Raw genomic sequence first — 122,627 nt, 5'->3', positions numbered from 1 at the left:
TCCAACAAATAAGGTCAGAACTGTCACAGTTTAGTCTGAACGGTGGATCAACAAATGACAACTTAATAAAGATAATAACATCCCATAATAACTTTATACCTTCAAAAGCCTCAAAATTAAACTCACCCATGTAGAAGAAACAGTTCATTTCAGCATCAAACTCTATTATTTACATTTAAAGTGTGTCCAGTGGCTTCTATTTTTATGTTTTCATCGGGGTTTGTCTGTTTGGAAGACAACTCCAAAAGTTATGGACAGATTTTGATGAAATTTTTAGAAAATGTTGATACTGGCACAAGTTATTAAATTTTGGTGGTGATTGTGGAGGGGGGGGGGGTCTGCCTTGGCGGAGGTCTGTGCTCTCCGAGTGCCTTTCTAGTTATCCTTTATTTTATTTGACTGTAAAAGTTGTTTCTTAATGGTTCTCATCCCCTCTGGGCACTTTCTGATGCTTTTGGTCAAAGGCTCCGTTGCGTTAGTTTTCCTCAGAGTGACTCACTACTCCCTCTAGTGGTCACATAAATCCCCCAGCCCATCGCTGTAAATAAATTCAGTTCAGATCTCTGCGATCTTACACACTGGTATGTTTGGCAGAACTTCACAGCTTTTTATTCTAAACACTCTAAAGATAATTTAGGTAATTTTGAAATAATTAAAGGTAAAAATACAACATATAGTTCTTTTAAAAAGCATTAAAATACAGGCAGACTTCAGTCCGACATAATTATTAATAAAATATTAAAAACATGACTCTGACAAAGTCTAATTTTACCAGCTGTATTCATTTTTTGTCGTGTCGTCCCTGTCTTATCACTGCTTGCGTCCTTGCATGATTTAAAACGAAAAATCAAGAAATCTCTTATTTATCTGCTAGCATGATGTGATTCATGTGGTTATTGATGGCATCATATCCTCTGTATGAAGCTGCACTGACTAACATCACTCTGGTTTAGTCACAGTTATGTCACATATTTAAGTTAAAAGCTCATAAGTATGCGCATTATCGTGCAGTGCCTCGTTAAATTCATTTGACCTCTACTCTCACTGCAAGGACGAGTTAAACCAAAACCAAACATTAAACTTTAAAATGCACCGTAGAGAAGAGGGAACATGGGTGTGGGTTTCATTTGTGCATTTGAACTGAATTGGATCAAATGAAAACTTTTCCTTTACTATTTATCTTTTTTTTTTTTTTTTTTTTTTATCATTTTACATCATGCATTTATTCTGCACAGTTTACCCATCTGTTGTCCTTTGTGTCTTTTGTTTTGTCTTTTTAAATGTCCCTGTGGCCTCTACACACTGATACGTTTATTAATTTTAATGAATCAGGCCCGTGACTTCAAAGCTCATGTGTTTCAGTAAAGTTTCTGCTTCAACACCATCTGCATATATTCATGTTCTGGGATGATTCAGATTCAGATTAATTTCACTTAAAAGTAAAATACAATGATTATTACGCCTTTGGAAAGAAACTTTACGCAGGTTAGTCAGTCTAATATCTGCTGCTGACTGTGGGGTTTCAGTCTAATTATATAATCTGAAAGAAAAGAAAGCTCAAATGTACAAATAAAGCATCACGGAGGCAGAAAGCTATTCTTGAAGACACATACTAACCTCCATGTCTTCACCACAGAGGCTTTAAATATGTACAGGCAGGTCCAAATATGTCTGTGCTGTGACAGTTTTTCTATTTTCTCCTGTGTACACCGTCTCAGCAGATCTCAAATGAAGATGTGGTTGAAGCATGAGATTTCAGCTTTAATTCATCGAGTTAAACAAAAGTATTGCATTAAACACTGACTGACCTTCAGCTTCGTGTCCACATGTGTCCTGGTTATTCTACGATAAATGATGCAGATAAAAGGTCTGGAGGGGATTCCACACGTTGAATTTACATGTAGGAGATGTTCAGGGGAATTCTTAAATGAGGTTAAAAGAGATGTCAATGCAAGTGAAGGAGGCGGCATTCAGCTAAAAAATACATACATACATACATACATACATACATACATATATAAATACATGCTTACATATATATACACATACATACACGCATACACATATGCACATACATAATATATACATACATATATAGAAACACATACATACACATACATACATACATACATATAAACATACATACATACATATAAACATACATACACACATACATACATACATAAATACATACATACATACATACACACACATATATGCATACATAAACACATGCATTCATATATACATACACACATACATATATACATACATACATTAATACATGCATACATACATACATATAAACATACACATATACATACATTCATACATACATATATAGAAACACAAACATACACACATACATTCATATATACACATATACATACATACATTCATACATACATATATAGAAACACATACATACATACATACATACATACATACATCCAAACATACATCCACACACATACATACATACATACATACACACACATATACATACATTCATACATACACACATATATGCATATATGCATACATAAACACATACACACATACATTCATATATACATACACACATACATATATACATACATACATTAATACATGCATACATAAACACATACACACATACATACACATATACATACATTCATATATACATACACACACATACATATATACATACATATATAGACTTTATTGATCCCAAACTGGGAAATTGTAGTAATAATAATAATAATAATAATAATAATAATAATAATAATAATATGCAGCAGTAAGAACACTAAATTACCAACAACAAACAAACAAACAAACATTGCACTGGAATAAACAAAAAACAACATAAACAACACTGCACCACAGAACTGCACAGTTTCAGTTCCACTGTGGGGGTGAACTGTGAAAAACTACACACTAAGTGTCACTGTCTAAATACTTGTGAATCTGACTGTATCTGTTAACAGTTACATACAAAGACATACGGTTACCGACACACAACAACAGCCTAACATCTCAAATTAACCTCTTAAACTATATTTAATCCTGACGTCAGACATGCGTGACCACAAGCGCAGACACGCAGGTGAAGCCGGTTGTGTGTTCGTGTGTCTAAAGGTTGTGAATATGGTTATTGATTTACCGTGAGGAAGGAAATATGTCGCTGAAATGTGTTAGCACAGTCAAATTGTGTAAAGTCACACTGTACATGCACTGTTCTGAACTTTGTGTAATTTCATTCAGAGTCCCCTTACACTTCCTGCTCCGGGGCTGAATCATCTCTGCGTTCAATAATTAACAAACACAGACAGAAGTGAGAGACGCTGAGAGCTGAAGCAGAACTGACCCAGACCTGTTGGATTTCACTTCAGCTCTGATGCAGGGCTGAGCTTCAAGACGTTCACTGGATGTTTGTGATGGAGCTGCTGCCGTGTCTGCTGTCCACGCTGAGGAAGGTGGATCCTGTGGCTCTGGATCAGGACTACAATGTGAGTGTCATGTTTCTGTGGTCAGGAAGGAATTCAGGTTAAAGCTAAGGTGAAGGAAGTTTGTCCCTGGAAAGTCTTCATGTTTATTTTAGTCAATTTGGCAACAGAGAAAAGTACAGTTTAACCTGTAAAAGACCTGAACATCCACTGGAAACCAAAAGTATCTACTGATCTAAACTGTTTAATACCTGTTGATCCACTAATCCTATCAATACATGTCAGTAATTGGTGTAAAATACAGTTTTTCCTCTTTTCATGGTCATCACATATGACCCATTTGGACGTTCAGGGGCTCCGTAGTTACTGTGGAAACACTGTCATCATCTACCAGTAAAACCCATGGAGTCGGATAAATGACAGTGGATGGAGACGTTTGTTTTATGTTCAGTTAAGGATATATTTACTGGAAAAGTCACTTTTTCTTCAGTTTTCTCTGTTATTGACAAAATAACCTTTGAATTTACTCTGTGCTTTAATGAACATCTACATGATCAGCAAATTAAAGTAGGAAAATACTAGATTTTTACTGAAAATTGCAAAAATAAATAAGATAATATCATAAATAGTCATAAATCACTTAGTAAAGGCCCTAAGCATCTACTAATCTATAATTTTTGGAACTTCTGAGGCACTTATCCAAACACTAACACACCACTCATAATAGAAACTAATACATGTATTTAATTGGTGTAAAATACAGTTTATCATCTTTTCATGGTCATCAGATATGACCCATTTGGACGTTCAGAGGCTCCGTAGTTACCGTAGAAACACCGTCATCTTCTACAACATTAATTCATCAGTAAAACCCGTGGAGTTGGATCAATGTCAGTGGATGGAGACAATTGTTTTATGTTCCATTAATGATATATTTGCTAGAAAGTTACTTTTTCTTCTGTTTTCTCTGTTTTTGATATAATGACCTTTGAATTTACTCTGCGCTTTCATGAACATCTACATGATCAGCAAATTAACCCTTTCATGCACAGGTAACTCCAGTGGACAGTTCTTCTCCAGCTGTTCTCTTGTATATTAATGGGTTTAGTTGTTTTAGTTCCATATCAGCCAACACAGTGGGCACTTACGCATCATCTCATATCCTGATATTCATACCATTACTGTAACTTTGCTGTTCTTGATAAACCTGATCTGCACTAACATGTTTGAGTGTAAATCAATCGTTATTTGTTAGACAAGAAGGTTTTTTTTTGCACATTATCTCGATGAAGTGAGGAATTAATAGCATTAGAATATGTTAAAATGTGAGAAGACATCAGATTAGCAGCATTAAACACATTTTTATTTCACTGTTTCCATATCCCTCTCTAATATTGGGTTTCAAACACGTTTCTTTACTTCAAAAATTAAATGCATGGATATTTTTGTAACTCCACAGAAAAAAAAAAACCCTGATTGCATTGTTTTTTCATGCCTAAGGAGGAATAAAAACACTGAAGAAAAAAATCTTGACTAAGTTTCTCACAATTAATGCATGAAAGGGTTAAACATAGTAAAATACCAGATTTTTACTAAAAAAAAAAAACTGCAAAATAATTAATACAATATTATAATAAATGAGTGCTGTCAAACAATTAAAATTTGTAATCAAATTAATCACAGGGTTGCTGTGGATTAATCAGGATTGAATATCATTCATTTTTAATCTATAATAATTGTGTTTCACTTTTCATGAGCAAACAAACTCAAGAAAGAAGGGAATAAATATGCACTTAACGTGTTTATTAAACACCTTCAACAGTTTCAACAAAACAACTTGAACCAACTGTTCCGTCTTGGTTTTTTTGTCCTCATATTTCCATCCAGAGGGCCAGCGTGCTGTTTAGTGTCCTCCATCTTTCTGGGTTGGTTCTGCTGCCTGTCACTACCACATCAAATGATCATTTGTTCATGTGCGACAGTACCTCTACTTGGACCAACTCCCTGAAAATGCATTGCCAGAGATGTTCAGAATCATTCTATGCTGCAGATGGGTTAATGGCGTTAAAAATTTTTAATCAGATTAATCATGAAGATCGATTAATCTGCGTTAATACGTTAATTTTGACAGCCCTATAATAAATAGTGATAAATCACTTAGTAAATGCCTTAAGCATCTACTGAGCCATAATTTTTTGAACTTTTTAGGCACTGGTCTGAATAATAACACACCACTCATGATAGAAAACTAATCCATGTAAATAATTGGTGTAAAATACAGTTTGTCATCTTTTCATGGTCATCAGATATGACCCATTTGGACGTTCAGAGGCACTGTAGTTACCGTGGAAACACTGTCATCTTCTACAACATTGATTCACCAGTAAAACCCATGGAGTTGGATCAGTGACAGTGGATGGATACACTGGGTTTATGTTCAGTTAATGATATATTTTGCTGAAAAAGTGGATTTTTCTCATGATTTATGTGTATTTTAGCTGGAAGTGAAGTTGTATTCTCATGTAGAAAAGTGATTTAGTGGCTTTTGCAGAGTCTATCAATGTAAAGTCACCTACTCCTTCCATATAAACTTTTTATTTTGGGATTTTTTTGTAACTTGCTTTTTATTGGTTTTTCTTTCTTTTCCACCAATTAATCATTTTACAGTGATACAACAGGCTGAAATTCTAACAAAAAATATAAGTAAAAATATGAAAATTAAATGCTAAAAAAAACACATTTGGATTTTTTTTTTTTTTTTTTTTAAGGGGAAAAAAACCTTATTGTCTTGATAAAGCAGCGGCATCGACTGTGAATTTAATAGCATTGTTTTTCATTTAATCCTCGAAAACCCAAACATCCTCCAGAGACTTAAAGCATCTACTGATTTAAACTGTTTAAAACCTGTTTATCCACTAATCTTATCAATCCATGTAAATAATTGGTGTAAAATGCAGTTTGTCGTCTTTTTATGGTAATCAGATATGACCCATTTGGACGTTCAGAGGCTCCGTGGTTACCGTAGAAACACCTTCATCTCCTACAACATTGATTCACCAGTAAAACCCATGGAGTTAGATCAGTGACACTGGTTCTAAACACTGGTTTTTATGTCCAGTTATTGATATATTTGCTGGAAAAGTCACTTTTTCTTCCTTTTTTTTTCTGTTTTGATATTATAACCTTTGAATTTACTCTGAGATTTCATGAACATCTACATGATCAGTGAATTAAATATAGGAGAAGACATTATTTTCACTGAAAAATGCAAAAATGCTGCTCCAGTCAGGTCACCAATATAAATAAAAATCCAAAACATCAGAAAATAAAAATAGAACAAATACAAAATTAAAAAAAAAACCCTAAAAATTAAAATAAGAAAATAGAATATAAAATCTAACAAAAGTAAAACAAGAATAGAACTAAAAGTAGAATGAAATTAAAATAGACATAAAATGAGTAAACACAATATTAACAGTATTAACAGTATGTAGTAAATCAACATATCCTTAGGTGTTTTCTTTGCTTGATGCATAAGTTAATAAGTTACACACATTATGGACAGTATATTCTGACATGGGTGTTTAAGAAATGAGAAAGGGTTAAAACACTTGTAGCTGAAACATATTAATTACTACAGTAATTATTCAACGGAAGAAACTGGACCAGGCTGTAAAAACCGTTCCTCACATAAAACACACACACAGCATATGAAAGACATATAAGATAATAAAAGTGAGTAAAGAAAAGCCAAATAGGAAATAGCTATTACTATTTTCAGTATTTGTAGAATTTTTAACGACCCAAAAATCAAATCAATGACATAAAATAACTAAATGACTGTATATAAAACAGCTACAGCGCTACATATACAACCCCCCGAATAACCACCTACAGAGTATAATTTAATATGTGTTAACAGTGTTAAAGGTAACGTCACTGCAGGACTGAGGACGTTTCCTTTTGAAGACGACGTCTAAACAGCTGCCGTAGGCATTTAAGAGTCAAAATGAGCTCAAACTTAAAAACCTGTAACTATTTTTAAGTGACTGAGTTTTTACATCTAATCTTTCCGAAGTGATTAATCACCGTTTATTCGTTCGTCCTCTGAGAAGCAGATATTTTCCACTTATTTTACTGACTATGTAGAGTAAGTTCAAAGGTGATCTGATCAGAACAGAGAAAGCTGAAATAAAAGTGATGCGAGTGAATGGAAACTTATCAAACTCCATGGGTTTAACTGGTGAATCACTGTTGTAGAAGGTGATGGTGTTTCCATGGTAACCACAGAGCCTCTGAACCTCCAAATGGGTCATATCTGATGACCATGACAAGATGAATAACTGTATTTTACACCAGTTCTTCTTATGTATTAGTTTCAATCATGAGTGGTGTCTGATGCTGCCTTCATGTGCTATGGGAATTATGGGAAATTCTAGTTACAAACTCCAAAATTATACATGAAGACCCCCTTACATCGTATTTTCCACTGGAGAACAGGGGAAAAAATGTTTAATCCATGAGCTGCAGAAATAAAACAGCATTTTACCTTTTATTAACATTCTACTGCTGTTAGCTGATAATTTTGCACATTCAGAGTATACACAATTTACAAAAAAAAAAAAAAAAGATTAAATACAGGAGAGGATATTATTTTCACTGAAAAATGCAAAATGCTGCTCCAGTCAGTGCAACAATATGAATACAAATCCAAGATGTCAGAAAATAAGAATAGAGCAAATATAAAATTACAAAAAAAAGTAAAATAAATTAAGAAAATACAACATAAAATTTAACAAAAGTAAAACAAGAATAGAAATATAAGTAGAATGAAATTAAAATAGACATAAAATATGAATAAACACAAATATTAACTGTATTAACAGTATGTATATGTATGAATGTTAGTGATATTAACAGTGTGTATATCTATGAAAGTCTATTTAAAAAATGCTGCATTAGTATTTGACAGAGGATTGCATGTATGTAGATTAGATTAGATTTATTATTTATTTATTTTATACTTTAAAGATCCTTTGGGCAGAGCCCTCAGGAAACTGAGGTTCCAAAAGCAGCACAAACACCACAGAATATATACATAAGAAGTATCTTATTATGTATATATTATTATAATATGTAATACTATAGCATGCACTATATGTGTGTGTGTGTGTGTGTGTGTGTGTGTGTGTGTGTGTGTGTGTATATATATATCACAGGCGATTTCTCATAGACTGCAAGGGAAGCTCGGCTTCCTCTAAAATTATAAAAATTAAATGGTTAAATATGTTCGGTTGTGTTGACATTTCATTGACTACAAATGTGTTAGAACACGTTCATCTCACAGACGAGTTCGTGCAGAATCAGTTTTATCACAAACCAACAGACTGGATGTTGTTCACTTCTCCATTCCCGTGTCTCTGTTTTCTCATTCGATCTCTGCTCAGTGCATTTGTCCGTAGACACTCAGCGTCCATGCACTTCAATAGGACTGAGTGGAACTGTTTTTTTCACTGACTCAAAACTGGACGGTAATTGGATAAATGCCACGATGTTGTCTCGCCCCTGGACGCTCAGCGTCTCTGGCGGTGAATGGAACTGTGGGCGGAACTCGGCCGGGCTGGACGCCAGGATTCCACGTGCTGATTGGAGAATCGGTCGAAAGGCTGAATCCCGTTTGATTGACAGCTGTTTTCAGGTCTGCTCCTTCACTGACACAGTTCAGTTTAACACCGTCGCACATTCTGCTGTGAAATCAAGAGAGGAACCACTACGAAATGACTTGTTCATTTCTTGCACTGTAAATAAAACAGACTCATTGTACTTCCTTGTTTCAATTTAACATAATTTCAACGTTTTCTTGTTCAGTTGGTACGATAAGGTCACTGACCATTTTCTTAAAAAGGAACGGAGGGACGAATTCATATTAAAATAACTTGACTTTTTTTATGTAAGCCGACAATGAGCTTCCCCTCTCTGAAACACAAGCAGCCACCACAGACATATATATAGTTCTATAATTATTCAGTTCACACGGTCTAAAATATTCTTGTATTTTTTTCCGTGTAGTGTTTGTGGTAAACCGAATCATGTCGTTCTCAGTGGAACAAACCTCGGCGTGACGGTTTGACAAACTCTGACACCTGAGGTCGACTGGGCTGCTGAGGAAAGTTTCTGTTTTACTTGATTGTAGGTTCTTTATGTTCCACAATCGTCCATCATTGTGTAACTGATGATGGTTTTCTGTGAAGCTGCAGAGTTCACCTGGTTGTAAAACATCTCATCCTGCATGTGTTCATGGAACAAACAGACACAGATGCCACAATTTTCTCACTCCAGCTTCTGAAATATGTTTTACTTTCATTTCTTCTCTGAGACAGTAAAATGAAAATATCTCTGGGTTGTGACGTATGAGGATGTCGTGTTAGGCTTTGAGACTCATATTCTCACTATTTTCTGACATTTTTTAGACTAAATGATTAATTAAGAAACAGAAAATATGATCAGCAGATGAATCAACAATGGAAATAATTAGTTGCAGCCTGAGTAATTTCTGTCTTTTCTGATCAGTGATATTTTAGCAGCAGAAATAAAACCAAAGTACTTGATGATCCCAGTTCAGACAGGACACATAATGTTTTTATTACGTTTATGTTGAAATATTCACACATTGCACATGTATCAACAGGTTTGTCCTACAGACCTGTAATGTAACACTGTGATGAATCTGACAGTTTGATAAAAAATACTTCCGATGTCCCTGTATCACACCATCATGTTCTATCAAGAATCAACCCCCAGTTGAATGTGTGAGGTTGTCAGGTTCTGTTCTATGTTCCTGTCCTGTGGTTCTGACGCAGATCAAGCTCCCAATAGAAGTGGGCGGGACTTTCACTGGAGGAGAGCTCAACTAATTCAGTCAACGTCTATATATGACTTCTATCAGTGATCAATAGGAACTAGATTTAAGCATTTCCATGTTATAAGACATCACAATATGGAACATTATAAGTAAAGACACATTTTTATGGCAAATGTCCAAAATTCATCAAAAATTCTACAAGCAAAATTTCTACAAACTGTGAAGATCATTCATAGACACTGTCCCAAAGAAGCTAGAAAAATGTGAAAATAATCCAACAAGTAGTTTTGGAGAAGATAGTTGAAATCTACACATTAATGACCTTGAGTCTGATCCTTCAAGGTCACTTAAGGTCAAAGGTCATGAGCCCAAATGAAAGTCTCTATATAATAAATATTATTATAGTATAGTGAATATTGAAGTTTTATAAATATTATTATGGTATAATGAATACTGTAGTTTTATAAATATTATTACAGTATAGTGAATATTATAGTTTTATAATATTATTATAGTATAGAGAATATTGTAGTTTTATAAATATTATTATAGTGAATATTGAAGTTTTATAAATATTATTATGGTATAATGAATACTGTAGTTTTATAAATATTATTATAGTATAATGAATATTGTAGCTTTATAAATATTATCATAGTATAGTGAATATTGTAGTTTTATAAATATTATTATAGTATAATAATATTGTAGCTTTATAAATATTATTATAGTATAGTGAATATTGTAGTTTTATAAATATTATTATAGTATAATAATATTGTAGCTTTATAAATATTTTTGTAGTATAGTGAATATTGTAGTTTTATAAATATTATTATAGTATAATGAATATTGTAGTTTTATAAATATTATTATAGTATAGTGAATATTGTAGTTTTATAAATATTATAGTATAGTTAATATTGTAGTTTTATAAATATTATTATAGTATAATGAATATTGTAGTTTTATAAATATTATTATAGTATAGTGAATATTGTAGTTTTATACATATTATTATAGTATTGTGAATATTGTAGTTTTATAAATATTTTAGTATAGTGAATATTATAATTTTATAAATATTATTATAGTATAATGGATATCGTAGTTTTATAAATATTATTATAGTGTAGTGAATATTATAGTTTTATGAATATTACTATAGTATAGTGAATATTGTACTTTAATAAATACTATTATAGTATAGTGAATATTATACTTTTATAAATATTATTATAGTATAGTGAATATTGTACTTTTATAAATATTATTATAGTACCGTGAATATTGTACTTTTATAAATATTATTACATTATAGTGAATATTTTACTTTTATAAATATTATTATAGTATAGTGAATATTGTACTTTTATAAGTATTATAGTATATTGAATATTATACTTTTACAAATATTATTAAAATATAGTGAACATTGTACTTATATAAATATTATTATAGTATAGTGATTATTGTAGTTTTATAATTATTATTGTAGTTTTATAATATAGTATTGTGAATATTATAGTTTTATAAATATTATTATAGTATAGTGAATATTATAGTTTTATAAATATTATTATAGTATAGTGAATATTATAGTTTTGTAAATATTATTATAGTATAGTGAATATTATAGTTTTATAAATATTATTATAGTATAGTGAATATTATAGTTTTGTAAATATTATTATAGTATAGTGAATATTATACTTTTATAAATATTACATTATAGAGAATATTGTACTTTTATAAATAGTATCAGTGTCATTACAGTAACGTTACGGCCCATGTTTTCCTCCCTGGTGTCAGTGGGTGCCAGTGGTTTGTTAATATTTTCTAAACTCTGTTGTTTTTGTCGGTGTGACCGTTGTTCAGGGAACTGAGACACTTCTCCCATTCAGACTCCGTGTAAACAGAACAGATTCTGGCTTCCATCGACCACTTTCAGTCCAACATGACGGTGATGTTTCCACGCAACCAAAACTTAACTTCCACTTTTCTTTTATTCTTAGCAGTTCTTCAATAGCAGCAACAATTATAGACAATTACATATGGAAATTAGAAGAAAAGGATCGAACTGTAAAAAATAGATTTTGAGAAGTGCTTTTAAGCAGAAATGAAGGAAAAATACTGAATATAAAACATAAATACAGAGAAATGCCTGTGTGGTGGATATTATGTACAACTAAGATACACAATGAATATATGAACAGTGTTAAAAATAATGCATTTCACAAAATAATATGAATATTGGAGAAAGTATAAGTAATACTCTGGACAAAGCTCTGTGTAAAGCTCATAGTATACAACTAAAGATGATTAAAGAACCATCCAACAGAGCTGAGACTTGAACTAAACACTGACTTTACCTGCAGAGGCTGTTTAGTTCTGACTGGGTTTTTACGCTGTGTACATATTTCCTGCATATTTCCGATAAGAAATGAAGACACACGCCCATTCCAACCCTGCAAAAACAACAAAGCTAAAAGCTGCGTAAAATCTGCACAGTACTGAACATATTAACTTTATTTTGGAGATTTTCCAGATTTTGTGTTTTTGTTCACTTTCTTGAATATTTTGTTCACTTTCTGAATTATTTTTGCTCTTTTGTGCTTGTTTTTTTTTTTATCATTTTGCCCATTTTCTGGATTGTTTTGTTAATTTTTTTTCCGTTTTGTTGATTATTTGATGCATTTTCTCGATTATTTAGATTTTGATCTTGATTTATTTTGCACATTAATGTTTGTTTTGTGATTAATTTTTCCATTTTATGAATTAAGTTGCTCATCAGTATTTGCTCTCTTTATTTTCGTCCATTTTTCTGGATAATTTTGTACATATTTATTCATTTTATGGATTATTATTCATTTTTGAAATTTCTTGATTATTTTGTTAATTTCTGGTCATTTTCTTGAATATTTTGTTCACTTTTGGAATTATTTTTGCCCTTTTGTGTTTTGTTTTGGTGGGGTTTTTTTTCCCAATTTCTGGATTATATAGTTTATTAGTTTTTGTCCTTGCACTTTCTGATTTGTTTTGCTCATTTTTGTGTGTTTTTGTGATAATTTTGTCCATTTTCTGGATAATAATGCTATTAGTTTTTGTTCTTTAGATTTTTTTGGGTCCATTTTCTGAATCATTTGGCACATTTTTGTTCTTATTTAAATTCATTTTGTTAAATTTTGTTCATTTCTCGATAATTTGTACACTTTCTGAATAATTTTGCTCATTAATGTTTCATTTTTTCGTCCCTTTTCTGGTTTGTTTTATTATTTTTTTCCATTTTGTCAATGATTTTGTTCACTTTCTGATTAATTTTGCACATTTTTGTTTGCTTTCGTAATAATTTTTTCAATTTTCTGGATCATTTTGCACATTTTTGTTCATTTTTTTAAAGTTTATTTTGTTCAATTTTGTCAGTTTCTAGATTATTTTGTACACTTTTTGTATTATTTTTGCTCATTAGTGTTTTGTTTTATTTTTATCCATTTTCTGCATTATTTTCTTATTTTTTATTTCCTGCTTATTTATTTCATGCAGATTTAATGTTGTGAAAGACATTTTACACAGGAACAAAACAGGTTCAACTATCATTCTTCTACATCTTATCTTTTAATCACCTTCGTGTCAGAAAAAACCTATGAACTTTGCATCAGTTTGCATGTAGGTGTTGGTTTCTACAGCCTGAAAACAGAGTCCAGGGAAGGGGATGGGACTCTAGTTTCCCCTCAAACCACATAAATGACAATATTCTGAAAGGTTATTATCGAATTGTTACCTAATGACGCCAAGAACTGTAAAACCTCTTGTGTTTCCATCGAGCTGTTTATTGTTGAGCGTAAATGTCGTCAGAGTGAAACACTGACCAGACTGAAGCTAAATTCAGCCCCTCATCTGTCTGTTTTTACACCTTTGTTATTTCTGCTCACTGCCTTCACATCACCTCAGAGGACAGTTTGTGCCACGTTACGTACATTTTATTTCCTGTTTCCCACAAACTGTCATGTTTCAGAGGATGCAGCAACCTGAGGGCTTTTTACAATTTCCACACCACAATATGAACTTAGTTGACCCAAAATAAATACAACTTGTTGCCTCTTATGTCACAACCAGGCCAACGTTGACTGGTTTAACCCTTAAAGACCCACAACTATTGTTTTTTGTTTTTTGTTTTTTGTTTTTTTACCAAGGTTTGTTTATTGGTATTTTAGCAAGTTTTAACTAGACCCACAACTATTTTTGTCACAACTTCCAAATAATGTTGTTTTTTTGTCTTTCCAAAGTTATTTATCACCATTTATTATAATATTATTCTCTGTATTTTGCATTTTTCAGTGAAAATCATGTATTTTCCTATTTGTAACTCACCGATCATGTAGATCACAGGTGTCAAACATTCGGCCAGGGGGCCAAATCCAGCCCGCCAAAGGGTCCAGTCCGGCCCTTGAGCTGAATTTGTGCAAAAATGCAAAAATTACACTAAGATATTAACAATCCTTTCAGTTCAGGTTCCACATTCAGACCAATTCAATCTCAAGTGGGCAGGATTTAGTAAAATACTATCATAATAACATATAAATAATGACAACTCCAAATTTTTCTCTTTGTAAATGTAAATATTTTCATGTATTTACACTAAAACAAAACAGAATTTTGCAAAAAATGTGAATAATCTGAAAAAATATGAACAACCTGAAATGTCTTAAGAGAAATAAGTACAATTTTAATAATATTCTGCCTGTTATTAAATGTTTTGTGTAAGTTATAATGTACATGTGTAAATGATAAACTGACACTTTTTTTTTTTCAGTTTGTTCATGTTATTCACATCTTTCGATAGGATTGTTTGCAGATATAAACCTTTTCATAATGTAAATTAACTTTTTTTTGCTCTAAACCATAAAGTTTGGAGTTGATATTATTTATATATTTTTATGTTATTATTTTACTGGTTCGGCCCACTTCAGATCAAATTTAGCTGAATGTGGAACTGAACTAAAATGAGTTTGACACCCCTGATGTAGCTGTTCATAAAATCTCAAAGTAAATTCAAAGGTTATTGGAATAAATTGAAAAAAATGGGGAAAAGGCGACTTTTTCAATCAGATACATCATGAACTGAACATAAAACAAGTGTCTATAAATAACTTCTGCTGTTGACAGACAGAGACTGTAAGCCTGGATAAGTTGAGTTTACTTAAAAAAATTGAGAAAAGTAGCTGCCTAAAAAAAATTAAGTGATGATTAATGAACTTTTTAAGTCCTCCTAAGTGTGTTGTTTTGTGTGTTTTTATGATGTTTTGCCTTTTTGTCAATTGTCTTTCCTGTCGCCTGCCTATAGGGACTACAGATGGAAATTAGCACTGTTGCTACAATCTGGCATATTTACAGCTGCAACTGTTGTAGATATTTATTAATATGCACTGTCCCTAATAAATAAATAAATAAATAAATAAATAAATAAATAAATAAATAAATAAATAAATAAATACCTTTTTTTTTTAAAGTACATTTAACTTAAAATTTCTTTTAATATTAACTGTTTACATAGTTATTACACTTAAATAATTAAGTTCAATGCACTAAATTCCAAGTTGATTTAACTAAAAATATTAAAAGATTTTAAGTTAAATGTACCAAAACAAAAAAAAGTTCATTTAGGAGGACTTAAAAAGTTCATTAATCATTACTTGATTTTTTTTAAGACAACTACTTTTCTCAATTTTTTTAAGTAAACTCAACTTATCTAGGCTTATAGACAGACAGACAGACATATAGATGTATTTTATTTATCCCAAACTGGGAAATTACAGTAGTTTGTCAAACTACATGGGTAGCATAATAACCCATAAATAATGTCAACTCCAAACATTTCTCTATGTCTTAGAGTGAAAAAAGTAAAATTACATTATATGAAAATGTTTACATCTACAAACTATCCTTGAAAAAAAAAAATGTCCATAACATAAACAACTATGGAGAAAAACTGAAGATATTAACAATCAAGGGTATGAAACTCATTGTAGCCCAATATGATCTCAAGCGGGTCGGACCAGTAAAGTAATAACATAATAATCTATGAATAATGTCAACACAAGCTTTTCTCTATGGTTTGGAATGAAAAAAGTAGGATTACATTATAAAAATGTTTACATCTACAAACAGTCGTTTTGAAAAATGTGAAAAACATGAAATTCTTAAGGAAAATAACTGCAACTTTAACAATATTCTGCCTCAGTTTATCATTTACACATGTGCATTACAACTTGCAGATCACAGTGGATCTACAAATAAATATTATATTATTATATTATTATTATTATATTATTATAAATATTTAGTAATTTTGAGAAATTTGAGAAACATGAACAGAACAGGACAAAAAACAAAACAAAGAATAGGAAGAGGAAAACCTGTGAAAAAAATTTACAAAAAAATTGAGAAACAGAAAGAACAGAAAGAGGCAAAAAAAAAAAAAAAATCTTTAAAAAATGTGAATAATAAAAACAACCTGAAATGTATGATGAAAAATAAGTGCAATTTCAACAAAATTATGCTTCAGTTTATTTTACACGTGCATTACACCTTACAGATCACAGTGAATCTACAAATACACAAAATTTTTAAAAAACAGGCAAAATATTGTTAAAATTGCACTTAATTTTCTTTAGACATTTCAGGTTGTTCATATTTATTCAGGTTATTCACATTTTTGTTAATGTAAATATTTTCATGATTTAATGTTTTGTTTTTGTTTTTAAAACAAAAAGAACTAAAAAAGCAATAGAGAGCGCAGACCTCTGCCAAGGCAGATCAGATCAGAATCCAACCCCCCCCGCCCCATCATCACCAAAATTTAATCATTTGTTCCTTGTGCCAGTATCAACATTTCCTGAAATTTTCATCCAAATCCGTCATAACTTTTTGAGTTATCTTGCACACAGACAGACAGACAGACAAACCAACGCTGGCAAAAACATAACCTCCTTGGCAGAGGTAAAAATTCCCAGTTGTTATTATTTCTAAATATAGTGTAATATAATTTTTTTTTTACATTATACCAAGAGGAAAATTTGGAGTCATTATTTATAGGTTATTTTTCTATTATTTTACTTGAGATCATGTTGTTCTGAATGTGGAATCTGAACTAAAACAAGTTAAAACACCCTTGACTGTTAATATCTTAAGTGTAATTTTTGCAAATTGGAACCTTAGACGGACCTATTTTGGCCCACGGGCCTCATGTTTGACACCCCCGGGTTCAGTAAAATGTGGTGGTTACTCAGCATGGATGGCGGTTTGATTCTGTGTGGCCGCTGAGGTTAGTTTGTCGACACTCCTCCAGCTTCCTCATTCTCGTTTGGTATTAACGCCTGGCAGCTTCCTCGTTCCTGTAGTGACTAAACCAGAGAAAGCCTGACAGACAAAGCCGAGGGAAGCGGTCCATCTCAGGTTACTGTTTGTTCTAAATCAGACAGATTTGGGATTAACAGACTTCCTGTTTCATATAAAGTACAGAAAATCACCTGAACCTGTAAATACACTGACCTGCTGTGTGTGTTTGCAGGTGGTGCGTTCAAAGTCCTCTATCGCAAAGAAGAGTCTGAGCACTGAGGCCGGAGCTCAGAAGGAGAACATCAAGAAGAACAGATACAAAGACATCCTGCCATGTACGAACACAACCGCCAACACCACTTCACATTTAGTCTTATTTAGTTTTTTCTGCAGAAGTTCACAAATAAAATACAAATATTTAATCCGTGCACTTCAGTAGAGTTTTCAAACATCTGTATTTAACCCATGAAGACCCAGTGCTACTGTTGTGTCAGTTCCCAAAGGAATTTTTCTATCTATTTAACCTTTCTTCAGTGATTTATCATCATTATACACAAAAGTAACACTGGGTCTTTATGGTTTAATCCATTTATGTGGAATTTACTTACTATAACAACATTAGGACTAATTTCAGCCTGAACATATAGAACAATAACACATAGATAAGACAGTCTCTGCCTAGTTTGCAATTTTGAGCACTATGTTGAATTTTTCTTAATTTTCTTTGTTATTTGTTGATTATTTTCTTAATTTTAATTATATAGTAGGACTTCGAGTCTGCAAATAAAATAAAAGTGCAGTTTAATATTATCCTCTGCATAAGTTTCACTGAAAATCATGCATTTTTCTTTATTTAATTTTCTGTATTTGATGTAGATGTTCATGAAAACTCAGAGTAAATTCAAAGGTTATTTTATCAAAACAGAGAAAACCATTATGAGCACGGCAATAGGGCAAGCAGATTATTAGCTTTCCAATTAAGAAAACAAAAGTCATCTAATATAGTGCAAAAAATAAAATCACAAAGTACTTTTGTTACAAAACCAGATGAAATAGCAGAATCCTTTGCACTTTTCTATAAATTCCTATATAAAAATACAGATACTTGCACTGATGATAAAAAAAATTGCAGATTTCTTAAAAAACATAAAATTACCAGAATTGACTGAAACGACTGCTAGGGATCTAGATAAACCAATTGAAGAATGGGAGATCAAGCAGGTGATCTCAACACTAAAAAATAATAAAACCCCAGGGCCAGATGGCTACATTAATGAATTTTATAAAACTTTTAGTGATATACTTTCCCCCCTATTGTTAAAAGCATATCACTACGCACTTTATTCTAAAACCGTGGCACCTTCCTGGACAGATGCAACCATCATAGTAATACACAAAGAGGGCAAAGATCCGACCGAATGCCAGTCCTATAGACCAATATCACTGTTAAATGGAGATGTGCGAATATTGACAGCAATATTGGCTAAATGAGTCAACCAAATGATAACTCAAATTATTCATCCTGACCAAACTGGATTCATTGCTGGAAGATATTATGGGGATAATTTACGACGCCTGCTGAATATAATATCATATCAAAAAGATAAGAAATCAGAGTCAATGATTTTATCTTTGGATGCTCAGAAAGCATTTGACCGTGTGTCATGGCAATTTTTATGTCAAACTTTAAAACGCTTTGGATTTGGACCTAACTTTATAAACTGGATTCAAACACTCTATTCAGACCCCCAGGCTTCTGTTAAAGTCAATGGCTATATATCACAGAGATTTAAACTGGAACGCGGCTGTAGACAGGGCTGTTCTCTATCACCATTGCTTTTTGCCATCAGCATTGAACCATTTGCCCAACTCATCAGAGATAATATTAACATAAAAGGAATTATGATAAATACTGAGGAACATAAATTGTCACTATATGCAGATGATGTATTGCTATATCTAACAGAATTGGCATCTACAATACCATATCTTAAGACTTTAATTAATGAATTTGGATACTACTCAGGATATAAGGTAAATATTGATAAAACAGAGGCTATGGACATCAATGGCAAGATACCCCAAAACGTAAAACTTCAGACTGGTTTTAAATGGCCCAGTGATGGTATTAAATATCTTGGTATATTTATTCCCTTATCCCTACAGAACCTTTATGATGCTAATTATATCAAAATAATCCAGTGCATAAAAGGAGACCTGGATCGTTGGTCTGTGCTCCCTCTTTCTCTGCTGGGACGTATTGAAAGCATCCGCATGAACGTTCTGCCACGACTTCTCTATTTATTTCAGATGTTGCCCATAGATATTCCTAAGCTTGTTTTCAACAATTTGGATAAAATGTTGTCAAAATTCATATGGCAAAATAAGCGTCCTAGAATTAGACTTAAAACTCTACAATTATCAAAGTCCAGTGGAGGCCTCAACCTACCAAATTTAAAATTTTACTTTTGGGCTGCACAAATGAAACCCTTGATAGGATGGATTCAGGATAACACAGACACACGTTGGGTTAATGTTGAAAAACAACAATGTCAAGATCCCTTACAAAGCATGCCCTTTCTAGATGCACCCACTGGAGAGTTGTCCGACTGGACCAGGGTCACTTTTAAAATATGGAATAAAATAAAGTGTGCATTTAAGCTCCCAAAGTTAATTTCACCTTTGATAAATATTGGCTACATGAAGTCTTTTACACCCAATAATCTAGACAACAGCTTTAAAAAATGGTCAGAAAAGGGATTGATTTACCTGCATCAGCTGTTTGATGGTGGGATATTTAAGACATTTGAGCAGTTGAAAGATGACTTTGATCTCCCCAGTTCAAATTTTTTTAGGTATTTGCAACTTAGAACTTTTCTGATGACTCACAAGGAATGGGATAAATTCGCAAAACCTACACCCCTAGAAAAGTATCTGATAGAGTTACAAACTGGTGATGGAGAAAAGAAAGTAATTTCTAAATTGTATAATATTTTCTTATTTATGAATCAAAATAACTCCTCGCAGATAAGAGGGAGATGGGAGGCAGAGGCGAACGTGGACATATCTGAGGATGACTGGTGCGATGTATGTACAGAGGCACATCTGGTTACAAATTCTAATACATGGAGGGAATTCAAATGGAAAATAATCATTAGATATTTCAGAACACCAGAAATAATGTCTAAGATGGATCCCCAACATCCCAGTTCATGCTGGAGGAACTGCGGAGCCCATAGAGCTAATCACACTCATATATTTTGGGTTTGTCCTAAGTTAAGTGTGTTTTGGACGGAGGTGTTCAATGCCGTGAAGGAGGTTTTTAAAATAAACATCCCACAAAGCTTCACAGTGGCAGTTTTGGGAGTAATACCTGAAGGTCTGGATAGAAAAGCAGATAAATACCTTTTGAATATATTATTCACCGCTGCCTTAAAGTCTATAACCATCAACTGGATGAAACCAGAACCTCCCTCATATAATACATGGATTCAAAAAGTTTGGGATATTTACCAGATGGAGCAGATCACACACTTGCTCCGGCTTCAGAAAACCAGATTTACTAAAAGATGGGAACCTATGTTACCTTTACTACTGCAATAATATTTACTGGTGTTGCAAGAACACTCCATGTTATCAAAGTGCTGTCAATCTACCTCTGACGAAGATTTATATCTACAGCCTTTTTTATTTTATTTTTTTTGTTTTTTGAAGTGATCATTGTTTGCTATAATTGTTACTGCTTTCTTAAATTTCATTATATGTGTCTGTGGAGGTGTATGAGAATATATTTGCAGCTGTGTAGGGGGAAAAGAAATTAATTGAACTGTATAATTGAATGTATAATTGTACTGTACTGAAAAAAAAGAGAAAATTTAATAAAAAATTAAGTTAAAAAAAAAAAAAAAAAACAGAGAAAACCGAAGAAAAGGTGACTTTTTCAGCAAAATCTATCATTAACTGAACATAAACCCAGTGTTTCCATCCACTGTTATTGATCCAACTCCATGGATTTTACTGGTGAATCGATGTTGTAGAAAATAACGGTGTTTCCACGGTAACTAATGAGCCTCTAAACGTCCCAATGGGTCATATCTGATGACGATTTAAAGCTGGGAAGATGTATGTTAACTCAATTATTTACATGTATAGGATTAGTGGATCAACAGGTATTAAACATTTTATATCAGTGCTGGTGGATGTTTGGGTCTGCATGGGTCAATAGTAGTAATCATTTTTCTCAACTTTTTCTTTTTTCTGCCCACTACTCATTATATTTAGACTTTAGTTTTGACCTATAAAGACCCAAACATCCACCAGCACTGATATAAAATGTTTATTACCTGTTGATCCACTAATCCTATCAATACATGTAAATAACTGAGTTAAAATACATCTTCCCAGCTTTAAATCATCATCAGATATGACCCATTTGGATGTTCGGAGGCTCTGTTGTTACCGTGGAAACACAGTCATCTTCTACAGCATTGATTCACCACTAAAACCCATGGAGTTGGATAAATGACAGTGGACGGAGATGCTTGTTTTATGTTCAGTTATAGATATATTTTGCAGGAAAAATGAAGATTTTTCCTCAGTTTTATTTGTTTTTGGTATAATAAACCCAACTTTAATTTGAGCTTTAATGAACATCTACATGATCAGTGAATTAAATTTAGGAAAATATGTGATTTTCACATAAAAATACAAAATACAGAGGAAATAATATTAGAGTAAATGGTGGTAAATCACTTAAGAAAGGTTAAAAATAGAGACAAATTCATTTGGGAACTGAGACAAAAGTAACACTGGGTCTTTATGGTTTAATGCATTTATGTGGAATTTACTTATTATAACAATATCAGGACTAATTTCAGCCCAAACATATAGAACAATAACACAAAAATAAGACAGTGTCTTCCTAGTTGGCAATTTTGAGCACTATGTTGATAATTTGTCTTAATTTACTGAATTATTTGTTGATTGTTAATTTTAATTAATTTTGTTGATTCAGTTGTGCTTTTGTGTTCACTTTCTGGATCATTATTTTTATTTTGTGAGTTATTTTGGTCATTTTAGTTTATTGTGTTGATTAATTTGTCCATTTTTTTTGTCCATTTTCTTGGTTATTTACTTCATTCTGAGTTATTTTGTTCACTTTTCTCTCTGCTTAGTTTGCAATTTTGAGCACTGTGTTGAATTTTTCTTAATTTTCTTTATTTGTCAATTATTTTCTTAATTTTAATTATATAATAGGACTTCGAGTCTGCAAATGAAATATAAGTTTAGCTTAATAGTATCCTCCGTATTTTGAAAGTTTCACTGTAAATCATGTATTTTTTCTATATTTAATTTTTTACATTTGATTTAGATATTCTAGGAATTTAGAGTAAATTCAAAGGTTATTCCATCAAAACAGAGAAAACTGAAGAAAACCTTATTTTTTTCGGCAAAATCTATCATTAAATGAACATAAAACAAGCATCTCCATCCACTGTTATTGATCCAACTCCATGGGTTTTACTGGTGAATCGATGTTGTAGAAGATGACGGTGTTTCCATGGTAACTACAGAGCCTCTGAATGTCCAAATGGGTCATATCTGATGACCATGAAAAGATGAAAAACTGTATTTTACACCAATTATTTACATGGATTAATAGGATTAATGGATCAACAGGTATTAAACATTTTATATCAGTGCTGGTGGATGTTTGGGTCTGCATGGGTCAATAGTAGTAATCATTTTTCTCAACTTTTTCTTTTTTCTGCCCACTACTCATTATATTTAGACTTTAGTTTTGACCTATAAAGACCCAAACATCCACCAGCACTGATGTAAAATGTTTATTACCTGTTGATCCACTAATCCTATCAATACATGTGAATAACTGTGATAAAATACAGCTTAAATCATCATAAGACCCATTTGGACGTTCAGAGGCTCCGTAGTTACCATGGAAACACCGTCATCTACAACATTGATTCACCAGTAAAACCCATGGAGCTGGATCAATGAGAGTGGATGAACATACTGGGTTTATGTTCAGTTAATGATATATTTTGCAGAAAAATCTAAATTTTTCTTCAGTTTGTTTGTTTTTGATTTAATAACCCTCAACTTTAATCTGAGTTTTAATGAACATCTACATGATCCAGTGAATTAAATACAGGAAATAGCTGATTTTCACTTAAAAATACCAAAACACGAGGATAATATTAGAATAAATCACTTTAGAAAGGTTAAAAATAGAGAAAAATTAATTTAAGAATTTTTTTGGGTTAATCCATTTATGTGGAATTTTCTTATTGCAACAACATCCAGACTAATTTCAGCCCAAACATTGAGAACAACAACACATAGATAAGACAGTGTCTTCCTGGTCTTGCAATTTGTTGTGTCACTATGTTGTTCAGTTTTCTTAATTTTCAGAGTTAATGTTCAATTATTTTCTTAATTCTAATAATTTTGTTGATCTATTTGTGCTTTTTTGTAAATTCTCTGGGCTTTTTTTCACTTTGGAAGTTATTTTGTTCTAGTTTATTGTGTTGATTAATTGTCCATTTTTGTCCAATTTCTTGGTATTTTCTTCATTCTGAGTTATTTTGTTCACTTTTGCATTTTTCTGTCTTGATATTTCCAATTTGTTAATCATTTTCTTAATTTTAGTTCATTTTGTTTGTTAATTTGTTCAATTTTACATTATTTTTGTTCTCTTGACTTTTTTATGATTGTATTTTGTTCATTTTGTTACTTAATTTGTGCATTTTTAAATTGTTTCTATGATTAGTCTGTTCATTTGTTTATTTATTTCTTTGGTTAATTTTTGCTCATCCACTGATAAATGTCCTTCACAGACCTACTTTTTAGGTTGAGTTGAATCTGTAGTTCTGCTTTTAGCAATAACTTTTACCACAGTTTCTGCAAATATTAGGCAAATTTTTGATGAAGAAACAGGTCAATAAATCTGCAGATTCAGTTATACAGTGATATGGATACTTCTTCTTCTTCTTTGCGAGCAGATGACGTCACCCGGGTGGTTTTATCTCTGCAGACTGCACTCACAGACTCCGATTACATCAACGCCAGTTTCATCAAGGTGACTGCAGCAGCTTCAGCCTCTGTGCATCATAACAGAAAAACAAAACAATGACATTTTATTTTTATGTCAAACAGCCACAATGGGCCCAATATGAGAACACAAAATACAGGTAGAGTTTTTAATGGACATTCACCAACAAAAATACCAGGAGAAAAAAAATGATAAATCTAATTTTCTGTTCTGGTCAGTAAGAATAAAAGTAAAAAGCCACCCCTTAATTAAATACTTATATAATCAGACGTATATGTCTGTATTTTTATTGTACTGTATTTATTTTTTAAATTATGTGCCTCAGAGATTAAATGTGCAAAATCTTATATACTTTAATAAGATAATTTTGATAGGAAAAAAAAAAGTGAAATTACACAGAAGACAGTACTAAACAGAAAAATAAAGTGCAAGGAAATAGAAAATATACACTTGTGAAAACAACAAATACAAAGAAAAAAAAGCAATCTGCTATTTATATAAATATTTATATATATTTTGAAGTAAGATTCCCTTTTTAAAAACAAACTACACAGGGAATCAGCTGAAGCATTTAAGTGTAGTGGCCTGAACCCAGCTGAAGGGGAAACCCCATCCTCCTTATTTCCCCTCTCATTAAGGCTGAATGTGTTCAGGTGAGGAAAACCTCCTCAGGTGAAACTAAATGCTTCTAATGAGCAGAGAATCTGGTTTCAGGATCTCCTTTGTAACAAACTAACCTCATCTAACCTTAAAAAAGTGTTTTGAGATACTATTTCCCCTAAAGAAAAGTCTGTTAGTACCAACACTTCATAAATGATCAAATATCTCTAGTGTGAAGGATTATTATTGATAATATTACAAAGAAAAATGAAAAGTAAAAACTAAGGAGTGTGTGAGATGTCTTCAAACTAATCACCAGTTGTGTCAAAATGTTACACTTTCTGTTTTCTACCATCTTCTAATTTAATGTTTTCTGTCCTATTACATATTTCCAAGGATGTTTCTTTGTGGTGTATATCTGATTGTAATGAGTGTGTTTTTCCTGCAGGGGGCGACAGCAGACAAGACATACATAGCTGCTCAGGCTCCTCTGAGCTCCACTGTCACTGATTTCTGGAGGATGATCTGGCAACATGATGTTAAGGTGAAGCACATGGCAGCGCTTTAACATCCAGGAATTAGTCTGAGCCATTCAAACAGTTTTATACAAAGGGCTAAAGTTTAATGCTATTTCACATTTCACATTTTTATTTGAGAATCGAAATATCTAAAATAATTGTTGAAAAGTAACATTATCCACCTGATAAATAAATGACAGTTTTGACATACAAACCCAATATTACAGCTGCAGCATCATTATGTTGGGAAAAAGAAGCAGCAAAATGTGTTCTATTTTTGTGTAATGGATCAGATTTTCCTCATTATAAGCACATTATTTTTAATAACACAACAATATTTTTGCACACTTCTATAATTCTTTAATATTGATGAGATATTGTCTAGTACATATTGTACAAATTGCACGTCTGATTGTGTCTTAACAGTGTTTTTTATATATATATATATATATATATATATATATATATATATATATATATATATATATATATATATATGCAGAGCTATATCTACATATACGTTTGTATTAAATTAATTTAATTTAAAGCTTTATATATGTTTGGGGTTTTTTTTTTTTTAAATTTTTAATTTTTGTTGTATTGATAATGTCTTTCCTTTGACATTTTATTATACTTGAATGGAGTGACTGTAAAACACAATTAATAAAGTATTCTGATTCTGATGTATAAAATTTAAGCAACTTTAAATAACCTGAAATAATATTCTCTCTAAGCATAATAATAATTTTAAAAAAAAACTCTTGAAAAAAACAAACCTCTTGAAAAGTACCATTATCCCTTTGGTATGTGAATGAGAGTTATTACATCCAAACCAAAATTACAACATTATTATATGAGGGGGGAAAAAAAGCACTAATATTTGTTGTATCTCTGTATGATGGACCAGATTTATATAGTTTAAACAATTTTAAACAACCCGAAATCAAATATCTGATGTGAAAATTTGCTTGTAAATAATATGTTTCATTGTCTTTTCTGTTTCAGGTGATAGTCATGGCCTGCCGAGAGATAGAAATGGGAAAGGTAATGTGCACTAACAAACACACAAATTAAAAACAAAAGTCATCTAAAAGTCATCATGTCATTTCCTGTTTCTCTTCAAACCTTTTTACAAACTCTTGAAACTGAAATTTTACACATTTATTAAAATGTCCAAATTCAATAGATTTTAAGGTATGGGTGTGGCAGGATGTCTTCAACAGCGCCCCCTATAACCTTATAAAAAATAAAGCCCCAACAGGAGGTTTGACCTAGATTTTCTAAATTTGGCACATGTATCATGTCCAGACACACAAAAAATAAAGCCTCCTGGAGCCAGACCCTGAACCCAATTTCCTGTCCTTGTTTTGTCATGAAATGATATATAATTAGTGGGTGTTCTTTAATTATATATTTAACTCTTTTGAAAAAGATCCAATAACAGAGCAGGCAATGAAATCCCAGTCCATTCATTTGATATTTCTTCATCATTCATTATATTTGGCCTCTTGCAAGAACATTTGTCATTTTCATCATATCTTACATTCTCATATTCTTCTTATAAGTCAGTTTCAGCACAGGTTCACAATGCCATAAATCTCTATAAAAAACCTGCCTAAACATGATGAATGTCACCTGTGTCGACAGCTTAGTCAAACAGAATCAACTTGTGTCAAGATATTATTAATTGCACAGCGATTTCATATTCAAAACTGCTTCAAAAATAATGAAATGTGTAAAGAATCTGTGAAAATGTAGGTTATAATTACAGCAATACAATTCCTACAGCATTCCTAGACCTATATAAGTAGTGGACGAACCTTCTGCCACGTCACCCATTGGTTTAATATTGTGAACTTCAGTTTTAGAGCCTCAATATGTACAACAAAAATAAAAAATAAATAGGAAACATTTATTTATATAGCACCTTTCACAGACAATGGTCACAAAGTGATTCACATTAAAACTAGAGCAGTTGAATAAATAATAAAATAACAGAAACATAGTAAAAAATGTAATATAATGATAAATAAATTTGTTTAAATAAATAAATAAATATTGTCTTCAGTGCTTGACAGGAAGTCACCATAAATTGGGAGAAGACTGAGGGGTGAGGATTTTAAATGCTAACCAATAACTAATAGTGTCATAAATAAAATTTACCATCCCAGTCATTTCACCTACTTATCACATATTAGGACATACAGGTGAGTTTGATAATAGTAAAAATGTACAAACACACAAATAACGGCTACCTGAGCTAATTAGCTCGCTCGCTCCTCGCCAATATATTTCAATGCATGCTAATGCTAATATCGGCTAATGCAGCTCATTCATGTTTTTGTTTTTTTTTCTTTTTTTGTAATTAAGTGCCAGTAAATTTCATGACATAATCCTCTGACGGTCTTAAGGTTAAAATATCTTGCTTTATTATCCTTGTTGGTAAATTCGGTCTCTGTATTTTACCAATCCTAATACACAACAGTGCCTAGTATTAGCATTAGCATTAGCACTATTAGGAGCAGTGACGTGCTGCGGTCAATATGCTGTCTCTGTGTTTTTTAACGGAGGGGTAAACTACTAAAACCAACATAGTTCAACTCAGAATCAAACCCGGAACCTTATAATGTGAGACAGAAGTGCAAACTGCTACTCCATCAATAAAGAAAGAGCTTTAAATGTAGTTGAGCTAATGCTAATCCACGTTAGCATGGCAGACTCACCGGTAATCACAGTGGTCACAACGTTAAATGTGTCGAACTTTTTGGCTTTATAAAGTCTAAATGGGTAAGTTACATAAAAATTTAACCCTTGTAGAGTTGTTACAAGGGAAAATAAACTCCACAGACCAAAACAGTTTTTATATTAGGCTGTAAATATGTTTATATCTGCTGTAAAATTGTACATTTTAGCACATTGGTTTATGGGAATTGAGTTGGTGATGGCTCCAGACCCCTAGTGGACACTCAAGGGACTGCAGATTCTGACACTTAACACTGGCCTCATTAAATGTTCTCTTTTTATGTTAAAAATTGATATATATTTATAAATTCTTGAATCAGAGTTCATAATATCGTGCAGCTCACATGTCATCACACATTCAGGAACATATTTGCGAGTATGGGTGGTGTTGGCATGTGTCAAAAGCATTAATGACTCTTTCTGTTTAAAATAATTTCATTTTTTTCCTCATTCCTTAACTTTTGAACAGCATTGTGTCTTGAAAATGCTATGAACAGAAAGATGGATATGTTCACATTTTATTTTATAATTCCTTTTGTTGCTAGTAAAGTATTCTGTTTCCATGGTTACAGCTATGCGTCTTTAACATGCTTGTTTCATGTGTTTTCTTTTGCAGAGGAAGTGTGAGTGTTACTGGGCTGCAGTTCATCAGTCAGCGTCATTTGGACCATTCACCGTTTGCAGCGTAAGAACATGAATAAAACATTGTATCTGACATACCGCTGTACATTTACTGCTGAATTAGCCTGGAATAAAAATCTGATTCTGTAGATAAGTATGATCAGATGAACAGGTGAAGTGTTTTCATGAACTTTGTTGAGTTCATGGGTCTAAAACATGCTGTTCCTGTGTGTTTCCAGCAGGGGGAAACACGTCCTAATGAAGACATGGTGATCAGAACTCTGACTGTCACATACCAGCAGGTAAACGCCTCATGTTTGATTAGATTATCTCAGATTAGATTAGACCAGATTAGTTTACTAGATTAGGTTAGATCAGATCAGGATGCATGTGGGATGTGGATCTGCTTTTGCGGCTGGTTGTCGTCTACAGAGAAAACAAGCTGTTGTGGAATTTATAAACAAGATTTGTAGACAATGTTGTGATGTTTAGAATTTATTCATTTGTTTAATCTTTCATGGATTTTCATGGATTATATATTGTAACGGTGATAATTTGTGTACCTCTGGTGAAAGCAGAAGTACTGATTCACTTTTTAAGAGGAAATATCCATAATCTGATACATCCTCAAAATTTAAAAGTCAAAACTACAGGCCAAAGATGTTTCTAGCAGCTGTTGTGTGTAAAATGAACTGATACTAGAACACACACAGGACGAAAACCCGCAACAAATCAGTTCAGTGTGAGCAATGTATCACTCACACCGAACAAAGTCTAAAGCTCATTGTTTCCACACATGTGTATTATGGTATCATCAAGTTTTCTTCTTCAAACTAAAACTCATAGAAGCTTATTTAACAGTCACTCATAATCTTCATGTGCTGCATCAGCTGATAGTTTACATTATTGCTCTGTTAGCTTAGCTCTGTTTTTAAGACTGAAACAGCCACAGTAAAACCACTAATCACCTCTGTTTTCTGTACGGTTTGTGTTGTCAGTGTTTGGAATCCAACAAAGTCAGGACTGTCACAGTTTACTCTGAACCGTGGATCAACAAACAACACATTATCAAAGATAATAACATTCCCATAATAACGTTATACCTCATGAGCCTCATAATCAACTCACCAGTGTAGAAGAAATGCTGACAATTTCATCATCAAACTCCATTCTTACATTTACAGCTGAGTCCAGTGGAAAAAACACACAGCTTCTATTTTATCGTTTCTTTTCTTCGACTAAAAGTGTTTTCTTAATGGTTCTCATCCCATATTGTCACTTTCTGATGCTTTGGTCAAAGTCCTAGTGGTGTTAGTTTTCCTCAGAGTGACCTCACTACTCCCTCTATGTGGTCACACAAATCCCCTGGTCCGTCGCCAGGAAATAATTCAGTTCATGTCTCTACAATATAATACCTTGGCGTCTTTGGCAGAACATCACAGGCCTTTATTCGAAACACGGTAATGATTTTAGGTTATTTTGTAATACTTGAATGTAGAAAAACTACATATAGAAAAACCGGAATTGTTACAGTTATGTTCGTCTTTAAACTCAGACAGCCTACACTTCATTCAATCCTTCATTTTCATTTATTTTTGTTGCATATGGAGTTGGTGACTGATTTGTCTCTACGTTTTAAGATGCTACAGTAAACTGAATTCCTCTCCGTACCTAAGGTAAATCTGCCATATACAGAGTTAGTGGAATCCCTGCTGTGTTAACAACAATCAAAATTTTCCACTGATGCCATTAGTTGAAATATGTGCAGTTATGTGAGTAAGAAAACCCAGGTATTGGTGTTATTATCAGTGAACAGCAGTAGTGAGGAGGGAGCATATGCTTGTTGAATGGAGCATAAAATAAACGCTGCAGTAGCCAATCACATACCTGCAGGGAGAGACGGAGGTTTGATGATCGCCAACTGGTCACACCTCAGCATACATTCACCTGCGGAGCATCATGAACAACACCAGCAGGAGCTACATCACAGTGTTTTCCAATGATTTAAGCACACAGTGTGTTTATTTGGCCTTAATCATCTCAGTCAAAACAACAGCAGATCATGTCAACTCCACACAGACTTCAGATCCATCACAGTAAAAACCTCTAAACATAAACACTGTGCGAATCAAAGCTTTTCGCGAGAGGGTAACACCAGTAAAATAGCTTAAAGTTTTATCCATTTTACCGTTCAATGGACAGACACAATTACCAATAATGTTATTGAAAAGTGACCATCACACTGAAGAAATGATGGATTTTTTCTGAATTTCATCACAGGAAATGGTTTGGTATATCTAAGTCCACAAATCAACAAAATGCGAAGCAGGTTTTAGACACTATAATCTAGCAACGGTACATACTCTGGGTTTAAATGTAAATATCCCATGATTGTCAGACAAGAAACACACAAGATAAATGTAAAACAAGGGTAAAGACTTCAGCTCCAAAGGACACCATTGTGGAAGTGTTTTACAGTTGTAATACCACTGGCAGCCATTAGATGGTGCTCCGTTAGTTATAACAGTTTAGTTATTAGTAGGAAGTAAGAAAATATCAATTTTGCAATATTATCGTGATGTTTCATTCACAATACTGTATCGATATTAAAAAGTACTGTATCGCTATTTTTAGGTATTATTCAAATGCAGATATGTTGGAGGTTCATTTGTCTTTTGTTTTTTGTGTTTTCTTTATTATTTCTATCTTACTTATTATTATTTACCACTGTTTTTATAAATAATGGTTATTTGAAGCATCCTCAGAGCACTTTTTACCGTTGAGATGGCAGATGTTAGTTCCTTTGGAAACTAGGGGAATTACAAAAATTTTGTGATACAGCATTAAATACTGTTGTGATCAAATAAAAATGTGTTTAGTATTTGTACATACTTTGGTGTGTGTAATTCAATTTCTTCCCGGAAAAACTCTTTAAAAAACAAAAAATGTCTTTTTACAGTATCATGATATATCGTGATTATATTGTATCGTGATCCTAGTGTTGTGATCTGTATCATATAGACAGATTCTTGCCAATACACACCCCTAGTATTAGAGAATAGAATAGCTCTGTATTGTCGCTGTTACAGGAACAGTGAAAATCACTTCATCAGCTGTTGTTTTGTTTAGCAGTGAGCACATTAAGTGCAACAAGACAAATACCACACAAATTATACTGAAAATATGTACTGAAAAATATTGACAACTTACAAAATCTATAAAAGAAATACTAAAATATAAAAAAGCTAACTCTATACTACAAATAAAGAAATATATATAACATATAAGGATATGTAAGGCTAATAAAGGGATATATAGGCTTAAAGGTAAAATTAAAAACAAGGTGTTTGATGTCTTTTATTGGATGTCGTTATAAAATACTAAGATAATAACTTTTTCCAAGGTCAGTGTCAAATGTATTTATATAGCACATTTAAAACAACACATGTGCCCAAAGTGCTGTACATGGTTGTAAATAGAAACATACAAGATGTGTTTAAACCTAGTAAAACTAAGAATAAATATTAATAAGATTTTACTAAAAGTCATGTAAACAGATACACAACACACAATTAAAGGAGTCATTCTGCTCTCACCTTTTTTATTTGGAACCTCTAACAAGTGGATTCATGGTACATGTTTAGATCTATCAGATCTCAGGGAATTTAGAAGCTCTGATCCACATCAGCTGTGGTTCATCACCTCCAGTTATGTTCAGTGAGTGATACAATCTGTGGATACATAGCATTGATATCGTTGTGTGTTTTGGTCTGAAGTTTGTTCTAATCCCAGTTCATTTTACATAATATTAAAATTAGATCCTTAACTTTCAAAGTAAAGACTAGATGTAGAGAGAAACTCATCACTGAAGCTGAAAACAGAGACTTTCTTCAGTCTTCTTGGGGAAAACATCATTTTTTAATTTTAAGTTCAGTCAAATGATCCATTCTCAGACAAAGAAAATGTAAAATATGGACTCTAAATAGAACCAGATGAAACTTTAGGTTCTTCTAAATCAAAGACTAACTGGCACCAATTGATAGAAAATTATAGAAAAACCAAATAAACCAGGAAGCAGAGTCTGAAACACCGATCAGGGCCTTAAAGGCTTAAATGAGAAGTGAAAAAAATAGGTATTCTATTCAATTTTCAGAATGTTTATTGACGGAGTCTCACTTTAGTGTCCTAAAAGTGATGTAGTAACGGCAAAAAACATGGACAATTATTCATATTCCCTTTTTTAAGCAGATAAATACAGGATTCTGTATGTTTATAGTAGAGCTACTGGTTATTGATGCTCTGTCATAAATTCTTGCAATAATGACTAGAGTGGGACCTTGGTTTAGCAACAAAATACAGATTAAGCAACACGATTTCACAATAAAACTAGCCTGAATCAGGTAACTGCACTACACTAATGCACTTACATTATCACAGAGGTTTCAGGATATGCAGGATATACATGCACAGTATTAGATTAGTTAGAACATGTGCATTTGTTCCTGCACTAAAAAGATGGAGGAAGCAGAAGATTTTTATCTCAAACCTTACTCATATCTGTCACATTGAGTCTTTTTTTTCTTCAGTACTCGATCATTTTCTTTCTGAAACATGAATATGAATTATGAGCTGATGCAAAACCCATAATTTTTTGGACCAGACTTTGACAACCTCTGATTTTTGTAACAGATATAACCAATGTTTTAATCAGCTGAGGTCAAAATGTCAGCTTCTGTCTTCCCTAAAATCATCCCAAAACACAGATATGTCTGATGGGTTTGTTCATGAGCAGAAATCCAAAAGAAATCAGTTTAGGTTCACACACTTCCTCAGCACCAGTTCCAAAGGAGAAGTTTGACTCAAAGTTACTCTAAAATCTATATTTGTACTGACTTGTCCTCTGTACAAACAACGTTGAATTTACTTTAGTTTGACAATCCAATAAATCAGATATAGAATGTCCAGAAGTCGACTACAGCTGGTAAAATATAGACAGCAGTCTTCTCTAATGAAGTTATCCAGTAATTTACAACTAGTGACAGACAAAACAGTATAAATGTACACAAAAGACATGACAGATGCCAAGTGTGTTCCATTCAGGTCATCTTATTCAGATTTTAGTGTCAGAAATGTTTTTACAGTTGGGAAGTTGGATATAGTGATGAAATGTGAATGTGTGGAGGGAAAATAGTTCAACCAGTAAAGTAAATCACAGCACTGTTCTTTTAGTTTAATTATCTAAAATAATTGATATGAATTTAACTCCAGGGTTCCAATTCTGAATCTGGAAAACACTGAATTAATATTTTCTTGCCATGTATAGACGCAACATGCACATTTGAAGAGTTTAGTTTTTCAAATGTATGACACAGAAAAGTACAGGAAAGCAAATCCTGTCTTATATGTGTATACGTGCATTTACTGTATGGTTATGAAATCATATTAGGCTAAAGTTAAAGTTGACCTATAACATATTTTACAGCAAAACAGCATGCTTCAAAACCTATTATGTTCACATGTTTCAGGCCTTGTGAACATTTGACATCACAACTTACCAATTCATGCTCCATGCATCATTGTTATGACAGGCTAATTCTGATATATGAAAGCTCGCTGGCAGTGACTGGGATTATCTTTTGTTTTTGTTTATTTTCTATTATATGTTTCTTTAGTATTACTCTTTCTTGTCTTAATATGTTAAGATGCTGACATGTGTCTATTCATACAACTTGTCTGTGACAACTGACCACCTGTGCACTATGTTCTGGAAAACAAATAAAAATGATTTTCATTTAAAAACCATTATAGTCCATTATAACAACACCTTGTGTCTGAATTATACTTTTTACTTAAAAGAATATAGATTATTTATATAAACAAAAACATTGTAACTGTATACTGACACAGGAAAGCCATTGAATTATGTTTAAAATGCATGTGTTTAACACTCAAAATGCCTCCATCCACAGGTTAACGCAGTGGTTCCAACCTTTTTTGGCTCGTCACCCCATTTTAACATCACTTTCTGGCAACCCCAGACATTCAAAATGGAGACTTTTTTTTTTGCTAAAATTAATTTGTTTTTGATCATGTAATAGTTTGCTATACTATGTTGCAAATAAATGTTAATTTTAGACGACATTTAGTCTATATAATGTATATTGTGGACGGAGGCAGTAAAGCCAGGTGTAGATTACTGCACAAAGTGAGAATTTGATTTTCCTTGGTCAGGATATGTACAGTCAGTCCAGTTTGGATTACAAGGCTGACAATTAATACTGAACAAACAAGAACTCAAACTATGAATTATGAAAGAGCTGCAGCATCTGAAACCGACCACAATGAACATTTGAAAGATAAACAGAACCACAGTGCTTCAGTTTCAGCTTCACAGTTTGTCATGTCTTTTATGGATTGGGATTTTCTCTCTCAACTCTCCATATATTTTTTATTAGTAAATTGTTGGGATTTTTTTTTATCAATTACTGGAAATTTCAGGCGACCCCATTTGAATTCCAGGTGATCCCACAAGGGGTCCCGACCCCAAGGTTGAAAAACACTGGGTTAATGTGTCCCCTGACCCTCAGTGTTAGAATTTAAAGATTAAAGGTAACTTGCTTTATTGCACCGATAGAGAAATTCAGTCATTTTGCTGCATTTTGCTGCATTTCACCATCCTAATACATACACACAGTACCTTTAGCATTATTACTATCATCATATTGTAACATTTGTGGGTTTGAAGGTATGAAGTTTTTTCAATGAGTATTTATGAGCACAAGAAGTGCTTTTATTTTAACAATGCCCAACCCAGTGTGGCAGCATGTATCACTTTATAAACATGCCCTAAACAAGAAGAGGCACTGTTTACAGTCATGGTGTCACATCAGAAAACCAGAACGAATGTAAAATGCAAAATAAATATTGCCATGTCCACACAGTCACCTAAACTCCCATAAACATGAACCCCCACACATAACACAGAACATGGAACACAGAATGTCAAACCCCCACAATGCCACAGTATTGTCACGTACTCTATACTAAAACAATAAAGTACAAAAGTAGATGAATAATATTATAATATAGTGTAAAGACATTGTACAGTCAGTATTAAAAGTGCAACAGAGCTGATCTACTGAATGAAAACAGAACAAAAACATGAGTTTATTGTTACTGAGGACAAAGCAGGACCTTCAGAACTTCAGCCGTAACCCTCTGAATGTTAAATGTCAGTGTTTTTCCGGTCACTGTGTTAAACTTTGGACGCTTCAGGGTAAATCCTCCTCCCACTCCCCTCTTCAGGACAGCCGCTCGGTGACTCAGTACCAGTTTCTGTCGTGGCCGGATCATGATGTTCCCTACGAGGCAGCGGGAGTCCTGGACCTGCTGCAGAAAGCCAGAACCAGCCTGGGAACACACAACGCACCTCTGCTCATACACTGCAGGTACACACTCACACACACACACACACACACACACTATCAGCCTCCAAACGGCTGTTAATTCCACATCATTACTGACGCTTGTTTTCGCCAGAAGTACAGATCGCAGGTCAGATGGTCATTAACATTCAACAGGCCGTATCACACATATGGCCACTTATGAGACACACACACCCATACAGACACACACTAACATGAACACGCCCACACTCACCAACCAGGAGGCTGTGAATATGCAGCAGGTAACACCTGCTAACGATGCCATGGCTAACATGAACGCCGCATCTGTTCCTATGTGTGTCTGTGTGTGTCTGTGTGCGTCTGTGTGCGTCTGTGTGTGTTACAGTGCAGGCTGTGGGAGGACAGGAGTCATCTGTGCTCTGGACTACATCCATGACCTAGTGGTTACCAAGGTAACACATGGTAACACGTGACCGCAAACATGACCTGAACTTAGTAGAAAGATGAACAACCCTGCAGTACAGCTTTGACTGAAGTTTTAATAGGAAAGTTTAAGCCCCGCCCCTTCTGCTATGCCCCGTGGGAACTTACTTTGGAATATATATAGTAGTCATTGACAGAAACTGTATAATTTATGTGAATTATGTGCAATAAGTCATGCAATAATCTCCCTTAACAATGTAATATGTATTCAATATTTATCCAACCATAAATACACTATGTTTTAATAGACTCAAGTTCATAGATATACATACTGTTACATATGTGAATATTGTATTCTACTATAGTTCCATTTTATTTTACTTTTTAAAATTTTACATTCTGTTTCTTATCTTGTGTTTAGTTTCTGTAATTTTATATCCGCTCTGTTCTTATTTTCTGAAGTATTCTTTGTTGCACTGACCGAAGTAGCACTCCTAATTTAATTGTACACACAATGACAATAAAGGCTATTCTATTCTATTCTATTCTATTCTATTCTATTCTATATTTATCAATTTAAGACAGTTAAGAAAGACTTCAGAAAGTCACAGTTTGTGGTTTGTGTGGATTCCCATTAGCTTTCGTGCCTTAGCAGCTACAGTTACAGTTTTACATAGTGAAAAGTCACATTACTACTCACAAAAATACAGTAACATATGAAACTGTAGTTTAGTGAATCATCGAACATGGTACACATCACTGACAACTGAGAAAAAGTGTTTTAAAAGAGGTGAAAATCACAAGCCTAATGTTTCACTAACTTGCAGAAAAATCTGTTAAACATCACAGTTTTAATTCATGGTATGAATCAGTCAGGATAAAAAAGATTATTTATCACTTACCACTGGCTCACTGAGTACTGAGTACATCATGAAGATGTTAGAAAATATCTGCCTCTATTATTAAAACTCAAAACTACAAACATATAGACATAAAAAACTGAAGGAGAGAAATCAACTACAACTCCCAAGATGCATTTCACCAACAGACATTCAATCACAAACTTTAAGTTTGTGTTGCTGCTTGGCAAACATAACCAAGATGTGAATCTCTGGTGCTTCCAGGTATTCTATTCACTTCTTATTATTACATATTATAAGTAGTATAGACAAAGAAATTAGCGAAAAGACAAATCTGTGGTGCTTTTGGAGAATCACTTTCAATTTTGGGATGCAGGAAAGGTAGCTCTGTATACGAGGGGGTTTCAGAAAAATGGTTTAAGTTATGATGTTTATTTTTCAACATATCGTTAGCCTCAGAGTATAATTGCCTAACTCATACACTATATGGACAGAAGTATTGGGACACGTTGAATTCAGGTGTTTCTTTTCTAACAGGGGTCTGGGATACAAAATAGATATGACAAATGTCATAATATAGTTTTCTATTGGGATGAATATCATTGCATTGGTTAGGTTGGTTTAAACTTTTATCTTTGCTTCCAGAATGCCTCAGAGATGGTTTTTACTTAATTCCTCTCTACACTGATTTTGTTTTTTATTTGTATCCGTGACTGTGATTTTAAATGTTCTACCTGTAAATTTCTAAAATATTTTTTTATGCTCTGACTAAATAATAATTTTCTACCACAACTAACCATCTGCTTTCTTCACATCTCACTAAGGAAGAAAAATCTCCATTAAACTTTAAGGAAATATTGATGTTATAAACGATATGGACAAAAATTTTGGGACACATCATGGCCACAGCTGTAAGATGTTCTGTTTATGCTGATTTAAGATAAAACATCATATTAATGGTTAATATGATATCTATCCCAAATTAAAACTATATTATGACATTTGTTAATATGTTGTGACATTATTGTTTTGTATCCCAGACCCCTGTTAGAAAGAAACACCTTAAGTAAGAACTGGCTAGTTAATTAATTAGCTATTACACACATCTGAGGCTTTTGTTTTGTGTTTTTGTTTGTAGTTTAACTGAAAACTGTAAAATAAATATGTTAAAAAGAAGAGAAACACCTAAATTCAGTGTGTCCACATACTTTTGTCCATTTAAGGAAGAGGTAGGCAATTATCTATGAGGCTAACGATATGCTCCATTTAGGTCAATACACTTCTGCAAGTGTTGATACCAGCCCTTTAAGTCCATTTGTGTAAAACTGAGGGTCATTCAAACCATCTCGAAGCCTATGTTCTTTCCGCAAAACATTTTGAAGCCCCCTCGTACAGGTCAGAATATAAAGAGATATGATCAATATATAAAGCATTCTAGCCTGATTTTTTACAATACGCATCATTAATAATTCTGATAGAACATTAAATCAATGTGAAGCGATGGAAAAACACATTGTTCCTAGCAGATGGTGGAGACCAAACTGGAGCTACAAGCAGACAGATTAGAGGACTTGTACTGTGTTTGTGTCTTGTTTCATTTGGTGACTTGCTCAGTCTGTTGTGGTTTGTTTCCTCTGCAGCAGATCACAGCAGATTTCAACATCATGAGGATTGTTCTGGAGCTGAGGAGGCAGAGACCTTCTGCTGTACAGACCAAAGTAAGTGTTTACTTTAGAGACACAATTTGAGTATTTCCTCTACTAAGGATTACTTTTCAGGGTTCCCGCAGGGTCTTAAAAAGTCTTAAAGGGGTCATATTTTGCTAAACCCACTCTTATTAATCTCTTGTACATTTATTTATGTATTTGGGGAACCTATAGTTCATAAAGTTTGAATTTAACCCTCCAGGTGCTGCAAAGCTATCTTTATATTAATTTCAGCAAAAATCGAGTGGATTTCTACAGCCCGTTTAATTCTGTCTTAATTTGTTGTGCCTGTACTGTGGCGCCACCAGCAATGGTGGGCCCTTCATAAAATTCAGTATCTTGTTGATTTGTCGGAGTGTGTGGGTGTGTGGAGGGGGTATGTGGGGTAGGGCAGCAGTTACATGTGGGGGTGCGGGTCCATAACTAATGCTGGGCGTGAAGCAAAAGTGAAACTTAACATGCTTTCTATGTCCGGACTTCCCGGCTTCTACACCTCTATTATACAACGGATCTTACATGAAATTTTCACAACTTCTAAACTGTATCCACTGGACCCCCTCCCACTGCTCTATGGGCCCCCCCAGAAATGCTGGGCCCCATGAATTTGTCACGTTCACCCTCTACACGCCCCCCTCGCGCCTCGCACCTATAACTAGTTATGTCACGACATTTGCACATATAAGGTCAAGACTTTTGATGAGCATTTCTCAGAGTAAGATTAAATTGTTTATTAGCAGCAGCGGTTGTAGTCCATCATGAAAATATGTCCAAACTTCTACCTGATTACATAAAATTTCCAGTTGTTGGTTGAACGGGACAGAGCAGCACCATTAACAACCTGGAGGGGGTGGGGACTGAAGTGGCTCATTTGTATTTAAAGGGCCGGTGCTCAAAACAACATTTCAGGTGTCACTGCTCAGATATCCTCACACTGTCCATTCAACCTGCAAATTGAATGGACAGTGTGCGGGATACCTTTTTTTCTTCTTCACTACCTCATGCTCCTATGTACCTGACCCCTGAAGACTTTTTAGGTGTGCACCAGCCTCCATACCTGGTGTCATTACTCAGAAATAGGGTTGAAGATGGACCTGTGAAGTTGAATTAATGAAGAATTCAGACCCAAGCAGGGCATTTACAGTTTATGTAGACCACAGGGAAATGTTTTAAAATGCATAGTTCCGTTAAAAAAGCAAAAATCACTCTTTAAAAGTCTTGAATTTCCAAATCTGCCTTTAATACCATAAAAAGTCGTTGAAAGGTATTAAATTTGATATGGTTGGTCTTAAGTTATGTTTCTATAAACTTGTTCACTGTATTGTGTTTAAATGTGTCTGTTAAATGTCCAAACTGTAAAGAAAGTAACACTAGTCTACTCAGCTCCACCTGTTCCAACAATTCATATTGAAATTGGGAACCAATTATCACTAATTTTGCAGCCCCCATGACTCAGAACAGTGGGAATCAAGGCATAAATCAGTACTTTTTCCTAAATTCTAGGAGTAACAAATTTTGCCAGTATGGCCATGAAATAGGCTTTAACTTCTGTTCTAAATAGTCTTAAAAAGGTCTTTAAAAGTTGTAAATATACCTTGTAGAAACCTGTAGGAACCCTGCTTTTGTTATTATGTGTGTTAACAGCACTTCACATGAAATACATCCATAAGTACAAGGCAGGGTGTTTTTTATGATTGGAGAGGCATGGGCTAACAGAGCTTATAATGGTGAAAGAAAATCAAAACACTAAGACCATTACTGAGAGATGGAAGGTTTTAATGTTTCGATGTGAACGTGTCACGGCCTTGGGGTCTGTGAATGGAAACCCGAGGCTGTTCTGTCTGAATACAGTCCTGTTTTGTGAAAACGGTCGGTTCCATAACAATCAGACGACCTCTGCGATGATCTTTAACACAGGTGACAGGTGGAGGTGTTGTGACTGATGAGGCCTATTTACTGAGGCTCTGCAGCTCAACACGACCTTTTATGTCTCTGTTCTGTTTCTACCGTCAAAAAGTTCAACAGAGGGAGCTTCTGAAGGATGGGGTGGAATTTGAATTTTTCATTTTCACACTGATTTCTGTGTTGTTCAGCTTTATAACACAGTGAATCAAGAAGAAGTGCTGGAGTTGGACTTGGTGGAGGTTTGCAATAAATGTTTTTACATTTATTTTATCACCCTTTAGCTATGAATTTGTCTCAATTCTATTACATTCTGACGAACATCCAGTGGTATGAACAGATTTTGTACAGCCTCATGTTTCTCTTTAATAACATTTGCCCCTCATTTGGTCCCATACTACATACTAAGTACACAATATCTATACTAATATACAACATACCTTTGTATAAATAACTTGTATAATACATCACCGCTCCAGGTGTGAATACATTTCACTTCCTGAGAACCTCCTTGCCATTGGAGGCACGTAACCATGGTAACTCAATCTCACCTCTACCTGTATGGGTATAATAATACAGATCAGTGACCAGGCTCTATTTCACTTTTGTCATAGCCTATTGTTACCATGAATGCATCACATTATGAAATATTTATGCTGGTGAAGTGTCTAGAGTTTGCGGACTTTGACGTGTAAAGACCCAAACATCCAAAATCATCCACTGATATAAAATGCTTAATAACTGCTGAGCCACTAATTCTATCAATCCATGTAAATATTGGTGTAAAATACAGTTTATCATCTTTTCATGGTCATCAGACATGGCCCATTTGGACGTTCAGAGGCTCTGTAGTTACCGTGGAAACACCATCATCTTCTACAACATTGATTCACCAGTAAAATCCATGGAGTTGGATCAGTGACAGTGGATGGACACACTAGTTTTACATTCGGTTAATGATATAATTGCTGAGAAAACCACTTTGTGTTCAGTTTTCTCTGTTTATGATATAATAACCCTCAGCTTTAGAGTTTTAATGAACATCTACATTAAACAAAGGGAAATACATGATTTTCACTGAAAAAAAAAGCAAAATACAGAGGATAATATAATTTTAAAGGATTCTGTAAAATAAAGGAAGAAAATGTCTGTTTAGAAAAATATCTGTTATATGTTAGTGTGAACACATCAAATCTCCAAAAATCTAAGCTGACCTGTCGATCACTCATGTCCATCAAAGTCTGACACGGACATCAAACAATCTGCTCGACCTGAGAACTTATTTAAAGATGGACCAGATCACTTGTTAGAACATCCTGCTGAAGGGAGACCAGAATAGCTCCTGGAAAATAATGTTGACTTCAATGGATTTCAGTGGAAGTCTATGGGAGTCACCGTCTAGTGGCCGACAGTGGTATTACACCTCAAGATACTTCGGCATTGGTTTCAATTGTGTCTGCTACGTCCATTATCCACGGTGTTCACAGGTTGGACAACTACTATAGTTTGTCTGAGCATTTGGACCAGTTTGGAGAGATATTTAGTAAAATAACAGAAGGAAATGTAGTTTGCAAAAATATTCATGTTAGTGTGGACACACATCAGAACTCCAAAGGCCCAAGTTGACCTGTCAATCACTCATGTCAATCAAAGCCTGACTATGGACCTCAAACTTTCTGCTCAACTTGAAAATTGACCAGATCTCCAGTTACATTTAGTTTTAGAATGTTTCTTTGTTTGTTTGTTTTACATCATTTTGTCTTGTTGTGTTTTCAAATTCTTTCATCCTGGTCTTTGACATCTTTTGTGTTTTGTGTTGTTTCTTCCTTTTTGTCTCATTACATCTTTACATCATTTTTATCTTGTTACATCTTTTTTGTTGTTTTCATCTTCATGTGTCTTTTACTTCTTTAATGTCTATTCACAATTTTCATCTAATTACATCTATTAAAACTTTTTTTTTTTGTATCTCTGTATCTTTTATGATATTTCCATCCTGTTTCATTGGTCGTGTGTAATATAGATACACCATGTGATCTTTTTTTATGCGTTATCGTAGGTGGAAACCACCTAGTTGTTGAGCAGGTGTGTAATGAAGCTAAAAAAATATTGGGTAATTTCCATCTCACTTGTTAGAGGATCCAACTAAAAGGAGGCCAGAATGGCTCCTGGAAAATAACATTAACTTCAATGGATTTCAAAGGAAGTCTATGTGAGTTATCATCTAGTGGCCAACAGTGGTATTACACCTCAAAATACTTCCACATGTGGTTGATTTTGGAGCTGAGGCCACTGCTCTTTGGGTTTCCCCTTGTACAAAGTATGTGAGTCATTGTCTATTCCTAGTTATTGACACTGAATTAACAGATAATGATTCAGTGGACATGTAGAGTTGCACTTCATAGTTGTGATGTCATCACTGCACACAAACAGGACAGAATGGACCAGAAATTACAGAGTGAGTTCATTTATTTGTTTATTTCGAGCATTCACAGAATACATGCAAGTTCAAAATTCCAAAATCATTCATTTACACTCAGAAAGGAGTGGAAAGAAGAAAAATCCCACCCCCATTCTCATCATCAAATAACTTAACATAATAATGTTTTAAATACTCACTCCTGTCCTTAGACTTCAAGCCAGAGCAATGAACAAAATAGGCCTATAACAAATTAGAATAAACTCATTCAGCAGTATTTACATTATAGAACCAAAGTGTGTGTGAAAAATAGAAACAAAGTACATTCAAGGTGGTGTTACTACGGGTAACAGTTAAGACTTAGGCTTAGACTTTATTCGTCCCAGAAGGGAGATTTGTTTCCACATGACTGTACATAGAAACTGTCACACAAACACATACACATCGACATCAGGTAGAAAAAAAAACATACAAAAAAGGCAGACATATCACAAATACACTTAGTTGTGGTGGACATGGTGACAGATGTGAGAAAGAGCATTATAAATTACATACCAACAATGGTAAGAAAAACAATACCACTAATGGTAAAGGGCAGCACATACCAGCGATAGATAGATAGATAGATAGATAGATAGATAGATAGATAGTAGATAGATAGAGATAGATAGATAGATAGATAGATAGATAGATAGATAGATAGATAGATAGATAGTGGGGATGTAACGAAATGAAAATTTCATATCACGGTTATTGTGACCAAAATTACCACGGTTATCATTATTATCGCGGTATTGTTGAAATTTTGCACAAATTTTCAAAAAGTACTAATACACACACTGAAATAATTTAACCAAGTTATATTTTGAAAAACAACAACAATAAATAAACAAATAAATAAATAAAAATAATGGGCACAATGTACTTTCTGTTGAAGAAACATACAAATATTAACCCTTAGGGGTCTGAGCCTATTTTGCCTGTTTTTCAGTCATTTTGATTTTGCCTTTATATACTATATTAAAAATGTTTGCAATGCCCATGTTTGGAATTTTTTTTTTCAGCACAACTTCATCTATCTATCTATCTATTATTTTTTTCACTTTAACCTACTATATCAACACAAATGGCCTGAAAACACAAAAAAAAAAGAAAAATGTATATACTTTATTGCGATAACACACAGATGCTTAACGAATCTTTTCAAAGACTTTAAAAGTGAATATTGGTTCCAATATTAGGTATAGAAAATCAAAATTGTAATAAATTAAAACTATACTCAAATATTTGATATAAAAGCAGATCTTTACATTGGCATTTTTTCCTCTAAAAGTGCGGTAATCAAACACGGTTATCATGATAATTTGAATTTAAACGGTAATACTAACCGTCTGCAATTTTACCGCGGTTTATCGTTATACAGGTAATCGTTACATCCCTAATAGATAGATAGATAGATAGATACTCTATTCATCTCATTGGGAAATTTACAGGTTCCAGCAGTATCACAGACTTAAAGACAACAGTAGTAAAAACACAATAGTAAAAAATACTTTAAATTCCACAAGGAGTCAGTGCGAGAAAGAGTGTTTAGAGAGTCTGTACAATAATAAGAACAATACTAGAAGGTAAGGAACAACACATACCAACAAGATAAGGAACAACAAGTACACATTAACATTATAAGACAGAATATTGATGTAACATAAGTATTAAGACCCACTATCTTTATACTGGGACCAGACCATATGTTTATAGAACAGTTTAAATCAGTGGATGTTTTGGCATTGCTTGTGTTGGATGTCCAGACTGTTCCAAAGTTTCACTCCACATACAGACACACAAAAGCGTTTACAAGTGGTTTGAAAGTTGGGTAATGTGAAACTCTTCAACTCTTAATTGTGACCACACCTTATGAATCTACACTGTAAGACCAGATAAGTCAAGTTTACTTAAAAAAATTAAGTAAACCGGTTGCCTTAAAAAAAATTAAGTAACGAGTAATGAAAACTTGAGTGTATTAAACTTAAATGCTTGATTTGAATGGAATTACTATTTTAAGTTCAACACACTAAATGCCAGGTTAATTTAACTTAAAGTTTGCTACAATGTCAATTGCTTTGTATTATCATTAGACTTAATATCATTATCATTGTACTCATTTCCAAGTTGATTTAAATTCAAATCTTTTGCAATATAAATATTTTTTTTTAATTATTCAACTTAATATATTGTAGTAGGAAGTTAGGTAGGAAGATAGCTCAGTGTAACTTGCCAGTATAGATGAGTTTCAATGTTTACTAAGAACAGTGATGCGCGCGCAACTCAGAGGCAAAACACCAGTACCAGCTACCATCCGGCTCACATACACCTCCAGGCTCTGCCCCGGAACTCGTGAACAAGCGAATATGTTAGCTCTAAAACTGTCCATTAACTGTCTCTGTCCAAAAGCCGAGCCCATCTTCTCTTTCATGGCTGCATAACTTGACTTAACCGCATCGGGATAGGCTGTCCCATAGTAGAAAAGCAGACTGTCACAGACGGGTGGGCAGCAGAGGTCACGCTAGACATTTTTATTGTCCCTCATTTTGACGGACAGGTTCGAAAAATTCTGTCATAACATATTATCCGTCATTTCAAATTTTTATTTATTAATGAAATGAGATATATTTAGTAGTATTTAATGTTCAAAAACATGTCAATGATGCAGCAGCTGTAGTTGCTGCTGGCTGATAAACCAACGTGATATCATGACTCGCATAATTATTTACACCACTTTTAATTGGTGTGTTATCTGTAGACATTCTAAGCTTTCCTTGTGTTTGTTCACGCAGTGTCAATCCCACGCCTGAGGGTTAGGGTTCAGGTTCTGTGAATCACAGATCTGGGCACAAACTGACATGCCATAACACATGAAAGGTAGAAAATGCGTACATATAACACACCAAATGCCATCAGAACTGGAGTATAACTTGCTTGTCCTTCATCCTTCACTGCATCAGTCCCTCTTTTTTCATGTTTATCAGTGCTATCGCATTTACTGGGCTTTTAAAGTAACTAAGGAGACTCGGCTGTCTGCACAGTTTGCGCTAGCAAAGTAGCATCTAATTTTGGCTAAAGTTAGCTAAACAACAATTACCCTCAGTATTTTAATCTGTCAAAATGACAGACAGCCTTCAGAATTTTCCGTCATTTGAAAAAAATCTGTCAATGGCAGAATATTCCGGTTAACGCGACCTCTGTATGGTAGATCTCCAGTACTTACCAGATCTGAAGTGTGCACTGCACAGACCAGCATTCTGAATTTCCTCCTCAGACCAGTTCTCCCATCTTAACGCCTGCAACCATAACTTTTGACGATTTTTCTGGAAGGGATGTTTGCCAGCAAGAATTCTGTAGAAGTTTAAATCCTTCTGTGTGTTCTTTCTGTTCTGACAACCCACAGCACAGCAAGACGACGGCATTATTCACACTTGCAGTCTGAGTTTTGCTACGAACTTGGAGTGCTTTCTGCCTCCAAGGTGCACGAGCAGCATACGTCCTACGTCATCATGAATCTGATCTATAGAAAGTACTATAAATTTGGCAAGGTACAAAGATTCACATTGAGGAAGAACATTTAATGCTGAACAGGAAAGTCATTGCTGGGCCTATGGCTGTGACTCACGGTGCAGCTGTACAAAAATACAAAAACAAACACAAAAATGCCAGTAATGTTTATTGGCATTTTTGTGTTGTGTTGCCATGCACACATTAAGTCAAAATTCACACTAACACCACAACCCTGCTGAACCCCTGCACATAAAAATAGCACATTTTCAACAACATACCCAATACCCACAATGCAACATGGAAATAAAAAGGTGTGGTCATGACTGAAACTTAGTGATTTAATTCCATTCAACTTAAACTGTTTTTGTACTTTCGACTACATCTACAAATTAGTAGAATATACTTAACATTTTATAGTAATGTAATGAAACTTAAATCATTTAAGTACATTGTAATTAAAGCGTTTTAGTGAATACAAAGTCCGGGCTTGCAGTGTAGTGCAACCCTGTGACTTGCATGTCCACTCTTTTTTCTCTGAAGCTGGATCACAAGTAGTTTTATGACAGATGACAGAAAAGAAGGAAAGTCCAGAGTGCTGAAAGTGTTCTGATCAAAATGGAACTTCCTTTTTTCCTCTCCGCAGGAACAGTATCGGTTCATTTTCACGGCCACCACCTGTATGTTCCAGCGATTCCTGCAATCGGACAGCTCTCAGCTCTACTCCAACATATCTGAGGTAAGACATATCACTCAAACTCTGACAGATTAATGTTCAAGCAAGGTGTTTATTACTCTGTCGGAGGAAGTAGACGGGGCACAGCTGCAAATAGAGGAAGCAGCCTGTGAAATTAACTTCCTCTATGCAAAATTGCTGCAGCTGACAGTTTGAGAGCTGATTGTTCAGAGACACACGGGAGAACGTTACAGAAACCCAAACTGAGCAAATGGATGGTTAATACTGAGCGGTAAGTCCAAATCACAGCCGTAATGATGCCATTATAAGCTGAAGACCAGGTAATAACCATAACACTTCCATTATTTATTCATTTCTGTTCCATCAGCAGCTTATGACAACGTAAGGCACTGATGGAAAATGACTTTTACTTCAGTACAAGTCATTGGTTCTTGTACTTTGCTTTAAATTCCAGTTTTTCTGCAGCTTTTACTTCGACTCACCTACAATATGGTGTTTTTTTATTCCATTACTGTGTATTTGTCTTGTAGCTTTAGTTCTTTTTTCAGTTGGCAGTTTCTCATCCCCTTCCTCTGTAGTAAAAACCACGTCTGATCTGATAAACTCAGGCAGAAGTGTCAAAGTTTGCACATTTACACTGATGCAAGCACAGATACTTGTACAGGAAAGTAGAAGTATTGGGTCAAACTGAAAATTTCTCTCAGAAAGATTAAAAGTTTAAAAAGTGCCATCGAAGGACGTTTCTAGAGGGTGTTTCAAAATAAAGCGAACTGAATCTCGTGTCATATTACTGTAAAGAGAAGACTATTCAATCATATCAAAACCAATAAAAACATTTTTATTCATTTTGGTTCACCTTTTATGTCGGTTTTTATCCTGATGAATCTTTTACGTCACTTGCATCTTTCATCATTTTGCATCGTATTTTACGTTGTTTGTGTGTTATTATGTTTTATTAGTTGTGACTTTTGCATTAAATTTTGTCTTATGTCATTTTCATTGTTACATTTTGATTTCTTATGTCTGTAACATTGTTTATGTTTTCATCTTGTTACATTTTCTACATCTTTTATGTCTTATGTTTTTTATGTCTTTTTCATCTTGTTATATTGTGTTTTTTATGCTTACATTGTTTATGTTTTCATCTTGTTACATTTTCTACATCTTTTATGTCTTTTATGTTTTTATGTCCTTTTCATCTTGTTATATTGTGTTTTTATGTCTTACATTGTTTATGTTTTCATCTTGTTACATTTTCTACATCTTTATGTCTTTTATGTTTTTATGTCTTTTTCATCTTGTTACATTTTCTTTATCTTTTATGTCTTTTATGTTGTTTATGTAATTTTCATCTTGTTACATTTTCTTTATCTTTTATGTCTTTTATGTTGTTTTTGTAATTTTTATCTTGTTACATTTAGGTTTTTATGTCTTACATTGTTTAGGTTTTCATCCTGTTACATTTCTATTTTTTTATGTCTTTTATGTTGTTTATGTCATTTTCATCATGTTATATGTTATGTTTTCATCTGTTGTCTTATCTTTTTATGTCTGTTATGTTGTCCATACCATTTTCATTGTTTTCATCATTTTCATCTTGTTGCATCTTTTTATGTTGTTCCTGTCATTTTGTGTCTTTTATATCATTTTTAACCTGTTCCTGTTGTGTTTTATGTGGTTTTCATGTTGTTGTTTTTTCTTGTTCTTGGTCTTTTATGTTTTCATTGTTTGCTTCGTTGTCTTCATATTATTATGCCTTTTACATCATTTTCATTTTGTTTTGTTTTTTTAGTTTTATGTCAGTTTTGGTTTCATGTTCTTATGTCCTTTGTGTCATTTTTGTCTCAAGTATGTTATTTGTGTCTTGTTTATTATGGTGGTTAAACTTCGTTGCATCTCTTATGTTGTTTTAATCTTGTTAAGTCTTGTATATCTTTTATTTCGTCACTGTTATTGTAGTTTCCATTTTCATCTTATTATGTCTCATTTCATCGTGTTCTGGCTTTTATATCTTTTTATTCTTGTTGTGTGATTTCGGTTGTTTTTATCTTGTTTTTGCCTTGCTACATCAATTACATTGTTTATGTCATTTTTGACAATTTCATGACATCTTTTACATCATTCTCTCCATGTGTCTTACATAGTTTTCATTTTGTTACTTCTTCTCCATCTTTTATGTTGATTTTGTCATTTTCTTCTTACAGTTTTAGAATGTTTCTTTGTTTATTTTACACCTTTTTTGTATTGTGTTTTATGTTTTCAACTTCTTTCATCCTGTGTGTCTTTTACAGCTTTTTGTTTTATGTTGTTTTCTTCCTTTTTGACTCATTACATCTTTACATCATTTTTATCTTGTCACATCTTTTATGTTTCATCTTCACGTGTCTTTTACTTCTTTAATGTCTATTGCATCATTTTCATCTAATTACATCTATTCAAACTTTTTTCTTGTTTGTCATCTTGTATCTTTTATGATATTTCCATCCTGTTTCATTGGACGTGCGTATATAGATACACAATGTGGTCATCCTCTTTTTATGTGTTATCGTAGGTGGAAACCACCTAGTTGTTGAGCAGGTGTGTAATGAAGCTAAATAAAAATATTGGGTAATTTCCATCTCACTTCAATCCTATTTTCTGTTCTGTGTTTTCACCAGTTGAAGAAACCAAGACCTGAAAGGAGAATCTCATCTACTTCCTCCGCAAAAAGGTATCTGTCTGTCTGTCTGTCTGTCTGTCTGTCTGTCTGTCTGTCTGTCTGTCTGTTCGTCTGTCTATTCGTCTGTATGTTTATCTGTCTATCTGGAGACTGGCAGGACGTTGCAGCATGTCTCACCCCTAGGTGTTAGATTAACACTTTCACATGCTCCCTTTCCATTCCTACATCCCCATATGTTACCATGTTACCATGGACACAGAACAGCAAGAAAGGGCAGAGGAGAGCAAGAAACAAGACGAGGAAATGACTGGGTTTCCACATACTCTAATATCCCACTAATAATGTGGGTAACAGCCCGATCAGAACCATCTCACATGTTAGAGGTCTGATCAGAGGGTGGATATAAAAGCCCCAATAGTCTGTTTGGTAGGAAAATATTAGCAGCTAATAGGCTTTAAAACACTGAATCTGATTGTTCTTTTGTAATTGGAGGAAATGTAGTCTTTCTGGTGAGGTTCGTCTCTTATGGGGGTAACATAAGGTGACGTTTAACAGAGGAAGAAAAACAAAAAAAATTACAGGCTTTCTAATGCATCACTGGTCAGAAAGTTCTTTTATATTTCTGTCAAATCACCACTTTTGAATAATCTCCTCATTACTTTTCTTTGGTGTCCATGAAACAGTTAAATCCAGAATTATTTCAGCATATTGTCCGTGTAACCGCAACTAAAAAAATAGTAATAGTAAGTGTAAAAGGAGAAGAGGAGGTGAGAGAGGGGAGGAGAAGAGGGGGAGAGGTGCTTATTTATGATTTATGAGATGAAGAAGAGGAGGAAAGAGACGAAGAAGTCCAAGAGAGGGAGGCCGCGTTACCACGACGACTGCCGAAGAGGACGGACAGAATGAACTGGCTTCCTGTTGAGATGTTGGAGATGAGCAATGTCTAACTGACAGTTCATGACTTGTTGGATTTGTGGTATTTTAGTTGCAATGCATTGTGGTACATAGTGTTCATTCCTATGCTTTCATTTGTGTATAATCACCTGAAAGTATGAGTTATTTATTGGCTAATGAGTTATCGTGTTTGTACAAGAGCTCAGACTGGACTTTTTTTTTTCTATTTTTAGCTCAGCGGCCAGTTGGCCATGAGCTGTTGTGAAACGTGCTATGTCTGGCATCGTTAGTAATTTCTTCAAACATCTTCTCTCACGAAACTATTGGTCGGATTTATTTCAAATCTTATACGTAGCTTCTTTGGGACAATGTTTGTTAGACAAAGTTTGTTCAAAGTTTGGATACACTTTGATTTTTGAACTTTTGACAAATTTTCAAAATATTGAAAATTTGCCTTTGCTTATAATGGTCCATATTTTGATGGTTTATAACATGGAAATGGATACAGATATCAACATAGTTACAATTGAGCACTGATAGAAGTCATATATGGACGTTCATTTGGGTTCATGACCTTTGGCCTTGAGTGACCTTAAAGGGTCAAACTCAAGGTCACCAATGTCTACATTTCAACAATATTCTTCTCCAAAAATGCTGGGGGGTCTTTTTTTTTTATGTAGCTACCTTGGAATAATGTCTAAAAGTTTGTTCACATTTTTTTTTTTTTTTTTTTTTTTCATTTGAAATAAAATGGCTTTTAGTTATAATGGTCCATATTTTGATGATTTATAAAATGGTTACATCAGTATAGTACCCTTGATCACTGATTGAAGTCATATACTTTGATTGAATTAGTTGAGTTCTCCTCCAGTGAAAGTACCACCCACTTCTATTGGGAGATTTATCTCCTGCATCCAGACCACAGGACTCTAACATAGAACAGAACCTGACAACATCACAAATTCAAGTTATTGAGTCTTGATAGAACATGACGCTGACGTACAGGCACATTAGCCCTATTTTCTGTTTGGTAGCAGGTGACATCCAGCATCCAAAGTTAGTACCCCCTTAACTACACTCAACAAAAATAAAAACGCACCACTTTTGTTTTTGCTCCCATTTGTCATGAGCTGAACTCAAAGATCTAAAACTTTTTCTATGTACACAAAAGGCCTATTTCTCTCAAATATTGTTCATAAATTTGTCTAAATCTGTGTTAGTGAGCACTTCTCCTTTGTCCTTTGCTGAGATAATCCATCCACCTCACAGGTGTGGCAGATCAAGATGCTGATTAGACAGCAGGATTATTGCACAGGTGTGACTTAGGCTGGCCACAATAAAAGGCCACTCTAAAATGTGCAGTTTTACTGTATTGGGTGGTCCAGGGGGGTCAGAAAACCAGTCAGTATTTGGTGTGACCACCATTTTCCTCGCACAGTCTTCTTCATGAATTCTCTGAAACAGCTTTGGAGATGGCTTATGGTAGAGAAATGAACATTCAATTCACAGGCAAAAGCTCTGGTGGAGATTCCTGAAGTCAGCATGCCAACTGCATATTCCCTCAAAACTTGTGACATCTGTGGTATTGTGCTGTGTGATAAAACTGCACATTTTGGAGTGGCCTTTTATTGGGGCCAGCCTAAGGCACACCTGTGCAAAAACCCTGCTGTCTAATCAGCATCTTGATATGCCACACCTGTGAGGTGGATGGATTATCTCAGCAAAGAAGAAGTGTTCACTAACACAAATTTAGACAGATTTATGAACAATACTTGAGAGAAATAAACCTTGTGTGTACACAGAAAAAGTTTTAGATCTTTGAGTTCAGCTCATGAAAAATGGGAGCAAAAACAAAAGTGGTGCGTTTATATTTTTGTTGAGTGTATAAACGCCAGAAAGAACAAAACACACACAGACAACAGACTTTTTTGGGCATTTTTTTTCATTTTTGGTAGCGATCATAGTGAAGGCTGAGGGGAGGGGTGTTCAGATGGTTAGATGGTGGGTCTGAGCCAGGTTTAAACCAAAGACTCAATGAATAGACAATGAGTACATTGATATGCACACTAATGTTCCACTCATTCATTTATTCATTCAGTTTCTGATCTGCTTAATCTTTGAGAGGATCAGACCTGGAGCTGGAGTCTATCCCAGGTACCAGCAGGTTAGGGCGAGGTACACCCTTGATGTGCTTCCAGTTCATCACTTGGCATCGTATACCTACAGGCGACCAATTAACCCATTAAAGTGGATTTGTTTGGACCGTGGGAGGATGATTGAGAACCCAGAGAGAACACAGACAGACATGGGGAGAACACCTTCAACATTTCAACAAAATAAATTGAAACAACTGGTCCGTCTTGGGTTTTTTTGTCCTCGTATTTCCATCCAGAAAGCCAACGTGCTGTTTAGCGTCTTCCACCTTTATGGGTTGGTTCTGCTGCCTGTCACTAGGCAAGGCAGATTTATTTGTTTAGCACAATTCATACACAGGGCAATTCACAGTGCTTTGCAAAAATGGAAAAGAGACAGATTAAAAACATACCGGATCAACCATTTACGCATGCGCTACTCTAACTCTACTTGGACAAGCTGATCCAAATGCATTTCCAGAGATGTTCAGAGTCATTCTGCGCTGCAGATGGGTTACTTGTGTGCAAATTTTTAATCTGATTAATCGTGATGATGGATTAATCCTCGTTAATGCATTAATTTTGACAGCCCTAATTTAATTATATCTTTGTACAGCACTTTGAGTACTTTATGTTTTTGTAAATACGTTATATAAATCAACTTGACTTTGATTATTTACAGAAACTCGCAACAGACGGACATGAACGATACGTACGCCGTCGTCAACAAGCCCAAACAACCCCACCCACCTGTCACAAGCCCCACCTACTCCCAAGTAGTCCCGCCCAGAGACGTCAACAGAAGCAGGTAAAAGAACAGGCAGTATTTGGATGTCTTATTTTTAATCCGTGTGCATTGATAATATTATCCGGTTTTGCCCTTTTCTGATCTCAGGACCACGCCCACTTCACATCACTATGACAACGATGCAGGAGCGACGGCAGGTCCCATCTACAGCACCGTCAAACCCCGGTCCAAACCACCCAGCATGCCTCAATCAGCCAAACACATCTATGACACAGCCATACCCTCCAATGGCAGGCAGGGGGAGGGGCCTGTGTCGCTAGGCAACAACGCAGAGTATCACCTGGTAGCAGGTAAAGACAGAAGGTTGCATTTTCCATTTGTGCTTTTGATTTTAGTCCACATATTCTTTACTAAAGTAGAAGTACAGATACTAAAAAATACTGAAAATAGAAGTGATTCAACTTCATTACCCAAAAGTACAGAAACACAAACTTTGAAATGGACTTGAAGAAAAAAGAAAACATATATCTCCATTTCTATTGGCTGTTTCTGTGAAAAAACTCAGCATTTTATCCTTGTATCTGCTCCATCATCTACCTCTTGTTGTATCTTTTACTTTATTTTCTATTTTTTCACAGTCTGTAGTGTTATTCACTGCTCCAGGCAAGTTCATTTATTCAGTTCAATGTGTGTTACATAATTAAAGTGACATTAAAACACAATTTCTACCAGTTGTTTGCAGCAGATGAGCTGAATGCTAAGTATGGACCTTTTAGTAAATTCCTACTTATGTTGTATTCTTTAAACATATTATAGATGTATTCTGTATTCTGAGGCTTTAACCCTTCAGTTTCTGTCCATTGAAGCTGAAACTAGTGAAGACACGCTATGATGTAAATAAAAAAATCATCCAATACATTAAAAATCACATAAGCGTACACTCTTCAGTTTGTATAAATCTTTCGCCTTTTAAGAAAGATTTTCATGGAGAGGAACAATGAGAGTTTTAAGCATTTTTTTGATGCCCTGCTTACCCTTTCATGTACAAATTAAGATAAAAAGTACCTAGATTTTTTTTTTTTTTTTTTTTTTGAGATTGATTTTATTACTCAAAATTAGGCTAAAGTTGAAATGCATTTTGATTATTAAAAAAAAAGAAAAAAAAACAACAACATGATTTTATTAAGAAGATATTAAACTCCTGAGACCCAGGAAAGTACAAGTTTGGGTTTTTTTAAAGTAAACAATTGCCTATATTGGAAACATCATGATGCAACAGTCTTTTCAGATGCATTTTTTTTTTTTTAATTATAGAATGTCCTTTGCGGTGGACAGTTGTTTTTTTTTTTTGTTTTGTTTTTTTTCCAAATGTGGACAGAAAACCCATAGCTGGGTCTGAGGAGGATAACTTTAGGAGATCACAGAGCAGTCCAAATTCTAAAACTAAAAGGGTTAATAGTAAGGCTTGAAAGAAGAAAAAAACAATTATGATGAAACTTTTTGTGAAAATCCAGGGAGTAGATTCAATAAAGTGCATTTTTAAGTACAGTCATAAAGGATTTGTACTTTGTTTCTCACCTCATAATATAAACTGCATACATATACCCATGATACTACACAGTATTTTGATACAAGGTGTTACACAGTCATGTGACCACCAGGTTTATCACCATGGATACTGAATGAACTGTCAGATGTTCACAGGTGTTTACAGACATTTACATTTTTTGGTTCTGTTTCTTTTTTGTTGTTAACACTTTAGCAGCATAACTATTAGTTGAATTCATACCAAATTTAGTTTGTAGATTGCCGGTGACACAGAATAGATCTCATTACATTTTGGGAAAAGTAGATCAAAGTTTAAATTTTTAATGAATTTCAACCATTATAAAAAAAAAATCCCCTCATTTATTTATAATGGGTGAAATTTTACATGTGTGTAGCAGCAAAACTATTGGTTGTATTCATACCAAATTTTCTAGTGAATTTTTTAAATCTTCCCATTTACTTACAATGAGCAAAATATGTGCGAGGGGTGGGGTTTGTTGTGCGTGGCACCACTTGTTTTTACATTGAAATCTCCATGAAATCATTAGATGTATCATTAGCCGTTAAAACAAGAATCGATTTCCAAACCCTGCTTCTGGTTCACAAAGCACTACATGGCCTTGCACCTCAGTACATCACAGATATGCTCATCACTTACACCCCAGCAAGAACACTTTGGTTAACAGGCAGTGGCAACTTACACATCCCTCACACCAGATCCAAGGAAGGGGAGGCAGCATTTAGTGTATATGCCCCAAAAAAATGGAACACCCTGCCTGATGCAGTTTGACTAGCCACATCAGTAGACATTTTTAAAAACAGGTTAAAAACGCGCCTTTTTTCAACCATGTTCTGTTGAGTTGCATGCGTGCATGTGCGCTTGTGTGGGTATGTGTGCATGTGTGGGTTTAAGTGTGTGTACCTATGATTATTTACTTGCAACCTACCCCTTCACATCCGGAACTCCGACACACTCACCTCATTCAAATGCCAACTCAAATCTCACCTCTTCAGATCATCTTTCAAAAACTGACTACCTGTTCCACCTCATCCACCCTCATCTGCCTTCTCTTTTTCCGTATTTGTCTTTGTATTTGTTCTTTGATTGTCATGTAGTATTAACACCATACCCATCTGATATCTGTTCGTCCCTTGGCTGTTTATTATAAAGTGTCTTTGAGTACTTAGAAAAGTACTATATAAAACTGATATATTATTATTATTATTATTATTATTATTATTATTATTATTATTATTAACAATAATAATAATAATAATATTGTTGTTATTATTATTATTAATTGTTCTCTCTTTTTTATGATTGTTTTTTTATTTATTCACCTGTTGTGAAGCACATTGAGTCTGCCTTGTGCGTCAGATGTGCTCTCGGCCTGATCACAATCAAGGGTACCAGAAAGGGTGCACATAGATAAAAAATAATAATGCTCTATCAAAAAAATCAGACAGGCCATTTTATTGTTTGATATTTCTCTTTTAAAGTTCAAAATATTTTTATATTATGGTGTCTACTAAAAATTTTGCAGGCTTGTACCCCTGTCAAATCAGAAATTATTGGGTGTACGGACACTCCAGCCTAATAGCCTCCATATTTAATGTCTACAAAGATATACAAATGTTTCTGGCACTCAGGAGAATCATGCATTGTTTATTGCATAGATGTCGGTCCAAAAGCATGTGTGCTGAAAAATTCCACATATTGACAGAAACATAAAATTAGACCCAGATATTTAGAATATGGTGAACGGACACTACTTGGTGTACGGACTCTACAAGAATTGGAATGGAAATCTGGTTTACCACATGGTCTCATCTCTGTTAGATCTGTGACTAAGTCTTCCTGGTACAGGAGGAAATAAACATTTGTGAACAAGTTAGAACAATATATCTATAAGGCATTACGCCATATTATTGATGGAAGTATATTGGTGTACGGACACTACATGAATTTTGGTGAACAACGCGCCATTGAAAACATGCGGTTCAACGTAACATCCGTTCGCCACATTGTTACCAAATTTTCTGCAGCCAGGGAGCGTACCAAAATCTGTCTAGTTGTGCATATTTAGTCCTAATAATACTGAAATAACAGGTTCCCATTCTATTTTTGCAAGTAAAGGGCTGTAAAGAAGGGTTTTTCACAACAAAATTGTTGATTATCGTAATATTGAAAATAAGAATTGATAATCAAAACAGCTGTTCAACAAAAATGATCAGTAATTGAAAAGCATGTGATGTGTGTATTTTGTAATAAAAAAGACACAGGAGGTGAGTATCGGAATTACCTCCGCCAAGGAGGTTATGTTTTTGCCAGGGTGTGTTTGTTTGTCTGTTTGTTTGTTTTGTCTGTCCGTTAGTGTGCAACATAACTCAAAAAGTTATGGACAGATTTTTGATGAAATTTTCAGGGTTTGTTGGAAATGGGATAAGGAAGAAATGATTAAATTTTGGTGTTGATCGGGGGTGGGGGGGCCACGGGGTGGGCGCAGACCAGAAAATTTCATCAAAATCTGTCCATAACTTTTGAGTTATGTTGCACACTACCGGACAGACAAAACAAACAAACAAACAAACAGACAAACAAACCCTGGCCAAAACATAACCTCCTTGGCGTGGGGGGGCCCCACGTGGGGGGCCACCGATCAGCCTTGGCGGAGGGTCTGCGCTCTCCGAGTGCTTCTAGTTATTTATTGTGTTACAAAACATTATGTACAATAATTTTGCTCTCTTATAACAGTAAAGTGCTTTCACGCTCATTGGGTCGCCATTTATCAGTTTTTATTCCGATTTTCTTCAAATTTGGAGGATTGCAAGATCTAGTAATAAGATGGCCAAAGAAGACATTTTGGGAATAGTTTTTGGGGGTGTCTTCTTGCAATACTGATTAATAACTGATGCAAATATACTTGTACACCTTGATTGTGATCAGGCCGTCTATAAATAAAGTTGAATTAAATTGAAGATGTGAAACAGACTGGACCTACATTGTAGCTTCCGCTGCCTAAAGCCAACCAAGAAACGTCACCAGATTCCTCATTCAGTAAATTCATGTATCATATTAATGCTGTACATGTTCATCAGTTAATCGGTGACCCACTAAAAACAGCTCCATGACCCAGTTTGGACCCCAACCCTAAGAAATACAGGGTGGGGAAGCAAAATTTACAATGAACATTTAGTTGTTTTTCTCAGCAGGCACTACGTCAATTGTTTTGAAACCAAACATATATTGATGTCATAATCATACCTAACACTATTATCCATACCTTTTCAGAAACTTTTGCCCATATGAGTAATCAGGAAAGCAAACGTCAAAGAGTGTGTGATTTGCTGAATGCACTCGTCACACCAAAGGAGATTTCAAAATAGTTGGAGTGTCCATAAAGACTGTTTATAATGGAAAGAAGAGAATGACTATGAGCAAAACTATTACGAGAAAGTCTGGAAGTGGAGGAAGCAACAAAAAACGTACCAAAGCTTTATTAAAGCTCTCAAATCCAAAATCCTAAAGGATCCAACCAAATCCATGAGAAAAATGGCAAATGAACTTGAGGTAGACAACAAGAGCGTTAGAAATGCAGTAAAATATGATTTGAAGTTAAAATCTTACACAAGAACACCAAAACACTTGTTGACAACAGCAACAAATCCAACTTTAGCAATTTTTGGGAATCATGTTTATGGCCGCCTTCTAGCCCAGATCTAAACCCTCTGGATTCTGCTGTTGGGGCGTTTTAGAACATGCTACTGATAGAACATCACACAGCAATGTCGACTTTCTTAAAGATACTATTAAAGAAGAATGGGAGAAGTTGTCACCCGAATATTTGAGGAACACTTGCGCAAGTTGCAGGAAGCGTGTGAAGGCAGTTATTGAGAAAGAAGGAGGACACATAGAATAAAAACATTTTCTATTATGTCCATTTTCTTGTGGCAAATAAATTCTCATGACTTTCAATAAACTAATTGGTCATACACTGTCTTTTAATCCCTGCCTCAAAATATTGTAAATTTGCTTCCCCACCCTGTACAGGTAAATAAAACAGGTTTTCTCTGGTGTAAATAGCAGAATAACTGCTCTATGGCCTTCTGCAATTGGATACAACTCTATACATTAATCACTTATATGAAACTACAGCAAAACAGCTCATACCACGGCAGGTTTATAGTGTTTTCCTTGTGTACTTGTCTCCCACGCAGGGCACAGCTGTTTTTACCTACACTTCCTGAGCTCTTTATCCACATCTAACATATGTAATGGATGAACTCAGTGGCTGTAATTAACTACTTGCTGAAACGCCGTCACACAAAAGTAGAAGATGACTGTAATGCTGTAATTGCAGGATGCAGTAGATCAGATAGTTTTCTGAGTGGCAGACTGAGAAATGCCTCCAGTGAAGTGAACACATGGAGTGTTTTTATTCCACACACTATGTCATAGTTCTTCGGTCTGAACCCAGTGTCCGTCTTCTTTCAGCTGATCGTGTTTCGCAACAGACGATGATTATGAAGACGTTTCACCCCCAGTGACGGACTCAACTGGCTTTAACATCCCAGGAGGCATCGGTCAGTTCATTTATTCCACAGGTGTCAAACGTGCGGCCAGGGGGCCAAATCCAGCCCGCCGAAGGGTCCAATCCGGCCCCTGGGATGAATTTGTGAAATGCAAAAATTACACTAAGATATTAACAATCCTTTTAGTTCAGGTCCACATTCAGACCAATTCAGTCTCAAATGGGCAGGACCAGTAAAATACGATCATAATAACATATAAATTATGTTACGCCCCGGCCTAGGGGTTCACCAGGGCGAACATAATGTGCTCAATTTTGACCCCTCCCAGCTCCCAAGCACACACGTCAGTCAAAAACTAAAATTCACAATATTTATTATCAGTATTTTGTTCAACAACTAAGGAAGAGTTAGGGGAGGGAGCGGCTAAAACAACAAACAAAATCTCTTCTAGTTTAAACTAATTACCTAATCCAAAATAAATGCAAGAAATAAAATACAGGAAACTTACCTAACCACCTAACCAAAAACAGGAGAAAACGTTGAGAAACAAAAGAGCCGACCTCCCCTACCAGAAAAAGGTTCAATTTAACAAAAGTATTTACACCATAAATGTACAATCGAATTATCACACGAAGACTGACGGTCACACACACGAACACAGGGTTGGAAGCTGGCAGGAGGCAAGAGAGAGCGAGGGACGGAAACTCCAGGGCCATGTTTAAAGGGGCCAGGCAATCACCTTCCACCAATCAGCGTCCTGCAAACAAACAGACACAAAGGGGAACAGCACACCTACAGGACGGGGGAGAACACACACAATAACAGAAAACACATACATATACATATAAATAGACAAATTATGACCCAGGGTCATAACAATAATGACAACTCCAAATTTTTCCTCCTTGTAAATATAAATATTTCATGTATTTACACTAAAACAAAGTATAATTTAGCAAAAAAAAAAAAAGCAAATAACCTGAACAATATGAACACCTGAAATGTCTTAAGAGAAGTAATTACAATTTTACCAAGATTATACCTGTTATTACATGTTTTGTGTATTTGTAGATCTCACTGTGATCTGTAAGTTCTGATGTACATGTGTAAATGATAAACTGAAGCAGAATACTGTTAAAATTACACTTATTTTTTCTGTTTGGTCATATTATTCACATCTTTAGAAAGGATAAATTGCAGATATAAACCTTTTCATAATGTAAATGTACTTTTTTTCACCCTAAAACATAGAGAAAAGTTTGGAATTGACATTATTTATATATTATTATGTTATTTTACTGGTTCGGCTCACTTCAGATAAAATTCAGCTGAATGTGGCCCCTGAACTAAAATGAGTTTGACACCCCTGATCTATTCAGTCATACAATATATGGACAAAAGTATGTGGACATGTTGAATTCAAGTGTTTCTTTTCTAACAGGGGTCTGGGATACAAAACAATAATGACTAATGAAATAATGTAGTTTTATATTGCGATAAATCTCATTGCATTGCATTGGTGAGTTTGGATCTCCAGAGACCCCACTCACCCAGCCTGTGGACTGTTTTCCCCCCTACCCTCAGGCAGAAGGTACCGCAGCCTGAAATGCAAAACCACTAGGTTCAGGAATGGTGTTTTTTCCCCAGCGCCATCCATCTTTTAAATAAAGGGCTGTAAAGAGGGGATGTGCAATTACATGTGGAATAATTGTGCAATAACTTTTTACTTATATGTGCAGTAAGTATCTATTTATTCTCTCGTTTTATGTTTATTTATTTATCCACTACACTACCTCACCAGTATTTTAGAACTTATTTTATCACAGGTGTTTGTTTTTAACTATATGTGTTTTTAGTGTTGACCCTACATCGTCATTTCGTTCTGCAGTGCATCTTGATGTAATCCGTCTGAATGACAATAAAGTGATTCTTATTCTGATTTAAACTGTTATCTTTGCTTTCAAAATGCCTCAGAGATGGTTGTTACTCAATTTCGCCCATTAAACTTTTAAGGAAATATTGATATTTTTTGTCTCAAATCAGCATAAACAGGACATTTTACAGCTGTAGACATGTGTCCCAATATTTTTGTCCATATAGTTTATAAACATCAATATTTCCTGGAAGTTTAATGGGAGATTTTCCTTCCTGAGTGAAATGTGAGGAAAGTAGATGGTTAGTTTTGGTAGAAAATTATTATTTACAGTCAGAGCATGAAAACTATTTTAGAAATTTAGAGAACATTTAAAATCATGGTCGTGGATAAAAAACAAACAAAAAACAAAATCAGCGTTGAGAGAAATAAAAAAACATCTCTGAGGCGTTTTAGAAGCAAGGATAATTTAAACAAAACTACTAATGCAATGGTATTTATCCCAATATAAAACTATTTTTTTGACATTTGTCATTATTGTTTTGTATCCCAGACCCCTGTTAGAAAAGAAACACCTGAATTCAGTGTGTCCCATTACTTTTTTCCATATCTATCTAGACTTATACTATTTACTATGGGAGGCTAAATGTTCCGGATCGGTCTATTTACTGGATAAAACCATAGAGTTTGATGCATTCTGTTGTTTTTCTTCAGGGTTTAACTGTCGGGTCCAGAAGCCAGAGGACCCAGAGACCCTCCTGTAGAGTGGAGTCGACTGGAGAGATGAGACTGGGTCAACTGGACTCTACTGGTTTCCATGAGACCGGGGGTGAATTTTCGACTGGATTAGTGCATTAAAGCCCATGTGAGCCGGAGTGTGTTTTAGATTAACGGAAGGGACCTGGACTGAGGCCGTTTGTATTTGCTGATGTGATTTACTCTCTGGTTAAAAGACCATCACCGTGACCTGATTCTGCTGAAAATATTTATGGACTTTAAAGGTTTTATTTAAGCTTCGATTGTGTATTTCTGTCTAGGATTCTACTCAGATACAACTGTGCAAAAAATATAATGTATTGTAAATTATTAAAGGTGCATTCCACCAACTTCGCACACCTATTACTATTTTATTTTACAGGAATTATTCATCAGTCGATACTAGAGGTGTTAAAAGTTATATTAACATTTAAAACAACTGAAAAAGGTTGACAGAAAAGCTCATATATTACTGTTCCTCTTCTGAATAAACTAACAAATCAGAATATTTACTAGAAAGTAGATTTTTTTCAAAATTAAATGAAGTTATTCCTTCCTCTATAGCTGGTTACACAACAGCAGTAAATAATTAAATTAGGACATAACTTAAACTCCTAAGACCCAGGAAATGTCAGCAAAGTACAAGCTTTTTTGTTTTTTATTGAATGAGTGCCTATATTGGAAACATCATGATGCAACAGTTTTTTCAGAGGCAGTTTTTAAAATTTTTATGGAATGTCCTTTGTGATGGACAGTTTTCTTTTTTTTTTTTGTATAAATTTGCAAAACTCTTGTCCACAAATGTGGACAGAAAACCCATAGCTGGGTCTTGGAGGTTAAGTTAATTTATTTTAAGGATTTCACATTAAAAAATGTAAAAGTAGGAAATTAAACAAGAGGCAACACTAATTAAAATTTCTGTTGGGTTTCTGTAAATTGGCTTAAGAGTCTGGTTTTGACCAACTCTATATGTAAAGCATCATGAGATAATTTTTGTTATGATTTGGCGCTATATAAATAAAATTTGATTGATTGACTGATTTGATTGGTTTTCCCCTGTAAGTCACTTTGGAAAAAAGCATCTGCCAAATGCATAAATAAATGTAAAATTTAACAAAACTATAACATAAAATCAACCAAAATAAGCAGATAAAATTAATTTAAAAAGTATAAAATATATCAAACAATTTTTAAATACAATGAATGGGTGGTTTGTCTCATAGTCCTGTGAAATGCTATATAAACTGCTGCTCTAAAAATTAAATTAATTAGGCAACTTGATTGCTATTTCATAACTGTAACCTAAATTATCATTACTATTAGATTGTGACTATTATCTGTTGGCAATTGTTTGTTATATTTTGTATGATAAAATTATAAATAACTAATAAAAAACTAAATGTAAAAAAAAAAAAAATCAAACAAAACTAGAAAAAAATGTAATAAGAAAGCAAGATTATTAAAATGAATTGTAAGTGTCCCTTTGTTAAGCCCCTCCCCAATTTGGCAACCATCCAATCCTACGTTAGCAACCGTAACCAGGCACAGGGACTCTGTAAAGCTTCAAGACAAAGTGAAGACTGAAAAATGTGTTGAATGAAGCTCATAGATGTAAAAATTTATATATTTATACATTTACTGTGTTGTCAACAATCACTGTTAGTGCTATTTATGATCTAGGAGCATTTCGACTCCTTTTTTATCGCTAAAGTCATAGTTTAATAGAATGTACCAGGGTGTCTGTGGGTCATTAAAAAAAACATTAAAAGTCATTAAATATATTTTGGGAAATTTAAGACCTTAAATGGCATTAAAAAGCATTAAATTTGATGTCCAGAGGCATTAAAAATTAAATACACTTGGTGGAAAAAAACACTGTTATTCAAGATTTATTTTGATTATAAAATTGTAATAAATTTGGGGTTGTAGATTTGTTTTTCAGAAGCTCAAATCCACTCACAGTGTAACATTAGTGACTATGTGACTAAAATTACAAACAAACTAAGAATATAGAAGGTTTGTTACTGACCATAGACATGGATAAATAGATGAATAATAATATTTCAGCTTGAGCATGTCAGAACTTATGAATAGATTTTTCTGTTGTTGTATGTCATTATAGTAATTGAATGATCAGATAAAGACCATATATTATTAGAGACATAGACTATGTTTAGAGCTACCGTACTTTCATAATCGTAATGGACATCAGTAAAAACTCTTTCGGTTGCTCTTACTGATGGTGCTTTTTATGTGGTTACACCATTTATTCAGCGTCAAATGAAACACAGCCACCTCAGTTAGCGTCGACATGAATAACTCAGGCGTCTTTTTTGCTGTCGACTGTGTGCTAACTAACTGAGGTCGCATTAGTTTCAGTCTTTTACAAAAGATAAAGATGGCTCCTCTAGTCCTCTCTGTGAACCTCTCTTTGCTATTTCATAAGTGTTATAACACAAATTTCCCCTGGGATATCTGTGATAACACTGAAAACACCAGTGACCAGACATGTGGCAAAGCTTGAGAGGCCTCCGACAAATGGCCATCATTAATAAACTAGTGCATTGACCCGTGGAGAACCACTGGTTCTAGATGTGGTAGTTTTTATACTGGGGAGAGCTGACTTTGGGAAAAGATGTTAGTCTGTATTTTACAAGCACTGGCTTAAAAATTGTTTGGGAAATTATTCTTTAAAATTTAAACAACAATTAATATATTAATACCAATATCTAGGGACTGAAGTTAGTAAATGTGTCATTTATGTTTTAACTTCATTTCCCATCATGCAGCATGGTACTGTGCTTTCCGTCAACCATCATGGGCATAGCAACGTAACTGTAAGGCTATTGTATTCTAAAATCACTAATATCTCCCAACAAATTGATCCTATCAACTTGTTTTTGCTAGTGTCTTCTTTGATCGTAAATGCATCATTCCTGTTTTTAACTTCATTTCCCATCAAGCAAGGCTTTCGTAGCTAAATTATGAAGTTTTTTTAAACTATGACTTTATTCTCAAATATTATGACTTTATTCTCAAAATATTACGACTTTATTCTCAAATATTACGACTTTATCTCGTAGTGACACGTGTTTTTATTTTTCGTATTTTCAAAATATTACGACTTTTATCTCATAAAAGAATGACATTACTTTCGTTAAATTCTGAGTTTTTTTTTTTAAACTATGACTTTATTCTAGTAATATTATAGCTTTATTCTCGAAATATTATAAATTTATTCTCGTAGTGACAGGTGTTTTTATTTTTCTTATGTGGCCGTCGTAATAATGTGTAATTTTTTTTCAAACAAAAGGAACAAGTGAAGTCCCAGGGCTGAGAGATGAGAGGGAAGGCATTAACGACCAATTTTTTTCCCCATTCTTTATTTGGAAAAGCATATCATACAAAACTTCCCTTTTGGGTACAATTCAATATCCACTCATCAAATTTAAACAAAGATGCTAATCTAAGATTTTTAGTCGAATATAGAACAAATAAAAAAAGAAAGAAAGAAAAGTGGGCAGGAAGAGAGGGCTTACTCTGCTACTTCATCAAGATAAAACAAACTAAGTAAGGTGTGTATGTTTACATTCACCTACACAGAAATGTGTATCATAAATGTTTTCACATAACCGATATATTCAATTCACATAATTACAGGTTTTACATAGTTTGTCCATTTTGATCAAATAGTGAAAAAAGATTCCCTTTGACCCTTAAAACAAAATGTCAGTTTCTCCAGAATGTAAATGTCCTGTATGATATCGATCCGTTCTTCAGTTGTGGGTGCTTCAGGCTTTAACCATTTTCTAGTGACAGTCTTTTTATTTGCTGCCAAAAGCATTAACAACAGTTTTTTATCTTTCAGAGTCCAGTTATCACATGAACTATCTCTTAAGTACAGGGCTTCATATTTACAAGGAAAATAACGTGTAATTTTAACACAAATTTTATTGTTTCAGTCTCATGTTTGAAGCCAAACTTAATGGCAATCAGTCTTTACCACTTACTGTCATTAAATAAAACTGTTCAAATACATCATATTCATAAGATCACAGGTAAACAGTCATAGCAGAGCTGCATGATTGTGATTTTGCTCAAAATCTTCTTAAAATACTGAATACTAGAAGAACTCGGAGAGCGCAGACCTCCGCCAAGGCAGATCAGCCCCCCCCCCCCCCCCCCCCCCCCGATCACCACCAAAATTTAATAATTTGTTCCTTGTGCCAGTATCAACATTTCCTGAAATTTTCATCCAAATCCATCCATAACTTTTTGAGTTATCTTGCACACAGACAGACAGACAAACCAATGCCGACAAAAACAGAACCTTCTTGGCGGAGGTAATAACTGGTGATTGGTGATATGAAGCATGTGTAAACCAGAGATAAGTTGATTAAACCATAAATTTTCCTCTTCTTGCCACATTCAACAGGGATATAACAAGTACTTTCATCAAGCAGGTAAACAAACAACTACCCCTGTCTGATAAATGAATGACCAACAATGCAAGAATTTTCATGTGGTTCAGGCAAGAAAATGGGAGAAACTTGTACATGCTGCTATTCAGAATTTCTATATCTTATATTATAAGTTTAGAAACAAATAACATGATTTTATTCCAGACCCCCCTCCCCCCAAAAAACCCCAAAACTACCAAACCAACAAGGCGATTTTTCTGTAAACCAGTCCTGATCCTGGTTTGTGCAGGTTGAACCACAGCTGGGTTCCACTGCCGACCACCAGGAGGCAGCAGAACACCAGCACAGTTAAACTCCATCTGTCTCCTTAAACCATAAAGGCCCAGGGATACTTCTGTAGCAGTTCCCAAATCAATTTTCCTCTCTATTTAACCTTTCTTAAGTGATTTAGCACCATTTGGAATAATATTATCCTCTTTATTTTGCATTTTTCAGTGTAAATCCAGTATTTTCCTATATTTAATTCACTGATCATGTAGCTGTTCTTTAAAGCTCAGAATAAATTCAAAGGTTATTATAACAAAGAGAGAAACTGAAAAGAAAAGGTTGACTTCTTCAGTAAAATACACTACCGGTCAAAAGTTTTAGAACACTCCAATTTTTCCAGTTTTGTATTGAAATTCAAGCAGTTCAAGTCCCATGAACAGCTTGAAATGGTACAAAGGTAAGCAGTGAACTGCCACAGGTAAAAAATAAAATAAATAAATAAATAATAAGGATATATTACTGTTTTTAGATCATATAAACATAAAACATCTCATAAATCACTATCACTTAACTGGATACTAAAAATCCACAGATGTCAACCCATATTTCAACTTGAAACAACATTTTATTACCCATTAGACTAAGCTAACATTAGCATCCAACTACTACCTAGCTAGCTAACATTACTGTCTAATACTATTACACAATACTGCCTTGTCTTCTTTCACCAGAAAACGTCAATAAAACAAACTTTCCAGAATCTATTTACATCTTTCTGTATTCTCTGCCATATCAGGTACGAATTAATGCTACCAAACAGTAATATTTCACAAGAAGTGGTTAAATGGTTAGGTGTTAGCAAACAGCAAACAACAACATGTTAGCAAACTGCTAACGTTAGCCATTGTTATTGCTAACGTTAGCAAACAGCAAACAACACCATGTTAGCAAACTGCTAACGTTAGCTATTGTTATTGCTAACGTTAGCCAACATTAGCTAACAAAGTGATTCACAAACTTTTGGAGCCCCTACGTCTCCTCTGGACCCAAATTTACAAAAAATATGCTATGAATTACTGTAACATCTGTATTAGAGGTTAAACGGGTTAGAGGTTATGTAGTTTTATTATCCCCGAAGGGAAATTCAGTCATTTTATCCATCCTAATACACACACAGTAGCTAGCATTAGCGGCTAGCGTTAGCACATAGCACCCATTTGGAGCAGTGAGCTGCCATTGAAGGCACTCAGGGACCAACTCCAGATCTCCATCAGCACCATGGTCAAGAAGAATTAACTACATGCACCTATTTTCAATGACAGAGGAAATGGGAGGACCTGGAGGAAACGTGTGGCACAAAGAGAAAAGGTAAACTAGCTGCTCCATTCCACTGTTACATGACACTATACTGTTTTTATCTACCTGAAGAAGTCAATGAAACAAACTCTTCAGAATTAGTTTACACCCTTCTGTATTTTCTACCGTATCAGGAACAAACTCCTGCTATAAATCAATAATAATAACCAAGAAATGTTTGAATACTAGCATTAGCTGTTCACTAACGCAGACAATTACAACGTTTTAGATGCAAATGATGAATTGTGGGTTTGTTCTCGACCCAAGTTATGACACAAACCGGCATTTTTAACAAATCTTTGTTTTTTTAACTCTTTATTGAAATTAGAACAATGACAATATAAAAGTCATATAAAGTATCTAATATTTGTGATGTCAGAACAAGAACACTACACCAGCACTCACATGTACACACACATTAAAAAAAAAAAAATAGGATCAATGGCCCTGTAGCTTACCGGCCAAATGAAAAGCTTTGGGAAATGTATCCAGATGCCATTTATTATCACCCACTTATGTGTATTTATTCTGATATGTGTGAGTGGATTAGAGTGGGGGCAGACGTGAAGTCTACATGAATGGGGATTGTGGGTGTGAAATTATGGAATGGACCTTATGACGCATTTAAGTTATTCACTCCTTTGGCAAAGTTTAAAAAAAAAAAAGGGAAAAAAAAGTACTTTAAGTTTAAATTATTCAGAAATATTGAATTGAGATGGTAGATGTGTTTTGTTGTTGACTTTTTTTTTTTTTAAATTTGTTATTATGGTGTAAATGCTCGATGCTGTACACATTTAAGTTGATGTAAGCAGTGTATTAGTTGAAAAGGATAGGCAAAAAATAAGCTTTTGCTTCTAGCCTATTCCTTTTTTGGTTTTTATGTTTATTACAATTGATGTACTGAGTACAATGACTGATGTAAAACCAAAAATAAATTTAATCATTCATTCATTCATTCATTATATTACAGAAATAGCCCATGTTTTGGTCATATTCCCATCAGATGTGTAAAAAATTCAAATTCCAACTTGATATCATTGATACTTAATGATTTATTGTATCAATCCACTTCCTATCTGTTATAATGGGAAAATTTTGATTTGATTTGATTCTGGATTTCACCAAATCCAATTATTTCGATCCGGATCTGATTCTGGATTTCACCAAATCCAGAATCAGATCCAGATCGAAATAATTTCAATACCTTATGATGACATCATCATACAGAAGCTGTATACCAAGTTTGAAGTCAATCACAACCGTAGTTTGGGAGAAGAAGACAACTGAAATGTTTTCCCCGTAAGAGCCCATGTTAAATTTTCCATAAGTTCCCGGATCCAGAAGAAGATACTGATCAGCATGTGGACATTATGTTTTGGTCATCTCCCCATCAGGGCTGGACTGTAGAAATGTACACTGGATATTGTTTATATTTACTGAGTTATTGCATTGATCCACTTCCTATCTCTTATAATGGGGAAATTTTTCAAAGTTGCACCAAATCCAGAATCAGATCCAAATAATTTCACTAACTTTTGTTGACATCATCATAAAGAAGCTGTATACCAAGTTTGAAGTCAAACGGAGTTGTAGTTTTGGAGATGAAGATGATTGAAATTTTTGTAACGGACGACAGACTACGACAGAAGACGGCGATGATGACGGATGCCGTATGACAACAATAGCTTACAACCTGTCGGCCGGTAAGCTAAAAAAAAAAGGGGGGGGGGGGGCAGGGGGCGGGGGGGGCGCGTGTCAGCCTACTTACTTAATAATACTTAAAGGTGCAGGAGACTTTCGTGACCAATTTTTCATCAAATCTGTCAAACCTCAGTCATATCTTCAGTATCATGAATCTGTAAGTGTTTCTGTGGTTACTCACCTGAATCTCTTGCATTAAGGTGAACAGTTTCTTATTGCCATCCACCGTAAACAAACCATATGTTTACAAACAGAGCCAGGAGGTAACTTGGGCATCTTCGGAATTTTGTCGTGACGTGCACTGTGGGAAGCGAATGCTTGCATCGCCGCCTGACAGCAGCAGCAGCAGTGTGACCATATGATATTATATGGATGAAACAAACATGAAGCGGCTGAAACGCAGAAACGACTGGAGGAATATGTATAGAGGGAGGGGAGCTCCTGCTGTTTCCGTGCTGCTGTCTGTAGCAGCTGCCACTGTCAGACAGCGGCGCGAACCAGCGTTTCCCACAATGCACGTCGCGACAAAATTCCGAAGATGCCCGAGTTACCTCCCGGCTCTGTTTGTAAACATATGGTTTGTTTATGGTGCATGGCACTAAGAAACTGTTGACTGTAATGCAAGAGATTCAGGTGATTAATGACAGAAAGACTGACAGATTCGTGATACTGAGGATATGACTGAGGCTTTACAGATGAGATGAAAAATTGGTCACGAAAGTCTCCCGCACCTTTAACCCTCCAGTATCCGGGTGCGCCTTTTAGGCACACTTTGCACTTTGTGTTAAAAAACTTCATATTATTTTTCACAATTTAAATAAGGCTAGAATTCAAAAGTTGTTCATTTTTGCATGATCTTTAAAATTTTGGCCACCAACTAAAATTTACACATTGTAAACAAAAGAAAATTACAAGACTAGCATCTGTCTGCCAAGTGTGCCTAAACGCACTATTTCTTCCATTTGATATGTATGATTAGGGCTGACCTGGATTTACAAAAATAAAATAAAATTAGAGCAGAAAAATAAATCAATATATAATATTTAAAAGTTTGATTTATAGGTGTGCATTTTTCGTACGCTTGCTGACAGATGCTAGTATTTTTGACCATTTGACCTAGCACCAAAAATAATAATGCAAATTAACCAGTGTTGCTGTTAATCATTGACATATGCCAGGATGAAAAAATCAAATAATATGTGATCCACTTTTTATGTAGTGTCTTGAAAACAAGTTTTTTGTTTTTTTGCATCCAAAAAAAATGGTTCGTTTACGATACAAACACGGGATTTAAAGGGTTAAAAGATGTGACAATTATTGAGTATTTGGTATTTTTATTTCAAGTTGATTTCAAGTTGCCCAAGTTGATGAAATAGAAAAAAGTGTAAAAGAATTAAAAACAAACTGTATGAAATTTTTTTTGACATTATTCCACAAGCGTGCCAAAAAGGCACACTTGGTGCTTAGTAAGGGCCTGCTGGACGGGATACCAGAGGGTTAAGGGATCTATAAAGGGCTGCCAAATGGAATAAAATAACTTTACATTATCTTTTAGTGAAAATTTGATTTTCTTCAAATGTAAGTGTTACATAATGTCTTTCAACAAATTTTTGAACAAATCTCGACTCAGGAAACTGTGAAAATCTCTGTTTTTGCAGCCTAAAATGTCACTTATGTGAAGGAGATGAGGCGAGAGGCCCAATTATGGAGAAAAATATGCCTTTTGCAGTACATCTCCATCAGTGTGGAAGGGGCATGAGAGTCCAGTTTGATGTTCAGATTCTCACTCGGATAAAACTGGCTTGAGGAACATTGGCAGGTGGCGGTGAAATGCAGCTGAAAATAGCTTATTCTGCGAAACATAAGGACAATTGGGTACGTCAGTGCATCGCCTAAAGACATGAGTGCATTCACATCTGTGTCGGTTGGGTTGAAGAGGGGGTCATATCTTCTCTCTGGTCTCATTTCCTAACATACTTCTGCTGCTGTACTCATTAGAAAAAGGGCTCAACAGTTAAAACGGCCGAGCTTGATCATTTTTTGGCGTTGTTGGGCAGACATTCCATAATGATCTTTCAGCATGTGGTATTTTGATGAACTTTAGGCTTAATCTGTATTTATTCATAGCTTTTTGATTCAGACAGAGAAGAGAAAGCTGCAGAATGAAGGTGTTTATTTTCAGATTCAGGCCTTTCTTCTTCTTCAACTCTAAAACTTTTTCTGTTGTACTGATCATTTCTTGCTACTTTTTATTACTGTTGAATGAAGCAACTATAATACCCAATAATTTTCACCTGGGATTAATAAAATATTCTGCTTCTAATTCTTAACCTTCCAGTTTAACCCATAAAGACCCAGTGCTACTTTTGTTGCAGTTCCCAAATAAATTTTTCTCTCTATTTAACGTTTAAGTGATTTATCATCATATTATCCTCTGTATTTTGCGTTTTTTTCAATGCAAATCAGGTATTTTCCCACATTAAATTTACTGATCATGTAGATTTTCATAAAAAGCTCAGTTTAAAGTTGAGTGTTATTATATCAGAAACAGAGAAAACTGAAGAAAAGAGCACTATTTTCTACACTGGCCTATTTATTTTCCAGTAAAATATCGCCTATCATTAACTGAACATAAAACAAGTGTTTCCATCCACTGTCATTAATCAAACTCCATGGGTTTTACTGGTGAATCAACCTTTCTTAAGTGATTTAGCACCATTTGGTAAATTAATATCCTCTGTAATTTTGATTTTTCAGTGTAAATCCTGTATTTTCCTATATTTAATTCATTGATCATATAGATGTTCCTTAAAGCTCTGAGTAAATTCGAAGGTTATTATATCAAAAGAGAGAAAACTGAAAAGAAAAAGTGACTTTTCCAGTAAAATATGTCATTAACTAAACATAAAAACACGTGTTTCCATCCACTGTCATTGATCCAACTCCATGGGTTTTACTGGTGAATCAGTGTTGTAGAAGATGACGGTGTTTCCACGGTAACTACGGAGCCTCTGGATGTCCATAAAAAGACGACAAACTGTATTTTACACCAATTATTTACATGTATTGATCAGATTAGTGGATCAACAGGTATTAAACAGTTTAGATCAGTCGATGCTTTTGGTCACTAGTGGATGTTTTGGGTCTTCATGGGTTAAATCGACTCCTAACCTTCCAGTCTAAATCTTGACATGATGATGATCCACGTTTTGGCTCCAATAAGTCAATGTGGAAACAGATTTTGTCCCCGTAATGTAAGAAATACTCCCTCACATAGATGCACACAAGGTCGGCGAGGAAAAGAAGGTGGTTTCAATTAAATCTTTGGCATGACTGGATTGTGGTCGCTGTGTGGGTCGGTGTGTGTGTGTGTGTGTGTGTGTGTGTGTGTGTGTGTGTGTGCTGAATCATCTGCTATCTTTCGTAACCTGATTCAGATCTGGTGATGTCACGGTTTCATACACACACACACACACACACACACACACACACAGATACACACATTGACACAAACCTGAACTATATTCCCAGTTTGTGTGTGTGTGTTAATCCGTTGCAACCACAGGACCTTCCTGCACTCCCATCATGCTTTGCTGTAATCATAGTACTCTCCCTGCACACACATATACACACTTGTCTGTCACTCATTCTGATTCTCAAAAACCACAAAGTGCAGCTCGCCCTCTGCAGCTGAATGTGTGTGTGTGTGTGTGTGTGTGTGTGTGTGTGTGTGTGTGTGTGTGTGTGTGTGTGTGTGTGTGTGTGTGTGTGTGTGTGTGTGTGAGACAACCACTTGCACACTCCACTTATTGCCAGTAGTTACCAACACACACACAGGTCATGGGTGTTGGCTCTTTCAATGGACGAGAGACCACAGGAATCCACAGAGAGAGAGAGAGAGATGGAAACAGAGGGAGTGATAATGGGATTTAAAGGATAAGTTCACATTTTTTACTGACGTGTGTGTTTTCTGCGTTCACATACGGAGCTGCATGTGAGCAGCTGGAGGTGAGATTCGACAACTTCTCTGCGGAAAGTCAATAATTACAGTGATTTGGTAAATAATCGCTCTGGTATCTGTGTGACAGGTGGGTTCACGGACGTGCAAAATAGAGTTGAACTTCCAGAGGTTTAGTTTTGGGTTTGGGTCCAAATGCAGATGGTTTCATGGTGGAAAACGTATTACCGTCGAACCGTGGGAAACTGGAATCACATCAGAACCACATTTAAAATTCAAAAGGTCACATTCATTACATCGACACATCTGTTTAGTTCACATTTTTGTTAGTTTACACTGTTTTGGGGTATTTGCTAATTGCATTTATTCAGTTATATCCTCCTGAGGAAAGTAGAAGTTTTGGCTTTTTTGCATTAAATAATTGGCTTGATTAGAAACAGCACAATGCAACAGTTTTTTCAGATATATTTTTTATTTATTTATTTATTTATGTAATGTCCTTTGCAGTGACAGCATTTTTTTTAAAGTAAAGCTTTGAAACTCTTGTCCCCTACAGAGGACAAAAATGCATTGCTGGGTCTCAAGATAATATATTTATAGGATGTTTTTTCTTTGTCTCAATGTGACCATGTCAAAATCTGCAGTTCCTTGAATGTCCACTAGGGGCCAACTCCAAAAGTGACTCAGTCCCCATAGACCTCCATATTAAAATGTCAAACTTTACAGCAGAAATAAACATATTTACAGAGAACACTTTTTGACTTCTATAATTAACTTCCTCTTATGACAAGTACACAAGTGTGTTTAGATTATATTAAAGCCAAAAGTTCTGCATAATTAAGGGTGTGGCTACTATGATTGACAGGTGGGTCTGTCTCTGTCTGTTGCCCTGTTCACACTAATGTGGGTAGTTTGCGAAACGGTTGTTTTCCTCGACATTTGGGCCTCTTGACAACATGTAAACACTGTTTTAGAGATTATTAATGATGCTTTCCAGGGTGTATTTTTTGATGAACTCAGGTTTGTGTGTATCCGTGTGTTCAGGGAAAATGTAGCTAGAGATTGTAAAATTCTGGCATCATATCCCATTTTTGTCATATCTGTTATGTCTTTGTATGCACATTTTTAAGGTCAAGCTAAAGCACTTTTAAGGGTCATTTTCAAATTTTTCTAGCACACACCTTAAAAAATACATATCTTTAGGAATATCTATTCTCTTTTTTTTTTTTTGCCTTCTATCACAATGATGCACATTGTATTATGCTATAAACATCTAAAACTATGTTTCATAATAGCAAAAAGTTTAGAAACTAAGGGAGAACACAAAGTTTTATCCAAATAATGGAAGCCACTCAGTGTTCTTCGGGCACACTTGCACTGAGACAAAGATTAAGATAAAAATGTACCTGGATTCCACCTGAGAACATCCGCTAATTTTCTTTTTTGACATAAAAGTTTTATTTTTCAAAATGTATCACCTTTGTGTAAGTAGCTTTGGTTGTAATTGCAAGCACTTTCAAGCACTTAAACCAGGGATCTGCAAGCTTTACAATCTAAAGAGCCATTTTTGACTCAGAAACAAAGAAAAAATGTGACTGGAGCCATGAAAAAAAAAAAAAAAAAAGTAAACTCATCTACATTTTACCATGAGGTGGCTGTTCTTCTGTTGCCTGTTTGAGATTAGTTTGTGATTTAACTTGGTATTTCCACTACAATAATCCAATGTTTGGTGCATTTATGAAATAATACAACTACAATAAAGAAAACATTCAAGATTTGTGAATTTTTTTAATGATGTACACTATTTCGAAAACAAAATGACACTGTGTAACGGATAAAAAGGTCAACTTTCGTGTATATAGGCTGACTTTTAAACAGCCAAACTACTAACAAATGCAAACTGAGTATCTTGTATTAAATTTGGCAAGAAAATAATGTTGTATGACATGCATTTTGGTTTATATGCCGTCAAAAAATTCTTTTATTCTGTGTATAGCTTGCACGTTTTTGCAGATGGACAATGTTAGAATTGATTTAGGCCTATAAATATGTTAAAAAGTAATGGTTAATTTAGATCATTTCAAAATGCTTCTTATGTTTTTTGACAAGGGGAGCCATATAGTGAGGCTAAAGAGCCACATTTGGCCCAGGAGCCATAGGTTGCAGACCCCTGACTTAAACTGAAATTCAAGCACTTTTCAGACCTTGAAAACACATCTTGAAATCCTTGAAAATGTTTGAATTTCACAAGCATTTTCAAGGATTTCAACCCCCCCTATGAACCCTGTATGAAGCTCCAACTGAAACATCAAATCCAAGTGTATGAATTAGCTTAGTGTATGATCTGCAGTAGATGGAGGTCAGCACCGATACCTTTGGGAGATGGATCGGACCAGACAGGCGTTATGGACAAATCCACAACATGTAGAAAAAATACACTTTCACAACCACAATCAACACTTAGGGAAATTTAGATTTAGATAAAGATAGATAAGAAAAATCTTTATTGTCATTGCACCAACACAGTACAACAAAACTGGAGAAGTTTGGATCTGAACGTGTTGCCGCTGCTTCACCTTCATGACAGATTAAAGCCTCTGTATCTCCTACGTTCAGTTTTATCCACGGTGTCCACAGGTTGGACAACAGCAACTATGAGTCATTTATATGTTGTTGTGTCCAAGGTATTATGTAAATCTAGCTTTGTGTGGACAGAAATGTTTTGAAAAAATGTAGTTGGAAAACACCAGCTTAGAAAAATATCTGGAATAATGTGGATATGGCATCAGGAACTGCTTCAGAACTTTAGATGTCAACTGAATCTCTCTGAGTGTGATACACGGTTCATTGGTTTTTAATCTGTGTTATAATGGTGTTGAACAAAGGCCCAAACTAAGGTAATTTTTTTTGTGTGTGTGTGAAATTGCATACATTTACAATTTTCATAGCAAAGTAACATGTCCTTCCATAAATATCAGAATTCCAACAGAAACAATCATTGTTTGACTGAGATATTTTGTAAAACAGAAGTCGTGCGGACAGATTTTTTTTAATTTTTAATGTTGGAAGAAAATATCTGTTTAGAAAAATAACCGTGTTAGCGTGGACAGGAAATGAAGCCATCAGAGCACATTTTAAAATAGCCTCTATACTGACAAACTGATAGCTTAATAATGATATTCTTGTGAGAAAAAATCTTGAAACCATATTCCGTGAGCCAACTGTACTAGAAAATTATAACTTACAGTTAGCCAGTAATGACCGGGGTGATGAAGTAATGTGAAGTAAAGTGTTGGATGACTTTTGTAACCATAGCAACAATAGACATCTTGACAGATCTGAAAATAAGACCATCAAGATTGTAAACCGTCGGTCCTTAGATCACATCCACCACCATGAATATATGTACGTTATAAATCAATTCCTTGAGCTTTAAAACATCCTGATGGAGTCCAGACTCCTGTTTCTTGTGATGGAATGGATGTGATTTCAGTCTCTGTGCTGTCAGTTCTATTATCAGACTGAATATGAACGGGTTTGATATGAAGAAGGAATGAACAACGCATGGAAAAACCAAATCTGAAGGTACTTTGTTCACACTGAAACCCATCAAATATGACAGATTCTGAAATGAAAGTGAACGTACGCTCTGAGCTCAGCATCGTCTTCCAGATCTGGAAGAAACCGATCATGGTGATAGATATTGTCACGTAAAATCTGTGTGATTTTTTTTTTTGTTCCCTCAAAGCAGAAACCATTCTGTTCATTTCACACCATTTCTGAGAACATGACAAATATGTCAAAAAGTATGAAGAAAATAAAGAATCTTTTGAGACGTCTAAGATCTTTTAGAAGGTACACCTACGCTGGTTGGAATTTTCAGGTAGATGTGTTGTAGATTCTGAGTTACGGAAGTTTCGCACTATTATGGACCACTATGGGTTTAAGGTCTGATAAAAAAAAAAAAAAAAAGGTTTATTTCCCCTAAAATGTAGTCAAAAGCTTATAAAATAATATTAAAGCTGTGGAATAGGGCAACAAATGCTATAACTCTAATCAAACATACTGTAGCTTGATGTCAAGCCTTGGGCCATTTGTTTCCAGTGGGAATCATTTCAATGTAACACATCAATGGATTAGCTGTTACCAGAAGCTTCATTCATGTAAAAGGTAAGATAAAATACATAGTCATCATTTCCTTTATTTTTGCTCTTCTTTATCTCATTCAGTGAGTTTAATCTTTAGAGAAATAATACTTGTACTGTTGGGTGTGTTTAGTGTTAGCTTAGCGCGGGAAAGTTTGTCATATTGGACTGTTTTTAATGAAATTATTCTTTATATGCTGGTCTCAGACTGTTAGCTCAGTTTAGATATTTGTACATATAAATACTTATTGTTTGAGTTATGTTCTGTTGTCTGATAATTGGTTTTGTTGAGTTTTTAGCTGAGGTTCCTCTGGTTACGTGGATGAATAGACTATATAGGACCTATATTACTGCAAGTGTTGCATAGCATTACCGTGGCAACACAGAGGGAACCGTGGCTGCTCAGGTACCAGGGGCAACTGGGCTCAAGAGGTAAAACTAATGTCAACTGAACAGTTAATGGAACATGTTCACTAAACTGGTCACAACAATAACGATAGCCTAACAATACAAAGAAACGGCAAAATACCCCCATTAAAGTAGATGGACCAGTCCTTATGTGCGCCTAAACATTTAATCAGGCTCCACTCACTGTAGCGCCTTTTACCCGCCAAAGCACAGGCCGTCAGGGCACTTCAGACCATCTACTGTACAGAAATAACGAATAAAACCTTCATGATGTCATCCATTGGTTTATGGATGGAGTTTGAGCTGAACAGGCAATGAAAGTAGAAAAGTCTGAAAACACTGACCACATCCACTAACAATGTAATAATAAATGCCATCAAGTAATTTCAGTTACTCAACAAGAAAAGCACTCGGAGAGCACAGACCTCCACCAAGACAGATCTGCCCCCCCAATCACCACCAAAATTTAATCATTTCTTCCTTGTGCCAGTATCAACATTTCATGAAAATTTCATGAAAATCCGTCCATAACGTTTTGAGTTATCCAGCTAACAAACAAACATGCAAACAAACACGCAAACAAGCAAAGCAAAGCGATCACAATACCTCCTGATGGAGGTAATAAAAGTTAACACATCAACTATATAATAAAAGCCAAGTGACCTCTGTGTGTGTGCGTACGTGTTTAATTTAAATTTTTATTTTACTGGTTTATTTAATAGGGACCATGCACATTTATGAACATTGCTGTATAAAAGATACACCTATGTAAATATGCCACAATTAGCAAAAATAGTTACTTTTCATCTGCAGTCCCTAGGTAGGTGACAGAAACAAGACTTAAAACAGCCAACATTAGTACATACACTGTATGTGTATCTGCTTTATAACTGAAACACTAGGCAGACCTAGCCTTTGCCTTTTGCAGTACGTATGTATTTTGGGTCAAGGATCAGACCCGTGAAAACAGCTTATTGGTACGACCAATACTTTTGGAGTTATTAGTTTCAAAATTTACAATGGGTTTACAGGCGGCCTGCGGAGGAGTCCATTCATAGCTGCTAATAGGTGGTGGTGGTGGTGGTGGGGTGGGGGGTCTGGATCAACGGAAACACCGAGACACAACAGAAAAACCGGATCCCGCTGTCATCACACACTGACAAGGTCAGTCTGGTTCTTACTGTGGCCCGGTTCCACTCTGCACCCCCCCATACACACATACACCATAACATGATGGCAGACTGGGCCAGAGTTCAGATAACAAAATGGAGTGAGTGGAGTGAGTCGCAGTAAACCATCATCTAGTCCTCTGTAAAAGTCTGTGGTCCATGTCCATGTCAATACAAACAAAACTAGAAAAGCACTCAGAGAGCGCAGACCTCCGCCAAGGCAGATCAGTGTAAACCCCACCCCCCACCCCACCCCCTCCAGTCACCACCAAAATGTAATCATTTCTTCCTTGTGCCAGTATCAACATTTCCTGAAAATTTCATCAAAATCCTTCCATAACTTTTTGAGTCATCTTGTTAACAGACAGATAAACAAACAAATCCTGATGAAAACATAACTTTCCGCCGTTCCTTGGCGGAGGTAATAAGGTCCATTCTATTTCTCCCTAATCTGTGTGTTACACCAGTAAACTGAGTTGAGCTCCCCATTTTATCAATTCTACTGCTTCTAGAACCTGTGGATTCCCATGGGTCAATGCGCTAGTTTGTCTTTAAATTTATAAACACACTAATTATAGCTGTCTGAGCTAATTAGCATGCTAGTTGACAGACCATACAATTCAATACAAATTAACGCTAACATCAGCTAATGTCGCTAAGTTACATCACGTATCATAATTAATTCTCAGTAAACCTGAAAACAGACTCCTCTGATGGTCTTGTTAGTGTTAGTCCTTAAATACAACTACACTAGAGCTGCCTGTCAGGGACAAAAATAATTTAAATACTTTTATTCCATAAAGAAGAGGTCTGAATTACTCAACAGCTGAGCTAACACTAGCTGCTAGCAAAAGTACACACATACCCACACAAATACAGATATTATTAATCCGACATGTAAACAAAATCTTTCCACACAACAGAATATCTTCAACAATACAAAAACAAATACAAACCGATCCAAACGCTCTGACAAACCATATGTAAAGTAATAGGAGACATGAGCAAATTATGGTATGATCATTTTACAATCTCACAAACACACAAAGTTTGGAAAATCTTGTACTAAAATACTGTCGTGTTACTCTTGTAATTTATGTATAGTGTGTTTGCTCTTCTATTTTTAATCTCATATTCTATTTTTACTGTCTGCTGCACTAATTTCCCAGTCTGGGATTGATCGATCAATCAATGTATGTATGTATGTATGTATGTATGTATGTATGTATCTATCTATCTATCTATCTATCTATCTATCTATCTATCTATCTATCTATCTATCTATCTATCTATCTATCTATCTATCTATCTATCTATCTATCTATCAACATGTGAACAGGAGGCTCAAAAAAATACAAGGTAAGGCCCATTTATTTGTATAGCACAATTCATACACAGGGTAATTCAGTGCTTTACAAAAATGGACAAGAGACAGGTTAGAAACACACAATTACAATTAAAACGTAATCAATAAAACATAAATAATAATTAAAATAAAGTAAAAGAGAAGAGTGCAGACAGAAGCCTTTCAGCTGTTATATGCACAGTTGAACAGAACCGTTTAAATCAGGGGTCTCAAACTCATTTCTTTTCAGGGGCCACATTCAGCCCGATTTGATCTGAAGTGGACCGGACCAGTAAAATTATAGCCTAATAACCTATAAATAATGACAGCTCCAAATTTTTGTCTTTGTTTTAGTGCAAAAAAAACCCCATTTAACTACGAAAATACTTGCTTTTAAAAACTATCCAAACAAAAGAGATGTGAATAACCTGAAAAAACTGAAATTTGTTCAGAAAAAATAAGTGCAATTTTAACAGTATTCTGCCTCAACTTATCATTTCTAAATGTGCATTATGGATCAGATCTACAAAGACACTAAATACTTAGTAACAGGCAGAAAATTGTTAAAACTGTGCTTAATTTTCTTTAGACATTTCAGGTTGTTCATATTTGTTCGGGTTTTTCACATTTTATTGTTTCAGGATAGTTTGTAAAGGTATATATTTTAATAATTTACTGTTATTTTTTGCACTAAAACAAAGACAGAAATTTGAAGTTGTCATTATTTATAGGCATAATGTAATATTTTTTTCACATCAAACCGAGAAGAAAATATGGAGTCATTATTTTTTGTAGGTTATTATGTTATTATTTTACTTGAGATCATATTGGTCTGTATGTGGAACTTGAACTAAAATGTCTTGACTGTGGAATTTTTGCACTTTGCAAATTCATCCCATGGGCCAGATTGGAACCTTTGGCGGGCCGCACGTTTGAGACCCCTGGTTTAAATACAAAATTATTCATCTTGCAAAAAGTATGGACAGGTTATTATAGATGTTTTCATTCCTGTAAGAAAATATTCGTACTTTTTTGAGACTAAAGTGAAATAAAACTCACTCACATGACACGAGGTAACATCTTTCCATGCTGATGCTTCAAATACTGACCTTGATAATACTTTGATGCTGAAACATATGTAACTGCTATAAAAAAAAAAAAAAAAAAAACAACTTCCTGATTGCAACCGGTTGGTCAGAGAGAAGTGATACTGACGAGCACAGCACTGTTCCAAAGTTGAACTAGTTTCAACTGTAAGCACAAAGGAAATAAAACACAGTGCATTAAGGGAGTTCTTTCACCCAGGACATTGACATAGGACGTAGAAAACAGTCAGCACCAGAGCAAAAACAGCTGCGGACACAAGCCCTAATGCTTTTTCACATTTTTGTTTGACATTTTTAGTGTTTTTATGTATACAAGTGAAGTTAGTGTTATCAAAGACACAGTGGAAGTTGTTTGTCTTTGTGATCTGACATGTTTTGTAGGCAGTGGGGGCGTTTGAGGCGACTTTCCCAAGTGTGAAAAGAAAAACCCCTAAGAAAAAAAAAAAAAGACAGAAGCTATAGACAGAAGTCTGGGCTGTAAACCAACTTTATATACTGTCTGCTAACACATTCACTCAGACTACATACAACAGTTTATCTTATGTATTTGTACAATCACACAGCATGTACACAAATATAACACTGTTCAGTATTTGGTTCATATTCAGCCAGTTCGAGTTGTTTCTCTTCCAGGCAGCGCAAATGAAAATGAAATGTAATAAAACCAGGAGAGAAAAAAAAAAACAGCCAGAAAGAGATAAAGAGGAGTAAGTTGAGATGAGTCAGACGATGAGAGGGAGAAAATAGAAAAGTGGGAATATGATTTATGGATGAAAAAGAGGAAGGAAAAGCGTTTTAGAGAAGAGTGATGGACAAAGAGAGCGAGGGATGAGGACGGAGGAAGAGGAGGAGATGAAGAAAGAGTGATGAACGGCGATGGGAACGGACTGACAGAGCGATGAAAAAGGACAGATAGTGATTTAAGAGGGAGAGAGTGATGAAACAGAGGGATAGACCGACGGAGACGCACACAACAGTCCCTGCCACAGAGCCTTGTTGCTAGGCAACTGTGCAGCTCCTCTTTGAAGTTTTCCCTCATTGTTTTTTTTTTTTTTTTTTTTTTTTTTGAACAATCAGGTCAGAGTGAGGCTCGGTGGTAACTATGGAAACCACCTCAGCACCACACCTGGCGGTCGTCCCGTCCCGTATATACCCCCCCACCCCCATCCCACCGGTCCACAGGGAACAGACTGGGTGTCCTGCCAAAGTGCCCGTGAGCAAATCGATACTAAATTCACCATCAACTCTTTAGTTTTGTTTGTTTGACTTATGCCCTGAGTTTTGCCTCGCAGGCATAAGGGAAACCATAGAGAGCCCACCCCTTTTGCAATGCCTCATGGGAAGTTTGTTAAAAATACGTACAGTAGTCACTACTTTAAGAGAAGTCATTTTTTGGTCGTCTTTGAAACATGCAGTCAGTTAAAAATATTATGTTTGTCAATATAGTTATCATTGTATAAATAATAATTTTCATCTATAATGCTGTACTATTATTATATATAAGTGGATACAGTATCTCTGTTTAGATTAGATTAGATTAGATTAGATTAGATTAGATTAGATTAGATTAGATTAGATAAAACTGTAATGTTCCCTTGGGCAGAACCCTTCAGGAAATTAAGTTTATAGGTATATAGTTTTTCTTATTTTACATCTTACATTTTGTATTATCTAATACTTGGAGAATATAGCTCATTCAGATTCCAATTACAACATTAAATAAATTAAATAAATAAATAAAATAGATGAAAGATAATAAAAACTAAGTTTATTCATCAATTATACATCAATTTATTTATCAAAGTGCTTTCATTCATTTGTACTGCTCTCTTGTTTAGGTCACTGTTGGAAAAGGAATATGATCTCAATGACGATTTCTCCTGGTTAAATACAGGATATATTAAAATTAAATGTTAAATATTTAATTAAATATAATATATTATATTTAATAATATATATATATAAATAATATATTTAATTAAATATTTTCATCTCTTCTTGTGAAATGATTGGGACAATATAATTTAATTTTTTATTTTATTATTATTTTATAAAGCAAAATTATTCCAACTTTTTGGGCAACAGTGTAAATAAACTGTATTTTAACCCATAAAACCCAATGTTACTTTTGTTGCAGTTCCCAAAAATTTTTTTTCACTATATTTAAGTAATTTATCACAATTTATTATGACATTGTCCTCTGTATTTTGCATTTTTTCAGCGAACTTCAGGTATTTTCCTGTATTTAATTCCCTGATTATGTAGATGTTCATAAAAGCTCCGATTAAAGTTGAGGGTTATTATATCAAAAACAGAGAAAACTGAAGAAAAAGTGACTTTTTCAGCAAAATCTGTCATTATCTGAACCTAAAGCAAGTGTGTCCATCCACTGTCATTGATCCAACTCCGTGGGTTTTATTGGTGAATCAATGTTGTAGAAGATGACGGTGTTTCCATGTTAACTACAGAGCCTTTGATCGTCCAAATCGGTCATATCTGATGACCGTGAAAAGATGACAAACTGCATTTTACACCAATTATTTACATGTATTGATAGGATTATTGGTTCAGAAGCTATTAAACATTTTAGATCAGTAGATGGTTTTGGTGGTCGGTGGCTGTTTGGGTCTTTATGGGTTAAAAAGTCTCCCTTCAGGTTTGGACATGTTGGTGTAGCAGAGACGTCTTCATTTATAGTGTCATCACTTACAGGACTTTTTCGCGTCTTATCCATTTATGTATTTTCATGCTCTGATACTAAGTTATCTTTGAAACTGATGAACATCATATGTGTGACTGATTGCAAACATAACTCAGAATGGAACTTTTTTTTTTTTTTTCCTAAAGTGAAGTGGTTCTGCCCACTGGGAAGATCTAATCTGACAGAAATGTAAAAGAAAACTTTTTTCAGACTTTTTGTGGTCAGTGATTCAGTGGATCCTGGCTTTGTTCATCTCCTCAAACACTTTACACATGTCAGAACAACATGATACTCTGATGGAAAGCTCTGATGCATGCAAACACACAACTTACTATATTCAGTGTCCATGTAAACAGTTTGTTGGAATTTCTAATTATAATGATTTCAGTCAGTTTGACTCACAGCTCTGATTATCTCATTATCAGAAAAACAGGATGAATCTATCAATGTAAATAATCTGGTCACGGTGCCGTAAAACTCATTTCCACAGCCCGTGCTCTTGTTTTCTATAACGTGTTTGTTTATGAAGCTTAAGGTCAAATTAATTTATTCTTTTTTTATAATTTATTTATTTATTTTATTCCTTTTTCACATATTCATGGACATAAAATATAACAAACAGTACAGCAAGGCCAGTTGAAGGTTACAGTATTCAACAAAATATATCCATAAATACAAGTTAATTTATTCTAAACTTGAATTCCGTGATTAGTGTAATTTTCCGTCGTAGGCGTTTTGCCTGCAGGGACACATTTAGGAGACGGACACAGCAGAATTAAAACTGAATTAAATTATTAAATTAATCTTAGTATAGCTCAGAAGTAAAATCACATTATTTGTTTTTTTTGTTTTACTTTTTAAGTGTCAAAAATACTGTTTAAGCTTCTGGTCAGTGTTGAGCTTCACTTCCTGTTTAGCTGTGTCCGTCTCCTAAATGGGGCCGTGTTGACATAAAACATTACTTTATTTATCTTCCCCTGGACTGGACAGAAGTGATACAGGCCTGACAAATGAAAAACGAAGTCTGAACATAATATAAAACACCTTATAAAAATGTTTGTTTATTAACAGAATCCATAAAGATGCAGTGGGAACTAATGTTTGTGTAACCCTGAAATATTGCTTGTCTCACCGGGGCTGTGGGTAAGGCGGGTTACAATGGTATTCTTGGTGTTGATGTTTTGCTATCTTCCGTGCTAATAATCATCAAACGGCAGGACCGTTTCAGCATGCTTTATTGTCAGCAGCTCAGGGCAACATACGCTGCTCGCGCTCCATCACGGACATAACTCTCGTGTCACGCCAAAACAGGTCGTACTACAAACAATAGGCAGGAACCAAAATATTAAGAAAAGGCAAGAAGAAACATAATAAAAGAAAATATCATATAAATTGAGTAAATAATTAATGAAATAATATGTAAATTACAACATAAACAAATGTCAAAATAATAAACAAAAATTAATGATTTGGAAATAAAATAATATTCAAATTAAATGTTACAGTCATCCTCTGCCTCAGATGAAATGTCCACGTTTCAATAAAGAACTCCAAGGTGTGCAAAAAGGCAAAAATACATAAATAAATCTGTGGAAACCTGCATAACACGAAAACAGTTACAGACAGCTTAAGTGAATGTTTGTCTGTCACACAGCCAAATGCAATATTTATTTATTTATTTATTTATTTTTTGTTTGTTTTTTTTTTGTTTTGTTTTGTTTTGTTTCCAGCATTGAGTATGTAAAATATGCCAGAAAAATGTACAAAACAGTACAATACATGTGCAATACAACAGGCAACGAGCACAGAGAACCAAAATATTAAGAAAAGGCAAGAAGAAACATAATAAAAGAATATATAATATAAACTGAGTAAATAATTCATGAAATAATATGCAAATTACAATATAAACAAATGTCAAAATAATAAACAAAAATGAATGATTTGGAAATAAAATAATATTCAAATTAAATGTTACATTTGTTAGCTCACATGCTAACGCTAGCTAGCATCAAACTTTGTCGAGCTTTTCTCATTTATTTACAAATTGCAACTTTACTTCTTAATTTAATCCAGTTCCTCTGCTCTTTATCATCACATGAAATTAGTTAAATGATGACTAAACGTGTTAAATGAACTTAAATGGATCTGAACACGAGCAATGATAATGCTTATCAATGAGATATGAAAAGAAAATTATTATAAAAATCATCATAATTTAACTGTTTTGGCAGGTTTTTATGCTAAAATGAAATTGCTGACACTAGTACTTATGCATATTTAATATTTTAACATATTCTGTGTAATTAGATTCTTACTGAGTTGCAATTTTATACATTTATTTGCAAATTAATACAATTTTAATTACAAATAAGTTAAGAGATTATGCTCTAGGCTTCACAATTCTGTTCTGAATTACATTTGCAGTTAATTATTCACATCTAATCTAGACAATTCTCATCAGATATTAAAAGATGTACCAGAGACATTAAATAGCTGTTCAAGGTGGATAATTAGAGACTATTGAACAGTACATTCTGAGCTGATGTATAAATATCTTTTATATAAGGTCCATGCTGCCTTGTATGAGTCACACAACAATTCCATTCATTTTAAAGGACTTTAAGTTGATTTTCTAACCTAACTTTAACCCCCAAACAACTGTCAGCCCTCCGCTTTAATGATTTACACGACGCGAACCTGCATGTAATCCTGATAAGTGACTGTGGAAATAGATTTATGTCCCCATAACATAAGACATGCTCACTTACACACACACAAACAGATGTGCTGGATATCAGACAAACCTCAGAAAAGTAAAAATAAATAAAGACAGAGACGCAGCGAATTTGTTCTGCTTTCTGCGGCTTCGACCTCGTAAACTTCACTCGGGGGTTTAACTAACAGCTGCAACACACACACACACACAGACACACACTGCAACACACACACACAGACACACACTGCAACACACACACAGTCCAGATGTGTTTTGTAATAGTAGCAGGGATGTAAAGGAGGAAGCATACAGTAGGTCCTGCAACCACAGAAACACACACATATGCAAAACACAACCCCATTGTAATTCATACACACACACACACACACACACACACATTGAGCTCCATTGTCATGCATGCTGCTGGCAGTTTCACGCCGACTTAGGAAGATTAACGGGCGATCGGCATCAATTTACACTGAAGAGAAGGGGAGAGAGAGAGGGGCGAGGTATAGGAGGGGGTGCAGGGGGGAGGGGACAGCGACAGATAATAGGATGTGTGTTACTGAACCATGATGAGGGTTTTGTCTGCTGTGTTGGAATGAAGTTATCCCCAATGATCAATCCTCCGGGGATAGAGTGGCCGCTTTGCATCAATTACACACAAAACTGGGCAAGTAAGTAAATAAATACTATTAGAGTAATAACTGGGATGGAATACATCAAGTAGAAACAATTACAACGTGGAATGTATTCAAATCTGGAGTACAGGGCTACATTTACACTACATTTACACATTTAAGCACAAAAAACACAGTTTTTTTTCTACATTTTAATTATTATTACCTCCACCAGGAGGTATTATGATCACTTTGCTTTGTGTGTTTGCGTGTGTGCGTGTTTGTTTGTTTGTATGTTAGCAAGATAACTCAAAAAGTTATGGACGGATTTTCATGAAATTTTCAGGAAATGTTTATACTGGCACAAGGTAGAAATGATTAAATTTTGATGGTGATTGGGGGGGGGGGACTTTACAGGAAAACTATTACAACCATCTTTACCAAATTTTACCCATAGATAGGCCTAGGCCCTGGGACGAGCCCATTAAATTTTGGGCCAAGTAGGCCAAAGTTCAAGGTCACAGCAAGGTCACAAAATCTACAATTTTCCTATGTCTCATCATTGAGCAATTTTCGAAAATTCATAAAAAATTCAAAACGACTCCGATTAGCCTCCAATTTGATCCACCTGTAGCTTATACCAATATCTTGTATCTGGCACAAAATTGTCCACATCCACTGTGGAATGTGGACTGTGTGGACATTTACATTTAACACTGAAAATTCCATTTATGACACATTTTCCATTTACATATGTTTTTATCTGGTTACCTCTGCCAAGGAGGTTATGTTTTTGCCAGGGTTTGTTTGTTTGGTTTTTGTTTGTGTATTTGTTTGTTGGTTAGTTAGCAAGCTAACTTAAGAAGTTATGGACGGATTTTCATGAAATTCTCAGGAAATGTTTATACTGGCACAAGGAACAAATGATTACATTTTTGTGATGGGGGGACGACACAGATCTGTCTTGGCATAGGTCTGTGCTCTTGGAGTGCTTTTCTAGTTTATTATGTTATCTGTTTAGGCCATGGGTCTTTCTTTCTTTATTTCTTTAGGATCCCCATTAGCTGTACCATACCGACAGCCATTCTTCCTGGGGTCCTTACAATAATCTTTACAATTAGTCAAGAAAAAAAAGTGTTATTCATTTACGTATGTTTATTTATTTTTTTGACAAAGCCACATGGCGCTGCTTGAAAAGGGCCTAAAAGCCAAATGTGGGCCAGTTACTGATCATGTAGATGTTCCTAAAAGCTCAGATTAAAGCTGATCGATATTATATCAAAAACATAGAAAACTGGAAAAAAAAAAAAAAACCTTTTTCAGCAAAGATATCATTAACTGAATACAAAAACACGTGTCTCCATCCACTGTCATTGATCCAACTCCATGGGTTTTACTGGTGAATTAATGTTGTAGAAGATGACGGTGTTTCCACGGTAACTACAGAGCCTCTGAACATCCAAATGGATCATATCTGATGACCATGAAAAGATGACAGACTGTATTTTACACCAATTATTTACATGTATTGATAGGATTAATAGATCAATAGTTATAAAACATTTTATATCAGTGGATAGTTTTGGTCACCAGTAGCTGTTTGGGTCTTTATGGTCCATTAAGGATGCTAGGTTTTAGTACATTACAGTGGTAAATGGAAGTAAATTAATGTAAATATTGATAAGATATATAATTAATAAATGTTATCATTACATAACAGGTCATAACATGTGATTATGTAATATACGAGAGTCAATAATAACAGTATAGACACCATAAAACTTAAACTAAAACCAACTCTAACAGATGCTTTTAGTTTGAAAGGGTGCTTTCTTCTTCTCTTATTTCTCTCTGATGAGGTTTCTCAAACAGACCACACATCTTCTTCTTCTTCTTCTCTTCCTCCCTTCTGCTTATTTCTTCCTCCTCCAGGCTCCTTCGTCACTTTCTTCACCTCCTCCTCTTCTTCTCTTTTTCTCTTTTGTGTCCTCTCTCCCCCTTCTCTACCTTCCTCTGCTCATTCTTCAACCCCGGCTCCTTTTTCAGACTCAGAAAGAGAATAATATATAAGAGACTCAAAGTAAAGAAAATAAGACAAGTGGAAAGAGCAGACGAGATGAAAAGAGGAGAGGGCTAGACCCCTCAAGTGGCTTCAATTAAGAAAATTACAGAGAGAAAGAAAGAGAGAGAGACGGAGGGAAAAGGCAAAACCAGAACTGTCAAACTGCAAGCTGATTACAGGGTGAAGGCAGCGCTGGCAGCCCAGAGCCAAGCAGATCTAACCCCAGTCTAAACCTGAACCTGAACCCAGCAGACGACACCCAGCCCGGCTATTTCAGGATCCAGCTCGAACACTGGAAACACTGAGTCTGCTGCACCGGCCTGAACCGCTCAGACGCAAATACTGGATGTCTGCAGCTGAAAGAACCTGCTGAAAGTACAAGTACTACTGTGGAAATATGAAGAATCTGCAGCTGAAAGAACCTGCTGAAAGTACAAGTACTACTGTGGAAATATGAAGAATCTGCAGCTGAAAGAACCTGCTGAATGTACAAGTACTACTGTGGAAATATGAAGAATCTGCAGCTGAAAGAACCTGCTGAAAGTACAAGTACTACTGAAGAAATGTGAAGAATCTGCAGCTGAAAGAACCTGCTGAAAGTACAAGTACTACTGTGGTAATATGAAGAATCTGCAGCTGAAAGAACCTGCTGAAAGTACAAGTACTACTGAAGAAATGTGAAGAATCTGCAGCTGAAAGAACCTGCTGAAAGTACAAGTACTACTGTGGAAATATGAAGAATCTGCAGCTGAAAGAACCTGCTGAAAGTACAAGTACTACTGTGGAAATATGAAGAATCTGCAGCTGAAAGAACCTGCTGAAAGTACAAGTACTACTGAAGAAATGTGAAGAATCTGCAGCTGAAAGAACCTGCTGAAAGTACAAGTACTACTGTGGAAATATGAAGAATCTGCAGCTGAAAGAACCTGCTGAAAGTACAAGTACTACTGAAGAAATGTGAAGAATCTGCAGCTGAAAGAACCTGCTGAAAGTACAAGTACTACTGTGGAAATATGAAGAATCTGCAGCTGAAAGAACCTGCTGAAAGTACAAGTACTACTGAGGGAATATGAAGAATCTGCAGCTGAAAGAACCTGCTGAAAGTACAAGTACTACTGAGGGAATATGAAGAATCTGCAGCTGAAAGAACCTGCTGAAAGTACAAGTACTATTGAAGAAATATGAAGAATCTGCAGCTGAAAGAACCTGCTGAAAGTACAAGTACTACTGAGGGAATATGAAGAATCTGCAGCTGAAAGAACCTGCTGAAAGTACAAGTACTACTGAGGAAATATGAAGAATCTGCAGCTGAAAGAACCTGCTGAAAGTACAAGTACTACTGAGGAAATATGAAGAATCTGCAGCTGAAAGAACCTGCTGAAAGTACAAGTACTACTGTGGAAATATGAAGAATCTGCAGCTGAAAGAACCTGCTGAAAGTACAAGTACTACTGAAGAAATATGAAGAATCTGCAGCTGAAAGAACCTGCTGAAAGTACAAGTACTACTGAGGGAATATGAAGAATCTGCAGCTGAAAGAACCTGCTGAAAGTACAAGTACTATTGAAGAAATATGAAGAATCTGCAGCTGAAAGAACCTGCTGAAAGTACAAGTACTACTGTGGAAATATGAAGAATCTGCAGCTGAAAGAACCTGCTGAAAGTACAAGTACTACTGAAGAAATGTGAAGAATCTGCAGCTGAAAGAACCTGCTGAAAGTACAAGTACTACTGAGGGAATATGAAGAATCTGCAGCTGAAAGAACCTGCTGAAAGTACAAGTACTATTGAGGAAATATGAAAGAGTCAGCAGCTGAAATACTGCACTAAAAGTACAAATACTACTATGGAAATATGAAATATCTGCAGCTGAAATACTGCACTAAAAGTACAAATACTACTATGGAAATATGAAATATCTGCAGCTGAAATACTGCACTAAAAGTACAAATACTATGGAAATATGATGAATCTGCAGCTGAAATACTACACTCTTAGTACAAATACTACAGTGGAAATATGAAGAATTTTCCACTCTTTATTCTAAACACTAATGATACTTTTAGGTCATTTTGGAGTATTTTAAAGTAGAAATACTGCGGGTAAACCCTTTAAGTGTTCTTTGGTCGTATTTCAGTGACATTTGTCTGTACAACCATCGGTGCAGAGGAAACATTCTGCACACTTTCCTTCGCTTTATACTTCACAACAATGAAGTGTTACCGTGTATATTTTAGGAAATCTGACGGTAGAAGCTGTTCCATATGATAATGTGTAAATATCAAGGATATTTAGGTGTTATGTTTCACGAGAGGATGTCACCACCACCAATAAAAATGCATAAACTGGATAAGATTTACTGTGTTTAGATGCAGAATCTGCCTGAGAGTCCAGATTTGTTGATGTTTTCTGTGGATTTCACATTAATTCAGTGATAGTCATGTGTAGATCCATGGATACAGAACAAACAGGAGCTGATAACACATGATTCAGCTCACCTTTACTGCGCTAACACCTCACTGTGACTCTGCCGAAAGCTCGTAAATACAGACAGGAACAAACAACGAACAACGAACAACAAGGCTTACCTGAAGAGTAAACACAATCAATAACTCATTCTATTTTTGAGCTGTTTTACGAGGTGTTGAACACACAGTGGGTTTATCTGCTGAAATGAAACAGAACAGTGACTGGGGTTCAAAAAAAAAAAAGAACAACTAAAAACATCAGCGCACATGTCTGTGATTAAAGATTAGTCACATCCTGACAGACCGATGAGTCAGATGGAAAAAAAGCTGCTGAGGGCGGCAGGTGAGTGCGGTGTCCGGACAGGTAAAGGAGCCAAAACAGGGCGAGGAAGCAAATTTTTGTATTTTTTTTTCCCAAAAATTTTTTTTATTGACATAATGCTGTATACAAAATAGATCAACAGCAGTCAACAGTACTAAACAAAACATCGAAAAAAAATGCTCGAGGTGAGGCAGAAAGAAATTAACTATAAATACACTACCAGTCAAAAGTTTGGACTCACCTGGTTTTTCTTTATTTTCATGACTATTTACATTGTACAGGGTGTCCCATAAGTCTCCATACATAGGCAAGGCAAGGCAAGGCAAGTTTATTTGTATAGCACATTTCAGCAACAAGGCAATTCAAGGTGCTTCACACAGGACATTGAAATAAAAGAAACGAAAAGAAACACATTTAAAACATTATAAAAGAAACATATAAAAGGTGATTAAAAACAGCAAGTAAGAAAACAACACATAAAATCAAAAAAAATAAAAATAAAAATAAAAACACACATATCAAAGTAAGAGTTGCAGTGCAGAGTTTCAAAGAGAATATAAAATTTAAAAAGTCAAAAGCCTTTTAGTCAAAGGCAGCAGTGAACAGGTGAGTCTTTAACCTGGACTTAAAAGAACTCAGACTCTCAGCAGACCTGATATTTTCTGGTAGTTTGTTCCAGATATACGGAGCATAGAAACTGAACGCTGATCCTCCATGTTTAGTTCTGACTTTGGGAACACAGAGCAGACCTGTACCAGATGACCTGAGTGGTCTGGATGGTTCATACTGGACTAGAAGGTCTCTAATGGATTTTGGGCCTAAACCATTCAGTGCTTTTATAGGAGACATAATACATATGGTTCTAACATGTATTTCTCTATATTTTTTCTTTATAGTTCTTCAGCAGTGGAGGACACGCATTGAAATGTGTTCCCGACAAAATGGCAGTCATATAGAGCATATTATATAAATAAAAATGGTTTATGTCAAGAAACGTTTATTTTTCCTATGTATGGAGACTTATGGGACACCCTGTAGATTGTCACTGAAGGCATCAAAACTATGAATGGCCACATATGGAATTATGTACAGTCTACTCTCGTTATACCGCCAACTTCCGTTCATGGCCAAATTGGCGGTATAGCGAAAATGGCGTTACAACGGGTTGCGTCCATAATGTGCATGTCTTTACTATATGATGTCTATGCTGCTTCCGTTAACCCGTTCTAATTGCGTTTCTAAATAAATCTTGATTCTGTTATGTTGTAAGGGATCATTTAAAGTGGGGAAACATTTTAAGCATTATTATACCGTGTTGGGAAATGACACCCCATCATCTTGAGGCTTTGGCTTAATCCCACGTCCTCTTCCCGACATCCTGACCTACTGAGTGTTCTGCGATAAATGAACGGTGGCCGTTCCGTAGACCTACTCGTAGCTTGTCGCGATCAGCGTCTGGCGCATTTGTTTCAGTGCATTGTTAAAATTTATGTGTACTCGATGGCAATCACGCTGGCGGTATAACGGTCGGGAAATCAATGGTATAAGTGTTGTTTGTGCGTGGAACTGGGCTGGCGGATGGCAATAGGCGGAAATGGCGGTAGCTAATGGAATAATGCATTGGGGATTTTTGTGCAATGGTTTTGGTCGGCGGTGAGTGAAAATGGTGGTATAACGGCGGGCGGTTTAACGAGAGTAGACTGTAGTTTAAAAAAGTGTGACATAACTCAAAGCATGTTTTATATTTTAGATTCTTCAAAATAAACACATTTTGCTTTTATTACTGATTTGCACATTCTTGGCATTCTCTGGATGAGCTTCATGAGGTAGTCACCTGAAATGTTTTCTAAAAGTCTTGAAGGAGTTCCCAGTGATACTTAGTATTTGTTGGGCATCTGCGGTCCATCTCTTGCCATTTAAATTAGAAGGTGAGTCCAAACTTTTGACTGGTAGTGTACATAGATAGGTAAGTAAATTAAATAAATAAATTGGCTAAAATTTACTCAAGGGGCCAAATGAGTGGCTATGTTTGTCAAAAAAAAAAGACAAAAAAAAAGAAATTGTCAGAAATGCATAGAACTGTGTTGAAATAATGCTAATCCATTTGTGCACAGACTACTGATATTATTTGACAGTGGAAGCTCTATTTTCAGAAATATTGGATTTGGAATAGCACGTGTATGTGAAAACTTTTACTGGTGGACAGATGTGACATTACCCATGATGCTCTGGTCAGTACCAGTACTTTATTAGTAATAAACTTATATAGTTACTATTGCTAATTCTCCTCTTATTCATAAATGTTAGTATTGTGGATCTAAAACAATAACAGCTGACACAAAAACACAAAATGTGTCAGTGGACGGATGTGACGTGGTTGTTACAGATCCCATCATACTGATGCTCTGCAGCCATGTCACTGTTTACACTAATGATCCCTGTGCAAAAACTAGTGTTGGAGCCAAAATACAGTTTTGTTTATTTAGTCCTGTTTTTTATTTTTTTTTACCTTAATTTAATAATTGTTTAGTGGGTGTGGCTGTGATGATTGCCACAGGTGCAACTCATCTTGGATGTGGCAAACTTACATGTACCTGCTGTGTGAGGTGGGTGAGGACAGCCCCAGACAATTTTCAGACCGTGAAAGCGTGAGATCGAGTTGGTCGGCGTTTAGAATGTTTTCTTTTGTGTTAAGAAGTCTATTTTGTTTATATGTATAAAGTATATGGACAGACAATAGTGAAGTACAGTCTACTCTCGTTAAACCGCCCGCCGTTATACCGCCATTTTCGCTCACCACCGACCAAAACCATTGCACAAAAATCCCCAATGCATTATTCCATTAGCTACCGCCATTTCCGCCTATCGCCATCCGCCAGCCCAGTTTCATGCACAAACAACACTTATACCATTGATTTCCCGACCGTTATACCGCCAGCGTGATTGCCATCGAGTACACATAAATTTTAACAATGCACTGAAACAAACGTGCCAGACGCTGATCGCGACAAGCTACGAGTAGGTCTACGGAACGGCCACCGTTCATTTATCGCAGAACACTCAGTAGGTCAGGATGTCGGGAAGAGGACGTGGGATTAAGCCAAAGCCTCAAGATGATGGGGTGTCATTTCCCGACACGGTATAATAATGCTTAAAATGTTTCCCCACTTTAAATGATCCCTTACAACATAACAGAATCAAGATTTATTTAGAAACGCAATTAGGACGGGTTAACGGAGGCAGCACAGACATCATATAGTAAAGACATGCACATTATGGACGCAACCCGTTGTAACGCCATTTTCGCTATACCGCCAATTTGGCCGTGAACGGAAGTTGGCGGTATAACGAGAGTAGACTGTATGAAGAACTCTTGGACTTTACAATGGAGAATAAATGGATTGGCATATCCAAACACAAAGAAACCCCGCCGGACATTCATTCATTCATTCATTCACGCATTGAAAATACAACAGGTTGAACCCTTCCACACCGTTGCAGTGGCTAAAGGTAAAGCCACTACAACTAGTATCATAATTATTTGTTGTATAGTTTATCATCGTACTAAAGAGTAAATAACAACATAGAATTGTTATTTCTTTATAAAAATGCTTATTATTAGAAAACTGTCGATTTAAAAAGTGACTTGTGACATTCTTCATGTATGTATTGGCGTAACATAAGCAGGATGGATCAGCACCATACTCCATATTGAACCTGTAAGAATAAAACATGTGATATGTAGGATAGAATCCCTAAAGAAAATATGGGGAATCTAAAAGGATAGAATATTTGTTTTTCAGGTAAATTCAGTTCAAATATAACTTGGCCATTAGTGACATGAAAATATAGCATTAACTGTGATGAAATTGGACATTTTTGAGCTGAAAACATAGTTCATATGAGCATCAACATGTTGAACAGAACTGAAATCCTGTACATTTGCAGAACTTGCATTTAATAATAATAATAATAATAATGGATTGGATTTATATAGCGCCTCTCTAGACACCCAAAGCGCTTTACATTATTGACCCATTATTCATTCGCGCTCACATTCTCCCTCTGGTGGTGGTAAACTACATCTGTAGCCACAGTTGCCCTGGGGCAGACTGACAGAAGTGTGGCTGCCAATTTGCGCATACGGCCCCTCCGACCACCACCGAACATTCATACACCAGTGTGGGTGGCACTGGAGGCAAGGAGGGTGAAGTGTCTTGCCCAAGGACACAACGGACTGACTAGGACAGTTCTTCGGTTATTGGACGACCCGCTCTACCAACTGAGCCATGGCCGCCCCATTTACCAACACAAAGTTCCTTTGGGGATTCACTTAGATTGATTTCTTATGCACAAAGACAGAAACAAGATGTCACAACGGGGGGAAAAGAGAGGACTCAAGTGCACGGTACTGAAGAGAAAAAAATTAAAAGTTTATTTAACAAAAATGAAAACAGCACCACGAAAAACCTAACACCAAAACTAAAGCAAAAACAGAGTCCATAAAAAACAAACCTGGGTACAAATACAAAACCTGGGTCAGAGTCCTTAGATGAGTGAATGTCCGGGTTATGGAATGGAATGGAAAGAAATGGACCAGCGCTGCATGGCTGCAAACCAAAGCCTTAAATAGGCCAGAGGTAATTGGCTGCAGCCATGCAGCGCCAGCAGGTGAGTCAGATGAATATAATTAGGAAAAGGAGGAACTGAGGGTCATACAGGCACAGATCCTGACACAAGACCTCTAAGCAACTTTTAGCCGAAATAAAAGTTAAAAAAAAAAAAACAATTTAAATTTGTTACATAAGGCTTTAGTTTTCACAGCTTTAGAGTTAGTGCAAAAGTTAAGTGTCCAAATAGGATTTTAAGTAGGATTGAACGACCACAAAGTTGGGTTTCTGTTTGGCAAATTTGCTTGCATGCACATGAAAGTTTGCTAATAACGAAATGAGATTAAGAATAAACAGTTTCTTAACAGGCAGATCATTAATAAAGAAACCAAATAAAATGTATTCAATTTTGATGTTTAGGGGTGAGGAACCAATGCATTCTGGTCTAATTCTGCAGCAGCGTTTATGTGCAAAAAAAAAGAAAGAAAGAAAAAAAAAAAAACGGAGCTGGATTTGCAGTGACAAAAATGTAAACAGGAGTCTGGCTGTAAAAATGTTTGATATGTGGTTCCACTTGAAACAAACAGACGGATAATGTGTTTATTTGAGGCAGTTTACAAGGAGTATGAAGAATAAACAACTGTTAAAAACAGATGAGAATATTCGCTATTTAATTAATTTGGTCTGAAAAAGCAGATTATATCAAGTTAATTCAGTCTCTGTGGTGTAACTGATTGACCCACATTTGGACTCGTGGACATTTGAGGAACTGGAGTTTTTTTTGACGTTCGTTGTTCATTACTGTCACCTCTGATGTCTAAATATGGACCAGAGTTCAACTCCCCCCTCAGTTCCACCCAAATGCACCAGTGAACGACACAGGGGATCATTCCTGCCTGTGGATGTCGGACGGTTTAACTCCACCTAGAACCACATCATTATAATTACACACCACAATATTTTTACACACTTATTATGTATATTTATTTAATTATCACATCCTGCTGAGACCCAGGAAAGTGACTTTTTTTTTTTTTTTTTTTACATTAAACAATTGTCTTAATTAGAAACTGCATAATGCAACATTTTTTTCAGTTACATTTTTTAAATAATTCTTATTTATTTTTACATTTTTTAATAGAATGTCCTTTGCAATGGACAGCATTTCTTAAATAAAAGTGTCAAACTTTTGGCCCCTACAGAGGACAAAAATGCATTGCAGCGTCTCAGGAGGATATGGATAATATATCGTCTAGTACACATTACTTACTTACTAGAGTGTTTCAATATGTGTATTTGGTATTTATGTATATTCAGAGCTGTAGATATATGTTTAGAGTTTTATATATGTATACATTTTTCTTTTTTTGTTGTATTAATAGTTTCTTTCCTGCTACTTTTTCATTATACTTGAATGGAGCAACTGTAACACCAAATAATTTCCCCCTGGGATTAAGTATTAAGTATTCTGATTGTGATTCTAAAAGCCTAACAGACAAAACAAATGTGAATTTTAACCCTTTCATGCATAGCGGTCACTCCAGTGGACAGCTATCCTACAGCTGTTCTCTTGTACATTCATGGGTTTTGTTGTTTTAGTTCCATATCAGCCCACACAGTGGACGCTTGTGCATAATCCCATACACTGTAATTCATACCATTACTGTAACTTTGCTGTTCTTGACAAACCTGATTTGCAGTAACATGTTTTTTTTTTTCTTTTTTTTCTTCTTCTCTCTGCAGTAACATGTTTGAGTGTCAAGCATTGCTAACTGTTATTAGACTGTAATTAAAAGTTTTCTTAAACAAAAAGTTTTTTTTTTTTTAATATTATCTCCATCAAGTTAATAATAACTGGTATCAGAGTATGATAAAATGTGAGAAAACATCAGATTAGCAGCATTAAAAATGTTTTTATTTCATATTTTTCACACAGTTTATCACTTTCTGAAATTGCATTTTAAATACATGTTTCTTTGCTTCAGAAATTAAATGCATGGTGTCCAGCTGAGTGGACATTTTTGAAACTCCATAAAAAATAGGTTAATTTAAAAAAAAAATAGTCTACTGTTACTTTATATAGATTGCCAGTGATGTAGAATAGATGTCATTACATTTTGGGAAAAGTAGGTCAAAATTTAAGTTTTCTAGGAATTCTTAAAATCTTTTTTTTTTTCCCATTTACTTATTATGGGCGAAATGTCACACGTCCATAAAAACATCAATTTTGTTTCACTTTACTCCAAACTTGGCACATATATAGAGGCAATTGATATGCTGACATCAGCTGGATCGATGCCAAAATAAACTATAATATATGTGAGGGGCGGGGTTTGTTGTGTCTGGCACCACTTGTTGTATTTAGACTTTATCAGTCTGCTTTCATCCGTCCACACAATGGTCAAACCTTCTGAATGGACACAGGAAGTGTAGCTTTTCAGAACGTCAGTGCGGTCAGAGGGATTTTTCTGTTGAGAATCTGAAATAGTGACGGCCAAAACACACATTTGAGGCTTTAAAAGTGCATTCCAAAAACCATGGGCTGATGTCACGGTGGCTTGGTCCACTTGTTTTGGGTCCAGTCTAACTTTAACAACACTGTGTGGACTCCTGCTGACCACCTGACGGGGTCCACACCTGAGCTTGGAAACCATCAAAGTTCCTATTTTTTTTAATGAAATTTCAAAATATTTTTTTCCCTCATTTACTTATAATGGGTGAAAATTTAAATGTCTGTAGCAGCAAAACTATTGGGTGAATTCATACCAAATTGGGTTTATAGATTACCAGTAATGCAGAATATATGTCAGTACATTTTGGGAAAAGTAGGTCAAAGTTTCAATTTTCTAAGAATTGTTCAATTCTTTTTTCTTCTCCCATTTACTTATAATGGGCGAAATGTCACACGTCTGTTAAAACATCAATTTTGTTTCACTTTACTCCAAACTTGGCACATATATAGAGGCAATTGACATGCTGACATCAGCTGGATCGATGCCAAAATAAGATATAATATATGTGAGGGGCGGGGTTTGTTGTGTCTGGCACCACTTGTTGTATTTAGACTTTATCAGTCTGCTTTCATCCGTCCACACAATGGTCAAACCTTCTGAATGGACACAGGAGGTGTAGCTTTTCAGAACGTCAGTGCGGTCAGAGGGATTTTTCTGTTGAGAATCTGAAATAGTGACGGCCAAAACATACATTTGAGGCTTTAAAAGTGCATTCCAAAAACCATGGGCTGATGTCACGGTGGCTTGGTCCACTTGTTTTGGGTCCAGTCTAACTTTAACAACACTGTGTGGACTCCTGCTGACCACCTGACGGGGTCCACACCTGAGCTTGGAAACCATCAAAGTTCCTATTTTTTTTAATGAAATTTCAAAATATTTTTTTCCCTCATTTACTTATAATGGGTGAAAATTTAAATGTCTGTAGCAGCAAAACTATTGGGTGAATTCATACCAAATTGGGTTTATAGATTACCAGTAATGCAGAATATATGTCAGTACATTTTGGGAAAAGTAGGTCAAAGTTTCAATTTTCTAAGAATTGTTCAATTCTTTTTTCTTCTCCCATTTACTTATAATGGGCGAAATGTCACACGTCTGTTAAAACATCAATTTTGTTTCACTTTACTCCAAACTTGGCACATATATAGAGGCAATTGACATGCTGACATCAGCTGGATCGATGCCAAAATAAACTATAATATATGTGAGGGGCGGGGTTTGTTGTGTCTGGCACCACTTGTTGTATTTAGACTTTATCAGTCTGCTTTCATCCGTCCACACAATGGTCAAACCTTCTGAATGGACACAGGAAGTGTAGCTTTTCAGAACGTCAGTGCGGTCAGAGGGATTTTTCTGTTGAGAATCTGAAATAGTGACGGCCAAAACATACATTTGAGGCTGGGAAAGTGCATTCCAAAAACCATGGGCTGATGTCACGGTGGCTTGGTCCACTTGTTTTGGGTCCAGTCTAACTTTAACAACACTGTGTGGACTCCTGCTGACCACCTGACGGGGTCCACACCTGAGCTTGGAAACCGTGGCAACTAAACCACCTGGGAGATGAGATAAAAAATAAAAGCCAGGGTCAACACATGTAACTCAGAGGCAATAAAAGGATAATAAAAGAGGGTTTTCAGATGTAAATGCTCTGAACTGTCCATTTGTGACTGTTTTTGTCCATTTCAGTGTTTTCCATCCTCCTCCTCTGTGATCTGTTTCCCTTCTCCGTCTTTCATTTTCTGCATCTCCCCTTATTTTCATGCATCTCCTCACTCCTCTATCTATCTCTCTATATACATACATCACTGTATCTGTGTATATACGCCCCTCTCTCTTACTGTACCTCTACCTCTCTCTCCCAGTCTCTCTCTCCACATCTGGCTTCAGGAGGAGAAAAACAGCAGATTAAGGAGCTGGACTGAACCATCTGACGTTTTGAAGAGGGGGGTGGGGATGTATCGCTGGATAAAAACGCAACATTTACACGATTCACATACAAAAAGACACACTTTACAGCTTTAAATTAAAGTAAATACGCATATTTTTGCAACATAATTAAATAAAAAGTAGAATAATTGTGTTTTTTTAGTAGGATTCACCGGTGCTTATTGCCCCACCCCCTCCCACCCGGGTGCGCAGTGGTCCAGTCCAGATGGGGGGCTGGCTCTAGCGGAGCAGGGGCAGACCGAGCCGAGCCAAGCCGAGGCAGGCTGTGTGTGAATGGGGGAGACGCGCCGCGCCGCTCCGCGTTGTCCACCGTGACCATTCCACAAACTGGATTATTCTTATTTGGACTTTTCCACGCGTGAATCCCGTGTGTGCTCGGACTCCTGCGCACTCTCCTCCTCCTCCTGCCGACACCTGACCTCCGCTCACTCAGGTTTTATGTGAAAGAAGAAGAAAAAAAGAAGAAGAAGAAAAAGAAAAAAAGCAGCACCACGCGTGGGACTGTGGATTTTAAAGAAGTGATTGGACTTTTTCTGCGCTTTTCTCTCCAGGTAGGTTGGAGCGGCTTTGGGGAGGTTTGTGCTGCAGGGTGGAGAGGCAAGTGGGGGGGGGTTCAGAGAGTCCGGGTGGACCTGGGAGATCTGGGGGTAAGCGGGGTGGAGGTGGGGGTGTATATGTATGTGCGTGGATGTTTCAGTGGGGGGGAAAACGCCTCGCCTCCCTCGTCACCGCATCACCGCGTCCTCTCTGTGGCTTTTACGCACGGAAATATCCCCCTTTTCCAGTGTTTTCCCCGGCTCAGAGTGGGGGTAAAGGGGTAGGAGCTGGGCTGGTTGATACCCCAGGTAGGGCAGCTTTCACCCCCGGGGGGATTTCAGAAGCTACACGGCCTCGGTTTGCGCACCTTTTGCGTTTTCCGTCGATTAAATTCGGTGCGTAAAATGAGATGTTTGGATTTGTGTGTGTTTTTTTTTCCGGAGTGTATTTGTGGTGGTGCTGCTGGTGGGGGTGGGGGAGGAGGTGGTGGTGGTGGTAGGGGAGGGGGGGTCTGGGAGGTAGCAGGGCTCCAGACGCCGATCCATTAAAGAAGAACAAAGGGGGGGGAGGCTGGAGGAAAACGTCTAAAAACGCAGAAGAAAAAGCAAAAGCCGCCCGTGCGTCTCTGCGTCCGGCCCGGTTCCTCGCGCGCCTCCGCCGCCGCGTTTAACACCGAAAATCCATCTGAGTGTGTGTATGTGAGTGTGTGTGTGAGTGTGTGTTTTTTCTCTCTCCCCCTGAATCCGCCTTCATCCGTCCGTCCATGTGCCTGGGAGAGGAGCCTCCATCCTCTGAATCCACCTCCAGAACCGGATCGATCCGTGTTTGTTTCTATTCCGGGTCAAACTGATGGAGCTGAATATCGATCGGTTTTCAAAGATCAGATCGTGATAATAATAATAATCCCTTTGTGATTGATGTATAGCTCATAGCAGGGCTGAAGGTTATCAATCAGAAAAGCCCATCCATCAGTTGTATAACAGCTGCTGCTCTGCTCCACACTGCCCCGCGTGCTGCTGCTGCTGCTGCTGCTTTAAAACCCTCCGATCAGCTGATGATCATTTCAATCGATTATCTATTAGTTTCATTGATGTGATGATCTGTAAACTAAAAGTGTACAAATCAGATGTTGTGTATCGGAACAGCACAGAAACACCACAGATTCTCCTCCAAACTGACACCCTGAGAAGATAATCAATAACCCAAAGGATCAGCTCTGGGATCCTTATATAAGAAAAGGATAAAAATAAAAGGATGACTCACAATCCAAAACTGGAAGAATAACCTTCACACTGTCACCCAGAGCTGCTCTGAGGTGATCAATCAGACCGATCGATAAGTGATGTGATCGGCTGTATGATGATGGATGTGGAGATGGAAAGGATGCAGCAGCAGCAGGTCTGCCTCTGCCCCAAACCCCCATGTGTCCTCAGCAACAGATGTTTATCTGATCGATAAACTGATCGATCGGGTTCAGGTGGTGGATAAATGATTCATATTGTGTTGAAGAGTCTGACAGGGCATTAATCTGCAGTTATTTTGGAGAAATTGTCAGAAATTTAAGATGTCTTTAAGCTTTTCTGCTGTGGAAAGGGATGTGTTTTGTTGTTTTTGTAATCGTTATCATCCTGAAAAGACAAAAACTGCACTTTTTAGAAACTATTCAGGGGATTTTTTAACAATACAAGATACAAACTTTACATTCGTGGTCAGTTTATTCAGTTTTAACCCATAAAGACCCAGTGCTACTTGTGTGTCAGTTCCCAAATGAATTTCTCTCTATTTTTTAACTGTTCTTAATTGATTTATCACAATTTATTCTAATAATATCCTCTGTATTTTGCATTTTTAAGTGAAAATCTGCTATTTTCATTCACTCTGGTCATGTAGATGTCCATAAAAGCTCAGGTTAGCAGATGTTTATCTGATTGATAACTGATCGATCAGGTTCAGGTGATGGATAAATGATTCAGATTGTGCTGAAGAGTCTGACAGGGCATTAATCTGCAGTTATTTTGGAGAAATTGTCAGAAATGTAAGACATTTTCAAGCTTGTCCACTGTGGAAATGGGGGTTTTGTAATAGTTATCATCCTGAAAAGACAAAAACTGCACTTTTTAGAATCTATTCAGGAGATTTTTTTGTCATTACAAGAAACAAACTTTACACTCATGGTCAGTTTTTTCAGCTTTAACAGATTTTAACCCATAAAGACCCAGTGCTACTGGTGAGTCAGTTCCCAAATGAATTTCTCTCTTTTTTAACCTTTCTTCAGTGATTTATCACAATTTATTCCAATAATATCCTCTGTATTTTACATTTTTAAGTGAAAATCAGGTATTTTCATTCACTGTCCATTAAACCTCAGGTTAACAGATGTTTATCTGATCGATAAACTGATCGATCGGGTTCAGGTGATGGCTAAATGATTCATATTGTGTTGAAGAGTCTGACAGGATATTAATCTGCAGGTATTTTGGAGAAATTGTCAGAAATTTAAGGCGTTTTTAAGCCTTTCTGCTGTGGAAAGGGATGCATTTTGAGGTTTAAGACAAAAACTGCACTTTTTTAGAATCTATTCAGGGGATTTTTTTGTCAATACAAGAAACAAACTTTACAGTCGTGGTCAGTTTATTCAGCTTTAAGAGATTTTAAGCCATAAAGACCCAGTGCTACTTGTGTGTCAGTTCCCACATACATTTCTCTCTATTTTTTAACCTTTCTTAAGTGATTTATCACAATTTACTTTTGTATCATCCTCTGTATTTAACAGTTTTAAGTGAAAATCTGCTATTTTCTTATACTTAATTCACTGATCATGTAGATGTCCATAAAAGCTCAGGTTAGCAGATGTTTATTTGGATCGATCGGGTTCAGGTGGTGGATAAATGACTCATATTGTGTTGAAGAGTCTGACAGGGCATTAATCTGCAGTTATTTTGGAGAAATTGTCAGAAATCTAAGACATTTTCAAGGTTTTCTGCTGTGGAAAGGGATGCATTTTGGGGGTTTTGTAATTGTTATCATCCTGAAAAGACAAAAACTGCACTTTTTAGAATCTATTCAGGGGATTTTTTTGTCAATGCAAGGAACAAACTTTACATTCATGGTCAGTTTATTCAGCTTTAACCCATAAAGACCCAGTACTACTTGTGTGTCAGTTCCCAAAAAATTAATTTCTCTCTATTTTTGTCCTTTCTTAAGTGATTTATCACAATTTACTCTAGTATCATCCTCTGTATTTTGCAGTTTTAAGTGAAAATCTGTTATGTTCTCATATTTAATTCACTGATCATGTAGATGTCCTTAAAAGCTCAGGTTAGCAGATGTTTATCTGATCGATAAACCGATCGATCGGGTTCAGGTGATGGATAAATGATTCATATTGTGTTGCACAGTCTGACAGGACATTAATGTGCAGGTATTTTGGAGAAATTGTCAGAAATTTAAGACATTTTCAAGCTTTTCTGCTCTGCAAAGGGATGCATTTTGGGGTTTAAGACAAAACTGTACTTTTTAGAATCTATTCAGGGGATTTTTTGTCAGTGCAAGAAACAAACTTTACATTCCTGGTCAGTTTATTCAGTTTTAACCCATAAAGACCCAGTGCTACTTGTGAGTCAGTTCCCAAATTAATTTCTCTGTTTTTAACCTTTCTTCAGCAATTTATCACAGTTTACTTTTGCATCATCCTCTGTATTTAACAGTTTTAAGTGAAAATCTGCTATTTTCTTATACTTAATTCCCTGATCATGTAGATATTAATTAAAGCTCAGGTTAAAGTTGAGGGTTATTCTATTAAAAGCAGAGAAAACTGAAGAAAAACAGACTTTTTTTCATATCTGATGACCATGAAAATATGACAAACTGTATTTTATGTCTGTTATTTACATGCATTGATAGGATTAGTGGATCAACAGGTATTAGACATTTTAGATCAGTAGATGCTTTTGGATGTTTGGGTCTTTAGGGGTTAAAGGTGTATTTTTTTTCCTGCCACATGGAGCAGTGATGTTTGTCACCTCTGGAACAGCTGATTGTATTTTTTATCAGACAGGAGGAAATGTGTTGGACTATTTTGAGTGGCGGATGAATCCATGTGTGATGCAGTGAGTGGGTATTAGTGGTGGCAGGATGGTGGGGTGGGGTTCTGGGATTATGATCATGACTTATTATGCAGTTTCACTTTCAGTCATTGATTAAAGACTCTTAAATGTTGTTCCAAACTTGGTGTTGGTCAGTATCTGCAAAACCTGTCGTGAAAATCCACTTCGACTCTTAACCCATAAAGACCTGCTGCAACTCCTGAATGATTTTTTTTTACTCGATTAAACCTTTTCCTAATTAATCTATCACCATTTATTCAAAGTTTATCCTCTGTATTTTGCATTTTTCAGTATAAATCATGTATTTTCCTATATTTAATTCATTGATCATGTAGCTGTTCGTTAACACTCAGAGTACATTCTGAGGTTATTATATCAAATCAGAGGAAACTGAAGAAAAAGTTACTGTTTTCAGCTAAATATACCGATAACTGAACATAAACACAAGTATTTACAACCTTTGCACTTGACCACTATTTAGCATTTTTCCAGTGAAAATCAGGTATTTTCTTATATTTACTTCACTGATCATGTAGATCAGGGGTGTCCAAACTTTTTTTCAAGAGGGCCAGATCTGATAATGTGGACATTACCAGGGGCCAGTGGTCCCTTCAGACATTTTTTAAACAGTAAAAATTACATATAAATGCGCTGTTCTACAACAATTTTATTTTCATTGTCACAATATCATTTTTTAAAATGGCAATGTAACCAAATCTAAGCCACTCAGGTGTGAACAAATTAAAAAAAAAAAAAACAGTTCTGCCTTCCTTTCACATCTGGAGTCAGATAACATAGAACAAACTGTATAGAGTATCTTAAACATCCAAGTTGATAAAAATCTTAACCCCACATTCATTTTAAACATGACTTGTATGAGTAATCATTACTCATACAGGGTGGGGAAGCAAAATTTACAATATTTTGAGGCAGGGATTGAAAGACAGTGTATGACCAATTAGTTTATTGAAAGTCATTCATTCATTCATTTTCTGAACCCACTTTATCCTCACTAGGGTCACGGGGGTCGCTTGGAGCCTATCCCAGCTACATAGGGGCGAAGGCGGGGTACACCCTGGACAAGTCGCCAGTTCATCGCAGGGCTGAACATATAGAGACAAACAATCACTCTCACATTCACACCTATGGGCAATTTAGATTAGCCAGTTAACCTATTAGTGCATGTCTTTGGATGGTGGGAGGAAGCCGGAGTACCCGGAGAGAACCCACGCAGACACGGGGAGAACATGTAAACTCCACACAGAAAGGTCCCACCCCCCGTCGACTGGTGTTGGAATCGAACCCAGGACCTTCTTGCTGTGAGGCACGAGTGCTGACCACTGCACCAACATGTCACCCCTTTATTTTATTGAAAGTCATGAGAATTTATTTGCCACAAGAAAATTTACATAATAGAAAATGCTTTTATTCTATGTGTCCTCCTTCTTTCTCAATAACTGCCTTCACACGCTTCCTGAAACTTGCGCAAGTGTTCCTCAAATATTGGGGTGACAACTTCTCCCATTCTTCTTTAATAGTATCTTCCAGACTTTCTGGTAATAGTTTTGCTCATAGTCATTCTCTTCTTTCCATTATAAACAGTCTTTATGGACACTCCAACTATTTTTGAAATCTCCTTTGGTGTGACGAGTGCATTCAGCAAATCACACACTCTTGGACGTTTGCTTTCCTGATTACTCATATGGGCAAAAGTTTCTGAAAAGGTATGGATAATAGTGTTAGGTATGATTATGACATCAATATATGTTTGGTTTCAAAAGAATTGACGTAGTGCCTGCTGAGAAAAAACAACTAAATGTTCATTGTAAATTTTGCTTCCCCACCCTGTATATTACTCAGTAATGCAAAGTCTGTTAACGTTTAAGATGAAAACATATGACTCTTACTCTTGTCTTTCACAAAATCATTCAGAAAGTGATATTTTGTGTCACATCTACAAGTACATAACACCAGCAGTTATAGGCAACTAACCTGGCAACTTGGTAGCCTGCCCTGGTGGTGAATTCACTGAACTCACAGGTTCACATGAAGAGTCACTGTTGTGAGTTTAAAGCAGCTTGAATTTGCTTCACTTTTTCGGAACGCTCACTCCCTGCTAGCTTGTCATATGCGTTAGCATGTTTTGTCTGCTCTTGTCTCTTTACATTGAATTCCTTAAACAAGGCAACAGTCTCTTGGCAAATTAGGCAAACACAATCGCCTCGATTTTCAGTGAAAAAAAATTGTAATCCCCATCTCTCCTGGAAGCGGCGGCCCTCACTGTCAACTTTCGGTTTTTTATTTACAGGCGCCGTGGTTAGAAATTAGCGAAAAAGGTTCACGGTGAGGTCACAGAGCCAGATAGAGTTAGAGTGGTGCTGCCACCATGAGGTGAAGGAGAAACTGCATTTTGAACCTTTTATGATTCATGTACTCGCTTCGACAGTCCAAGCGGGCCATAAATAATACAATATAAAACCCAAGCTGGGGGCCGTATAAAATCTGACCGCGGGCCGTGATTGGCCCCCGGGCCGGACTTTGGACACGCCTGATGTAGATGTTCATGAAAGCTCAGATTAAAGTTCAGCGATATTGTATCAAAAACAGCAATGTCAGGGCTCTCCCTGCACCTTAACCCATATGTTCTTCTCCTGTCCTAAATTACTGAAATTTTGGGGTGATGACTTTATGATCATGACTAATATTCTTAGGAAAAATATCAATACGTGCCCTTTTATAGCGATATTTGGGCTCCCTGTTGACTCCTCTTTTAACCAAATAGAGTCTGATATAATAGCTTTTACATCCCTCCTTGCAAGACGACGTATCTTATTTTTGTGGAAGTCTCCTAAACCCCCGTCTATTTCATTTTGGCTTAAAGATGTTATGTTTTTTCTTAAATTAGAAAAGATTCGACTCTCACTACAAGGCTCCTCAACTAAATTCTTTAATAAATGGCAATCTTTTTTTAGATTACTTTCAGTCTTTACAAACGCTGCCTTCAGACTGATCTCTCACACCTCCACCCTCCTCTATTTTATTATTGTTTAGGTGTTGTTGTTTTTTGTCGTAATTTGTTCTGTCTACCAATTATAGTCACATTTGACACATCTAGGTAATGTCTAATATTTAAAAGTAAACACAGGTATTTACAAGCTATGACTTAATTATTTTTTTTTTAATTAATTGATTAATTAATTTTTATTTTCTTCTATTTCCATTAGGTCAGTTAATATTCTTGTACACCACAGATTTGATACTGCTTGTACTTATTTGATTTTCTACTGCTCAGAGACTGTTATGATGTTCTTGTTTCTGCTGTTGCCCCTTCTCGGAGGGCCTTGGGGTTGGACTGGGCATGGGGAAAAACGATATAAAAGGCAGTGTATAATGAATGCACTGTAATTCTGCTCCTTTGTATGTACTGTTACATTGCTCATAAAAAGATTAAAAAAAAAAAACAGCAATGTGATATCATGAATAACACACCAATTAAAATCTGTACACATTATAAGCTTTCCGCGTGTATGTTTACGCCGTGTCAAATACCACGCAGCTAGTGGTTAGGGTTAGGGGCTACTGATATGTAAACCGCAGATCTTGGTGTACATTGATGCGCGATCAAATGCCGCTGAATAATACGCGAAAGGATAAAAATGTGCACATATAGCATGCCAAATGCCATAAGAACTGGCGTGAAACACAACACGAGTTCTTGAGATCAGTCTGAAAACAGAGAAAACTGAAGACTGAAGTGACTTTTTCTGTAAAATATAACAATAATTTAACATAAACCCAGCGTGTCCATCCACTGCCATTGATCCAACTCCGTATAATGTGGCAGTTCCCAAATGAATTTTTCTCTATTTCTACCTTCCTTAAATGATTTATCACCATTTTTAAAACTAATATTATCCTTTGTATTTTGCATTTTTTTGGTGTAAATCATGTGTTTTCCTATATTTCCTTCACAGATTATGTCAATGCTCATGAAAACTCACAGTAAATTCAAAGCTAATTATTTCAAAACAGAGAAAAATGAGGAAAAAAATGACTTTTTCAGAAAATATATTGTTAACTGAATGTAAAAACAAGTGTCTCCATCCATTGTCATTGATCCAACTCCATGGGTTTTACTGGTGAATCAATGTTGTAGAAGATGATGGTGTTTCCATGGTAACTACAGAGCCTCTGAACGTCCAAATGGGTCATATCTGATGACCATGAAAAGATGAAAAACTGTTTTTTACACCACTTATTTACATGTATTGATAGGATTAAAGGATCAGAAGTTATTATTAGATGTTTTAGATCAGTAGATGGTTTTGTCTCAGTGGCTGTTTGGGTTTTTATGGGTTAATTAACAGTTTTCTGTCAATTACTGGACTCAGTGTTGCAGCTTTAGTTTCATTCTCACAGAAAATCTCGCTGAATCCACATGAGCTGCTCCCTGATCAGTTTTTCCTCCTCATTTTCATATTTACACAAGTGTCTCCCACATGAAACAGTTATTTTCTTTAATAGCTGTCATTTTGTTTCATTCAGTTTGGGAAGCAAAAGTTGATGTTAATGATCATTTTCGTCAAATTATTTTGTCAGCGCATTGATTTGTGTATAAGACGTCAGAAATAATGTTCCCGTCAGCGTGGGTTTTGGCGTGTTAAAAATGTCAAGTCGACATAAAACACAAACAAAGTAGAGCGAAACAAATGAAATGTCAGATTTGTACTTCTATAAGCCGCGGCGTCGTTTTTATCTGATGGAGTTTTAGTGGGGTTATGGGGACGGTCATGTGATCGTTAAAGGTCAGAGGTCACTCACAGAGGAATGGAGGAATGTGACTGGAAGGCAAACGCAAGAAGAGTTTACCTCCACCAAAGAGTCACTTATTTGGGTTTATTCTGAAAAAGATGGTATTACAACGCAGCTTTTTACGGTAGAGGTCAGGTTGACCCAAAGTGGGATTTTAATCACAGCACTTTGGAATGATGGGTAAATATTTGGCTAATTTGGCCGTCTAATGAAAGAAATCATCCACTTTTGACTTAATTAGAAAGTAGAAACCGGCTTAATTGACAATCCACGTCAAAACAATTAACAAATCTGGATCAGCAAACATGAAGCAATGCAACAAATGAGTAAATCTGGGCAGCTGAGTCCAAGATTTACCGACTGGTGAAGAATAAGGCCCAATCCCAGTTCACCCCCTGGCCCTCCCCCTTACCCCTACCCCTTGGTCCTCCCCCTTCCCCCTACCCCTTGGTCCTCCCCCTTACCCCTACCCCTTGGTCCTTGCACTTGTCACTACCCCTTGAAACGAAGTTGTAAGGAGTAGGGGTTGAAACATTCCCCTTTGAGAAATGATTTATATCATGTTCAAGAGTCTGACAGGGCATTAATCTGCAGTTATTTTGGAGAAATCGTCAGAAATCAAAGAGATTTTCGAGCTTTTCTGCTGTGGAAATGGGGGTTTGTAATCGTTATCATCCTGAAAAGACAAAAACTGTACTTTTTAGAATCTATTCAAGGGATTTTTTTTGACAATACAAGAAACAAACTTTACATTCATGGTCAGTTTATTCAGCTTTAACCCATAAAGACCCAGTTCTACTTGTGCGTCAGTTCCTGAATGAATTTCTCTCTTTTTTTAACCTTTCTTAAGTGATTTATTACAATTTATTCTAATAATATCCTCTGTATTTTGCCTTTTTAAGTAAATATCTGCTGTTTTCATTCACTGATCATGTAGATGTCCTTAAAAGCTCAGGTTAGCAGATGTTTATCTGATCGATAAACCAATCGATCGGGTTCAGGTGATGGATAAATGATTCATATTGTGTTGAAGAGTCTGACAGGGTGTTAATCTGCAGGTATTTTGGAGAAATTGTCAGAAATTTAAGACATTTTTAAGCTTTTCTGCTGTGGAAAGGGATGCATTTGGTTGTTTTGTAATCCTGAAAAGACAAAAACTGCACTTTTTAGAATCTATTCAGGGGATTTTTTGTCAATACAAGAAACAAACTTTACATTCATGGTCAGTTTATTCAGTTTTAACCCATAAAGACCCAGTGCTACTTGTGTGTCAGTTCCCAAATGAATTTCTCTATTTTTAACCTTTCTTCACCTATTTATCACAATTTACTTTTGCATCATCCCCTGTATTTAACATTTTTAAGTGAAAATCTGCTATTTTCTTATACTTAATTCACTGATCATGTAGATATGCAGTGCTACTTAGGGCTGAAAGTTTATATCGTTATCGTATCTATATCTAGATAGGAACATTCAAGATATTAATATCAAAAAAGCAAAGATATAAACAATATAGATTTCCCTGCGCTTGCCCTGCATGTACAGCTCTGGAAATCACAAGTTGTATTTATTTATACTTTATGTTAATGTTGATGACTGGCAGTGAGTTCTTATAAATAATACATAAAACTGCACTTTCCACATTCTTTTGTAGTATGATGTTTGTATTTTTCTGAAAAATGCTTGGTTTTCACCGAACCCGTAGTCATATCGTATTGATATCGAGATAACTGGCATGAATATCGAGATATGAAATTTTGTCCGTATCGTTCAGCCCTAGTGCTACTTGTTTGTCAGTTCCCGAATGAATTTCTCTCTATTTTTTAAACCTTTCTTCAGTGATTTATCACAATTTATTCTAGTATTATCCTCTGTATTTTGCATTTTTAAGGGAAAATCTGCTATTTTCCTAGATTTATTTCAGTGATCATGTAGATGTCAATTAAAGCTCAGGTTAAAGTTGAGGGTTATTCTCTCAAAAACAGAGAAAACTGAAGAAAAAGTGACTTTTTTTAGTCATATCTATCAATAACTGAACATAAACCAAATGCCTCCATCCACTATCAGTGATCCAACTCCATGGGTTTTACTGGTGAATTAATGTTGTAGATGATGATGGTGTTTCCATGGTTACTACGGAGCCCCTGAACGTCCAAATGGGTCATATCTGATGACCATGAAAAGACGACAAACTGTATTTTACACCAAATATTTACATGTATTGATAGGATTAGTGGATCAACAGATATTAAACAGTTTATATCGGTAGATGGTTTTGGTCAGTGGTGGCTGTTTGGGTCTTTATGGGTTAAATATACAAATGTAAATATACTGAATTAGCCTAAATTAAAACTAGGAGTCAGTTTTGAGCAGGAGTTCTAATAATATCTGGGGTTCAGTTTGACACGAACAAATAAAAGACAGTTTTCTATTACAGATATGGTTAAAAATAGTAATACTTGTGCATATCATATAATGTGCAGTATATTCTGCCTGTTTTCAACATTTCTGTATCATTGTCCGATTACAGCCACAGCAGGTGTGTGTGTGTTTTACACTTCAGCGAAACAATCTTTTATAGAAACATGAAGGTGACAGTTACACAATAAAAGCTTTGTCAAATAATGAGTGGGTTCTATTCACTGAAACACTAGAAGGCTTTTATTTTGATATGACTTGTTGAAAAGAACAATTTTAGCAGGTTTCGACACCAAATATGATAATTTCTACTTAATAAAGGAAGGAAATGGAAGAAATAAAGGCCTGAGTGTAATATAAAACCTCAGTCAAATAAAGGGCTGTTACATTCTACAGCTGAGAGAAATAATACAGGAGGTGTGCATGAATATAACTGGATTTATACGCATGTAAATTGGAATATTAGCGGAATATTCATTTTCATTTGCCATTTTAACCAGAGGAAGACCCATTAATCATAGCCGGACTGTGTAAAATGACAGGGTTAGAGGGTTTTTTTGTACTTTTTCGACTCGTTAAAGTTGGTATTTTTGAGCTGAAGCATGACTTTTTCACCAAACTGTGCAGCCCTAATGCAGGATGTATGAGTTTACGTGACGGGAATTTCAATTATTGAGGGTTTTTTTCCCGTCTTTTCACAGTGTGTGCGTTATCAGCGTCCAAAGTTCATACGCTGTGTAAAGGAAAGTAGTGATGGGGGTTTAAGTTTTAGAGAATTGGGCTTAAATTTGGGTGTTTTTTCCACTATATCGGTGTTGTTTTGGTGCAAATGTAGCTTTGTTGTGTTTCCACACCAAGTCTGTGTGTGTGTGTGTGTGTGTGTGTGTTTGTGTGTGTGTGTCTGTCTGTATTAGTGAAGCCATAGATCTGCAGGTAATGGGATTTCCTCCGTCTCTCATTTCCAGATCGTCCCAGTTTATCCCACTATTGGAAATCCATCACTGCTGCTTATTATGGAATATCGATCATTTATATAAATGTCTGTCCGTGTGTGTGTGTGTGTGTGTGTGTGTGTGTGCATTTGACCTTGTGTGTTATATTATCTCAGTGGAAATCAGGTCATGGTGCTGCAGGTGGGGTTTTTTTCTCCTCTTTGTCTCTGAAACGACGGCTAAATCGCACGCCGCCGCCGTTTAGATGTAAATAAAAATATCCACACACACACACACACACACACGGACACACTCACGCTCACATGCTGAGTCAGAAATAGAGTCAGCGCCCGGGGAAACGCTGAGTCAGCAAACCCCAATGAGATATATGTTTTTCAGGCAGTTTCTTAAACCTCCACCAACCGTCGCCCTGCCTGCCGGCCTGCCTGCCTGTCTGTTTATCCGTCCATCTGTCTGTCTGTTAGAAAGACGTTAAGGCTGCGGTGACGTCATGGCTTTGCAGAGGCGATATCGAAGCCGGAACCGTAGCAGATGTTTACACTGAGGCTTTGGTTTGACGCTTTTAATGAATCTGAATCATCTGTTCAGCTCTAATCTTAGCTCATATTTACACTTTTCTACAGAGTCAAGGAAATACTTCTCAGCATTTGCACCTAAAAAGGCCAAATTCTCCTATTTCTCTGTATTTTCATAGCACCATCGAGGCTTACCATACCATACCATACCATACCATACCATACCATACCAACTTTATTTATAAAGCACTTTAAGAACTTTACAGCTGGCCAAAGTGCCGTACACCAAACATAAAACAAGGGATTAAATAAGTAAATAAAACTAGTGATAACACAGGGTGTTAAGCGGGCTAAGAACAACAAAATACAACCATCATAAAAGCAAAGACAAATTAAAATCTGTTAAAAACAGTCTAAAAAAACCAAAACAAAACAAAAAAAACAGACATGTCACTCACTGATTAAAAGCTAATGAGAAAAAGTGCGTTTTTAGATGTGATTTAAAGAGAGGTACAGACTGAGCCTGTCTAACATCTAAGGGAAACTGGTTCCACAACTTTGGGGCGACAACAGAAAAGGCACGATCCCCACGAAGCTTCTTTTTAGTTTTTGGAACCACAAGCTACATCTGATCTGCTGACCTGAGAGCACGAGGGGGGGCATAGGGGTGGATCAGGTCAGACAGGTAGGAGGGGGCAAGGCCATTCAAACATTTAAAAACAAATGAAAGAATTTTAAAATCAACTCTAAAACGCACTGGTAACCAATGGAGTGAAGCTAAAACCGGTGAAATATGTTGATGTTTCCGTGTTCCTGTTAAAAGCCGAGCTGCAGCATTTTGGACCAGCTGCAGTCGGGAAAGTGCATTTTCACTCAGCCCGGCATAAAGTGCATTACAATAGTCAAGTCTAGTAGTTACAAAAGCATGGATCACAGTTTCAAACAGATCCCTGGGCAGAACAGATTTTACTTTTGCAAGCTGTCTTAAGTGAAAGAAACTGGACTGGACCACACCACTAATTTATTGGTCGAGTTTAAGATTGGGTCCATTTTAACACCCAAATTTGACATGACCGGTTTAACCAAATGTGATAAGGAACCCAGGTCAACAAGAGCTGTGTGATTTGAAACACTGGGGCCAAAAATCATCACTTCTGATTTGTCCTGGTTTACAGGGTGGGGAAGCAAAATCTACAATATTTTGAGGCAGGGATTGAAAGACAGTGTATGACCAATTAGTTTATTGAAAGTCATGAGAATTTATTTGCCACAAGAAAATTTACATAATAGAAAATGTTTTTATTCTATGTGTCCTCCTTCTTTCTCAATAACTGCCTTCACACGCTTCCTGAAACTTGCGCAAGTGTTCCTCAAATATTCGGGTGACAACTTTTCCCATTCTTCTTTAATAGTATCTTCCAGACTTTCTCGTAATAGTTTTGCTCATAGTCATTCTCTTCTTTCCATTATAAACAGTCTTTATGGACACTCCAACTATTTTTGAAATCTCCTTTGGTGTGACGAGTGCATTCAGCAAATCACACACTCTTTGACGTTTGCTTTCCTGATTACTCATATGGGCAAAAGTTTCTGAAAAGGTATGGATAATAGTGTTAGGTATGATTATGACATCAATATATGTTTGGTTTCAAAAGAATTGACGTAGTGCCTGCTGAGAAAAAACAACTAAATGTTCATTGTAAATTTTGCTTCCCCACCCTGTAGGTTCAGAAAATTTAATGACATCCAAGATTTAATGTCATCAATACAGTCCATTAGGGGTTTTATCGCTTATGGGTCATCCTTCTTAAAAGGTAAATAGATTTGACTGTCGTCTGCATAAAAAAGGTTTATCTCTATATTTAGTTGAATAAAACTGTATAAAAATGCGACTGGATTCACTGTTTGAGGGCTTAGTTTTGCAGCACCTGGAGGGTTCAAATTCAAACTGTATGAACTATTAGGGCCCAAATACACAAATAAATGAACCAAAAACTAATAAAAGTGGGTTTAGATAAATATGAGCCCTTTAACATATTGAGAAAAATTTCAAAACATGTACATGACAAAATGTATTTCCATAAAACCAGCCTATAGTCTTCAGTTGGAGCGTCCAGACTAATATTTCCACTTCTATACTGTATAAACTGGCTGATTAACAGTGTAAATGTGGTGTTTTGTGTGCAGTGTTGCATCATGGGTTGTTTTTAGCATGAATGAACTATACTGAAGTGTGTTTGTCTTTCTTTGTGATTCTTTGGTGTCTGTCAGCAGTAAAAGTGTTCAGTTAATCCACCTTAATCTGCACAGTTTAGTCTGAGGTGGCTTTTTTTTCTGCTGTTCAACAAAGAAAAAGTAACTGGGCGACAGACGTGATCCTCACCTGCGTTTCCATCCAGATGTTTTTTTTTTGTTTGTTTTGTTTGTTGTCGGTAAAATCACACCTCGAGATGTTCTTCACCTTGGTTGAGGTGGAGAAGTTGTTAATGTAAAGAAGTGAAAGAACTGCGTACAGAGTGATGAAAACTGCAATATTCACTGAATTAACATTAAGAAACATGTACGTGGTATAGTATATGTGATGGAAACTGTAATGAAACACCATCGTGGATGAAGAGATGTACAGATAAACGTCAGATGTGAGTGTTATTTGAATGGGACTAGGCTAACGTCTGGTAATTTGTAATAATTGCGGAGACTGTTAATGATCTTAATTTGTTGTGAATCAGACTTTCTTTGTAATTTATAAAAAAAAAAAATCAGCCATAAATGACCTACCTGTTATGTTAATAGGATCAACAGGTATGAAACAGTTTCGAACAGTAGATGATTTTGGGGTTAATAATGGGATTAATAATTTGGACCCGCGGCCTGTTTAGTACCAGGGTTTGGTCCCATCCATGACCAATAGTGGATGTAAACACCAGTTTTCTGATTCTGTTAACCCTATAATTCCCAACATATCATATTTGATACATGAGTTTTGAAGCCCTCTACATGATCAGTGTGATATTTAAAAAAAAAAAAAAAAAGCCTGATGTATACAATTAGATACATGCAATGCACAGATAATCCAGCAGGGGGAGGAATTCATTCACCAGAGGCCTTTCCAGTGACACTACAAGACTGTCATTAATGAGGAAGGAGGAAGAACTTTGGGAATTTTGAAAAGGAATTACCAATTTGTTAGACATGTTTGTGTTGTGTTTTGTTTTTGTTTGTTCAAAAATAATAATATTTTAGCTTTGAGACCTGATGTATCAAATATGACACAAAATTGAAAGTCATACATGGAAATTGATATTTGAAAAAAAAACAAACAAAAATTGTTTGTTCAGAAGGACCAATAAAGGCTCCAGTTTCAAAGGACTGGAAATTTCTGTCAATGATTTAATGGTTCAGGCTTTACAGGGTTAAAGTTTGTTTGGGGCAAGGTTATTATTGTCAACGAAAACTAACAAAATGACGATAACTAGAATTGAATAAAACATTTTTGTTAACTGAAATAATAATGTGATATGAATTGCATACAGATAACACGCCACTTTTAATTGGTGTGTTATTTGTACGCATTATAAGCTTTCTGCGTGTATGTTCATGCTGCGTAAAATACCATGCGATTTGTGGTTAGGGTTAGGGGTGTTAGAATATATGGGTTCTGCTATATATCGTGGTATTTTATTTCACAATACTGTATTGATATTAAATGTACTGTATCGATATTTTAAGGTATTTATTCATGGCGGAGGCTCATTTTTGTTTTTTGTTTTTCTCAATTGTTTATATCTTATTAATTATCTTACTCTGTTTTATTAAATAATGGTTATTTGAAGCATCCCGAAAGCACTTTTTACTGTCTGAGATCCAGATATTAGTTCCTTTGTTGGGATCGTACAAAAATATTATGATGTTAGTTCTGAACTAATAGAATATGAACATTTGAACAGGATCTTAAACTGTAATGTTGGTTAAACAGAATTTCAGTTTGAACACAGGAACATTTTGTGATACAGCATTAGATCCTGTTGTGATCGAATAAAAGCGTGTTTAGTATTTGTGCATATTTCTGGTGTAGTTCAGTTCTTTCAGGATATAATCATTTTGAAAAAAGAAACAAACAAAAAAATTGCCTTTTTAACAGTGTCATGATATATTGTGATATATAGTGTCATGAGCCTAGTATTGTGATTTGTATCATATCGCCAGATTTGGGTAAGGGTAGGTTTAGATTTAGGGTTAGCGGTTTGTGGTTAGGGTCACAGATATGTAAAGCGGAGATCTTGGGGTACATTGATGCGCAATCAAATGGCGTTGAATAACACGCGAAAGGATGAAAATGCGTACGTATAGCACGCCAAAAATGCTAAAAGAACTGGTGCGACATACAACGCGATTTCATGAGATCAGTCTGGAAATAAATAAAAACTAGAATTAAAAGAAAAATTATAACTAATTTAAACTCTATTGTGTGCTTACTAAAGATGAAACGATTGCCGGTATAATGATAAACCACGGTAAAATTGCAGACGGTTAGTATTACTGTTTAAATTCTAATTATCATGATAACCGTGTTTGATTACCGCACTTTTAGGGGAAAAAACGCCTATGTAAAGATCTGCTTTTATGTCAAATATTTGAATATAGTTTTAGTTTTTTACAATTTTAATTTTCTATACCTAATATTTGGAACCAATATTCACTTTGAAAGTCTTTGAAAAGGTTCGTTAAGCATCTTTGTGTTATTTATGCAATAAAGTATATACATTTTTCAAGTCGGATTTTATGTATTTTTTGTGTTTTTTGTCCTTTTGTGTTGCTATAGTAGGTTAAAGTGAAAAAATAATTGACAGATGATATAAATGAAGTTGTGCTGAAAAAACACATACCAAACATGGATATAGTAAACATTTATATAATATATAAAGGGAAAATCAAAAGGACTGAAAAATGGACAAAATAGGCTCAGACCACTAAGGGTTAATACTTGAATGTTTCTGCAACAGAAAGTACATTGTGCCTATTATTTTATTTGGTTGTTTTTTTTCTTTTTTTTTTTTTCAAAATACAACTTGGTTAAATTATTTTTCAGTGTGTGTATTAGTACTTTTTGAACATTTTGAGCACAATTTCAACAATACCTCGATAATGATGATAACCGTGATAATTTTGGTCACAGTAACTGATGTGAAATTTTCGTATCATTACATCCCTAGTGCTTACAAAACCAACTGAAACATAAAAATTATGGATAAAATTCTTTCCAGTTTCGTCTTTGTCAGTGTCGGATTGATATGAAATTGATTTATTTCGCTCGAGCAATCTTAGCTGGTGGCACCATACGGCACTTCACGGTCCGTCACTTGTTGTTTAGAGTCGTCTTCTGGTCCCCACTCTACCTGGAAACATGGAGACTAAAGTTGGGAGAAAGCAGCAGAGTCCTGTCTGGGATTTATTTGAATACAACAGCGAGGAAGATAAAGAGATATGAAAAAACTAAAACTAAGCATTTAGAAAAAAAACAAAAACTAATAAAAACTAGCAAACCTGCTCTAAAAACTAATTAATTAAAACCCCTTTAGCCCGCGGGCCTAAAAAATTATATTAATATTCATCTACTATAAAAATATAATAAATCAGAACAATGGATGTTTTTTTCAACTTTTGCTCAAAGTTTAGACCCTAATGTTAATAAAAGTACATCAAAAGTGTATTTTAGTGCAAACGTTAATGTTCAAACATGATTTTTAATCTTTGTGGAGTGAAATATGCGCTATTAAAAATCTCCGACACGAACAATTAATTCATGCATATCATTGTCAATCCAGCCGAAAAAAAACAGGCGAGGATAAAAAAATTCCAATTTCTCTTTTAGTTTATTACAGTTTACTCAGGCATAGTAAAAGATACAATATTTTAGACAATGGGAATAGATTCTGTGAGGTCTGTAAATGTCCATAGACACCAAGAACATCCATATGAACCTTATTATTGTGAAGGAATTCTTCATTTACTTTGGGTATGTCTGTTTAGGCGTTTTTCCCCTGAAAATACAGGGGTTGGACAAAATAATGGAAACACCTTAAAAAATCAACAAAATATAATTTAATATGGTGTAGGTCCGCCTTTTGCGGCAATTACAGCCTCAATTCTCCGAGGTATTGA

At 35.4% G+C, this 122,627-nt stretch overlaps 2 protein-coding genes and 1 non-coding gene across 3 annotated transcripts in view; all 3 read left to right on the top strand.

Moving 5' to 3' along the window:
- The first annotated feature begins 3,303 nt into the window (after positions 1–3,303).
- ptpn18 (protein tyrosine phosphatase non-receptor type 18) lies at positions 3,304–63,645 on the top strand. The gene is made up of 16 exons (XM_030137737.1): positions 3,304–3,494; positions 17,864–17,966; positions 24,654–24,730; positions 25,752–25,847; positions 26,827–26,865; positions 29,180–29,248; positions 29,424–29,486; positions 36,490–36,632; positions 36,976–37,042; positions 39,514–39,591; positions 48,093–48,185; positions 50,801–50,853; positions 54,511–54,636; positions 54,724–54,926; positions 60,620–60,708; positions 63,245–63,645. Exons 1-15 carry the CDS (start codon positions 3,414–3,416, stop codon positions 60,670–60,672), a joined length of 1,344 nt encoding a protein of 447 aa, XP_029993597.1. The 5' UTR covers positions 3,304–3,413; the 3' UTR covers positions 60,673–60,708; positions 63,245–63,645.
- Positions 55,506–55,621, top strand: LOC115423272 (U5 spliceosomal RNA). The gene has a single exon (XR_003935943.1). It is a non-coding gene; the product is annotated as a U5 spliceosomal RNA (small nuclear RNA).
- Positions 63,646–103,399: 39,754 nt separating the features above from the next.
- The window catches only part of LOC115422047 (plexin A3-like), a 322,979-nt gene continuing 303,751 nt past the window's right edge, over positions 103,400–122,627 (top strand). The window contains 1 exon segment of the mRNA XM_030138091.1: positions 103,400–103,675. The gene's annotated coding sequence lies outside the window, so the exon portion shown is untranslated.

The sequence above is a fragment of the Sphaeramia orbicularis genome, chromosome 7, assembly GCF_902148855.1.
Source record: "Sphaeramia orbicularis chromosome 7, fSphaOr1.1, whole genome shotgun sequence".
NCBI lineage: Eukaryota > Metazoa > Chordata > Actinopteri > Kurtiformes > Apogonidae > Sphaeramia > Sphaeramia orbicularis.
This window is presented reverse-complemented; position numbering and strand designations above follow the sequence as displayed.

What these genes read in the sequence shown, in the direction of transcription:
- ptpn18 (XM_030137737.1), top strand. Translation starts at nt 3,414, where the DNA reads ATGTTTGTGATGGAGCTGCTGCCGTGTCTGCTGTCCACGCTGAGGAAG. An exon ending in GAGAGATAGAAATGGGAAAG is followed by an intron (nt 26,866 to 29,179) that starts GTAATGTGCACT and finishes TTTCTTTTGCAG; the next exon opens with AGGAAGTGTGAGTGTTACTG. An exon ending in CTTCTGCTGTACAGACCAAA is followed by an intron (nt 39,592 to 48,092) that starts GTAAGTGTTTAC and finishes TCCTCTCCGCAG; the next exon opens with GAACAGTATCGGTTCATTTT.